This window comes from Bubalus kerabau, chromosome 23, assembly GCF_029407905.1.
Source record: "Bubalus kerabau isolate K-KA32 ecotype Philippines breed swamp buffalo chromosome 23, PCC_UOA_SB_1v2, whole genome shotgun sequence".
NCBI lineage: Eukaryota > Metazoa > Chordata > Mammalia > Artiodactyla > Bovidae > Bubalus > Bubalus kerabau.
In genome coordinates this window covers 37,342,147-37,479,279 of record NC_073646.1, presented here as the reverse complement: position 1 = coordinate 37,479,279, position 137,133 = coordinate 37,342,147, and the positions used below count along the sequence as shown (strand labels likewise).

General features: G+C 47.8%; 9 protein-coding genes across 20 annotated transcripts; 5 read left to right on the top strand and 4 right to left on the bottom strand.

The window, feature by feature from the left end:
• Nucleotides 1-25,331: 25,331 nt before the first annotated feature.
• ZKSCAN1 (zinc finger with KRAB and SCAN domains 1) lies at nucleotides 25,332-57,348 on the top strand. Of its 5 annotated transcripts, none has more exons than XM_055561984.1 (7): nucleotides 25,332-26,036; nucleotides 28,800-29,011; nucleotides 33,387-33,901; nucleotides 34,152-34,305; nucleotides 36,291-36,382; nucleotides 36,657-36,783; nucleotides 38,748-45,745. In XM_055561984.1, the coding sequence occupies exons 3-7, from the start codon at nucleotides 33,476-33,478 to the stop codon at nucleotides 39,638-39,640; spliced, it is 1,692 nt and encodes a 563-aa protein (XP_055417959.1). In that variant the 5' UTR covers nucleotides 25,332-26,036; nucleotides 28,800-29,011; nucleotides 33,387-33,475; the 3' UTR covers nucleotides 39,641-45,745. The 5 variants fall into 5 exon arrangements, with proteins under 5 accessions (XP_055417959.1, XP_055417963.1, XP_055417960.1 ...); XM_055561988.1 differs by lacking the exon at nucleotides 28,800-29,011 and adding an exon at nucleotides 56,342-57,348 and having other exon boundaries at nucleotides 25,892-26,036; nucleotides 38,748-39,566; XM_055561985.1 differs by lacking the exons at nucleotides 25,332-26,036; nucleotides 28,800-29,011; nucleotides 33,387-33,901; ... (2 more) ...; nucleotides 36,657-36,783; nucleotides 38,748-45,745 and adding exons at nucleotides 49,483-49,607; nucleotides 54,104-54,592; nucleotides 54,878-55,070; nucleotides 56,114-57,348.
• A 9,360-nt stretch (nucleotides 57,349-66,708) lies between these two features.
• Nucleotides 66,709-76,104, bottom strand: ZNF3 (zinc finger protein 3). Of its 2 annotated transcripts, none has more exons than XM_055562001.1 (6): nucleotides 75,966-76,104; nucleotides 74,699-74,826; nucleotides 72,583-72,767; nucleotides 71,495-71,586; nucleotides 71,096-71,222; nucleotides 66,709-69,385 (listed from the first exon to the last, which is right to left on the bottom strand). In XM_055562001.1, exons 3-6 carry the CDS (start codon nucleotides 72,635-72,637, stop codon nucleotides 68,316-68,318), a joined length of 1,344 nt encoding a protein of 447 aa, XP_055417976.1. In that variant the 5' UTR covers nucleotides 72,638-72,767; nucleotides 74,699-74,826; nucleotides 75,966-76,104; the 3' UTR covers nucleotides 66,709-68,315. The 2 variants fall into 2 exon arrangements, with proteins under 2 accessions (XP_055417976.1, XP_055417975.1); XM_055562000.1 differs by having other exon boundaries at nucleotides 72,583-72,719.
• Nucleotides 76,105-85,072: 8,968 nt separating this feature from the next.
• On the top strand, nucleotides 85,073-87,913 carry COPS6 (COP9 signalosome subunit 6). The gene is made up of 10 exons (XM_055562678.1): nucleotides 85,073-85,227; nucleotides 85,442-85,567; nucleotides 85,965-86,096; nucleotides 86,426-86,514; nucleotides 86,614-86,676; nucleotides 86,968-87,015; nucleotides 87,092-87,206; nucleotides 87,291-87,383; nucleotides 87,478-87,578; nucleotides 87,662-87,913. The coding sequence occupies exons 1-10, from the start codon at nucleotides 85,161-85,163 to the stop codon at nucleotides 87,800-87,802; spliced, it is 975 nt and encodes a 324-aa protein (XP_055418653.1). The 5' UTR covers nucleotides 85,073-85,160; the 3' UTR covers nucleotides 87,803-87,913.
• A 289-nt stretch (nucleotides 87,914-88,202) lies between these two features.
• Nucleotides 88,203-95,611, bottom strand: MCM7 (minichromosome maintenance complex component 7). Of its 3 annotated transcripts, none has more exons than XM_055562667.1 (15): nucleotides 95,456-95,611; nucleotides 94,185-94,264; nucleotides 93,481-93,645; nucleotides 93,186-93,310; nucleotides 92,931-93,111; nucleotides 92,489-92,626; nucleotides 92,048-92,197; nucleotides 91,763-91,877; nucleotides 91,542-91,673; nucleotides 91,261-91,344; nucleotides 90,625-91,018; nucleotides 90,292-90,375; nucleotides 89,545-89,713; nucleotides 88,721-88,830; nucleotides 88,203-88,579 (listed from the first exon to the last, which is right to left on the bottom strand). In XM_055562667.1, exons 1-15 carry the CDS (start codon nucleotides 95,484-95,486, stop codon nucleotides 88,378-88,380), a joined length of 2,160 nt encoding a protein of 719 aa, XP_055418642.1. In that variant the 5' UTR covers nucleotides 95,487-95,611; the 3' UTR covers nucleotides 88,203-88,377. The 3 variants fall into 3 exon arrangements, with proteins under 3 accessions (XP_055418642.1, XP_055418643.1, XP_055418644.1); XM_055562668.1 differs by lacking the exon at nucleotides 95,456-95,611 and adding an exon at nucleotides 94,904-94,960; XM_055562669.1 differs by lacking the exon at nucleotides 95,456-95,611 and adding an exon at nucleotides 94,550-94,568.
• A 171-nt stretch (nucleotides 95,612-95,782) lies between these two features.
• Nucleotides 95,783-99,737, top strand: AP4M1 (adaptor related protein complex 4 subunit mu 1). Its single transcript, XM_055562677.1, has 15 exons — nucleotides 95,783-95,962; nucleotides 96,065-96,153; nucleotides 96,541-96,647; nucleotides 96,736-96,832; nucleotides 96,932-97,042; nucleotides 97,130-97,210; nucleotides 97,433-97,495; nucleotides 97,576-97,642; nucleotides 97,743-97,796; nucleotides 97,926-98,032; nucleotides 98,134-98,228; nucleotides 98,544-98,588; nucleotides 98,811-98,861; nucleotides 98,984-99,095; nucleotides 99,263-99,737. The coding sequence occupies exons 1-15, from the start codon at nucleotides 95,905-95,907 to the stop codon at nucleotides 99,482-99,484; spliced, it is 1,359 nt and encodes a 452-aa protein (XP_055418652.1). The 5' UTR covers nucleotides 95,783-95,904; the 3' UTR covers nucleotides 99,485-99,737.
• TAF6 (TATA-box binding protein associated factor 6) lies at nucleotides 99,662-107,011 on the bottom strand. Of its 5 annotated transcripts, none has more exons than XM_055562675.1 (15): nucleotides 106,943-107,011; nucleotides 104,138-104,353; nucleotides 103,954-104,040; nucleotides 103,680-103,833; nucleotides 103,433-103,489; nucleotides 103,239-103,358; nucleotides 102,884-103,029; nucleotides 102,723-102,800; nucleotides 102,515-102,616; nucleotides 102,250-102,432; nucleotides 101,689-101,763; nucleotides 101,436-101,561; nucleotides 100,747-100,920; nucleotides 100,324-100,521; nucleotides 99,662-100,209 (listed from the first exon to the last, which is right to left on the bottom strand). In XM_055562675.1, exons 2-15 carry the CDS (start codon nucleotides 104,291-104,293, stop codon nucleotides 99,829-99,831), a joined length of 2,037 nt encoding a protein of 678 aa, XP_055418650.1. In that variant the 5' UTR covers nucleotides 104,294-104,353; nucleotides 106,943-107,011; the 3' UTR covers nucleotides 99,662-99,828. The 5 variants fall into 5 exon arrangements, with proteins under 5 accessions (XP_055418650.1, XP_055418649.1, XP_055418647.1 ...); XM_055562674.1 differs by having other exon boundaries at nucleotides 106,964-106,980; XM_055562672.1 differs by having other exon boundaries at nucleotides 106,837-106,965.
• A 236-nt stretch (nucleotides 107,012-107,247) lies between these two features.
• On the top strand, nucleotides 107,248-111,053 carry CNPY4 (canopy FGF signaling regulator 4). Its single transcript, XM_055562680.1, has 6 exons — nucleotides 107,248-107,496; nucleotides 109,415-109,541; nucleotides 109,640-109,736; nucleotides 109,973-110,095; nucleotides 110,600-110,717; nucleotides 110,810-111,053. Exons 1-6 carry the CDS (start codon nucleotides 107,382-107,384, stop codon nucleotides 110,947-110,949), a joined length of 720 nt encoding a protein of 239 aa, XP_055418655.1. The 5' UTR covers nucleotides 107,248-107,381; the 3' UTR covers nucleotides 110,950-111,053.
• A 578-nt stretch (nucleotides 111,054-111,631) lies between these two features.
• MBLAC1 (metallo-beta-lactamase domain containing 1) lies at nucleotides 111,632-118,345 on the top strand. The gene has a single exon (XM_055562679.1). The coding sequence runs from the start codon at nucleotides 112,228-112,230 to the stop codon at nucleotides 113,017-113,019; it is 792 nt and encodes a 263-aa protein (XP_055418654.1). The 5' UTR covers nucleotides 111,632-112,227; the 3' UTR covers nucleotides 113,020-118,345.
• A 7,460-nt stretch (nucleotides 118,346-125,805) lies between these two features.
• Nucleotides 125,806-136,216, bottom strand: LOC129637883 (paired immunoglobulin-like type 2 receptor beta). The gene is made up of 7 exons (XM_055562187.1): nucleotides 136,159-136,216; nucleotides 135,458-135,847; nucleotides 130,615-130,803; nucleotides 127,540-127,570; nucleotides 126,461-126,514; nucleotides 126,056-126,077; nucleotides 125,806-126,023 (listed from the first exon to the last, which is right to left on the bottom strand). Exons 1-7 carry the CDS (start codon nucleotides 136,211-136,213, stop codon nucleotides 125,901-125,903), a joined length of 864 nt encoding a protein of 287 aa, XP_055418162.1. The 5' UTR covers nucleotides 136,214-136,216; the 3' UTR covers nucleotides 125,806-125,900.
• Between the last annotated feature and the right edge of the window lie 917 nt (nucleotides 136,217-137,133).

Below are 137,133 nucleotides of genomic sequence, written 5' to 3'. Positions count from 1 at the left end.
GCTTGGCAGAGAGTTCTGGGTGAGAGGAGAAAGGAGGACATTTCTCTTCCACTGTATCTGTTGGTCCCTTTTATAATTATGGGGTCACCTTACTCCATTTTCACTCCTATCCTCAAGCATTGCCCACTGGATGTCCTAAAGATGTCTCAATTCCAGCATTATCTTCCCTGCTCCACCCCATCCCCAAAGAAAAGCAAAACCGCTTTCCTTCACTATCCTTCTCTCCTCCTCCTTCTGCTCCTTCTTCTCTGTCTCCTCCCAATTTCCCAAACTAAGACCCTGGGTTCCTGTCCCCTCCCTTTCATTCCAGTGGATGAAGAATGTCACCAAACTGTGCTGAGTCCAGCCCTTTCCTCCCCACAGACTGCACCTGTCTTGCTGCACCTCTGTCGGGAACTCACAGTCCTCCCAAGTCTGCCTCCTTTCCGACCAGCCTCAGTACTCTGACCACACAGTAAGATCATGTCATTTCCCTCTTAAAAGATGAGGTGGAAAGAACCAAATGTCCATCACAGGATGAACAGATTAACAAAATGTGATCTACCCAGTGGAATATTACTCAACTTTAAAAAGGAAGGAAATCCTTACTCAACATGAATGAACCTGAGGACAGCAGAAGAGCTTCGCTTAATCCAGGACTGGCTGTTGAATCCAGAAACTTCCTGCCTGACTTACTTCACTTAGCATAATATCCTCAAGGTCCATCTGTATGGTCAAAAATAGCAAGATGTCCTTTCTTATGGCTGAATAATCCCACATCTTAGAAGAAGATGCATTTCAATCTTTTTTATCCACTCATCCCTAAATGGACACTTAGGCTGTTTCTACATCTTGGTTGTTGCAAATAATTTGGCAACGAACAGGAATGCAGGTGTCTCTTCAAGACCCTGGTTTCATTTCATCTGGATATCTACCCAGAAGTGGGATTGTTGGATCATATTGTAGTTTTAATTTTTTAAAAACACCTCCCTACTGCTCTACATAGTCACCATGCCAATTTACAGCTTCCCTGGTGGGTCCAACAGTAAAGCGTCTGCCTGCAACTCAGGAGACACAGGTTCAATCCCTGGATCGGGAAGATCCCTGGAGAAGTAAATGGCTACCTACTGCAGTATTCCTGCCTGGGAAATCCCTTGGACACAGGAGCCTGGAGTGCTACAGTCCATGGGGTCCCAAAGAGTAGGCCACGACTAACACAGCAACAGTGCACCAGGGTTACCTTTTCTCTGCATCCTCACCAGCATTTGTTATCTCTTGTCTTTTATTTATAATATATAAAATATATTTCTAATATATATTAGAAAATGGCAACCCACTCCAGTACTCTTACCTGAAACATTCCATGGACTGAGAAGCCTGGTAGGCTACAGTCCATGGGGCTGCAAAGAGTCGGACACGACTGAGCAACTTCACTTCGCTAGTATATATTAATATATAATAATATATTATACATAATATTTATGATATATGTTATTAAATATATGTATATATAATAGCCATTATAACAAATGTGAGGTGATATCTCATTGCGGTTTTGATCGGCATTTTCCTGACAATTGGTGATGCTTAGCATCTCTTCACGTACCTGTTAGTGATCTGTCTTCCTTAGGAAAATATCTATTCAGGTCCTCTGTCCAATATACAGTAAACAGGTTACTAGGTTTTTTGCTATTAAGTTGTATGAGTTTCTTACAAATACTTTTCTTCCATTCCCTAAGTTGCCTTTTCATTTTGTAGACTCTTTTTCCCCCTGAGCAGAAGTTCTTTCATTTAATTCAGTCCTACTTGTTTATTTTTGCTTTTGTTGCTTGTGCTTTTGATATCATCCTCAAAAAATCGTTGCCAAGACCAGGGTTGTCTTGTGTTTTCTTCATTAGGTTTATGGTTTCGGGTCTTATATTTAAGTCTTTAAACAATTTCGAGTTATTGATAGTTTTGTGAGTGGTGTAAGACAGGGGTCCAGTTTCATTCTTGTGCAGGTGGAAACTCAGTTTTCCAGCACCACTTACTGGGGAGACTCCTGTCCCCATTGAGCCTTCCTGGCAACCGTGTTGAAGATCAATTGACTGTCTTGGCGTGGATTTATCTGTGGGCTCTTGACTCTGTTGCACTGCATTATGTGTCTCTGTAGGACTGTTTTTTCTATTTATGTGAAAAATGCCTCTTGGAATCTTGGTAGGGAATGCACTGATTCAATAGATGCTTTTTGTGTAATATGCACATTTTAATGTTAATTCTCCCAGTTCATGAGCACAGGGGTATCTTTCCATTTATTTGTGACTTCTTCAGTTTCTTTCATCAGTCTTATAGTTTTCAGCGTACAGATCTTTCATCTCTTCAATAAATTTATCCCTAATATTTTCTTGTTTTGATGCTATTGTGAATGTGATTGTTTTATCTCTTTCTTTCTCAGATATTTTGTTGTTAGTGTATACAGTCTTCCGCGGGGGCTGCACCATTGCACACAGGCACACCAGGCACGCACAAGGGTTCCAATTTCTCCACATGCTTGCTAACATTTGATGTTTCGTGGGGTGGGGGGGTGGTTTATAGCAGCCATCCTAGTGGGTATAAGATGTCTTCTCTGAGTTTTCACACACTCCATCTGATCAGCTTTGAAACTGTTCCATGTTTCCTACCATGTTGAAAGCTGTAAGCTTTTAATAGGATTCATTTCTGTTAAGAGGCAGACTTGGGCAGCGGAAAGTGCACCAACCGTTGTGGCACACACAAGTCCGAGTTCTGACCCATTCGTCACTGAAAGACCCTGAGCCCTGATCCGCTTTCTGCAGGGCAGTTTATCCTCGTCTTTTGGGGGAGCTAAGATATTAATCCTCTGTGCTCCAAGCCCTTAGCTGAAACAAGCCGGGATGCATTTAAGTGGAGTTTCTCTTCCACATGTAAATTCTGGATTCAATTTCCAAATGTGTTCCTGCGAGCCCTTTGCCGCCCCTGCAGGAGGGCACATGCCCTGGGTATCCCCAGGTCAGATCCCTCCGCCCACCAGCTTCGGGTCTGGAGAACCACTGAGCTGTGGGGCCTCCAGGGTCCTAGAGAGGGCGCCAGGCCAGGCTGACACCGATGTACTTCCGGCCTTTGTGTTTCGCAGTCGACGGCAGCCCCAGGGGGTCAGTTCTTCTTGCACGCCTCTGCGAGCAGACGCGTTGAGGCGCGGTGTCCCTGGGCCCGGGAGGGTGAAAGCGTAGGTTTCCCGGTCCCACAGGGCGAGTTTTGGCCTGAGGGGCTCAAGAAACCGCGGCGGCCAGTCGCAGTCGCCACATCTCCCCTCCCACTCCGGCATTTTGGGTCCTACGCTCCTTTTGTGCCCCTCGCTGGCAATAACTCACAAAGACTGCGTGGGGCAGAGGGAGATCCGCGCTGTGACCCCCTCATTCAAGCCTCTTTGGAACCTGCCTAGTTGGGAGGTTCAGGCCGACGCCGCCAGCTCTTAAGTCCTTGGCACTGTCCCTGGAAGCTCGTTTTGAAAAGACCTTGTGGAAAGTCGGGTTGTTGAACCAAAGAACGCACGCTGGATCCCTCGACTTTGCGTGTTCTTTTTTTCCCACATACACTTAATCAGCCGGGCATTGACCTGAGTTGAGGGGAAATAAAAATCAGGCTGGAGTCTTGCGTTTCTCGACCTGGGACGCTCCTAGCAAGGGAACTGACGTGTTGTTGATACAATGTGAGGTCATAACCCAGAGATGGAGAGAGACAGAGCCTGGGGGCAGAGATCAAATCCGAAGGACTTTGCAGAGGGGGTGGTATTCGAAGGAGGAGCTGCGGAAATGCCCTACCAGCCAAGAACATTCCAGATAGAGCTGGTGCAAAAGCACAAAGGTAGAAGGGTGGGGAGAACGGCAGACAGACTGGTAAATATTTCAACACCCGTTCTGGTAAATGTTTGTTCTGCGCTGGGGAGTGGAGATTAAAGAATGTGTGGCCACAAATCCCTGTTCTAGGGATTTCTAAAAATAGTGAAAGTGGTCCAAAGGTACAAACTTTGGGTTATAAAGTAACAAATTCTGGGAATATAGTGTATAGCATGGTGACTAGTTAATACTGTACTGTATATTTGAAAATTGCTAGGAGAGTGGGTCGTAAAAGTTTGCATCACACCAAAAAAAAATTAACTGAGGTGACAGGTGTTAATTAAACTAATTGTGGTAATTTCACAATATGTACAAATATCAAATCATTATGTTGTACACCTGAAACGAATATAATACTATATGATAATTGCATCTCAAGCTAGGGGAATTTTTTTTAAATAAAGGGAAAGGTAGCCCGATGGAAGGGCTGTGAGGAAAGATGAGGCTAGAAAGTTCGGGTGACACGGGCAGATACACAAAGATAGGGACAAGTGTGCATAAGCCTTAATCTAAAGCGTGTGGCCGCAGGAGCTAACAGGAGGGAAGAAGGGGCGTGCCCTGTTCCTGGTTGGCCCGCAGTTTGCTGGGTTCAGCTTCCTCAGAGTGCTTTGTTCGCAGGTGCTGGTGCTTTACAACTCAAAGCAGTAACATGCTGAGAAAACTTGTATATGAAACAACAAGGCTTCACCTTATACTAATATATTAATAGTTCCACTGTTTACCAAGTGCACATAAGCAAATTCACAGTCCAGAAACACATAGTCTAGCTAAAACTATCTAGTCTATCATGGTCTAGCTGAGACAATCCGGTCACTGTTCCCCTCTGGTCCTTCTGTAATGTCTCAAGCTACATTGTGCTGAATTTCTCGGGAGAGGATTTGATGGATGTTAGTTGTGGTTCTGTTGCAGAGGGGAACAGGTATCAGAAACTGGGCTGCCATATGGATGAGATAAAAGTATACGCAAATCAGGTCGTTCTCAGGTTACAAGTGTTCGGTTTCCAGATGTTATGTATGGACAATGGCTGGATGCACCCTGCCTCCTCCTCTCTTCACCCTCCACCACCCAGCCCCACCCCCGGAATCCACCCTCCCTGTGGATTGTGTAGCAACTAAGAGTTAAGGCTGCAGGACACGTCTGATGAGGCAGCTCCTTCTCACCATCTCAGGGAACTGTGCTCTGTCTTTTCCTGCCCATCACTGTTTCCCGTTAAATTATGCCGTCTTAGACCCTTTCACAAGGGAGCACAAGCTCCCACTTTATGTCCTTGCCACAGGTCCCTATCTTTCATCACTTGTCTTTTACCTTTAAATGGCATTCTTGACGCAATCCTTCCCATTCACCACTTTAAAGACATGGTTTGGTACAAATATTTATTTACTTAGTTATGTTTAAAGAGGAACTTGAAGCTTGCTTAAAAAGAAAAACTACATTTACTACACCAGTCAGTTCAGTTCAGTCGCTGAGTCGTGTCGACTCTGTGACCCCGAGGACTGCAGCACACCAGGCCTCTCTGTACATCACCAACTCCCGAGGCTTGCTCAAACTCATGTCCATCAAGTCAGTGATGCCATCCAACCATCTCATCCTCTGTCACCTCCTTCTCCTCCTGCCTTCAGTCTTTCCCAACATCAGGGTCTCTTCCAGTGAGTCAGTTCTTTGCATCAAGTGGCCAAAGTATTGGAGTTTCAGATTCAGCATCAGTCCTTCCAATGAATATTCAGGACTGTTTTCCTTTAGGGCTGACTGGTTTGATCTCCTTGCAGGCCAAGGGACTCTTAAGAGTCTTCTCCAACACCACAGTTCAAAAGCATCAATTCTTCAGTGCTCAGCTTTCTTTATGGTCCAAGTCTCACATCCATACATGACTACTGGAAAAACCATAGCTTCAACTAGACGGACCTTTGTCGGCAATGTCTCTGCTTTTTAATATGCTGTCTAGGTTGGTCATAACTTTTCTTCCAAGGAGTAAGCATCTTTTAATTTCATGGCTGCAGTCACCATCTGCAGTGATTTTGGAGCCCAAGAAAATAAAGTCTGTCACTATTTCCATCGTTTCCCCATCTATTTGCCATGAAGTGATAGGACCAGATGCCATGATCTTCGTTTTTTGAATGTTGAGTTTTAATCCAGGTTTTTCACTCTCCTCTTTCACTTTCATCAAGAGGTTCTTCAGTTCTTCTTCACTTTCTGCCATAAGGGTGGTATCATCTGTGTATCCGAGGTTATTGATATTTCTCCTGGCAATCTTGCACATAGATGGGATTAAAAATATCAGAGCAGTCTGCAGTAATAATAAGGACAAAGCCCCAAGCAAAGGATGCTGTTTTTATTTCTATGCAGGCTTCAAGTTCCTCTTCGAACGTAACTAAGTAAACATTTTCGTCAAACTTTGTCTTTAAAGGGGCTTCCCTGGTGGCTCAGTGGTAAAGAATCTGCCTGCCAAGCAGGAGATGGGTTCAATCCCTGGGTCAGGAAGATTCCCTGGAGGAGGAAATGGCAATCATCTCCAGCATTCTTGCTTGGGAAATCCCATGGACAGAGGAACCTGGTGGGCTACAGTCCATAGGGTCGCAAAAGAGTCAAACATCACTTAGCAACTAAACAACCACAACATATCTTGAAAATGACAAATGGGAAGGATTGTGCCAAGAATGCCATTTTTAAAACTCTATCCTTTGCTCGGGGTTTTGTCCTTACTGTAGACTGCCCTGATATTTCTTACCCCATCTATGGAATAAACGTGTTTACAAGAGTGAAGTGATTCATACACGCTTGTTTTCCAATTTCCTTTGAGGCAATGGATAGAGAAACATTATTTCCTGGATCTGCTCTGTCCTGCCATCACTTCTGTCTCCAGGTCCGACTGGAATGTGAAAACACCCTCTTTCCGGATGCAGGTCTGTAATCACGGTCTGTTCTTGACCACGTGGTCCTTCTGTTGGACGGGTAGGACTGGAAGTAAAACTAAGGCAGGAATGGTTGCTCTTTCAAGTAAGTTCCCTTCCCAATGGCTCTATCTGTGGTACAGCATTGCCCAGGGACCAGAAACGCTCCGCCCCCAAGGGGGTCAATCCTGGAGGACTAGGCTGTGCTGAGTGTCAGTTTTATCTGTTTTTAAATAGAGACATCAAACTTGCCCTCCCACCTCATTGAAAATTCAATGAGAAAAGACAGATGAAAGCACCGTGGAAACTGCAAAACATTAACACCTGTCACAGCCACTAGGCGTTAAGCATCTCCAAGGAAACATGCATGGTACCAGATGCTTTGCAGCCACGATAGGATCATTTTTAAAACTCAGAACATTTGCCAAAATTCATCAGCTATAGAGTGGGAGAGGCAAGTAATTTCAGGTTCAAAGCTCAGGCTCTCTTCACTAAAATCCTCCAGATATAGGCTCGTATTTTCGGCCATACCCAGGATGAAAAGCTGTTTAAAGTTCTTAACAACGGCAGATGGGACAACAGTGACTAATCACAACTTCAGAACAGCTGGCTGAGAAGCACAAGGCTCTGTGTTCCATTTTAGAACAGCCCCCCCCCCCCCCCCCCCCCCCCCCCCCGCCAAACTGCCTGGAAAATCCACGGGCCCTGTTCATTAGGAGGAATGTTGCTGCATAATATAAAAGAGGAAGAGGGAAGTGTTTAGGACAACAGAGTAGTATCTCGAATTCTGGACATGGCCAGAGACGCTGGAATTTTCTTTACCTAAAATCCTGTCTTCATATTATTGCATAGATGCACAAATGACAAACAACGTGGAAAAATAGGACTTGATTGTTGAAAACTGCTAAACAGCAACAGAAAAAAAATGTAAGAAATGCAAAGAAGTCTTTTTCCACTGGGGCTAAAATGTTTTCTTTAGATTTTGAAAACAGTTCTATTTATCACCTGAATACAGACATGTGTTTGACTCTTTAGAAAAATTCTGAAACTCCTGCTTTCTGCCCAAGAAAGGTCCGGCTGCTTCCCAGCTCCTGCATTACAGTCATCCTGGGATGTCCTTTCTGCAGCCCCCGAGGAGCCCTTAATCCCATCCCCTCCCATCTGTTGGGTTTCCTTCTTCTGGGTCCTAGTTCTCTCCTGATTACTCCTCCTTTACGTACGTACTGAGCTGCTTCCGTCATGTCTGACTCTTTGTGACCCCATGGACTGCAGCACACCAGGCTTCCCTGTCCATCCCCAACCCCCGAAGCTTGCTTAAACTTATGTCCATTGAGTCGGTGATGCTATCCAACCATCTCATCCTCCATCGTCCCCTCTTCCTCCTGCCTTCAATCTTTCCCAGCATCAGGGCCTTTTCCAGTGAGTCAGTTCTTCACATCAGGTGGCCAGAGTATTGGAGTTTCAGCTTCAGCATCAGTCCTTCTAGTGAATATTCAGGACTGATTTCCTTTAAGATTGACAAAGCTCCTCCTTTGGGTGAAGCAGATTCTTCTGTAAGCATATTCTTCTGTAAGCATCCTGAGATAACGTGCCTGTTGGAGTAAATATTTTGAGACCTTGCTTATCTAAAAATGTCTTTTTGCTCCCCTTTAAAAATAACTTTTTATAGTTTGGGTGTAAAATTCTAGTTTGGGAACTATATTCCTTTGGAATTTTGTTTCCTAACTTCCAATATTGCTATTAAGCCACCTAGGAGCATTCTGATTTTCGTCCATTGCATGAGACCTCTTCTTGATTTCTGGCTTCTGGAAATCTTTAGGCTCAAAATTTTCTCATCCATGTGTCGATTTTGTTTCTTTCCATTCGTTTTGCTAAGCATTCAGTGGCCTGTGCATGCCCTCCATTTCTAAGAAATTACCTTAAATTGTCTTACTCATAATTTCCCCCACTTTATTTTCTCTGTTCTTGCCTCCCCAAACTCTTAAAATTCAGATGTGGGACCTCCTGGGTTGATATTCTAATTTTCATGTTTTTTACTCATTTTTGAAAATGTGTTTGTCTTTTCTGTTCTGTTTGCTACCATATTTCCTTAACCTTCCCTTCTATTGAATGTTTCATTTTTGCTCCAGTATTTCCCATTCCAAAGATACTCCTCTTGTCTCCTGAGTGTTCCATTTGTAGAGCGCCCTGCAGTTCCTTCTCCTATCTCTGAGGTTGTTAACAGCAGAGGTTTCTGTTCACTGTTTTCTTCTGCACCCTGCATTGTCATGGTTTCTCGGTCTTTCTCTTGTTGTAGCCACAGTTATTTCATGAGCTAGAGATGACCTCCGTGTGTTTTACTTCTTCACAGGAGGCTCCAAGCCCACCAGCCCTTAACACAAATCCTCACAAATCCCATTGCTTTAAATATAGCCCAAAGAAGGATATATTTAGCCACCTGAGCCTGCCTGCTTTGCAAAAGGGCACTCAACATCAGCTCCCAGTAGATAAGACAAAGCCCAGGGCAATAAAAACCCCAAACCTGCTGCTGCCCTTCAGGGTTCTCTGACCCAGAAACTCCCCACTGCACTCCTGAGTGACATCACCGAGACACACAAGTCCCGTCTGCAATTCCCCTCTCTCCTGGAAGTTCCCTCGCCCTGTTCCCTCTCTGGGTGCTGCAGCTGTTCCTGTAAGGTCTCCCGCTAGGCCTTCAGCTGTCTGTAAGGACCTTTTCAAGCAGTCATGACCAAGCCCTTCCCAGTAAAGCCTGTTCTGTGATCCTGTCTCATCTTGGTCCTGTCTCTTCCTTGATCAACCCTGAAGTTTTCAACCTCACCAGACCTAAAGACGGGGCTTTCCTCACACATCCCGGCGGTCCACTCATAGGCCTCATGGGCTCTGGGTGTGGGCAGGCCTCGTCCACCTTGAGCGTCCCTTTGAAGATCTGGTGGGAACTAGACTCCCACGGTCAACATGGAGATAACAGCGCTTGGTCGGTTTCTCCAGGGAAAAATCCTCCAGCCTCCCTCCTGAGGAGTCCAAGCCTGGCTGCCAGTACTCCGCATGCCAGGGGAGGAAAGGACTTGATCCTTGAAGGGTGGAGGGTGAAGCGCAAGGCCACTCTTATCCACCGATGGGTCTGAGAGCCCACACCCCTCAGCTACCAACTAGACCCAGCTGGACTGAGGCCACCAGGCACAGCTGAGGCGTGGGTGCTGTACAGAAACCAAGGAGTTAAACATCTACTTCCCCAATGATGAGACCCTCCCCACAAGCCTCTGTGTCGCAGACACATGGGTTTTTCTTAGGACAGGAGATCATGAACTTCTCCAAAGGGCAGACAGCAAATATTTCAGGCTTTGCAGGCTCCGTGGTTGATGTCACAACTATTCAACTCTGCCATCATACTGCAAAAGCAACTCTGTAAACGAAGAAGCGTGGTTTCCTTCCAAAATCACTTGATTTATGGACACTGAAATTTGAATTTAATATAATTTCACATCATGAACAATAATCTTTCTTTTGACTCTTTCCCCAACCATTTAGAAACATAAAATTGTTAAATACATAAAATAGACAACCAACAAGAACCTGCTATATAGCACAGGGAACTCTACTTAAAATTCTGTGATAACCTATATGGGAAAAGAATCTGAAAAAGAATGAATATATGTATAACTGAATCACTTTCCTGTACACTTGAAACTGACACAACATTGCAGAGCAACTATACTACAACAAAATTTAAAAAATAAAACCCCCAAAATAAATAAATAAAAGCCATAAAATTCTTAGATTGCTAACTCTACCAAAAAGTGACAAGCCGCGCTTGGCCCAGTGTCAGAAGCTTGTCCGTCCCTGTCCTAGAACATCGTGGTCGAGAGTTTATTGTCAAAGTCCTCTGAACCTTTCTTCCTCCTCCGCCTAGAATGCTCCCAGGGCTGATTTTTGTAGGTAGAAGAGTTACTGGCTCTCTCTCTCTCCTCCCCCTCGTGCAGCATCTAAGATGTGCCGCGCAAATGCAGACACTTATGAATTGCCCTGGAGTGGAAGAGGTGGTGAGAGCCACTCCAGGAGTTCCCGCCAAGTTCTGCCCTGGGTGGGACAAGTTGTTGATTGTTTCTGTCCCTGGATTTTACCCAAGGTGATACAGGAGTCCAGGGAGAGGAGAGGAGATGGCTGGGGGAGGTGGGGGCCCTGAGGCAGAGCTTGTGAGTCAGAACCTCTGTCTCCAGCAAGAAAGGTGGTTTTCAGTAAGCCAGAACTTTCTAATCTCAGTTTTCAAATCAGCAAGGAATCCTCCATTGCAGGGGCAGAATGGGGATTTGGCAGAGAAAAGAGCTGCTTCTGCCACTCCTTTTTTTAAAATTAATTTTTATTGGAATATGTTGATTTACAACGTCATGTTAATTTCTGCTGTACAGCAAAATGAATCAGTTATACGTGTATCCACTCTTAGATTCTATTGCCATGTAGGTCATTACAGAGTATTAAGTAGAGTTCCCTGTGCTATACAGTAGGTTCTTATTAGTTACCTATTTTATAAATAGGCTTGTGTATATGTCAGTCCCAATCTCCTGATTCTTAATGTGCGTGTTGGGGGTGAATCAGGTCTACTTGCTGAGCCTCAATTCCTCTGTCTCTAAAATGAAGATTGGCATTCCCTACCTCATTGGGTAGTCCTGTGGTTTACTTCCTAAAATTCCCATCACATCAAGGGAGCTCAATGGCAGAGAGTATAGTTCCAATTTATCTAGACAAGGAAACTCAGAGAGGTTAAGGCACCATCCCAAAGGCACACAGCTCACTAAAGGGTGGCGGCAGGAATCCAATTTAATTTCTCAACTCTCCACCGATATTCTTTCTTCGACCCTGCACTCCGAAAGAGGAGGCCTTAGTTCTTTTTCTTACCGCACCTGAAATTCTACAGTAGGGAAGGCGTCAGGGCTGAGGACATCAGGTCCGCTCCACCCCGCTTTCTCCCAGCCGCGGCCCCCACTCCCCTTGGTTTCTGCTGCAGGGGACAGACCCTCTCCTCCCTCGGTCAGACACTGGGCAAAGCGGCCGCTCTGCACCACACAGCTCAGTATGGATGGGCCTCACCTCTCCGCCACCTCCCCTCTCCCGGCATCTCATCCCCACCGCCTTCCTGAGGTAGGCTCCCTTCCCCTGGACAGCTACAAAGATTCTTTGTAGCGTATTTATTACACGCGGAGGAGTGAGAGCCAGGGCCTGGCTGCACTCAAACCACCGGGGCCCCCAGCCCTGTTTACATAAAGACAGGAGCCAAGACAAGTGACCCCGTTGCCCTGGGGGGCGGGAGAGAGGGCGGGCGACTGAAAACTGAACCCAAGTCCAGACCCCAGGCTCGGGCTCCTGGTTTCTGGGCTACGTCCCACAGGAGCGGCGCCTCCTCGTTACCCAGGGAGGCCTGTTTACTCGGCTGGGTGAGAGTTGTTTGCACAGGGAGGGAGTCATAGAGCCATCTGGTTGTTCTCTGGCTGAGTGGGGGCGGGGGTCCTTCGCAGGTCAGGCCCCATCTGCGTTCCAGGGCCTCTGAGCAGGCAGTCCCCTGACCAGTCTTTTGGAGACCCTTGTTGCTGCGGCCAGCACAGCAGGTAAGGATCGAAAGTGGTTGACACACAGTTTGGGAAAAAGAAACTAGAGGCAGAATTAAAGTTTAAAGATGGGACCGGGGGACTCAAGACCCCTTAGGTCAAGAGCCCTGTTCCTCAGAGCCACATTACTTTTATCTAGTGTCTTGGCAAGTAGCAAGGTTCTGTTGTGCTACCATGAAGTCAGCCTCCTGTGTCCCTGGACACCTGTCCCATTTTATTGATTACTTTAAACTATCTGTTGTTTTCTTGTACAAGGGCTATCGCCTAGCTGGAGGTCATAGACCCGCATATGCCTTGGGAAAACATCGTGGTGTGTGCACAAGCAGCGCTCTGAACTTGGACAGACCCGGCGTTCCAAGGTCCACACTATGTTTTTCCTTAGCTTAGCAGGGCATGACAACCCCAGCTGATCAACCTGATGTACTTTTATCTGGGTTATGCTGTATTGCTACATTTTGCTTTTATTCTTTTCCCATGGTGATTTTCTCATGGCTTAGCCAGAGCAACAGATGGCTGACTGTTAACCCCTGCATATCCCCCTTTTTGTTTTTGTAGCAGAAGATATGTTGATCTTGCAACTTCTTTCTTCATTAGTTTTTGGAGGGTTTTTTGCATGCATCTGAGGACTATTGTTAGTTTCCTCATCTGTATGAGTTTGGGCTCCTCAATATACTCTGAGATTTTTGTGTATGTCTGGAGATAGTCTTTTTTGGACCTTGGTGAGGCTGTTCAGAACCCAAATGTCTCCAATTCCTGGAGGGACGAGACAAAAAAGAAAAATGTTTTAATTTTACCCACAGGTATAAATCACGAAATTCTTTTAAACCATCAGTGACTTGAGGAGAAGAGTTTTTTAATATCTGAAAACAAAGATTAGAAGCCAGTAATATGTCAGACAAAAAGTCAAGAAAATTGTAGTCATATTTAACAGTCTGGTCAATCTCATATAGCCAAGAGGTCCTTGCCTGGTGACAAAGGACATCCATGAAGGTGATAGTCTCCAAGAAGCTCATGAAATTTTTGCCAGTGTCTGTGCAACCTGTCCAGCAAAGTGGGTGCCCTGATCACTGGAGATTGCAGAAAATGTATTTTAGCCATTTTTTCCCATTGTGAGATATTAACCCTACAGCCAGGAAAGGCTTTATCCTATCAAATAAAAGTGAGGTTTGTCAGGGGGCCAGGAAAAGCCAAGCGGCCATCTTGGACTTCCCATAGCCCTGACTGGTTTATAGCCATTGTTTATCCATTTCAAACTTTCTAATGAGGGATTAATTTTATAGAAGCAGAATGAGCTTTGTGTATGTGTGCCATAGTTTCCAAAGATCATTGTGAAATAACACTCATTGATTTTATCAAAGTAACAAAAGATTTTAAAAGGAAGTATGAATCACTTAAAGACAAATTTACATAGTCTGTTATCAAAAGCCATATTTAAAGAAAACTTTGCTTTTTAACAGGAAGAGAAAATCAAATTCCAGATTAGTACCAGCTTATATTCATTGTGAAACAATAGTTATTCACTTAGTCAAAGTAACAATAAAAGATTTCAAAGGCAGTTTAATGTCTTAAGAAATTTGTATCATGCACAAAACTCTCGTCCACTTGCCACAAACCTTTTTTATACGTCTGTGTTCATCACTCTATTTGCCCATTCAGAGAACAGCCACCTGTAAGTTCAGACGTGCTTCCCTTTTCTTTAATAGAATGTAATTCCATTCCTTATACCTTTTTATTAAAAACACACATCCTACTTTCTTTCAGCAACCATGAACTGTACTTCATATCATCATTTTGTAGATTGGTAAATATAACTCACCCAAAGCTATGTCATTTGCAAAAGTATCTTCCCAAAGTCAATAAATAAACATTTATACCAGGTATCAATTCAATAGTGAATATTTCCCAGTTCACAGAAGCCTGAAATTCATTTTAGTTTAATTTTTTGAATTTAAAATTGTTTGATTCGTAAGCACTTACTTCTCTTTAGGCCAATTAAATAGAGCTCATTGACCAATTAGCCTTTAGCAATTTTGTCCAAGGACGAAGACACACAGTGAGACACACATAAATAGACAGAGATCTCATACTTTTCTGTTTGATATTTAAAATGTCTCATTTTTTTTGTTTGATATTTGAAATGTCTCTTTGCCCCTTCTTTTTTTCTTGGTTTGAGTTCTACCAATTTGTTTATGGCTGGAGTCCCAGATAGAGTGGGTTGTGTATCCCAAGGATATGATAAGAGTTAACTTTAGGTTTTTTCCCAGGTCTGTTTTTGTTTCTCAGGCAGAATTGGAGCTCCAAAAAAGTATTTTAACAAGCCAACTTTTTTTTTAATTGCACATGCAAGAAGAACCGGTTTTTCAACTTCAAAAAAGATTTTATTTTAACCAGTTTTTTTCCAAAGTCTAAAGAATATCATGGCCATTCAGTGTCAGAAATGTCATTTCTCTTTTTTGTACTCATAGTTTCATAGCTAAACTTGAAACCAGAGAGTGTTCTAGTTGGCTCTGATGACAGGGGTAAACTGATAAGTGTTGTCCCAGCAAGGATTTCCTCTCTGGGGAGGTGAGGTCTTCTCTTAAAGTAAAGAAAGCCTGTCCTTTAACCTCCATTTTCTCCCAGGCTCTTATGCAGTATTGCCTCACCTGTTCTATAGCCTCATCTTCCATAAGCACTTGATCTTGAGTTCTCCCCCAATTTCCACTGCCTATCAATTGATCTAAAGAGATGGGGATCTGTCTGGCTTGGTCACGAGCCACCATAATCAAATGGGAACCCTCAGCTAGTCCCTGCACTATTTCCAAGGTAAAAGGAGAATTTACTTCATAATTTTGAACAGCTTGCTTAAGTTCCATTAGTATTTTGGAGGGAATCTGTTTGTACACAGCCTCATACACCCCATTAGGATTATTAGGATCTTTCCAGGAGCTACTCGTTCCTGTACTGTCATTGGAAATGTCATGGTCATAGCTTCCAAGTCACCCTCCTGTTGAGCCCACCAAACACTTTTCTGGAGGGGTAACAGAACTGTTGTCTGTGGCAAGGAAGGAAAAGCTTGAGTCACTCGAGAAGGAGGAAGAGGAGGTAAAGGAAATTCGTCCTCCCCAAAGGTGCATTTTCGCTCTTGGCGATTTTTTTGGGCTCCAAAATCACTGCAGATGGTGACTGCAGCCATGAAATTAAAAGACGCTTGCTCCTTGGAAGAAAAGTTATGACAAACCTAGACAGCATATTGAAAAGCAGAGACGTTACTTAGCTAACAAAGGTCCGTCTAGTCAAAGCTATGGTTTTTCCAGTGGTCATGTATGGATGTGAGAGTTGGACTATAAAGAAAGCTGAGTGCCAAAGAATTGATGCTTTTGAACTGTGGTGTTGGAGAAGACTCTTGAGAGTCCCTTGGACTGCAAGGAGATTCAACCAGTCCATCCTAAAGGAGATCAGTCCTGAATATTCATTGAAGGACTGATGCTGAAGCTCCAATACTTTGGCCACCTGATGTGAATAACTGACTCGTTGGAAAAGACCCTGATGCTGGGAAAGATTGAAGGCAGGAGGAGAAGGGGACAACAGAGGATGAGATGGTTGGGTGGCATCACTGACTTAATGGACATGAGTTTGATTAAACTCTGGAAATTGGTGATGGACAGGTGCTGGGAGCCGGCATATTGCATATTGAGTGAGGATCTGTAATAGCTCAACTGGAATTCTATCACTGCCGGGAGCCAGCGTGAGACACTCCGCCCATGACAAAGGTCATGAGGAAGGAGGCTCGGCATACGCAAAGGCGGGATCGAGCCTCAGGAGTCCCCCTGGAAATTCTCGAGCATCTACCCCCAAAACCAGAGTCTGCCTACTTTCTGCTTTGTGCTTTCACCTACACCTCTGACTTTACGGGGGGCTGTCCCCCACTACCTCTCTCTGGAAAAAGAGTTAGCTTACAGCTCCAGTTAATAATTCCTGGGTGTGACAGTGTTTAACCTACAAACTCCTTTGGAAATCCTCTAGCCTGCCTGAATAGGTTTTTCCGGCCACATGTGATTGTTCAGAGCCTCCCAACTGTGAGAGGCAGGAGATGTTCTAAACTGCCTAAACACAGATTCCTTTGAGAGGTTAAAAGATTGATTAGAAATTGTATTGGTAAAGGGTTTTTCACTTGTTGGGCCAATGTTTGCTGCTAAGTCTCCATACTCCTTACCTACTGTGTCCTTGGCAGTGTATTGATTGATATAATGGGTGTATAGAAATGTAAAGTGCAGCTTTGTCCAATGCTTTTTGGAAGGCTGGCGCCTGACTTTGGAATAATCACCTTTAGAGAAAGATAAGTTTCTTAAAATGTTAACAGGCCTCCTGGCCAGAAGATGATGTCAATCACCTGAACTTTTGCATATGATAAGGAAGAAAGCCTGGCTTGCTGCATGGCTCTACCCCTTCCCCCATTATCCTCTATGCATACCTTTAGGTATAAAAACTACTTTGGAAAATAAAGTGCGGGCCTTGTTCACTGAAACTTGGTCTCCCCATGTCACTCTCTCTCCCAAATTCCAGCTGAGTGTCCATCTGGAGCGCGGATGTCCTCTGCGACCATTTATTTGCCTGGGCTTCTAAGACCCACTCGAGAAGGTGTCTAAGGTGGGGCACCTTCCGCTATTCGAGAGGGCGCCTGCGGCCTCCGTGGTCAGAGCTAACCTGGTGTCACGGGTTATATTGATTTTCCGCGTAAACCAAGCCACTCAGCTTCTTTTCTCCACTGAATTTTCCTACTGAGCTATCCTTATTTCAGCCGCTTTTCTCCACTGAATTTCCTCACTGAGCTATCCTTATTCTATTACTCTTTGTATCCTTAATTAAAGTGTAATTAAGCAGTTATTCCCTGACCCTCGCCTAGCCGTCTCTCCTTCGAATACCCTGGATCAGCCGGGGCTGGTCCCCGGCAGACAGGGAGGCCTGGCGTGCTGCAGTCCATGGGGTCACAAAGAGTCAGACACGACTGAGTGACTGAACTGAACTGAAACAAAGGTGCAGTTTCGCTCTCGGTGATCCTTCACTTTCGAGCCCCACGTTGGGCGCCACTTGCTACAGCCAGCACAGCAGGTAGGGATCGAAAGTGGTCGACACACAATTTGGGAAAAACAAAAAGGGACAGAATTAAAGTTTTAAAGATGGGCCCATGGGACTCAAGACCTCTTGGGTCAAGAGCCCTGTTCCTTGGAGCCACGTCACTTTTATTTAGTGTGTTGGCAAGCAGAAAGGATCGTTGTGCTTCCATGAAGTCAGCCTCCTGTGTCCCTGGACACCTGTCCCATTTTATTGATTACTTTAAACTACCTTTGTTATTTGCTTGTACAAGGGCTATCGCCTAGCTGGAGGTCATAGACCCGCATATGCCTTGGGAAAACATCGTGGTGTGTGCACAAGCAGTGTTCTGAATTTGCACTGACCCGGCGTTCCAAGGTCCGCACTGTTTTTTCTTAGCTTAGCAGGGCATGACAACCCCAACTGATCGACCCGATGTACTTTTATTTGGGTTTTGCTGTATTGCGGTATTTTGCTTTTATTCTTTTCCCATGGTGATTTTCTCATGGCCTAGCCAGAGCAACAGATGGCTGACTGTTAACCCCTGCAGCTTATCATTCCTTTGAGAGCGAATATGGCAAATTTGGGGGAAATTCTCAAAACAGTGCTAACTTTTTCCCCTGTAATTCATACCCACACCAAATAAATCGTCTTGGACTTTTCAAGGTGGGAAGAAATGCAGTTTTCAGCACTCAAGGAATGGTGATGTTTAGCACCATAAGGTACTTTGCAGTCAGCAAAGTATTGTCATTTCCCCATTTCACATGACCTTCAAGACAGCACAGAGGTGGGAAGCTGTGATCAATGTCATCCTGTTTTACAGATGAGGAGCTGACAAGTAGAGTCAAGTTACTGCCACAAAATCATACACGCAACGAGAGGCAGCAGCCCAGTGACTGCAGATGATACTCCTTTTCTACTCTGTCTCTGCCTCCCACTTGACTGTTAAACAAGGTGTGCAGAGAGCTTGTTCCTATATGTAACGGCCTTCCAGGTGGTTCTGGGGAGAGCTGCAGGGCACTGTGTCCAGACCATGGAGTCTGTCCATGGGTACCACCGGTGGGGTGTTCCCTGGGCACCAGATGGAGCTTTATGTGGACCAGTCATATGAAGCCACATGTAACATACACACTCTTGTTCAGTTCGGTTCAGTTGCTCAGTCATGTCCGACTCTTTGACCCCATGAACTGCAGCACGCCAGGCCTCCCTGTCCATCACCAATTCCCAGAGTTTATTCAAACTCATGTCCATTGAGTTGGTGAGGTCATCCAACCATCTCATCCTCTGCTGTCCCCTTCTCCTCCTGCCTTCAATCATTCCCAGCATCAGGGTCTTTTCCAATGAGTCAGTTATTCACATCAGGTGGCCAAAGTATTGGAGTTTCAGCTTCAACATCAGTCCGTCAATGAATATTTAGGACTGATCTCCTTTAGGATGGACTGGTTGGATCTTCTTGCTCTCCAAGGGACTCTCAAGAGCCTTCTCCAACACCACAGTTCAAAAGCATCAATTCTTTGGCACTCAGCTTTCTTTATAGTCCAACTCTCATGTCCATACATGACCACTGGAAAAATCATAGCCTTGACTAGACGGACCTTTGTTGGCAAAGTAATGTCTCTGCTTTTTAATATGCTGTCTAGGTTGGTCATAACTTTTCTTCCAAGGAGAAAGTGTCTTTTAATTTCATGGCTGCAGTCACCATCTGCAGTGTTTTTGCAGCCCAAGAAAATAAAGTCTCTCACTGTTTCCATTGTTTCCCCGTCTATTTGCCATGAAGTGATGGGACTGGATGCCACGATCTTCGTTTTCTGAATGTTGAGTTTTAAACCAGCTTTTTCACTCTCTCTCACTTTCATCAAGAGGCTCTTTAGTTCTTCTTCCCTTTCTGCCATAAGGGTGGTGTCATCTGCATATCTGAGGTTATTGATATTTCTCCTGGCAATCTTGATTCCAGCTTGTGCTTCATCCAGCCCGGCATTTCACATGACATACTTGGCATACAAATTAAATAAGCAGTGTGACAATATACAGCCTTGATGTACTCCTTTCCCAATTTGGAACCAGTCTGTTGTTCCATGTCCAGTTCTAACTGTTGCTTCTTGACCTGCACACAGATTTTTCAGGAGGCGAGTCAGATGGTCTGGTATTCCCATCTCTTGAAGAGGTTTCCACAGTTTGTTGTAATCCACACAAAGGCTTTGGCATAGTCAATAAATACAAAGTCAAGTGGGCCTTAGGAAGCATCACTACAAACAAAGCTAGTGGAGGTGATAGAATTCCAGTCAAGCTATTTCAAATCCTAAAAGATGATGCTGTGAAAGTGCTGCACTCAATATGCCAGCAAATTTGGAAAACTCAGCAGTGGCCACAGGACTGGAAAAGGTCAGTTTTCATTCCAGTCTCAAAGAAAGGCAATGCCAAAGGATGTTCAAACTACCGCACAATTGCACTCATCTCACATGCTAGCAAAGTAATGCTCAAAATTCTCCAAGCCAGGCTTCAATAGTACGTGAACCGTGAATTTCCAGATATTCAAACTGGATTTAGAGAAGGCTGAGGAACCAGAGATCAAATTGCTGACGTCCATTGAATCATTGAAAAAGCAAGAGAGTTCCAGAAAAACATCTGTTTCTGTTTTATTGACTATGCCAAAGCCTTTGCCTGTGTGGATCACACACTCTTGTACCACCAGCAAAATGGTGGTGAGGGAACATGTTATGGGACCACTGAAGTTTCCTCCAAGTTAATTTGTCCCTGCTTCCTCTCTGCCTTATCTCCCGGCATTAAAACTGTGGGTTTCTACCTGAAGCCGTGACCTGAGTTCCAAGAATGGTCCCAGCTCCTTCTTCCTGTTCTTTATCTTCCCTTTTTAACCCCAAACACCAAACCCACCCAATAGGCATCACTCCCAGCTGCCTCCCCTTTCTCTCTCCACCTCTGTCCCTTAAGTCCAGCTGCCCTGCTCCATGCAAATTGCTTTGACCTGTGAAGTCGATTGGAACTTCTCAGCTCTGCTCCCGCCCCTGTTAGCCAGCCCCAGCCCTGACTCTGCACCTGACCAGCCTCACCTCCTGGTCTTTCCCCTCCCTTTCAAATCCTGTCTCCCCCTCTCCTCACCAATCCATCCTTCAGTGACTACTTTTCTGCCAACTAATGTGCAACTCTGTCTTTACAGCTTGCAAAGTACAGTTGCCTTTGTGCATGTACAAACGTTCTTACCAAGTCTCATTTAGAAGTTAGTTTTTCCTCCCTGCTGGATCTCTCTTCATCTCCAGCCTAAACTACTACTGGTTTGGGGTGGTGTTGGGGGCGGGGGGCAGATGTGGGAGTTTTGCTTGTAGGTTTTGAGTTTTTTTGTTCGTTTGTCTTTGCCTTCAGTACGCCTGAGTTCTGCCTGCCTTTAAAAAAAAAATTGGCCACACTGTGTGGCATGCAGTATCTTAGTTCCCCAATCAGGGATTGAATCCTGGTCCCCTCCAGTGGAAGTGTGGAGTCTTAACCACTGGATTGCCAGGGAAGTCCCCTGCCATTGTTCCTTTAACCAACCTACATTAAGATTTTTCCCTACCTTCCTGACAAGTTGCTCTTTATAAACTTGCAAGTATTCTTCCTAACATGAAGACCTCACTTCCTTTCCTCCAAAAATTCTAATTAACCCTCTCCAATCTCTTCTTTCTCAACATTCAGAGCCTGTCAACAATTGTTAGAATATGACTCCTGGAAGGACTTCCCTGGTGGTCCAGTGGTTAAGAATCCACCTGCCAATGCAGGGAACATGGGTTCAGTCTCTGGCTGGGGAAGATCCCACATGCTTCAGAGCAACTAAGCCCATGCACCCCAACTGCTGAGCCTGTGCTCTAGAGCCTGAGAGCCACAACTAGTGAGCCCCACGCCATAACATAATGAAGCCTGCACCTAGAGCTGGTGCATCGCAGCAAAGAGTAGCCCCTGCTTGTTACAACTAGAGAAGGCCCGTATTGTAGCCATGATGACCCAGCACAGCCCCCAGTAAGTAAGTAAAGAAAGAAAGAAAAATAAATATTAAAAAAAGTGACTCCTGGAACCAGCAGCTCTAAGAATCAGGTGGCCATGAATGACCATTCTCCCCATGACCAGTCACCCCGTGCCGCCTGGGTGTCTTTACACATCCACACTTTGTCTCCTTACCCTGCAAGCTCCTTGCGGCAGTTAAGAGATCCTTTTCCTTTGTAAACTACACAGATGTTTAGAGGAAGCTCTGGATTCGTTTGGCTGCTTTCCAGTTTCTAGCCCAACTCAGACATGTCCTGTATCCTGTGTCCTATTACCTGTAGGTTTGGAGTTACATCAAAGGCAATTTGCAGGGGGTGGGGAAGGAGGCACTGTGTAAAAATTGAGAAACTTCAACTGAATATCCCATTCCTCTTTTCTTCTTGGAAGAATTAGCCTCTCTGGAAATTCTGAGTCCACACCCGGCTTGGCAGCAATAGCCTGAAGGGTGAATGCCTCCCTTGGCCAGAATGTGTGTTCAACAGATGGGCAACTCCCCACAGTCTCACTTCGAGCTCAGGTAACAGTTACATTTACCCCAGCCATTGGCTAGCCTGGCCCCTGTGGGCACTTGGGGGTAGGGTGGCTGGACATGCATAAAGAGAAATCGGTGTTCAATAGAATAAAAGTGTGGGACTTAGGGGCAACAAGAAGAGAAGCTGCATGCATCACAGCTGACTGTGGAGCAGGCTTAGACAGCCCCTTTTTCTTTTTTTTCCTAAGTAATTTTTTATTTGAGTATAGTTGTTAGTTTCTGCTGTATAGCAAATTGAATCAGTTATACATATACATACATCCATTCTTTTTTAGGTTCTATTCCGTTATAGGTCATAAGAGAGTATTGAGTAGAGTTCCCTGTGCCTGACAGAGACAATCCTTTTTTCTACTACCAGAGAGTTACCTTGGAAAGAGGCACCCCCACAGAACCCTTAATTCTGTCCTGGGAAACCCGCAATCAGGCAGAGAAGTGTATTTATGCAGCTCTGGATATACGCATCACTTCACTTTGTATTTTGGTGACTCGTACATCGGTCTAATGTCCCCACCAGATTGTAAACTTCTAGACCACCGGTACAATGTCACTATCATATCCTCCAAAACAAGCATAATCCCTGATACATAATATATCATGATCAATGGCTATGAATAAATAAGTTCTGCTGTAATGCTGATGTAACTCAATAAATTAAGCAAGGTCAATGGAAGGACATTGGTCACCCTTCTGGTGTAAATAACTTTGCTACATCACAAAGATGAGAATTAAGCCTCTTTGGGGAGGAAATATGGTTATACATTTATTTTTTATTAAAGTATATAGTTGATATACAATATAAGTTACAGATCTATAATGATTCACAGTTTTTAAAGGTTCTACTCCATTTATAGTTATGAAATATTGGCTATATTCCCTGGGTTGTGCAATATAACCTTGTAGCTTATTTTATACATAATCGTTTGTACCTTTTATTCCCCACCACTGTATTCCCTCTCTCCTTCCCTCTCCCCACTGTAATGATTAGTTTGTTCTCTGTATCTGTGAGTTTTTTTCTTTCATGTTACATTCACCAGTTTGTTGTATTTTTTAGATTCCACATATAAATGTTGTATTTTTTTAAATTCCACATACAAATATCATACAGTATTTGTATTTCTTTGTCCATTTATTTTACTTAGCATAATACTCTCCAAGTCCATTCATGTGGTTGCAGATGGCAAAATTCCATTCTTTTTTATGGCTGAGTAGTTTCCCATTTTGTATATCTACAAACACACACACACCACATCTTCTTAGCCCATTCACCTGTTAATGGACACTTAGATTGCTTCCATATCTTGGCAGTTATAAATGATGTTTTATATATATATGTATGTATGTATATATATAAATATTAATTCACTTGTCAGAATCTATCCTAATTAAACAATCCAAAAGACATTTGCACAAAAATCTTCATTTAACTATTTCTTTTTTTTTAATTTTATTTTATTTTTAAACTTTACATAATTGTATTAGTTTTGCCAAATATCAAAATGAATCCACCACAGGTATACATGTGTTCCCCATCCTGAGCCCTCCTCCCTGCTCCCTCCCCATTCCATCCCTCTGGGTCGTCCCAGTGCACCAGCCCCAAGCATCCAGTATCGTGCATCGAACCTGGACTGGCAACTTGTTTCATTTAACTATTTCTTAACCTAGCAAAACTTTCAAAGTATTCAGCATGTCTAGAAATATAGGAATTAGTAAATAATTAATGGTACACTGCTTGATGGAATACTATATAGCTATTAAAATGATGCTTATCCATTCCGTGTAGCAAAATTTTAAGTGTCAGTGATATGATAATTAAGCTTTTTCAAGTAGCACACATAATTTCACATCAACCACATCCGGCTTTGCTAGGTGACAAGGAACCAAGTAAGACTCTTTTATTGGCAAGGAATTTATTGTAAGGACACACAGGGAAAGAGGGAGACAGGGAACAATAACATCTGCAGCAAAGTCAAGCAATACCCAGCATAGGGGCCTGAAGGTTTTCCAGATGGTCACCTCCTCATGCCTTGGGTTCTCAGTAGCGGGTGGCTGGGCTCCCCTCTGTGCACCCCGCCATGTGGTGCGTCGGCCCTGGAGCCGCTGCTGACCCATGACACCCACAGCGTCGTGGCTTCTGTCACCTAATGCCTTCTGCTGATTGATTTCTGCTTGGCCCGGGTTTTCTGTTTGTCTCACATTTGAACTCCCCAAGAAAGGAGATCTAGATACTTTAGTTCCCTACTGTTCCATTCTTCAGAGCTCTCAGACCAGACCACCTCTGTAATTCCAGTGGTCAGCATATAAGCTGTGCTTCCAAAAAGTGCCTAAACCTGATCCCATCAATTCAGTCCAAAAAGTGGTCACACAGTATGAATGTGGCAGGTACTTCAAACATATCAGCCACCTATCCAATACAATCTATAGTTTTGAACCATGTTTAAAATAATAAATAAAAGCATATACATATGAAAGGGCTTCCCAAGTGGTGTTAGTGGTAAGGAACTCATCTGCTAATGCAGGAGATGTAAGAGACACTGGTTCCATTCTTGGGTTGGGAAGATCCCCTGACGAGGGGCATGGCAACCCACTCCAGTATTCTTGCCTGGAGAACCTCATGGACAGAAGAGCCTGGTGGGCTACAGTCCATAGGGTCAAAAAGAGTTGGATATGACTGGAGCAACTTAGCACATACACCCACACAGACATATGAAAACAGATAGGAAAGAGATAAATCCATCATAGTTGGGTTAGGGTGGAAGGATTATAGGTGATTACTTTTCTCCATTTTGCACTTTTCATTTAACGATACTGTAATTGACTTTTAGTTTTCAAATATTTTTTCAAAGTACTCTTCAAACTATAGGAGTCATGCAGCCAAGCTACTGAGTTCAGTCTCTCCCCAGAACTTGCCTTGGAATATACAGCAAAGTCATAATCATTAAAGTCTGTGGGTGCTCTTGCTCAGCAGGTAGAGTATTACTTCTGTCTTATCTTGCCAGGTGAAGGCCATAATTGTTGTAGGTTGTGAAAGCACCTTGAAGGCAAAAGTGCCTGTTATTATTCTGAAAACTTCTTTTAAATTGCTATAATAGCATATGTCACATGAGCAGAACATAGAACCTTATGACTAGCTTGGGCATAGAAAGACGTTCTTTATCCACAAGCCAAGTATTTGAAAATACAACCCACTCAATTGGCAGACACCTTCAGGGCTGGAGAGGAACTACCACCATAGTTTTGTGAAACTGAGCCACCCATGGCTTTACTTTGATCTCCTCTGTGTACATCGTGGGGAAGGCAATGGCACCCCACTCCAGTACTCTTGCCTGGAAAATCCCATGGACAGAGGAGCCTGGAAGGCTGCAGTCCATGGGGTCGCTAAGGGTCGGACACGACTGAGCGACTTCACTTTCACTTTTCACTTTCATGCATTGGAGAAGGAAATGGCAACCCACTCCAGTGTGCTTGCCTGGAGAATCCCAGGGACGGGGGAGCCTGGTGGGCTGCCGTCTATAGGGTCGCACGGAGTCGGACACGACTGAAGCGACTTAGCAGCAGCAGCAGCAGTGTACATCGTTCTTTCAGCTCCTCTGCCACAAACATACAGTTACTAAGTATTATTGCTTGATAATAACTCTAATTACCACAAGGACTGCCCGAGGTGAAAAAGGAGAAATCTAATTATCAGATGGACTGGTGTGAGTTGGACAGCCTGTTTATCCTTTCGTCCCCAGCCCTAACTTGGGGGCGCACAGGCTGCGGGAGGGGACCCCCAAAGCGGGAGGCTGCACCTGTGCAGGGCAGTGGACACGTCCAGCATTGGGGAAACCGAGATGTCGAATCCTCCCGCCCTCCTAGAGAGGACCCGGAAGCGCGGCGCAGTCCCGGAAGGCGAGGTGCTGACACACTTCCGGCCTTTGTGACTCATTGTGTCTGTGTCGAGGCGTCAGGAGGGCCCGGACCTGAGCGCGGCGCCCTTCGGCCGGCCTGAGCCCCAGAGTCAACTCCCTTTGCTCGCCCCCAGCCACTCCCGGGGCTCACGGTGAGATTTGGGGCCGGCCCCTGAGGGAGCGGGCGGGGCTGCAGGGATGTGTGCGTGGAGGTGGGCTCTGCAGCTGCCAACCTGGGGTCCTCTCCTGGCGGCCGGGGCGCCGCGAGCAGCGAGTCCGTACCCCTGTCTCCTCCTCAGGCCGGGCTGTAGGCAGCGCCGTCCCCCGGGGCAGCCGACCCCGCCCCCATCGGGGGCCCGGGCAGGGAGGGGGCCTCGGTCCTTGGCAGGGGGTCCTGGGAGACCCGGGGGAACGGCTGTCTGCGGGCCCCTTCCGGGCCCTCAACTGCAATGTCGTCGTCTTCGCTTGACGTTTTTGAAAACCGGGTCATGAGCGAACCGACCCCTGTTGGGTTTTTTTCCTTCTCTGCCTTAGTCGCCATTTGCTTTGATTCCCGTGAGAGGTTTTTTTTTTTAATTTTCGGGGTCCTTGAAGGACCTCCAGGTGAAAAATGCGGAAGGCTGAGAAACGGACACGTTTCAAGATGCCGAGTACGTGTTTCCAGATCACCTGCTTCTCCCCACCCCGTCCCCCGAACGGTGATTAAAGAGCGTCTGAAGCCTAGTCTGAGTGGATGAAAAAGTGATCTGGTCTAATAGAGATGATACGTACGTCCCACTCTCGGCTTTAGGGGCTATTTCGAAGGCTTTGAAAACGAGCTGTCCGGAAGATTAGGTGCGTTTTTTATTTCTGGGTAGTATTACTCTGCCTGACTTGGAATGGTGAAGAGTGAAAGAATTTGTGGAAATTGCACGGGACCATTAGGAGACTGATTAACTGAGTGACCTTGGATAAGACAGGACACTTCTGCCAACTCTCAGTTCTGTCATGCATCAGATTAGGTTTTCTCCAAAGGCCTCTCCAACTTTGAGATTATTTGCTTTAGTCAGTGTAATTGAAAAATTCAGCTACAGTTCAGCCTGACACTGCCCCCTGCCCTCCCCTTCCTACAGTGCCTCCAGTACACAATAAGATACTTTCACTACAGAGAGTGGCTGTTACATGGCCTGGGACCAAAGAAAGCATTTATTGTACAGGCCATTGCTAGGCGGATTGGAGGTGGTCAATAAATACTTGTTGAATTGAATTGTGGAGGATTCATTGTAACCAGTCAACAAAGCCCTGTTACTGTATTTGCCAACCATATGTGGAGAAATAGCTTTATTACTTAGGGAATCATGATGATAATTTGCCCCAAAATGTTTCTCCATGTTTGTATTGTCTCTGAATTAATGTGCACAATTCTTGTTCATTATTTCAGGCTGTTTTCACCAATCTTAAAATACAAACAGGAAGGCTCACTAATTAATAACCTTAGGCTTTTGCTGATTCTCTGCTTGATTTAAGCATTTAAATTTTTGCTAACTTTATACTGTATCTAAATACAGATGAGTGTTACGTTAAATCTTTCCTTTTTATTCTGAGTATCAGTATTCTTTTGGAATTCTCAGGATACCTAGTTATCTTTTAAAGCTAGCTTTTTCATGTTTTAAAACATTTCAGAGTGCTTCTCAAAAATGGGGAGGGTGCACTTTGTTTAAAATGTCAAGACTATACCCTGAAAAAGATACTGGCCTGTTTAGAAAATAGCCTCTGAAATAAACTGAGCTTGTAACTCCAAGCCTTTCTTGTAAGAAAATCTTTTGTATTTACCTTCGGTGAAAACCAGTTACTGGGGATAATCTTATCTATATCGGATAGTGTATCAGAATGGTTTGCAACTCAAAGGGACCCCAGAGGTAGTTTTCTGCTCCTCTGATCCTACCCTGCCCCCCGTTTGACAGATAAAGATACTGGGTGTCAGAGAGGTTAAATAACTCACCCAGGGTCATGTAACCTACTCATCATAAGAGACTAGAATTCAGGTGTTCCAACTTGTGCTGCTTTCACTATAACAGGGTTTGTCCCGTTGCTTAAGTGAGTTTGGTGTGATGGTTGGAACCTGAACTGAGTCCCACAGAACTCATTTCAAATCCTGACTTAACCATTTAATTGCTCTGTGACCTTGGGTGTTACTTAACATTTATCAACCTTAGCTTCATTGTTATACGTCGTGACCACAATTGTACCGACCTCCTAAGAGTGTTGTGTGAAATGCCTGGTACATAGACCAGTTAACATTGGTTCTTACTATTATGCCTGCTAGAGGCTTCTTGAATTGAACAGATGAGGGGCAAGTGGCATTTCAGCTTAGCTCTAAAGGATAAGGAGGATTTGAAAAGGCAGGGAAGACTGGGAGGGAAATCCCAGGCATTATGATGTGAGAAAGGGAATTCAGTCAAAATATAAGACATTTAGGAAATACTGAGTAGAGTAATTTTGCTGGATGGAAAAGGTTCATTCAGGGAAGGGGAAGAAACTGATGGGAAATGAAGCTTGATGGGGAAGCTGGGACCAGGTGCTGGGGGCTGTTGGATTGGACCGCTCTATGGAGTTTTAGGAAGAAGAATCTGAGAGCAAGGTTGGAGATGAATTGTGAAGGGGAGGCAGAAAATGAAGGTAGGGCACCAAAGAGAAGAAGCCATTCTTCACAGAACTAGATAGAAAAATAAGTATGAACAAAGAACTGCATCTCCCTGGTGCTTGGAGATGAATGTACTTACGTAAGGGGAGAGGAATCAGAGATGAAATTCTCAGTCTGAGTGAATGAGATGTTCATGGACCAGCTGATCCCTAGTTGCCACTGAAGGCAGTAAGATGACAAGGGGAGCTGAAATAGTTTAAGTTGTTCTTATTTCTTCTCTTCAATTTAACAGAATTAAGGTCTGCCCACTTCTTTAGAAGAAGAGTCAACAAGAGTCCTTGTCCTCGAGGGGCTTAATGTTTGGTTGGGAAGTGGTGATAGAAACTCAGGTAATGGTAAGACAAGGAGAGCAGACATGCCTGACAGAGAAAGTCTCGAGAGCATTCAGATGAGGAAGATATCTTCTTTAATTTGGAATGTCAGGAAACAGTGTACATCTTGAAGGTGAGTGAAAATTTGACCAGTTGAGGTTGATAAAGGTGGGAGATTTGTCCTAGCAAAGGAGTAAAGATGCCAAGTCATACCCCAAGTTAATGGGTATTATGTTAACGGGAACGTTAATGGGTCGAATAGGCTGAAATAGAGGGAATCACCACTACTAAGAGAAAAGTAATGGAAGTGGAAGAGTCCAGTGGATTCACTGAGAGTAACTGGGGAAGGAGGGAATGACCAGCAGCAGACTTTGACAATACTAAGTTGACCTTGGTATGTTGTTCATGTTGGAACAGGGAGAAATGGAAGCAAGACAGACTGGGTGGGGCTGAGGCACTGGTGTCGGCAGGAGATGTGGAACCTGGATATTGGGATGGTGGAAGACGGTTCTGGGAGGCATCACTGGAAAAGATACTCTTTTTTCCACTTTTCCGAATGAAATGAAGGAGACCCAGCCTTAAAGGAGTTATTTAGCCTCCCAGCTGAGAGAAAGCCAGCCAAAAGAGTGGTCTCTTGGACTCCCTGCCTGCTGCCTCTTCCTGTTCAGGTCCTGGCTCTTCTGATGCTCCAACTCTGAGGGGCTGTTTCCTGGAAGCTGCCTTGTCAGCTGTCAGGTACCCCTTGGGGCTGCCCCAGCACGTGGAAACCTCCTTAGAACTGTTGGAACTTCTGCTCTGTACTGTAATGATTTGTGTAAAAACGGGAATCACACTTCTCATCTTTTTATTCCCCTCAGTCTAGGCTGACACCGCGTGTATTTGTGTTTAGTCACTGAGTCATGTCTGACTCTTTTGTGACCTTGTGGACTGTAGCCCTCCAGGCTCCTCTGTCCATAGGATTTCCCAGGCAAGAATTTGGGAGTGGGTTGCCATTTCCTTTTCCGAGGGATCTTCCTGACCCAGGGATCGAACCCAAATCTCCTGCATTGGCAGGCGGATTCTTTGCCACAGTGCCACCTGGGAAGCCCTTGCGTATGATAAATCTTCAGAAATGCTTAGGAAATCGAATACTTGTAACCAAGGACTTTCTAGGTAAAGTTGCTCTGAAATTGAAAAACAAAATATATTTCCCCAGCAAGGGGGTGGAGTGCAAAACAATTCTGAAGGAATGGATCAGTTCAGTTCAGTCGCTCAGTTGTGTCCCGACTTTTGTGACCCCATGGACTGCAGCATGCCAGGCTTCCCTGTCCATCACCAACTCCTGAAGCTTGCTCAGACTCGTGTCCATTGAGTTGGTGATGCCATCCAACCATCTCATCCTCTGTCGTCCCCTTCTCCTCCCACCTTCAATCATTCCCAGCATCAGGGTCTTTTCAAATGTGTCAGTTGTTCGCATCAGGTGGCCAGAGTATTGGAGTTTCAGCTTCAGCATCAGTCCTTCCAATGAATATTCAGGACTGATTTCCTTCAGATGGACTGGTTGGATCTCCTTGCAGTCCAGGGGACTCTTTAAGAATCTTCTCCAACACCACAGTTCAAAAGCATCAATTCTTCGGCACTCAGCTTTCTTTATGGTCCAACTCTCACATCCATACATGACTACTGGAAAAATCATAGCTTTGACTAGACAGATCTTTGTCGGTAATGTCTCTGCTTTTTAATATGCTGTCTAAGTTGGTGATGGCTTTCCTTCCAAGGAGCAAGTGTCTTTTAATTTCATGGCTGCAGTCACCATCTGCAGTGAATTTGGAGCCCAAGAAAATAAAGTCTCTCACTATTTCCATTGTTTCCAAGTGATGGGACCGGATGCCATGATCTTCGTTTTCTGAATGTTGAGTTTTAAACCAGCTTTTTCACTCTCTCTCACTTTCATCAAGAGGCTCTTTAGTTCTTCTTTACTTTCTGCCATAAGGGTGATGTCACCTGCATATCTGAAGTTGTTGATATTTCTCCTGGCAATCTTGATTCCAGCTTGTGCTTCATCCAGCCCGGCATTTCTCATGATGTACTCTTCATAGAAGTTAAATAAGTAGGGTGACAATATACAGCCTTGATGTACTCCTTTCCCAATTTGGAACCAGTTCAGTTCTAACTGTTGCTTCTTGGCCTGCATACAGATTTCTCAGAAGGCAGGTAAAGTGGTCTGGTATTCCCATCTCTTTAAAAATTTTCCACAGTTTGTTGTCATCCACACAAGTCAAAGGCTTTAGCACAGTCAGTGAAGCAGAAGTAGATGTTCTTCTGGAATTCTCTTGCTTTTTAGAAGATGGTTTACAATAGGCCTTTTACCAGTTTAAAGTATTGGAGAAATGACTTAATTCCCACATTCTTTTTATATTTATGCAGAGAGCCTTTTTGAATGTAATGTTCTTTATTGTAATCATAAGCTGCTATTTTAATAATGATTTGTTTTTTATTAGGGACCAAAGAAAGAAAAATGAATCTTGTTATAAACCTCAGATTAAAATCATAATCTTTGTTTAGAACAGTCTTCTCCAAAGTTTTCCAGTCACACAATCCTGTCAGTAAAAACTGTTTACAAAAGCTACATACATACATCATTATACCAGTGTTTTGTATAATTTTAAAAAAATACAGTAGTGCTTTTCTAAAATAATCTTGTGCTTTAAATGTACGTGATCCGTTTTCCACCAAAATTACTAATATTTTTTAGTGAAAGTCATGTAATTAAAAATGTTTTGTTAGTTTAAAACTATTGGCTTATCTCATTTTGATACAGTCGGATGCTGTCTCTAAAACTTATTGCTTAATTTTGATGGCTGTAAGAGGTGAAAACGATGCCTCAACAAAGGTTTGTCAATTCAGATGAAAGAAATACATTTTTGCGTCTGCTTAGTAACTCATGATTGCTCCTGTCCACCAACCCTCTTCAGTTTTTGTTTTTGAAATTCAGCTTCTACATCTCCATTTTTCCATGCCCTTATATCACCTGTTCTTATGTTTTATAATTTTAACAAACAGGCTCAAGACCCACTAAAAATCCTCATTTGGAAGTTCTTAAATTAGGGAATATTTCCAAGTTTTTAAAATGTGTAGACAATAAGGAGTTTCAAGGATACTGAGTATCAGTTTTAGTGGTTAAAATTATGTAACAACCCACTAATAATTCCTTCCTCATACTTTTTTTTTTTTTTTTACTTTTTCACTTGTCGGTTGACTTCTTGTTAGATTTAGATCCACACTGGTTTTCACCTTCTAACCTGGTGGAGTTAGAAATTGCTCTGGATAGAAGCTTCAGCCGCTCCATTTTTTTGTTTGTGTGTGTTTGCCTTCTTAGTGTCTCCCCTTCTAGTAGTTTCTCTGCAAGAATCTCTAAAGCTGCTTGCTCTTTTTTTTTTTTTTTTTTTTTTTTACTTTATTTTTTTTTGGCCACAAGGCATATGGATCTTCCCTGACCAGGGATTGAACTCATGTCCCCTGTGTTGGAAGTGCAGAGTCTTAACCACTGGACCACCAGGGAAGTCCCTGCTCTTTTCTAAAATGTAGTTGATATATAGCATAAAGATTAGTTTCAAGATACATAATGATTCAGTGTTTCTGTATATTGCCAAGTGATCCCAATCAGTCCGGATAACATCTATCACCATAGTTACATTTTTTTCATTTGAAGAAAAATTTTAAGAACTTCTTTCAGCAGCTTTCAAATATGCAGCACAGTATTAACTGGAGTCGCCACGCTGTGACTCCATCCCCAGGACTTAACGTATTTTATAACAGGAAGTTTGTGTCATTTGACCCATTTTGCCCCTGCACCGCCCCCCATACTGTCTCTTGTGACCATGCTCAGCATTTAGACCAAGTGAGCTAGTTAGTATCCATTTGTACATTAAACGTGGTCTATTTTCTCTCACTTTTAAAATATAAATAGACATTCTGATATTTTCCTTATTCAGAATGGCTCATTTTGTACTGAGCTAGGCACCCATAAAAAACATAGAAATATCTGAATGGTGGGTTACACGTCGAGGCCTTCAGATCTGGCTTGAGTGTTGGCTCCACTAGGTAGGTTGCTCCTGAGTACACAGCCGAAGTCACCCACGCCGCAGTCGCGTCATCTGTAAGAGGGTGCTCCAGGTTGTCCTGGAGCTCGTACCTGTGCCGCTGCAAGCCACCGCCTGGCACCCCTCTCTCAGCTCTCACCAGGCTGTGTGTAAACACATGACATCATAACTTGCCTTTCCCCTGGAAAGAAAGTGCTTGACTCCAGCAGACACCCTGAGGGTAAAATCCGCCATTTGGGAGTTTGCTTGCAAAACCTTAATATCTATAAAGTGACAGTGAAAACAGTTGGTACCAGGGAGTTTTTTTCCTTTACTATTCAGAGGCGTTTTTAATGCTTGGATGTGTAGCCTTGTATGAAGTATTAACCGCAAAGTATCACTTTCCATAAAGGTACCAGTAATTTTTTTTTTTTTTTAACTCTTCAGAAATAGTACAGAAACAGATACCAGACATCTCACAGGACAGAAAGGAGAGCACAAACCCTGTTCCGATCAAGTCAGGTCCCTGAGCCTGAATGATGACTGCTGAGTCGAGGGAAGCCACAGGTCTGTCCCCGCAGGCTGCCCAGGAGAAGGACGGTATCGTGATAGTGAAGGTGGAAGAGGAGGATGAGGAGGAGCACATGTGGGGCCAGGACGCCAGCCTGCAGGAGTCTCCCCCACCCGACCCAGAGGTCTTCCGCCAGCGCTTCAGGCACTTCTGTTACCAGAACACTTTCGGGCCTCGAGAGGCCCTGAGTCGACTGAAGGAACTTTGCCACCAGTGGCTGCGGCCCGAGATCCACACCAAGGAGCAGATCCTGGAGCTGCTGGTGCTCGAGCAGTTCCTCTCCATTCTGCCCCGGGAGCTCCAGGCCTGGCTGCAGGAGTACCGTCCCGACAGCGGGGAGGAGGCCGTGACCTTGCTGGAGGATCTGGAGCTGGATTTGTCAGGACAGCAGGTGAGGCGAGGTGACGCATGTGATGTGTGAGCAGCACGTGGACTTTGAGACCGGAGCAGAGAGAGAGTTACTGATTTAAAGCTTGGATTTATAGTCTTTGTGGTACTTAGATCCTGCTCCCACTTGGCTGTTAAAAAAGTATTCTGGCCCTGGCCCTCGCCCAGCCCCTGGCATACTTACTGTCTTTTTGTTTGTCTAAATTCCTGTTTAAAAAGTAATTTACCCACAAGCCCAACCCGTTTGTCCTCAGGTCCCAGGTCAGGTTCATGGGCCTGAGATGCTCGCAAGGGGGATGGTGCCTCTGGATCCAGTGCAGGAGTCCTCGAGCTTTGACCTTCCTCATGAGCCCACCCAGTCCCATTTCAAACATTCATCTCGGAAACCCCGTCTGTTACAACCTCGAGGTAAGAAGCCAGGTTTCACGTGGGGTGTGAGGCGGGGACACACCAGTCAGATGTGTCTGTGTTGTTGATGCCTGTAGTAGAGAAGCGTGTTTGTTTCTGTTGTCATTACTACTACATATCAGAGGAAACATAACCTACAGACCAATTTCATGAGTTAATGTTACTGAGGAGGTAAGTGGAATGTGCATAATAAACTTGAGTGGACATTATGTTATTTGTTGAATTGTTAGCGTTCTGGGTGTCTAGCAGGCTTTTTTTTAACAGGAAAGTCCTCAGAAGAGATGATGTATATCCAGCACTCTGTTATGTCATAAATTATCTTGAAAAGGATAGTTTTAAAATTGATTTTATTTGGGACTTCCCTGATGGTCCAGGGGTTAAGACTCTGTGCTTCCTCTGCACTGTTCAGTGCATGCTGAGGGAAACTAGATCCTCCATGCCACACAGCACAGCCGAAAAATAAATAAATTCATTTTCCTTAAAATGTATAAATACTGTATAATGTCACTCTTTTTCTAGGTTATTTTCAGAAATTCCAAAGAATGGGAAAAGGATGGAAAAAATGTTTTGGTTGAGGAACATGAGGCAAAAAAAATCATTTCAGAGTCATATAAATAAAAATTAGTTTTTTTCCCCTGAGGGAAATCTTAATGTATTTTATCCACTTTTAAAACCAAAGTAGGTACATAGACTATCAGTAAATAATAATAACATGCTAAAAGAATGATTGTTCACGAGCTGATAAACACACAGTCCTTACCCAGTGTGTCTGTTGTGGTGACGTGCAGGGTGGGCGTGTAAAGCTGAAGGGAGCATTCTTGTCGGTGCGTTCTGGAGGACAGCCAGCAGTCATAAGCTGGAGAAACCCCCGCGAACCAGCCAGTATGCTGCGATGTTTAGTCCACCACTGCCCACCCCATCCCATCATTTCCTCCTAGGGGTCGAAATCAGGAAATGGAAAAGGATATTTATGGTTTTAAATGCCAGATTAGGGCTTCAGATTATCAGAGTAACAGCTTTAGAAATCCTGGAATATGTAGTTGTTACGTAGTAGATATGCACTTATTCTTAGTTTCCTCTTTGTGCTGATTATCTTCGACGGGTGTTTCCTCACTCTTGTAAGGTTGGAGTGCTAGGTACTTGATCTTTTTGGACACTTTGCTCTAGCTTTTAGTAATTCTGTTTCAGAATGATTTTTCTAATATCTTTGCAATACAGTAACATCATCTGTTTACCAGTAACATTTCCAAATCCAACATTACTTGGCAAGGGAAGGTTTTGATTTTGCAGTCTCCTAAGAATTTTCCAGTTTTTCTTATACATGGCGGTTAGTGTGATCCTATATTGAATATGTCTTTTATTAGAAGAGTATCATCAACCCATGCCTTTATACACTTGGAAATATCTCATCAGCATTCAGACCCTGTGACTGTTTTATCCAAAAACTGGTCAGGTGAGGGAGAAAAGTAGAGGGGCAACAATTGGCAGAAACTTGAAACTAAGAAGAGCCCCTTCCTTCTCTGTTTCAAGACATTACTGCCAAAGATTTTTAAAACTTAATTTTTCACAACTGAATGGGAATCTGAAGTCCTAGTACACGTTCCTTGGACTGGAGAAGGTTAAATTATGAGCCAGACCTGACTCAAGAGCTGAGTGTTGCCTGCTTCTGTGGTTGGGAACAGGAGCCTGGTTCTGGTTCTGGCTCTGGCTCTGCCCTCTCAGCAGGGGACGTTAGGCAAGTTGCTTACCCTTTTGGGCCCTCTGTTTCACCTTCTGTGACTCCTTGTTCCTCCTGCTCAAGAACCAGAAGTCTTGGGAAGACACAGCTTATGCTGGCCTTCTTACAGTCCCTGTAATTATCAGTTCTGTAGTTCCTCATTGAACATCAGGCACTCTGGTACAGGAAAGAGGGTGCCCTGGGCCCTTCTTCGAGGGGGACCCAGAGCAGAGCTGGCTTCACTCACAGCTCCTTTCTCCTCCTTCAGCTCTCCCTGCCACCCACGTTCCTGCCCCTCATCCTGAGGGGGCTCCCAGAGACCAGGCGATGGCATCTGCATTGTTCTCGGCAGATTCCCAGGTGAGCTGTGGGCCCCTCTGCCCTCCTGAGTCCCTGCCATCTGCCTCTTGCTGGGGCTCTTCTGGCGGTCTTCTCCCAAGGCACTGGCTGTTGAAGCCCGGGCCCACAGAATAGCCCCCACTCCCCGAGAGTCCACTGGAGCCTAGCGTGGCTGCCTTTTCTTCCCAGCATCCTTTAGGTTTGCAGTCACTTCCGTCCCTGACTGCAGGTTCGGGCAGTGGGACTGTCCCTGGGCTTTGGGGGAACTGAGTGTGGGGATCTCGTGTTATTTCAGGCAATGGTGAAGATCGAGGACATGGCCGTGTCCCTCATCCTGGAGGAATGGGGATGTCAGAACCTGGCTCGGAGGAATCTCAATAGGGACACCAGGCAGGAGAATTATGGGAACGTGATTTCCCAGGGTAAGATGGGTGCAGGATTACTTGTGATAAGAGTGTATTGCTTCTTTTTCCAGTAGCTGTGGGATCTCTGATGTGTTAGACTACCGAGCCCCTTTGTTCAGACCAGATGGAGAAGGAGAACACTGTTTATTTCATCCCAAAGCCTGGCACTGGGCCTTCCTGACTCCACGTGGATTTCTTAGGTCTAGGTAGTTTTACCTCTAGGGAGTCTTTTGAAAGCAGAAGTAACTCTTGTGTTCTGATTCTCTACCTTTTCAACTACTCAGTCACCAGTGAGGATTCTGCTTCATTCCCTGTGGTTACAATTGAGGTGCTTTTGTTGGAGTTGGGGAGTGTCTGTATTTTTTAGTGTAGAGGGCCAGGTGAACGAATGCTGACCATCAGTCTCATCCTAACCTGGGACCTGTTGCTGAACCCACCAGGCATCCTTCCACGGGTTTTCGGTCTTGCGTCCTATGAGCGCTGCTCCACCAAAACTCTGTGTGTGTAATTCCATGACCTTATGCCTGTCCCTCCCTCAGGGTCAGGTTTCCTAGGTTCCAAACCTAATGGTGATCTTCTGTGAAGAGCTCTGGCTCCTGAGTGTGTAGTAAGAACAAAGAAGTTCTCAGAGGCATCAACCGGATAAGACAAGGTGACGCAGCTGACAATCTCATTTGTCTCTGTTAGGTCTCAACCCCTGGGAGACTTCACTGTAGGAAACTGTCAAATCAGTCCTGTCACAGGGAAGGCCCACTTCCTGACACTTCTGGCTGGGGAGAGCAAGGGGAATGTGAATGAAGAGAGGATGTTACTACAGAAACTTCAAGTTTTGTTTTGAACCATAGGGTTAGCTGGGGTTCATTTCTTAATACTTGCTCTTTGGACGAGGTGAAAATTAAGCCAAAATACTGATCTGTGTTTGTGAGCTGCGTAGTACCCACCTGTTGCTAACTTAAAACATAGGGAACCATCCAGATCATCAAGGACCTAGGCTTGGAATTCAAAATAGACCAGTTTGATTTTCCTTATGATTGGGTCAGTATTTATGGCAGTTTCATCACTAAAGTCAGGGGCTAGATATTCAGCTCCTTCAGTGGTTGTGTTGAGGTAGTGAACACCCACTTGGAAAGGTTTCTTAATGCCAAATAAGTGAAGAATAGATTTGGATTAGTTTGGTTTTTTCCCCTAGACAAATGTAAACATATAAAATAGTGTTTTTGTACTGAACAGTTTTTAGTCTCTGCTTAAAAACAGGGGGGCACACAGACTATAGCAGTCCATAATAAAAATATATTCCAGGTTTTGCAGGTAGCTAAAATCAGAGATCAGCTCTGCATTTGTAAAATCTTGTTTTCTTATATTACATCCTTTGTGAGCCATCTCCAGACATGTTTTCACTTTCTTTGTTCTTAGTGATTCTCAATCATCTGTCAGTGAAAGTTTCAGTTACATTTACTGATGCCCCAACCAGCTTCTCTCCCTCAGCCCTGTTACTTGAGCACATCACCTCTCTTCTCCCTGGTGGAGAGAAGCCATGTCATGTGTCCCAAGATCTGCGTCACCTGCCATATTCTTTCTAATTTCATAAATACCAAGTTAAAACTGAAACTTTTTTTTTTAATGTGTATTGATTCTTTCAAATTAATTATTGGGTGACCAATTACAGAACGATGCGTTGTGACCTCTTATGTTCCTTACTGCCTCACCCCTTCCCTTCCTTTCTCGCCTGGTCTGTTCCTTCTGCTTGTTCCCAGCTTCTGCACACTTTCTGCATTGTCCTTCCCACTCTTTGCCTGCCCTCGCATTTCCCAGTTCTCCCTGTTGTCCCTATGTTTTTTTCCACTGTTCTACTATTTTGTCTACAATTTGTACTGTGAGGTCATTTTGCAGGTATGTAGAGGTTTCCTGGAAAAGTGTCACTTGAGTAACCCATGTATTCAAAAGAAAAAGGTGCTATTTGTATTTTCTATTTATTGTGTCAGGTTGTGAAAACAGGAATGAGAATGAGGAGTCCACCTCAAAGGCTGAAAGTGCAGAAGACGCAGCATCACGTGGGGAGACTGCAGGAAAATTCCAGAAAGATGTTGGAGAAAAGCGTGAACAGCAGGGCAGAGTGGTAGAAAGGCAGCAGAGAAACCCTGAGGAGAAAGCTGGAAAAGAAAAGAGAGACTCGGGGCCAGCTACAGTCAAGGAGAAAAAACCCAGCACAGGAGAGCGAGGCCCGAGGGAGAAGGGGAAGGGTCTGGGGAGAAGCTTCAGCCTAAGCTCCAACTTCACCACCACCGAGGAGGTTCCCACGGGAACCAAGGCCCACAGATGTGACGAATGTGGAAAATGCTTCACACGGAGTTCAAGCCTTATTCGCCATAAAATAATCCACACTGGAGAGAAGCCCTATGAATGTAGTGAGTGTGGGAAAGCCTTCAGTCTTAACTCAAACCTCGTCCTGCATCAGCGCATCCACACAGGAGAGAAACCTCATGAATGTAACGAGTGTGGCAAAGCCTTCAGTCACAGTTCAAATCTCATTCTGCATCAGCGAATCCACTCTGGGGAGAAACCCTATGAATGTAACGAGTGTGGGAAGGCCTTCAGCCAGAGCTCAGACCTCACTAAGCATCAGAGAATCCACACGGGAGAAAAACCCTACGAATGTAGTGAGTGCGGAAAAGCTTTCAACCGAAATTCATACCTTATTTTGCACCGGAGAATTCACACCCGAGAAAAGCCCTATAAGTGCACGAAGTGTGGCAAGGCCTTCACCCGGAGCTCAACCCTCACCCTGCATCACAGAATCCACACCAGAGAGCGAGCCTCAGAGTACAGCCCGGCCTCCCTCGACACGTTTGGAGCATTCCTGAAAACCTGTGTGTAAAGTGTTTGTCAAGCCATTTCCCCCTTTCGTTTCTAGAATGATTTCAGAGATTTGTGCCCATGGAGGGGAAATAAAAAGCCTAAACAGGTTATAAAGAAAATCACACTCAAGGATCCTTACAGCTACATCAGCAGCGTTCTGCCTTTGTCTAGTCTGTGGGCCGGTGGTTCTTCCAGAGCTCCTGTAGGGAAATGCTCAACTTGGGATGTAATCCACATGCTACTTCCACACAGGACAGAAGCACATACACAGGAAAACATCAAGGCTTTCAGTAATGAGGGTACCTCTAAGGCACCCTTGGACTCGCCACAACCACACCATATAGTTGAAAGACTGAGATCGTGTCTGTGAAAATAACAACGATGTCCAAAACCTGCTTGCCACAGGCAAACCCTACTTGGCCAACATCTTGCTGAACCTTATTTCTCAAAAAAGAGGGACAGTTCAAACAGACTACATGGAGACCTGCTGCTCAAGCTAATTACATAGATATGGTAAGTTCTGTCCAGGTACTGGTAGCCTACCAAAGCTGTAGAGATCTAGGACTGCGCTCGTCCACATCAAACCAAAGATTTCCATCTCTTCCTGAAAGGGAGAGTCCACGTGCACCAGGCAGCAGTTCCAAAGGCAGCTGGTTCTGCCCTCCTCACTGAGAGGTCCTGCTGAAACGGCAACTGTGATCAAAACTCTTCTCTCCCTTTGTGAGATCCCTGAATCCCTAAAGCGCTGCCGCACTCCTCGGTGCATCTCTCCGTGAGTTAGCACTTGATTGCATACTGTCTAATCCTTCATTGTTCCATGTGTGAAAGTTTTCATCACTCCCCAGAAGAGACGCTTCTCTTGTCGGGCGTATGTTTATATTTATATCCTGGACAGCCCCGGACATAGTGCTGAACATGTAAGAAGTGTTCCTTAGGGCTGACTTCTAGCACGACTTTTACAGTCACCACAGAGCCCGTGAGTCAGGAGTACCTGAAATACGGTAGCCTGGGCCAGCTTGTGAGACCTTCAGGGCCAAGGGCATTGCTAGAGCTCCAGAGTCTCGTGCCTGTTTTTGTCTTGAAGATAAACATGTCAGCCCACCACCAGCATAGACTCTGTCTGGACCCAGATCAGAGAGAGAATACCAGGGAATGTCACAAGTGACTTTGTTGTCATCATCTTAAAAAGACACTTAGGCTGTTGCTGGATGTCCGTTTATGGCAAAGATGTTCACCAGAACCTATCAGTCAACTGCTGGACGCCGTGGTGATTGGAGCACTTTCTGAATCGTGTGGAACGTTAAACAATAAAGTTGAGAAGATGTGATTTCTGTTGCTTTTCAGAAAAAGGAACATTTTTTCCCCACCCCTTCCAGAAACTTTGAAAAAACATTTTACACCATTATCTGGCAGTTACTAAACATGTCTGTTGCTCTGAGAAGCTCACCAGGCTACTGAAACGTAGGTGGTTGTGTCGCAGTCGTTCTGCACAGGGTCTTTTCTGCTTCTCGTCACTAAAGGCTGCGGGGAGGCCGTGAAACTTGGATCTTTCCCACCATCTGTGCAGGAGGTTGCATTCCCTTCTTTTAGAAGCTCATGACAGACCATTTTTGGATACACACACACACAAGCCCCAAGCAGCGTGGGCTACACAGGAAGTCATCAGGGCTTCAGGTAGGGGTGACTGCTCATGCAGGAACTTAGAAACGGACTAAGAACACACCTGAAGACTAGCCTCATGATAGGAGACTCCCCACCCCCCTGCCACGTAGAGTTTGAGATTTTCCGTCAAGAACTAAAACTGTCATTCGTCACTTGTTCGTCAGCCAACAACGCAGGCTTGTGAGACAGTGTCAGCTTCATGGGGAGCCATGGGGATGGGGGCAGCTGTAGCCTCAACTCCAGGCCAGATAGCACTAATCCTCTGGCCTCTGTAACTTGGACCTGCCCCCAGCTTCCGTGCAGCTCCTGAGCAGTCGCATCAGTGTGTTGCCTAGGGGAATTTCACCGAGGTCAGCTGGTGACCAGAGTAGTCTGTCCAACCGGGTTAAGAAAAGGAGCGATACTCCAGAAGGGCAAACCTGACTGACTTTTGATAGAAAAGGGAAGGTAGAAGAAACTGCTTTGAGGAATTTTCTTCGGACTAAGACAAGGATGGTCAAGTAGAAAACTTGGTGCATTGGAGCAAAGACTTCTGCTGCCAGGGAACAACGGAAAGCAGTGAGCTGCTTACCTCCAGACACTGATCAAAGTTACCACCTGTTCTGAAGAGGGAAAGAACGTTGGTTGGGTCCACCTTGGCCTTTTTGCGCCACAACTCCATGCCAACATAATTCTGCCATCATTTCTTTTTATGGAAATTATAACCTGTTCCCCCATATGTAATTCCCATTTTCCTGGGATATCGTACTGACTGGGATGGCTATGGGGGTTGCTCCAGGTCTTCAGCAGATGGACTCCTTGAAATAGCTGCTTGAAGACATCTTTTCTGAAGAAAACAGGCTACCGCTGTTTATTAAAACTATTGGCATTGAATTCATTTATCAGCTGCTGAGCACAAAGTATAATTGGGTCATGGTCCAGAAGGCTCACAACATCTAAATTAGTGCTTGGAATCGTCATTTGAAAGTCCTCGACTGGCTGAAGTCTGTTAACAGTTCAAGGACTCTAGTTAACTGTTGGCATGCTAGCTGACCCAGTGGAAATATTTGAGAGGTTTTTAAAAATATACCTTAACCTTGCCAGGAAGAGAAGTAAAATTCTTCAGGTTACTGGGCATTTGTTTCTGCTTCATCCTGGCAGACAAGGCTTAAAGCCTAAGACTGCAGATGTATGAGGCATCTTGATATGTAGGGCACTTAGTATTTTATTAAAGGCATAAAAGTGAAACTGCTAACGATGTACAGACAGGTTGACCCTTTTGATGGGTAAGAATTCGCATCTTACCTGGCATCAGAAAATTCATTCCAGGAAGGAACCTCTTAAATGTGATAAATATGGCAAAGCCTTTAATCACATTTCAGCTCTTAGCATCAGAAAGCTCACTGTAAATAAACATTGTTAATACTATCTGTGAGGAAAACTTTCCATGTATAGCTCTCATTGCTTTGGACAGAAAAGGAATTCCTTCAGTATGTTCCAGTCATGTAACGAATTTCAGAAACACTGTGGAGAAAGCTCAATCTTAACTGCAGAGGATCCACAGAAGAAAAAAAAAAATGTGGGGAAATGCTAAAGAAATAGCAAAATGTACAATTTCTGACAAAAATTGTTGATGTTGGGAACTTCTATATATTTTGTATGATCATGTCAGTGTCTATGTTTTGTACCCCTAGCCCCTGTTACTCTGTATACTCCCTGTACCAGATAATGTATTTTTATTTTAATCTATTTGACAGAACACATCAATCACTCCAAAAGAGCAGTGTTTTGGAGTGAGTAGTGAAATTCACATAGACAAAAAGTCAATTCACAGAACTGAGGAGAGGGAAAAGTGAGGGGAAAAAAAAAAAACTTCATAGTTTGGTGCTTATCAAGTCAAGAACTTAGAAATGAGTAGATTCGTTAGGAGGGACAGGTGAATAGGGAACTAAAATGGAACAGTTTGCTATAGACGCCTGCAGTTTCCACAGCCAGAAACTCGACGCTTAGCTGCCAGATCACCGTTTCAAGCAAGGAGAATGGGTTCTCTGAGCTTGTCGGGGGCGGAAGAAGGTCTGCTCCATGAATTGAGAGTAGGGAGTGGACTGGGAAGGCCAGGAGGACCACTTACTATCTTGACCTGAACCAATGGTGTAAAGCATCATCCTGCTTCCCCCACTAACTCTTACCTCTGTGTTGAGAAAACGTGGGGTAGGAAAACACCAAGATGGACTTTTCCCTGGAAAATAGACACAGATGCATCCAGGCCCTGGCATTGCAGTGTTCCCTCTGTATGCCTCCCGTGTATAGGAGTCTTCTGTATACCTCCCCTGATCCCACTCACCTCCCCTGGCCTGTGATTATTAAGAAAGGGCTTGAGAAGATTCACAGCTGAGGAGGAACTTTTTTCTGTTCTTTATCCTAGACTTGATCACCTTTTATTGCAGGGTCTGGTCATCCTGACATACTCATCTAAAGCTAGCTAACCAGGTTCATCCTACCACCCTCACGGAAGAATCATCGTGTAAATTGGTGTAACGGAATTAACCCGTAGTCAGACAGTGACAGCAATACCTGCCAGAGAAGCCATGTGTTTGTGGTCTGATTCTGTGCAACTGCTCAGAAGTAGCGATGAGGGGGCCATGGTGCCTGAACTGGGAAACCAAATGCAGGTCTGCAGATTGCAAAGCAAAATGTAGAATCAGAAAAGGAAAGTAAGTGGTATAAATAGATGTTTTTGTAGAAGAGTAGATTTTTATTTCAGCTAATGTTGGAGAATATAATAGAAAGCATTGTTTAAAAAGTTTCTAACATTTGGGTTTCATTCCTGGGATGGACACTACTGTACATTGAAAAGTCGTTACTTATTTTGCTATTCAAATTAATTTTTTATTATATCTAAAACTGAAATTATCTGTTTTACTTTTCAGAGCTTTGTAAAAACAAACTTGAAGATATAGGGAGGTAAGCCATCTCCGATTCTGCAGGTCAAACAGAAGTTTGGGAAATATTTTAGACATCACATAATAAGAATGTCTTAACATGAGAACTTAGTTTCATATTGTCTGGTTCTGTTTAATGGTGGATACCACAAACCTCATGTTTTTCTCTTATCCTGAAACATGGAAGGTAAAGAGACATTAGATTGACTTCTGAACAATGGTCTGTTATTTAACAGGTTTTTCTTTTAATTGTTGAGTTTCTCACCTCCATTTACTAAAGAATCATGACTCACTTCAAATTGCACAGCAGTCAGCAAAGTTAATTGGCCCTAAATTAAATTTTCTCCCTTCAGCAAGCACTCATTAAGCAGTCAGGCTGAGTGTGTTAAGATGCAGAGTTAAGTTTGTGAGGTATTGAAAGGTGATGCTGAAACTGGGATTTCATTCCAGCGTCAGATGTGGGTTTCAAGTTCCTTTGGTCCAGGGAAGGGACTGGGCAGCCACAGGTGCCCCCAAGTTGCTTTTGGTTATTCTCCCAACAAGGTCAGATGCGCCATGAAGGAGACTGGGGAGGAGGGATGTAGAAGACAGACTCCAGCTGCTTAAGAGTGACAGGGGAGCCTGGGGGGGAGAGGAGAGAGACTGCCCATGGGTTGTGGACCAGTATTCGCCCGCCTTTCCACCTGGCCCCTGCCCCGCCTGAGCAAGGACAGAGCATATTAGAGATGCTTCTGCTGGTGGTAGGGGTTCTTATGTGAAAACAGATATGTAAGGGGGGTGGGTGGGAGGAAACAGGTTGTGATGATACAGGAAAATCTGTGAGTTTAGGGGCAAGGGGTGGGATATGCAGGCAAAATCAGCAATTATTTTAAAATGAACATATGTATTTTTATTAGCTTTTAGTTAAATAGATATTATTACACCCAGGTCAACACGATAAGCCTAAATCTATATAGAGAACTAACTCAGGCATTGTCTTGTTTATCCGTAGACTGGATAAAATAAGCCTTTTCTGTTTTGTCAGTTCCTGGTTTCTTCGTTTAGAATAAATTAGACCAAAAGAAGAAGCTCACTTGTCTTTGTACACCCCCAGAGTTAAGTTATTGCTGTTCAACCCTGGCCTTTTCATTTCACTGGTCTTTGAAGAGTCCAGGTGCTTGATAGATGTTCAGTAAATGATTTTTTAAGTGAACTTGTTTATTTAAAATCCTCTAACATTTCTGGAAAGACTTCTTTCGGTAAGTAATGGGATCTTAGAGGGAAAGTGCTTTTTTTTGTTGTTGTTAAAGCTAAGAAACTCCTCCATTGAAGAGTCTTTTGAAACCTTGCTCGAGAGCTAAAAGTTTCAATCATGAAAAATGGCAGCAAACTGAAACTGATAAGCACTTGCAGTCAATGGTCCATTTCAGGAGGCCGGTGCTGTCTGACAGAGAAATGTTTAGTGAGGTCGGGGAAGGAGATGGTGGGGATTTGTAATAAATATTCTCTATGTTCTCTTCCAAATCTTGGTAAAACAATAAATTATCATCTCTAGGTGGCAATAGTTGTGATGTTTGTGTTTTGTTGTCCTTGGTTGCATAAAATGTACATTTTGGATAAAGAAATAGAAGTATAATTTCAAAGATAAAAACACATACTGTCACCCACAAACAACCCTCAGCCAAATGACATGTCCTAAGTAATTTCTCAGAAGCTTAGGTAGCGTCTAAGAGGGAAACAGAATGAAAAGCCATGGAATAAAAATGCTTTTTAACGATCTCCTAAAACAATTTTCTCATAAAATGAAACCATTAAAATAATCTTTGAGCACTTTATGAATCTTAGAAAACAGAACATCCTAATGGTAAGAACAGCATGTAAAACTGATAGTTTAGATCTTTAAATATGACTTCTAATAACCTTGTTTATTAGAAGCTTTTTTTTTGCTTTGTCTCATTTAAGTAATTTTTTTCACTCTATTTAGAAACCAGAGAGAAGTGCAGAGTGTTCTGTTTTCCCCTGAGCTTCAGTTTCCATATCCTAAAGGGGCCCTAAAGGAACAGTATTTGCCCTGGAATAATGGACATTGCTGATACAGGTTTAAGAGGCCTTTCCAAACTTTGCCTGTCCATTCATCAGTAGTCGCCACCACCGCCTCCCAAGTCTCAGGTGTCTTCAGCACAGCCTCCACTCCAGATGCCTGAACGCAGGAGGTGCTGGTCTGAGTCTTCTACCTGAGTTATCGGTCACTGTGCACCCTGCATTTGATTCTGGACTTGCATTTTAAAAGACATCAACCAAAAAAATAAAGACATCAACCATAGGAGGGAAAAACAAAACCACCTCTGGTGTGCAATGAGGGGTTTTGTTTGGTGAGGAAAGAAGGCATAAGAACTTGGTCTCTACCCTCAAGTATCTCTAAAGTCTTATCAGGTCAGAAGAGAGATTCAGCCTGTTCTGCACGACTCCAGGAAATAGATTTAAATCCCTTTCAGTAAACATTGTCAGACCACGCCCTGGGTGTCAGGAATAATAGGTTCTGCAACGAGTAAGGCAGATACATAAAACCAGCTCTGCCCAGCCTCAGCCTCTAATTGTCCTGGCAGAGGCAAATTAGAAAAAGGCACCTCTTCTCAAGACACTTGGCTGCCTTGTGCTGGCGAGTTGTGATAACCACACAACTCCAGGGACTTCGCTGGGGGTCCAGTGGCTAAGACTCCACCCTCTCAATGCAGGGGGCAAGGCTTCTCTCCCTGGTCAGGGAACTAGGTTCCACGTGCTGCAACTCAGAGCCAGCACAGCCAAATAAATATTAAACTGTACAACTCCCTGATGAGATGAATGGTGGCCCCCCGGGGTTTTGTAGGGCCCAAGTTGCACAACCAGGAGGAGTGACCCCAGTGGAAGTCGCTGGGAGAAGGAACCTTGTTGCCAAGTCAGCCAGAGCAGGTTGCTGCATCGAATCAGGTCCGCTGTGACACCTGGGGTCCTGGGCAGGAAGGGATTTTGCAAGTGGGAGGGTTGGGCCACAGGCCCTTTGTGATCTCCATCTACTCAGAGATAATGCAGTTTTTTTCTAGGTTCTTCCACGACAAGGGGCAATGAGCTGGCAACATGCTATCCTGTAAAAGCCTTGGCAGGAAACTATCTTCTCTTGTTAAGACAGGTGGCCTTCTCCAGAAAAGGTAGGATAACAAAAAAAGGATCTGCGATGGGCAGAGCCACATCCATGGCGGTGGGGCATGGGAAGCCGACATTAAAACACAGGAAATGAGAAAAATATTGTAGCCCAGAGTTTTGAAAATTAAAATGTCCTTAGTATTGGTACAGCTAATTACAAAGCTAGCTCACTCTCCTGTGATCCAGGCGCTTTAAAGTTGTCAGAGGAGGTTGTTATTACGCCCCTTTTCCAGGTAATTAAATTGCATCTTCAAGTCCGCCAAGTCTCATTAGCACAGAGTTCCAGGTCTAAGCTATGGGGTTGTCTAACTACATCACCTTGATTCTCTTTTCATTTTCTGTAGCTGAGTGAATGTCTTTGCAACTTCCCAACAGGCTGTACAGGTGAATTCCTGGGGGTGGGGGTGGGGGGAGCAGTTTTAGAGCTGTGATAGGCAAGGAGCTTTCCTTGTTTTAAGAGAAATCAAGGTTTGATCACCCTCTACTGGCAAAGCATAGTGATAGCAGCAAAAATAAGAGTGAAACTTAAGGGACAAAGATTCTGAAAGCAGCTCTCTTGGAGAGAAAAAACAACCACCCTGTCCAAAACAGAGGAGGGAGCCGAGACTTAAAATAACCAGCGTAGCATTTCGCTTTCCAGATTTCTGCTACAAAGGGAAGGGGACTCCCCCCCTTTTTCTTTTCAAACCAAATCTTCCAAAACAAAAGAAAACTGAGTAATGTAGACAGTGAAGGGGGAGAATATGGCGGAGTATGGAGATTTGTTTAAGAAACCGAGGGCCCTCAGAGGGTCATGTTACACTTCACATTGCAAGATTCAGGAACAACTTTCAGACAAGATTGTGAAACTGTTGTAGCTGATCTTTGGGACAATCGTGGCAATTTCCAAATATTTTGAAGGGGCTGACAAGAACTACCACATGCATTTTGTGAGAGGAAAAGCTCAGGCAAAACTAGGATCAACATGGGAATTCCCTGATGGTTCAGTGGTCAAGATTTGGTGGTTTCACTGCTGAGGGCCTGGGTTCCATCTGTGATTGGGGAACTAAGAGTCCACAAGCCTTGTGGCACAGTTTTAAAAAAACAAAAAAGACTAGGATCAATGAGTTGAAATTACAGGAAAGCAAATGTTTAATTGAACTTTTTGCAAGTAGAACTCTCCATAAGTTTCTTTGTATGTGATTGTTGAATGAATTCATTGGGAAGAGTATGAGGTTCTTGGAAGCCAAAACAATTCTGAAATGCAGATGCCACATCCCAGCAAGCCACCAACCACACTGGTTAACTTTATTTGCTGTGTGGTCTTTTCTCTAGTTGCTGAGAGCAGGGGCTCCTCCCTAGTTGTGCGCCGTTTTCATTGCGGTTGCTTCTCTTATTATGGAGTACAGCCTCAATAGTCGTGGTGCATCCGCTGAGTTGCTCTGCAGTATGCGGGATCGTACTACTTAGGGATAGAACCTGTGTCTCCTACATTGGCAGGCGGATTCTTTGCCACTAAGCCACCACGGAAGTCCCAACATGTGTGCCTTTTGAGGGATCAAACCCTTATTTACAGTTAGTCCCTAATTGCAATTGAGCAAGAGCGGGGGTGGGGGGGAGGGGGTTGATAACGTAGGCACGGACCTCCGTACCGAGTGCTGCGACATCAGGTGCACCTATAAGGTGACATCAGAGATCTCTGTCCCGGAAGCTTAGAACCCACAGAGGCCCAAGGGCACAGCTACTTCAGCTGGATGCCGCCGGTAGACAGAGAACTGAATCTCGGGCTTAGAGGGCTAAGTGTGGAACTCCATGTTCATAAACGGGGACCGAGTTCCCACGCTGTGACCAGCCTAAGGATCACAGGAGAACTGGCCTCAAGTCCAGGAGGGGGAACCGAGGTCACCGCGCACGGCCCACGCCTCTCCGGCCCGGCGAGAAGCGGCGGGGTGCGAAGACCGCCAAGACTTCGTCTAGTCGGCCCTTTCTTAGTTTAAAAAAAAAGGAGTGCGGAAAAAAAAAGGGGAGGTGCGGACTAGGTCCCCGGCTGTTCACGTTGCGGGGGCTTCTCTCCACTAGTCCCTGCGGAGCAGGAACCTCCGGCGAACCCGAGACACCGAGATGCAGAGAAGACCTCCCGAGTTCCTAGAGGGGCCGCTGAGGCCCCTCGCAGCTCTCCGCGGGCGGAGCTATTACGTACTTCCGGCTGCGCCGGCCGCGGTGCGCGTTGAGGTGTCCCAGCGGCCCGAGCGGCTCTGACTCACGGTGAGCCTCCTGGTCCACGGTTCGCGTGGCGGGCGGAAGAGGGAGTTTCCGCCGAAAGGGTGCGGGGAGGGACGAGTGGATTAGGCAGCTGTGGCCTCTGGGGACTCCCCAGACCGGTCCTGGGAGGGAGGTGGGAGGAGGCCTCTGTCCCTACCTAGGCCCAGATGGCGGAGGCCTTTGCTCTCCTAAAAGCATTTCCGCCCCTGCCCCCACCCCCGGGTTTAACAAGTGAAAGTTGGTCTCTTTCGCGTTACAAAGCAGTTTTTTTCTGCCTTCGCTGAGCCCAGTCGCCAGTCAGCTAGAACAGGGATGTTTTCTCTTATTTCCCGGCTCTAAGTAGGCGGTCCAAATTCAAGGCTAATTGATTTAAGAATTCGCCCGAGGGTTGGGAGCCTCGTGTGAGAAACTGAGCCTGGGAAGTCGTGTGTATTGTCTGAAATATGGGAGGGACTAAGTCCGTTGGGCATTGTTCAGGTTAGAAAGTACGTAACAGGAATCTGCTCAAGTTTAGAAACCCATTTTAGAGGGCCGTTTACTTACAGTTTGTCTAGAGAAAGGTGATCTGGTGAGTGAGGTACTTAGAAACTCCTGTTATAAAAGGAACAGTTGGAAGAGTTGTGAAGAAAAGAGTTAAGCAAGACAACTGTTCTCAGGTGTTGGAAGGCTACTACGGAGAAAGTAAGTTTTGGACTAGGAGCGAACTAGGATCAGTGAAGAAAGAGAAAAAGTGATGCAGAATTTGGTGCAGTTTAAAGAAGCAAGAAACTCAGAAAACTATCCAACAGTAGAAATCTGTGCCTCAAAATGATCAGATTTGCCTGCGTAGGAATTTTCAGTTACAAAAGGGTAACAGAGGAGCCTGGTGGGCTGCCGTCTATGGGGTCGCACAGAGTCGGACATGACTGAAGCGACTTAGCAGCAGCAGTAGCAGCAACATTTTAAAAGTTCTAGGGGAAAAAAGCATTCTAGCAGCAATAGGTAAATCCCATTTAATTGTTAGAATTTATAATAATTTGCTTCATTTATGCCTGATCTTCTAGAATGGGATTTGGGGCACTTTTGGGGGGCGTGTAAGCGTTGGGAAATTGGCCTAAAGGAGGGGAAAAAACTCGGAACAGAACAAACACCTCTGCTTGTAGACTATGAACTTTTGCTCTTTGGCCCTTTTGTGCTAAACAGTCTAGATAGCTCAAAGAAGATAGTTCATTGTGGTTGAAGACAATGTGAGTAATGAAACCTCTGTTTTCTATTCACATGCTTTTTTATTTTATAAACTATTTATTGAGAAAAATTGAGAAGCCAAGATCTGGAGGGCATCCCTAAATGAACCTTTAGACAAACTCAGCATGACCAGATGTTTGGTCAAGACCAAATACTGGCTTTGACAGGGTAAGGGTGGGAATAAACCATTATCAGATTAAAAAAAAAAAAATTCTTTACCAGTCTGACAGGTGGAAGAAAGAGGAGAGACAAAGGACAAGGAAATCCAAGAGGCAACAGGGATTGAAATCCTTGAGGCCTTGTTTTTTGCCTTGTGATGATTTTGGCTTTTAGTCCGTATGAGATACGAAGCTTTGAAAGGTGTGAACAGAGGAATGATGTGATCTGATGTATAATATTTTATAGACAACCGAGACTTCCTTGGTGGTCCAGCGGTTAAGACTCTGTGCTTCCACTGCAGGGGGCTTGAGTTTGGTCCCTGGTGAGGGAACTAAGAGCCTGCATGCTGTGTGGTGGGGCAGAAAAAAGAAAAAAGGCACAGATGATGGACTGGGACAGCAGTGTTGGAGGAAGTGAGATGTGGTTGAATTCTGAATCTCTTGGGTGTAGAGATAACGATTTACTCCTGAATTGTGTGTAGAATGTGAAAGAGGAGTCAGGAATGACCAGGGTTTTTTTGCTCCAGAAAACAGAACAGTAGAATTGCCGTTCACTGAGATGAGTAGCTTTGGAGGAATGATGGGAAGTGCAGTTTTGGACACGTTAAGTTTGGGAAGCCGCTGGACATGCTGGTGGCAAGGTCAAGTGGGTAGTTGGTTGTAAGAGTCTGGCGCTCAGAAGAGACGTCCAGGCTGGAGAGTGTGAATTGGCGAATGTGAATACATAGATGGTAATTAAAGCCACTCAACCAGATGATATCAAGGAGAGTGAGTGCAATTAGGAAGAAGGCTCCAGGCGCCCAGCCTGCCACATGTTGGTGGCCTTACTGAGGCATGAATTTGAATTGCGGGCACTGCAAAACTGGTGTGCTACAATAAATCACTGAGCTCCTGGGCTCAGTTACTACTGACGGTACTCAGCAGTAACATTTAGGAAAATTTTCTTCCTAAAGTGTTTTGCAAAGGCAATGGTTTGATGTAGTGGCATCTGTGTTTGGATTAAGTTCTGGGTAACAGTTACTATGTGAACGTGACGCAGGACACACCCTGTTTAATGCCTCCTGTGCCGCGTTATAACCCCTAGGGTCTGAATTTCCCAGGCTGAATCCCAGAAGCTGAGCCACCCAATGGAGAGTCTCCCTGTTCTTGGGGTGCCCTCCTCTGGCCAGAGTAGGAAATTCTGTAATAGTTAAGTTACAGAGTTGTTCCTAAGTGCTAGAGACAAGACGGCAGTGCTTCCCTGCTCAGTTTTCAAGTAACCCTCATCCTGGGAGCTTCAGTGGCATACTGACTGCAGAGGGCAGCATAAAGGAGTGTTCAGTGCTGACTCTGGTCCTGTGCAGGAGCAGTAGTGCCTTGTAGGATGCTTCAGAGTTGGGGTACCATAGAGGGGAGTTCAGCTATCATCCCTAGAATTCTGCACGAATTAGCAGCTGATAATTACCAACTTTCTCATAAAAGCGAGGTTGCATATTGAGGTTTCATTCTTAGAACCCCATTTCCTGTATTTTTAATTACCCAAATTGATCACAGAAATAAAGGGGAAGAGTCATATAAAATATATGTATTAAATACATATTTACCAAATGCGTAAAACTAAATACATGATATAAAAGCTGTAACAGACATGTACCTTTGTTGGAAGGTTCTGCATGGGCTGGAATTGGTGCTTTTTTGTTTTCCTGGGTTGTTTTTTGTTTTTTTTTGAAGGCCATAGAATTTGGGCATTAGAAGTAAAATCTATCTTGGTTTGTTAAAAACTGCTTATGATCCTTTAAAGATTTTATGACTTTTCTAGTTACAAAAGTAATATCCACTAAAGAAAATTTAGAAAATGAAAAAGACTTTTAAAAATTGAACTCATACATAATTCTCTATCCCAGAAATATCACAGTTAGTGTTTTTCCTTTTTTCCTTCATGGTGATTATGTGTATATTGTGTGTGTGTGTGCAAGATATTTCAGGTGCAGTCAGACCAGATCCATGGAGGCTGACATGCATGTTAGAAATGAGCATACTTTGCTGTATGGCTCAGGAAACTCAGACAGGGGCTCTGTATCAACCTAGATGGGTGGGGTGGGGAGGGAGGTTCCAAAGGGAGGGGATATGTCTTTCGCTCCTTATTGAGACTGCTGGAATTTTCCTTACTCAGATCCAGTATAAGAACACATATATGACAGGAAAGATGCTGCTTAGAGTTTGAAAACATGCTTGTCAGGAAGGCCAGTCATAAGCATGTAAGATTAATTAACTTACGGAGTTTTCTTTCAGAGTATGTTTAATAATAGGGTGATTCTGTTGTCAGTTCACTTTCTACTTTTCCATCTCCCCCTTTCTCTGTCCCCTACTGGTAATCACTAGTTTGTTCTATGTATCTGTGGGTCTGTTTCTTTTTTGTTACATTCACTGGTTTTATTGTTTAGAGTTCACATGTAAGTGACAATGTACAGTATTTGTTTTTCTCTCTCTGGCTTGTTGCACTAAGCATAATACCCCCCAAGTCCATCCATCCATGTTGTTGCAGATGGTTCCGTTCTTTTTTATGGCTGAGTAGTATTTGCGCGCGCACACCCCTTTCTAGCTGTTCATCTGTTGATGGTCACTTAGGATGCTTCCATATCTTGGCAGTTGTAAATAATGCTGGTATGAATATTGAGTGGTTTAGTCTCTAAGTCATGTCCAACTCTTTGTGACCTCATGGACTGTAGCCCACCCACAGGCTCCTCTATCTGTGGGATTTCCCAGGCAAGAAGACTGGAGTGGGTGGCCACTTCTCCAGGGGATCTTCCCCACCCAGGGATTGAACCTGGATCCCCTACATTGCAGACAGATTCTTTACCAACTGAGCCACCAGGGAAGGCCCATGTATATTCTTGAATGAGTGTTTTCATTTTCTTCAGCTAGCTATGCAAAAGTGGAATTGAGCCACAGATCACTCTTTCAGAGAATGAAGACAAAATCAGATCAAAACAGAATATTGCTGAGCTGACGCTAGCAAGATTTTTGATAGTCGTCATTATATGGTATTTTTATAGTGGCTATAAGTTCCACAATTTCTTAGAGACCAAAAAGCATACTTTTTCTTTTGATAATTTTATGGTAATCATATTTTCATAGGTTTAACGTGTAGCCCTAAAGAACCAGAAACCCACAGGAACCAATATTCCTGCTCCACGGAATCCTGTCTGTAGTGACAGCTGTTTCTGGAGTACCTCCAAGATGAAGGTGCTGGGCATGGCCACAGTTCTGGGCCCTAGGCCTCCACAGGAGCAGGGGCCTGTGATTGTGAAGATTGAGGAGGAGGAAGAGAAAGGGAAGCGCCTTCCCATGGAGATATTCCGCCAGCGCTTCAGGCAGTTTGGGTACCACGACACCCCTGGCCCCCGGGAGGCCCTCAGCCAGCTCCGGGTGCTCTGCTGCGAGTGGCTGCGGCCCGAGATCCACACCAAGGAGCAGATCCTGGAGCTGCTGGTGCTCGAGCAGTTCCTGACCATCCTGCCCCAGGAGCTCCAGGCCTGGGTGCAGGAGCACTGCCCGGAGAGCGCCGAAGAGGCCGTCACTCTCCTGGAGGATCTGGAACGGGAGCTGGATGAGCCGGCACCGCAGGTAGGCCGGGGCACCCTCCCCCGCGAGATTGAGAGCCCAGCGGACCAGGCAGGGGCGGGTGTGTCCACACGCTGAGAGCGACTGACAGGACCTTCCGCCGAGCTAGACCGTCTTTCCTCCTGGTTTTCTTGTGTTATCCTGTGTGGAATTGAGGGATTACCCTTGGGAGTTGAATGGAATGGAGGGTCTCTTTCCTAGAGGTTCTACATAGCTGTTCTGAGATTTTCTTTCATTCTGGTTCTTAAAGTGAGCTGTGCACAGACCCAGCCTTTCATTTGTCTCTAGGCATCCCCACCTCCCCGTGAGCAGAAACGGTCATGGGAGAAGATGTCACCCTCAGGAATGGCAGAGGAGTCCCTGAGCAGCCCGCAGCTAGAGTCTGTGGAGACCAGTCACAGATACGAGTCCTGGGGGCCCCTCTACATCCAAGAGACTGGTGAAGAGGAGAAGTTCACTCCTGTGCTGAGGAAGGTTCGAGGTAAGACCATCTCTCAGGCCCCGGCTTGGTGCCCCAGGCCTTTGTGGTGGAAGAAACAGTCATCCTCATTCCTGATTGTCAGGAGGTTCCCTGGGCTGACAGGCAAAATGAGTTCCTTTTTTCCCTCAGATGTGTCTCAGTCAGTCTTGGCGTGGGAACAAATGACACACTCTTGAAGGGAGAGCTGAAGTTTGGTAAGGGGACTGTTCACAGAGGTGAGGGCAGGTTGAATGAACTGATAAGAGATGGTGCTGGTTCATTTGTTCATGACTTAGCGGCCCTGCTATCATCAGTTTTCAGTGTGGATTTCTCTTTTTCTCCTTTTCTGTGTGTGGATGGGTAGGTGGACTTTTAAGAGGTGTGACTGCCTAGTGAAATGGTCTAAAAAAGCTTAATGACTTCAGTCAGATTTCAAGAGTTGCTTTGTAACTGAGAGAATGACAGGAAACATGTATTGATAGTTTAAATGATGAGAGTTAAACCCTCATAGGAGTTAAGTACTGTCATTCAAACTAACAAGAATCTGGGATTAGAATGATTATAAATGGACCAAACGTTCTCTTTTATTGCTATTAAATACATTCAACTTCTGTGAGAATCCGAATTTTGTGAGTTTGCCATTAGCCTCTTCGCCCTTAATTATGCTTTTTACTTTCTGCTACCAACTTTGACCCTTCTACAATCTTTCTTTCTTGTTTCTTTCTGCCTGAACATCACCCACCTTCTTTGTTGCTGTCTCAGTATGCTTAGTTTTGCCTGAAGTTTTGCCTAATTTCCCTCTATATATGAAGTTCTCCTGGCAGACAGCGCTGTGTACTCCTCATGCCATGATAGCTTCTGGTAGGGGCTTGCGTGAAAGTCTGGCATTGTAAACTAGATCTGATAATGACCTGTTTGTCTTAAACGTGATACTGTGACTTTGTAGAATGGTATTTGGTTACCCCTTAGAATCCATCAGTGTCACCTGATTTCTGTTTCTCATTTAGGTTTTTTTCTCATGACAGGAAGCAACTGACATGTCCTTATCCTGCTTACTGTTTCAGATCGTAAGTCGAAGACCCAGAATGAGGAATCAACAGATAAGGAGGGAAGTTCTGAAGAATCTCATGCAGAAGGATTCAGAAGGGATACACTTCCCATGATTATCACCGATAAATGTGAGGCCAGGTTAGAAAGGCAGTGGGTAAATCCAGAAAAGGAGAGAGGAACAAAACCCCCTCTCCAAGACAAAGGTTCTGCTAAAGGTAGAGAAGTAGTGACTAAACCTGCCCCGGGAGAGAGACGTTACATATGTGCTGAGTGTGGGAAGGCCTTTAGTAATAGCTCCAACCTCACTAAACACCGGAGAACACACACTGGGGAGAAACCATATGTGTGCACCAAATGTGGGAAGGCTTTCAGCCACAGCTCCAACCTCACCCTTCACTACAGAACACACCTGGTGGACCGGCCCTATGACTGTAAGTGTGGGAAAGCCTTCGGTCAGAGCTCAGACCTCCTTAAGCACCAGCGAATGCACACTGAAGAGGCCCCTTACCAGTGTAAAGATTGCGGCAAAGCCTTCAGTGGCAAAGGCAGCCTCATTCGCCACTACCGAATACACACCGGGGAGAAGCCGTATCAGTGTAACGAGTGTGGGAAGAGCTTTAGTCAGCATGCGGGTCTTAGTTCTCACCAGAGACTCCATACTGGAGAGAAGCCGTATAAATGTAAGGAGTGTGGGAAAGCCTTCAACCACAGCTCCAATTTTAATAAACATCATAGAATCCATACTGGGGAAAAGCCCTATTGGTGTAGTGATTGTGGGAAAACCTTCTGTAGTAAGTCCAATCTTTCCAAACATCAGAAAGTCCACATTGTAGAGGGAGAAGGATCTTAACTGTCAGGTGCGATCTTTTGGTGGTTTTTGTTTTTCTTACTTTAGAACGTGAATGCTAGAGACAGCCCAATAATGGCAAAGTTAACTATGGAGTAGATTTTGTTTGTTTGACTCAATGTCAAGGGGATGGAGTGAGAGCTCAGGCAGGGACAGGGTGGGTTCCTCACCTGCCCACCAACTCACTGGGGCAGGGTCCCCTCACCACACTTCACGTCCCATACACCATGCCGGCATTGCCTTTTGTATAGTTACACTGCTGTGTATCCAGTATAATTAAAGAAAAAGCATTAAAACTGTTTAGCTGTTTTAACATATACTCAAGATTATGACTTGTAAAGAAATGAGCCATGTTGAACACAGTTTAATCTGATTCAGAATAAACTTTAAAAGTTCTTGTAATGCCTCAGGACTGTTATTGTAAAAAAAAAAATGTTAATCAACCCTATTCTAGAAAGAGGAAGCTTCCTACTGGTTTTGCTTTTGGAAAATTTGGATTTGGGGTAAATGGAACTTTTGAGTACTTGTGAATGTGTGTTAGGAAGTTGCGACCAGGTATGTAGAGCAGCTGCAGCTTGGTCTTTGTTGTGCTTTTCCTACATACTGAACACTGTTTCTTTTTTTGTCTTTGGGAACATTCTGTCAGCCTCACATCCTTTTTGGTCTTGTGTACTCTGTCTCTGCCAAAGTCTGAAAATCTTGACTCCTTGAGACACTTCCTTCTGAGTTCCAGAAGCCAGTAATACAGAGTATGATTTTACCTTAAATCAGTCGACCTTGTCTTTTCCCTGTGACTGCAGACTCTCTGGTTTCAGGTGTGGCTTTTGGCCAGTTGGTCCTCCTGTTACTTGGAAACCCGACTTCACTCTTTGCTCCTGTTGGTTGCTTATCTTTGTGAGTTTTTTTCCATCTCTTATTGGTAGTCATTGAAATGTCTCTTTGCTGCTGCCGCTCTAGCGTTCACGCAAACCTGACATGCCAGGATTGAGGACAGCAAGAAAGTGTCATGTCTAGTACCAGTTCTGACCACAGGAAACTGCCTCACGTGCCATCCTGGAATAAGATTAAACTACAGGTAATGAGTCCTTGCACCAGCCAAATATGTTAGGGCGGGAGGTGAGGGAGTCATTATTGAAAAAGATTCAGTAATGCTTGGATATGAACAGATCCTCACGGAGGCCCACAGAATTAAGTGATTAGGCGCAGCTGGGTGTCTTTCTGGCCCCCACTGGAGCTGCTGGTCCAGATCAGGAACAATAGGAAACCTGCTAAGCCCAGAGACCTGCGTCTCGTCCTCTGGTGAGAAGGGCCTGGACCCCAGGTCTGTCCTGTCCCTTACAATCCTGACTCTGCAGTGGTACTTTCTGATGGGCATTGAAGTGAGACAAAGGTCCAAACACTTCTTTAGCTCCCATGAGTCCATCAGCTGAAATCTTCCTCCGATCTCTTTGTCCCAGACTTTCAGCCTTAATCTTTGCCGACCTGTCGTCTAGCCAAGCCACAGCCCAGGAGACACTTTCTCCTTCCACGAAAAGTTGGTGCTCAGTACACAGCTCACAGCTCTGCCCACCAGTTTCCCCTCTCTGGCCTTTAGGGCCACTCCTGAGCAGGGCTGTGTAAATCAGCACATTTTTGGTTCACACATCAAAATACTGAGCTGAACCCTCTGTGAGACAGAAACCCTACTTGTTTGTTCCACCACATCAAAGGGAAATAAAGCCATAGGTGTGAGCAGAGAGACATCAGTTCAGCAAAGGTAAAGGACGTGGGAATGTGGGTCTCCTGCTTACACCCCTTGTGACTTATGGGCCTGCTCAGATTGTCTAGTGACTACATTCATATTTGTCATAAATCACAATATTGCAGTCTGTATGTATTGGGGAAGGTGGGGACAGATTTTGAGGAGAACGGGCTTTAATCTTGAGAGGCACCTGAGTCAGGTGGGATCTTTGCATGGTCTTCAGGCAAAATGAGGCTCTTCTGCATCAAGGGGGAAGGGAGGTGCTTTTGTTAGGCCAGAGGGCTCGGGGGAATTTAGGATTCCAGGTGATAAGCACTGCTACTGAAATGTCTCGGCTACCAGGACCCCAGTCAGGGCCTGGAATTTGGCCTCAGTGACTAGGCGAGGCTTTTTGTTTAGCCACCTTTGCAGCTCTGCCACCCTTACAACTAAACCTTGCACCTGATTTTCAGAGCAGCCTGCCTTCACTGCAGAAGGTGCACCCTTAAACACTACCCGGAGGACTTCTGGCTGTCACAACGTGCCCTCAATAGATAGTTGGCTGACCCAAGTCTATTGTTTTCTTTCTTCAAAGCTTGAGAGAGGGAAACTCTGCAGCCCTTATAACTGCTTCTGTCCCAGTAACATGCGGGTCACAGAACCAACCACCATTGAGTTTATCACCAGTCTCTCTCTTTTTTTTTTTAACCACCTGTTCCAGAATCCCATCCTGAGCACTCAATTTCTAGGGCCACTTCCAGTACCAACTGTCAGAGTTTGGATTTCCCCTAAGACAGAGCCCAGGATAAGGGCCTGGGAGCAGAGCATTTATTTAGGGGACTAGAGGAAGCAGGAGTAAGGAAGCAAGGAGAGAGGAGGGCAAGTCAGTACCGGATGCAGTGCTGAGCTGGTGCTGATGTCAGCAACCAGTGCTTAGGTCTGCTGGGGACCTTCAGAGATGGGGGAAGACCACTGGTCTACCTGAGCTCTGCTCAGCCCCAGTGCCCACCTCCCACAGTTAGGAGGCCAGTGCCTGCTCGGCTCCAGGAGAGCGTTTGAGGACCCCTGGTGGGCTGGGAAGGTCACTGTCCCCGGGACTGTGAGGCCGGCTTGGTTTGAAGATGCTTGTGAGCATTGCCTCATATGTCACACAGACACACAGTCATATGCACACATACACAGGACCCCTGGCCGAGCTTCCCGGTTTAGCAAATAAAAGCACATTTGGATTCCAGGTAAACAATATATTTGGAACATACTTCTTATACTGAAAAAACTATTCAATGTCTGAAATTAGGGTTAGAGTATCTGGGCATCTTATCTTGCAGTCCTACTCCCAGTGTGTGTGAGCAGCAAAGCCTCCACCTCTCTGTCCAGCGTACTCCAGATACCAAGAGCATAAGGGAGCAAAGGAGAAAGAAATAGGACGTCATCAAAGTGCTTTAAAGGACGCTGTCAAGAAAGTGAAAGGACCACCCACAGAATGATAGAACATTTTTGCAAATCGTGTATATGTGATAAGGCACTTTTATGTTGAATATATTTACATCTGAGTAATGACAACCAATTGAAGACAGGCAAAGGAAAAAGATAAACCTGTGGACAATAAGTTTATGTAAAGGAAAGGTACTCAAGATAGCCATGAGAAAAAGGCAAATCAAAACCACAATGAAACCATATCATACCCACTAGGATGGCTGTAATAAAAAAAGAAAACATCAAGTGTTGAGGATGCAGAGAAGTCAGAAGCTCATACCCTGGCAGTGAGAATGTAAAATGTGACAACCACTTTGGAAGCCAGTCTGGCATTTCCTCATTAAATACAGCATTTGACTGAAATTCCTACCCTAGATACGTACCCAAGAGAAATGAAAACATCCACACAAAAACTTGCACACAAATGTTCAAAGCAACATGATTCATAATAGCCAAAAAGAAGAAAAAGCCCAAATGTTTCCATCAGTGGATGAAAGAATAAACAAAATGGAGTTATCCATAGAATAGAATATTATTTAGCCATAAAAAGGATGATGTATAGATTCCACACTGCCACATACATAGGTGAAATGACAGCATTATATTAAGTGAAAGAAGCTTAGACAAGAAAAGCCACATATTGTATGACTATGATTCCAGTTAACATGAAACGTCTAGAACAGGCAAATGCATGGAAACAGAAAGTAGACTGGTAAGTTGTCTAGGGCTGGGGGAGTTGGGAAGTGAGGAATGACTGTTAAAGGGTGCGAGGTTTCTTTTTAGTATGATACGTCAAATTGTTATCCAGAGTGGTTACACACTCTGGATACTAAAGACCACTGGATATGGTGATGAATTACATCTCAATAAAGTTGTTTTTAAAACAACACACAAGCTCAAGCAAAGGCTTTGCCAAGTGGCCAGCCTTGGTGGAGCAATGGAGGATTCACGCCGTGGAGACCAGTGGATGCCCATGTAGGCTGCTGCTTAGTAGAAGATGTACCGGGCCAGGGACTCAGATGTGAAAAGACAAGATTCACACCAGCAGTTAATCCTTGCATGTAATATCTGGGGAAATTTTCCATCCATTTCAACTGGAATCGAGCATCAAGAATTCTTTGTGAGAAAATCCCTCCCATCTGAGAGTCGACTTTCAGAGCACAACCCTTCCTAGATGGCAGCACCCCTCACTAGACTGCGAATGTGGCAAACAGCCCTCTGCAAGAGCCCTTTGCATCTGCTGTCCTTGGGCTTGGAGTGCTTTCCCCCAGTTGTGAACATACTGGGAATTCAGCAACCTGGAAAGAAGGGCAGGACGCTGCAAACAGGGAACGGTACCAGCAAAGACACAGTGGTGGAAGTAAGTGGCAAGCACATGAGGAAGGGGCTGGGGGTCCTGGGGAGGCTGGTGAGCGGAGAGGCCTCTGTGGTGGGTTGTGGAGTCAGTGGTGAAATCTGACAGGACAGAGTGACAGTCCACGAACAGGTGTGAGACGTAAAGAAAAGGGGGTGGGGTTACCCCAGAGGATCATTCAGCTGGTGAAGTTCGGTGTTTCTATGGTGTAATTAGAGCAGATATGAATTACTGAGAACTTCTATGTTTAATTCAGGATACAAGACAGGTTACATAAGCTTTATGAGTAATTTTTTTTGGTCACTTGCTACTCCATGAGTCTGATGATGCATCAGCCTCTTCCTGCAAAAGAGACCATCTGAACTTCCTTTTCATTGGAACTTTTCGTCTGGAGTCCACACTGTGGTAAGGCAGACCGGGAGGGAAGAGGATTGCAGTGGTATTTCACAGTTCTGGACAGTTTTGTCGTGATGATGTCTGCCTGCCCCCAGCCTGAGTGTTGTACCACACAGAACAACACACAGCACAGAAGGTCCTGCACGCGGGCATGATGATGACAGTGACTGATGTCAAGATGGTCTGGGGTGGTATCCAGGGAAACATGATGGAGTCTTGAGGGAAGGAGAAGTCACACCCTCGTAACTAAAAAAGGAACAGTTGCCTGTATTTACTGACCCCTGTTCTCAATTCAGCTTTAATGCTATTTGCTCACTGAAGCTTTTTTGTGCCGGCCACGTGCTCTGTCCACGTGGAACACCAGCCAGCTTCCTGTGACTCCCTGTTTAATTTGCAGAGTCAACACACCGTGGTGTAATTAAGAGCCCAAGCTCCAGAGCCAGACTGCCTGGGTTTGAACCCCTGTTCCACTGCTTACTGTCTCTATCGTGTATCGGGTTCTCATCCATAAAAAGAGGGGTGTTAATATGACTAACAGCACATATGATCGTGTGAAGATAATGCTGACTTTCCTGTCCATGCTGGCGCATAGATGGTCAGTAAAGACACCTTGTCATGATGGTTACCAACCTCTCCTGGGGTCTCACTCTGGCTCCCATTAGGCTGGCGTCCCCTTAGTGCAGGAGCTGTGGGTGGTTCATCTCTGTATCCCCCACGGCACTCACTGAGCTGCTGGCGAAGAGCTTCAAGGATCAGTGGCAGGAGATCTGGGGAGACTGTGATGAGTGCCTCTGAGTCTCCCTGCACCGTCTATTGTGCCTGGAGAACTCCCCTCCCTCCTCTCCTTCCTTTCTTCTTTCCTGAAGAAAAGGGAATACAAATGGGGCAATAATAGTACCCACCTCGCAGGCTGGCTACAAAGATTAAATGAGTTATCAGGTAAAGCGCTTAGAACAATGCCTGATACACAGCATGTGCTCCATGGCTGGTACTCCTTACTACCTTTATTTTCCCTTTATCTTGGTGTATATTTTTTTCTGATTATGAATGCCATACTTATTTGTGGTAGAAATGTGTAAAAATGTAGGAAAAACCCCCACCAGAGTGAAGGAGACAGAGGTATGAACAAATAAGTAGAAGACAGAGGAGGAGGAAGATGAGCACAATCAAGCATGTGTACAAGGTGCAGAGGCAGCTGGAGGTGGACCTGGTGGGGCCAGAAGGTGGCGTCCCCCAGGCCCTGGGAAGGCTCCACAGACTAGGGGAAAGTTACAGAGGAGGTTTGCAGAGATGAATAGGAGCTTGTTGGGTGGATGAGGGGGAAGGCCATTAGCATGTGCAAAGGCACAAGGCATTAAATGACATCCGGGCGCTGTCACTGCCGTTCTGCATTGCCCTCTGTGTGTTGGAGGGGAGGAGGGTCGGGAGAGTGGGTAGGGCCGGGAAGTGAGAAGCCCCTGTGTCCACAGGAAGAATCTGGACTCTGACCTGAGGGATGAGAAGGGGGCCTTGGATGGCTTGGAGGAGCCATCATCCAATCAGCATTTAGGAGAGATGACTCCAGCACAGGCAGGACCAATGGGCTGGAGGAGACTTGGGGAGCAGAGAGACCTGCTGTTAAGGCTGGTGCCAAAGTCGGGAACAAGTTAGAGACGGCTTCGGTCGCTGCGGAAGCCCCCGAAATGGGTCGTACAGGATGGGCTGGAGACGTGGAGGGAGAGGATGCGGGGAGGAAAATAGCGCAGCCAGAACGACGCCCAGGTCTGGGGCTTGACCGGGAAGTTGCTGTCATCAGCCAAAGCAAGGGATACACGAGGGAAACCATGTTTGTGGAGGAAGGTGCTGAGAGTCTCTCGTCATTCCCAAGAAACCACGCTGGTGACCGTATTTATCTGTGTGTAGATGATATAGTCCATGAGAATTTTTATTCATTAAAAAAACCCTTCAGTTCTTCATTATTGATATACTTAATGCACCTGACTGCTTTTATTTAAGTGGAAAAAAAAACTTAAACTCTATAAACAATTTGTTGTTCAGTCGCTAAATCATGTCTCTTTGTGACCCCGTGGACTGCAGCACACCAGGCTTCCCTGTCCTTCACTGTCACCCAGAGTGTGCTCAAATTCATGACCATCCAGTCAGTGATACTATCTAACTATCTCATCCTTTGCTGCCTTCTATCTCTTCTCTTGCTTTCAGTCTTCCCCAGCATCAGGGTCTTTTCCAATGAGTCAGTTCTTCACATCAGGTGACCAAAGTATTGGAGCTTCAGCTTTGGCATCAGTCCTTGCAGTGAATATTCAGGATTGATTTCCTTTAGGATGGACTGGTTTGATTTCCTTGAAGAAGAAAAAAAAAAATCTTTGGGGAGCTTGTAAAGACAATCTTTTAATCAGAAAGGAACAGTTTGCTAAGATGTTCTTTTCTATCACCACCCTGTGGTTCACACTGCTGGCAACTGCCATGTTCGGGTAAAACCAGGCTTTTCCCCTACTTGGAAACTGAACACAGAATATTCTCTCTCAGAGTTATTTCAGTTGGAGCTCAAAGGACAGGTATAACTTAGGGTGGTCAGGAGGCATCAGGGATAAAATTGCTTTGTTATTTTTGTTATGACTGATAATGTCCCTGTGAATCACTCACAGGTGAGAAGGCAAAGCTAAGAGTGGAAGGCAGGAGTGCACGAGGGGGCGGCACTCAGCACAACTTAACATCCAGCGATTTTGCCTGGGGCAACAACCAGCCTCCCATCCCTACACACAGCACCACGGAGACTGGAGAGCCATCTGCCGAGGGATACTGAGCGGAGGTTGAAGATGCTTTCCAAGGCCCTCCTGGATTCTAATTCTCATTGGCTGGAGGTAGGTAGCTGGAGCACGATGCAGGGGAAGTGAACACAGGGTGTGTTTGGGGCTCATTACCATCCTGCTATTTGATGCGACAGACTTTTTGCTTAAGCAAACCTTAGACTTCCAAACCTTTTCTTAGGCCCCCTCTTCCTTGTAAAATCTAGTTTTAGTGAGTCCCCTGTCCTTCACATCTGAACCCCCTTAATATCTAGTCATCCCGCACCATCACCCCAGGGAGATGTCCAACTACCCTGCCCTTTCTCCAGCAAGAATCCTAAGTCAGTTTAGCCAAACCCCTCTGACCCCTAAAGCTTCCCCTTAGAAAGTTCCCATCGACTGACCCCCTCCCTGCTCCTTCGCTATAAATCCCCATGTGGCCATACAAAAACCACTTGGGAAAGGGTCAGGAAGAGTATGTGCCACGGGTCTGCTTCTATTATGACCTTCACTTGGAAATCCCCCCGCCTCCAAGACCTCAATTCTGAAACCTTGCCCTGTGACAGCAATCCATCTTTCCCACTCAGGACTTGATGCTGGTCAGATGTAAGAGGATGAGAATAATTCATCTTTTTAAATTTTTATATATTTTTTTGGCTGCACTGGGTCTCTGTTGCTGCTCTGAGGCTTTCATTGAGGTGAGCATGGGCTGCTCTCTAGCTTCCTGGCGCACAGGCTTCTCAGGGAAGTGGTTTCTCTTGTTGCAGAGCACGGGCTGTAGGTTGAGAGGGCTCAGTAGTTGGAGAGCACAGGCTGTTTCCCTGTGGCATGTGGTATCTTAGTTCCCAGGGATTGAACCAGTGTCCCTTGCATTGGCAGACGGATTCTTAACCACTGGACCACCACCTCAGGCGTTTTGACCTTGCAATTTATAGAAATTCTGAGAGGGGCCAGTTTATGGGGGAAAAATGTATCTGGTTTGAAAGAAACAATTTGAAACTTTCAAAAGCCCCAAATGTAAATGGCCCAGTCTGATGAGACCAGAGACTGGAGGCTGGGAGAGATCAGGACCACGTGTGCAGATGTAAAAATTAATTGAAGTTAATAGTTGAGGTCATCGGAGTAAATGGGTTCCCAGGGTAATGGCATAGGCATAGAAAGAGACCACTGATACCATAACTGAACATGGAGGAATGCCCAGTTAGGGACAGAAAAGAGCAATCAGGAGGAGAGAAAGGGATGAATCATCTCGACACTCAGGTGAATCAGATGTTATAGCTATTTCAAAGGTTTTTTTTAATGTATTTTTCATGCAGTGGCCCTGCTGAATCTCAGGTCCCCCTGAGAAGCTCTGAGGAATGACGGTCATGGTCTTTTTGGAGTGGAGGCGGTCAGCGCCAGGGCAGAGAAGGGACTGAGCCCTCCCGTGCAGTGACAGGCCATCACCCAGCAGCTCCACGTGCTCAGGAGTCTTTCCCAGAGCTTCACAACTGCACCTGCACATGGAGCCAGGCACCTCCTGCCTGCACTTCCTCCCCTTTACCACGCAGAACCTAGTAAGGCCTCGCTCAACGTTTAGCTCCTAGAAATGTTCTCCATTTCATGACCAGTTCTTCTCAGTCTAAATGTTTAGGCTCTACCCTCAGGAATTATACTTCATGGGTCTGACTAGAACTCAGACACCTGTGTGACTAGCAAGCAGCCCAGTGACCCTGCTGTGATGGTTCATGGTCTGCACTTGGAGAAACAAAGTCAGTCTCAAGTCTGTGGTGGGCGTCAAAGAAAAGCCAAAAATTATAAGTTTAAAAAAATTAAAACCATATTAGATGGCCAATCACAGTATATGATCCAGAATTTTTCAGAGGCTAGAGTTCCAGGCATTTCCTCATCTTCTCCATCTCAGCTTTCCTCACGACTATAACCTCCCACCCCCTGCCAAGAGCCAAACCAAGAAATCTCAATGTGCCTGTTGTTTTGTTTTGGGCTGTGTGATATGGCTTGCAGGATCTTAGTTCCCCAACCAGGGATTGAACCTTGCAACCAGACAGTGAGAGAACCGAGTCCCAACCACTGGACCTCCAGGAACTTCCTCACTATGTCCATTGTGACCCAACATCTAAGTAGGCTCCTGTCAAGGACCCCACATTCAGAAGCACCTTTCCAGTCCTGGTTGCTGGTGCGAAGTACTGCACCACACAGAAGGACATGCAGCACGTAAAACCCTAAAGGCAGGCATGAGTGTGTAAGCGGCCATGTGAATGAGACAGCCCATGTGTGGCGTGCAGTATGCCGTGTGCAGAGGACAGGCTGGGGTCGAGGGAGGGAGGTTCCAGGTTTGAGATTAGAGGAGAAATAAATGGTTGTTTGTAAAAAGTTTTAAAGATTAATTTTTAAAGATTCCATTCATAGTCACTAATGTTTGCTTAAACTGAAATAAATTTGGCCCCTGCACAGACACACTCAAGCCATCCTTCTGAAAAACTATTCTGTTTAATAGTGCATTTCATTTATGCTACAGATGAGCAGGACTGGGAAAACAGAATGAAAGGTCATCCCTTCTGCTGGGAAAACTTGGGGAGCTCCATCCTAACCCAGCAAGGAGCCCTCCACTAGGGTCAGGCCCAAGCTTCCTCCTTGGGGCTTTGCTCTCTGCATTCACACTTGGCTGCTGAAGTCAGAGGTGGGGTCGGGAGAGGTCTAGCGGCTGGGGCCAGAGGCCATAGGTCATAGATCTCAGAGGGCAGGGCAAGCTGGCTGAGCGAGCTCCTTAAAAGCATCCTTGGTAGCTAGGGGTTTAGCTTAAATCACTTTCCATCACAGGAGTGGCCGGAGGAAGAGGAGAGAAGGAAAACTGAGGCCAGTGCTAAAGGCTTTGGATCCTTCCCCTCAGGTTATGCTCACGGAGGAGCTGGGCTTTGCAATTAGTCCTGTCATAAAAGGGATGAGCGAGTTCTCCACCAAATGCGTGGAGGTTTGGTCTTGCTGCTCCAAGAGCCCGGGAGGATACATGGTCACTACAGAAAACCTCTCTCAGTGTTCCCCTACACCTGCCCAATGAAATAACAAATCCCTCAGCACCAGATTTCCATAATTAATGAAGTCAGGAAACAAAATAGCACATTCCTTATCAAAAGAAGAAATTCCTCATCAAAATTTAAAGCTGGATTAGAAGCAGTGGCTTTGAAATGCGGCCTCCATTTCCCCTTTCTAGCACGAAACACAACCCAGAACATTCTTTCCACTTTCTTCTGTGCTGACTGTGCCAACTCCAACTAGAGGAACCCCTGGAATTTTATTCCTACTGTGCTTCCATCTCCACTGTGGAAAGGCTCTTCCGGTGTGAGAAAAATGGTCTAGTGCAAACTCCCCTCCCAAATGGAAGGAGACTGATCCCAGAGTTTCCTCTGCTCCCAGCGCTCCATCTGTTGCTGGCAGCCTAATTCTTCAAGGCTGGAATCATTCCTGGGAAAAATGACTAGGTTGCTAATCACGGGGCCAGGATGATTTGCCCAACAGGCCCCGTTCTCTATGGTGAAAGGTTGGAGTCGGAAGGGACACGTCCTAAGTTCATACTCAGGTAGTAAGGCAGGAGCTCTGGAGACTCAGGAAGTGAGGAAAACCGGCGTGTGCCTCTCTTTCACGTAGACTCTCTGATATTTACTTCAGCAGTGACTTGGAGGGAACTTTTGCTCACTCCCATTACATTCAAAGGCTTCTCTCCAGTGTGAATTCTCTGGTGGCGAACCAGAGCAGAGCTGTACCTAAAGGCTTTCCCACACTCACTACATTCATAGGGATTCTCCCCAGTGTGGATTCTTTGATGCTGAATAAGGCCTGAGCTATAGGTAAACTTCCCTCCACATTCCATACATTCATAGGGCTTCTCTCCAGTGTGGATCCTCTGGTGCTGATAGAGGTGTGAGCTCTGGCTGAAGGCCTTCCCACACTCGTTACATTCATAGGGCTTCTCTCCAGTGTGGATCCTCTGGTGGTGAATGAGGGTGGAGCTCCTGCTGAAGGCTTTCCCACATTCGTTACAAGCGTATGGTTTCTCTCCAGTGTGGATCCTCTGGTGGTGAGTGAGGGTGGAGCTCCAGCTGAAGGTTTTCCCACACTCGTTACATTCATAGGGCTTCTCTCCCGTGTGGATCCTCCGGTGAAGAATGAGAGCTGAGCTGCAGCTGAAGGTCTTCCCGCAGTCGTTGCACTCGTAAGGTTTCTCCCCAGTGTGGATCCTCTGATGCTGAATAAGGTGTGAGCTCTGGCTGAAGGCCTTCCCACACTCGCTACATTCATAGGGTTTCTCCCCAGTGTGGATTCTCTGATGCTGAATGAGGTCTGAAGTTCGATTAAAGCTCTTGCTACATTCATCACACTTATGGGGCCTGTCCCCCACAGGGAGTCTCTGATGGGAAATGAGGTTGGCGCCCACTGTGAAGCTGTCCCTCAGATCGCCGCACTTCTCACTTCTACCTCCCGTGGGGGCTCGCTGCTCCTCAGCTGCCACTTGACCAAACTCCTGCATCTTCCTATTCAGTCTCTCTCCAGAGGAGCTCCCCAGCTGCCTCTTCAGACTGACTTCTTGTTCATAGGCTTCTTCAAACTTAAGACCCTGAGAAATATCCTTCTGGAATCTTCCCAACAGCACCCCATGTGATCCTCTATCTTCAGAAATTTCAGAATCAGGCTCAGTTCTGGTCTCACCATCTGGCACAATATAGAATACAAATATCACTTATTCCTTATGGAAAAAAGGCTCAAAACCAGAGACAGGCTAATCACATCATATTCACAGGCTAAAAGCACATGCCACTTATCAATGTGCAAAAAGGCCTGCCCAGGCTGTATGCAGCTGATGCAGAATAAGAGAACTGGGCCAAAGAAACAGGGAAGGAGAAAAGAAGGAAAATCGAGAAATAAGCTGGAAGTGAAGAGAAAACTGGATCAGGCAGAGGCAGGGAACCAAAAAATAGGAGAGGCAGGACAAACTGTTTAATGAAGTGACAAAGTCCTAGAGGTCAGAGGTTCAAGATAAACTGGGAGATGGTGACAGCCGGGCCAGTGAGAGGATGAAAGGGAGTAGGCACAAGAAACGCACACGGACCAGTCTGTCTCCCACAGGAAGACACAGCCGGGTGTGGAGAAGCAGCAGCAGATCAGGAAGCCACAACAAGGGTGCAGCCCTGCAGCCCCAGGGGAACAGGACACTCTGGTTTGTAGTCACGTCACCTTCACCAAGTCCATGGGAACAGGCAAGAGACAAAGGTCAGCCCACCTCCAGCCCTGGGCCTAGAACACTGTGCTAACTGAGCGGATTTGTAAACAGTTTCTATGTTTGACTTTGCCACTCTCAGCGCTCTGGGGTTTCTAAGGGAACTTCAGGCATAGAGGACAAGTGGAAGGGGTCCAGATGGTTAGCATGTTTAGTCTGTCAGTAACTGAAGGAGTCAAGGCAGGGCAGTGAGCGTTAGGGACAGAAAGAGCTGTTCCTCCCTCACCCGAACAGGTGCCTCTCAGGACCTCTCTGCTCTCAGTTCCCTTCCAATCCAGGCCCCTCGGCAATTCCTCTCACTCCAGCCCAGAGATCACATCAAAATTCAGAAAAGGGAATCCTGCTCATGGGGAAAGACAGGACAAGGTTTATCCTGTTCGTACCAAATGGCCCAGAGCTCAATCCCAGACCCAGGACCTGCAGGGGACAGAGAAGACACAGAGGGGGAGGCCTCCCGTGGGAGCGGGGAAGACCCTGGCCTTGCCCAGGAAAACGTCCTGACAGTGGGTGAGGGGGAAGGAAGGAACAGTCCACAGGTTTAAAGGTTAAGAAGCCAACTGCTCCCTGACACAAGGTGAAATCTCTACAAGGGCAGCAGTTACCCGAGGTCCATCCACAAAGCAACAGGTCCCTAGAGGAAGTCCAACAGAGAAGGGGAGGAGCCTGACAGAGTTCCAGAATCTTCACTTGGACACAGAGCAGTGCCTCACATGTTCGGGGATCCCAATGTGTGAATCTTTTGAGAAAATCTCTAGGTTATGTGTTAATGTTAAGTCCTAAGAATAACATGAGAAAAAGTAACAGATTGGGAGTTTAAAGGCCAGGGCTCGGGTCCTCCCAGTCACTAGCAATATGACTGTATGCAAAGCATTTAAGACCTCTGAGCTCTCTTTCCTCACCTATAAAATGAGGATAATTCTGGCTGCCTCAACAGCTGCAACACTGTGAGGACTGAAGGAGAGACTACCTGTAAACACTCTTAAGGACCTACAGACTGCAAATGGGAGTCACTACTATTGTTGTCAGAACTTTCTGAGACGAAGTCAGTCCTTAGATAATGATTTTCAGTGACTCAACTGTTACTAGCAAAGGAGGAGGCAAAGGAAGGCCAAAAGGGAGTTTCACTGAGGGAGCATCGTTCCTACCCAGCGAGAACACGTTGCCATAATTCTCCAGCATCACGTCCCTGTAGAGGTCCCTCTGGGCAGGCTCCAAACGCTTCCACTCCTTCCGGATGAAGTACACAGCCACATCCTCAAAGGTCACCAGTTCCTGAAACGACACGTTCTCGTGTGCAATTTCTGGCTCAGGGATGAGGCTGGTGGAGCCAAAAGCTAATTCGGGGTTGAGTAACACTTCCCAATATTTGGGAAGTGGGAATGGCAGTCAGGGTGGAGGAAGACAGAGGAGAGGCTGAGACTAAGTGGAGTCCATGATTCCGCGGGGAGTCCCGCGGTCCTGACGGGGGAATCACGGAACAGGATGTTGTTGCACAAGAGATTTCTGCAAAGCGGGAAGGGAAAAAAGGGTAAAGCGTGGCTCACCTGGGCCTTGGCCTTCAGGAGCGCAGCTGCCAGCATCTCATCCCCCAGAGCGCCCTTGTCAGGAAACGCGGGGCCTCTTGAGGAAGGAAGAGCTGAGGATGAGAGGGTCCGTGAGAGTCGATCTGCACTTGAGCCTCTCCACCCGTTACGGAAACTCCTGGGTCCAGGACAACCTAGTACCCCCACTCCTGCATCTCTAAGTTCACTCCCTCTGCCGCTGGAAGAGGTGCTCACGGCCAGCGTGAGCCTCGTGGCCTGAGCAGAGACGCCCACAGCCCTGCTGACCCTGGCGCTCTGGTCTGTCCCAGGAGGCACCAGCTATCCTGTTCGTGTCTCTTCCATCGTTCTCCACATTCCAACTCAATCTCTTGGACTTCTTACCCAGAGGAAAGCTAGCTTCACTCCAACTCTGAAGCAAGTCATAATGCCCACGATTCTTCTCTTATTTTCTTGATCCCCAGATCAAATCTACACACTGTAAGTGTTTCCCGTTTCTGTGCTTGATTATGTATCTTTTCCTGTAATTCTTAAGTTAACATATTGGTCCTTGAGAGACTAAATCTCTGGAGATACTACATTCTGTAGAATCATGCAGATAAAAATGTTTTTAAATGCATTTTCTTGATAAGTATGGGAATAATACTTCCTTGGACACAAACTGGCTCCAAAGTCAGTGGCAGTCTGTGAGAACAAAATACAAATACTTTTCACGCCCTTCCTCTTCCTTCTACCCTTTTTGCCTGTGATCTCCAAAATAACTCCCAAGAGCTCCCCTAAGCACATGCTCCAGAAGAGCACAAACCAGGGCTGTTACAAAGCACCTGGAAAATGGGAGTCTGGTGATTGTCACAGTTTTCTAAATGCTGCATGAGGAACCCACAGCCCTTAAAAATGTCTCAGCTATAAAACCTATCAAGCTGTACTTAATGAATGGCTTCAGTCAGCCTTCCCCACTAGGCTAGGAGTTAGTGAAAGGCAAAGACTATGTCCTCGCCAGTAAGGATTCCAGCAGTTAGCCCGGCACCTGGTGAATGAGCGATTTAAACGGGCATCTGCTGAATAAGTGAATAAAAGGATAAATTCCTTACCGCTCTCAAGCAAGGCCTGAGGTTCCTGAGATACTCGATCAGCCTGAGTTTCCATGGGTCGTACTAGAAGCTCGGATCTCTGGTCTCCTATTTTCAGAGTCAGCAGGAAGCAGGGTTTGTATGAGAAGGTGGAAGCACTACAGAAGCAAAAGTTCAAGGTTCAAAGATAGTTTTTAAAAACCCTCCTGCATACAGAAAGAAGGGAAGTAGCATTTCAGTTAGTACCAAAACAGCAAGAGGAAATGCAGTAACTGAGACTAGTCTTTTGGGTCAAACGCCCAAGTTCCTGGACAACATCCCACTTTAGGCTCCCCAATTCACACTGGGTGGTAGTTCTAACAACAAAAATGGAGAACACAGGTGCCAAATGATGCCATTAACAAAGTTAAATACTAAGCAATTACTCAAATGAAGAACAGTGAAAAAGAGTGTTACAGGTGGCAAAATGTCTAAGTATCAAGTTTTAAGTACACTTGGAATAATGGACAAACAAACGTATACAGATTTTTTTTTTAATCCTCATAAACATTTTTCTTCTACTAAAAAGAAAAAAAAAATTTTTACTGTGGTATGTTTCTAGCTGTTATAGTAAATGTAGATGCTCTCTTTAGAGGAAAAGGGGCCAAGAAACAGCCCCCAAATAACAGATAGTACAGAATACTTCCAGAACTTCCAGAAGTTCTCTGTCCCATTTTAAAAACCCTGTCTCACAGAACTAGGACAGATAGTGCAGATTTATTAAGATAAATTCGGGCATTTCCTTGTGGTCCAGTGGTTAGGATTCAGTGCTTTCATTGACGTGGCCCAGGTTCAATTCCTAGTCGGGGAACAGAGATCCTGTAAACCATGCAGCATGGCCAGAAAAAAGATAAATTCTTCCTCCCTTTCTCCCTGAGACAGTTTTCTGTTTTCAGTCTCAGTCAACGGTGGGATGTTATTGACGGATTTGGGCCCTTTCTGTGGTCCTTGTATAGTCTCATCACAGGGTGTGGGTGGACATATTCACTAGATTCTGGGAGAATAGTCCCAGTTGCTGTGTCTCCTCGCCCTGAGAAGCAGCAGCCAGCTTGCTTTTTTATCTCCTTTCTCTCATAACAGATTTCCTTGGATCAGAATATAAGTCCCTGAAGCGAGAACCAATGCTTTTTAAAAAGCCTACTATCATTTATTACTCCATTTTTATCCCTACTAAGGTCCCTGCTCCCTGGCTGCCACGGCAATCAAGAGGTCTGTTCTCTGTTGCCCCAGTGAATAACAGTGAGTGTCAAGTTAGTACCTAGACTAAGATTTGAATCTCAAGTACAAGTCTGTCCTCAAGAATCAACAGGTTGAGAAGAGTGCAGCAGTCCTCAGAGCAGCCTGACACTTAGGCAAGAACCTAGGTGAAAACCCCTGGATTTTGTCCACCTCCCTCTCTTTATTCATCTACTCATATAAAAAACATCTGTTGAGTGTCAACTACATTGCAGGGTACTCCTGAAAGGAGTAAAACAATCAAGAGTGACCATTGCATTCACCTAAGATATAAAAGGAGAAGGCCCCCTAGAGTCACTCAGAGTTCAGAGAACTCTAGTCTTTGGGCAGCAAGGGGCTGTAGAAGGCCCATCACAATGCCATTATATAGTGAAAAGCAAAGAATCAGGCATAAGCCAGGCCCACTGACAATCAAGGTGACACACCCTCTTGCTATCATCACCCTCCTAGCTGGGGCCCTTCAGCTTTTTCTCAGTCAGCCATCTTCTTCTTCCTATTGCCCAACTTGACAATCTCCAGGACTGGTTATAAGCAGACATTCCCAATAAATCCGCTCTCAGTCTAAACTCTCCTTAGAAAGGAAAGTCAGAGGCTCAGACTCCAGAGAAAGTAGCACTCCCTCCTCGCAGCTGGGTTAACCAAAGCTGGAGCTCAAAGGCATACTGTTGAGAACAAGTCCCCAGTGTCTGGATCACTGAACAATGTTTCTCACAGAAAGAAAAACCCCCATTGTGCCCTTAGAGCTTCAGGTCCAGGCAGGGCCCTTCCCCTGCTCCACTGCCCATGCGACCCCCTGCAGTGCTCCTAGATGCAGTGTTCCGGGAAGGATGACCGGGCAGTGAGAAGTCGTGGGAAGCTTTACCTGCTGGACTCTTTCCTTCCTTCTCTGGAGTTAGTCTCTAGAAGGCCAGAGTAGCAATTATTGTGAACTTGGCAGCCTCTGTTCAAATCCCTGGGAGTTCAGACTTATTTGCTATCAGTGCTGTAGGACTAAGGAAAAGAAAAAGAAAAAGGAATTTCAAGTGTTTATGTAAGCTTCACTTCTAATCTAGATATTTGGAGTTAAGAGGAAAAGACAAAGAACCTATGCTAATAAATACTGATTAAGACCACAGCTGGTATTTGTGTTGCACCTTTAGAACTGGAATGGAAATCACAGTTCTCCAGGTCAACCTCGCACCCAAGACAAGAAACACCTTCTCCAGTTCTTAAGGTTCTGGCAGCTAACTTGCTACTAGACACTCTCGGCTACCTCAGGGAGTCTGTCCCATTGCCGTACAGGTAAGCCATTAGAAAGGGCTTTGGATGCTTAACTGAAAAAAAAATCTACCCCTTGGACTTTCACCTCAGAGTCCTAGTGTCCTGTGTGATAGAACCTTCTCCTTCCGCAGGACTCTCCACCAAACAGGTGAAACCAGATGATGCCCACTCTCCACAACTTCTCTTCTTGGAGATAATAAATAGGTTTAGTTCCTCTAAGTGCCCCACAGATTTCAAGTTCAGGATCCTGCTTCTCTCCATGAGTTTCAGAAAGGAAACACCGGGTCGGTCTGTGTTCAATCCCAGTTGAAAAGCGAATCAAATCAGGGACCTAATACAGCTGAAATGGGACCCAGTTGTACACCTCTCCGAAAAAGACTCGATTTACTGGGCGCCAGGGGCATTCTTCGGTCATCTGAATGGTTCTAACTGCGCTTCCTAGAACCCCTCCTTCTCTGGTCCGTTCCCAGCTGATTAAACCCTCCCTCCCACCCGGAGCGCGGATAACTGTTAACATCATATGAAAACGTTTCCGGGAAGGACCAAGTTAGGGTCGCTGTCATCGGCCGTTTAAAGAGAGGGATGCCTCTCCAGCCACACTGGAACTTTGAAGGGCTGGAGCCAGGCGCTGTCGCAGAACCAGAACCGCAGCCCCTTTCCTCCCCCGACGCAGGGCCGGCCGTGAGGGGCCGGGTGCCGGGGTGCCGGGGAAAGCAGAGTTGGCACCGGCGCCCTCCCCGCCCCCCCGCCCGGCACCCTGCTCCAGGTGGTCCTGGGAACCCCGCGGGCCGCGGCGGCAGGGACACCACCCCTTCTCCGGCGATCACTGCCTCCGTCCCACCTCGAGCCCTGGGGGCGGCCGGACTCACCCTGGGGGCAGGGACGGTAGATTTAGGGGACCGGACACCAAACAGGCCCCGTTGGACACTGTCACGGACCCACACACCGGGGACAGAACAAAGAACGGAAGTCCCCTCCGTTTCGCTTCCGGGTCGGTCTTAGTCACCCCCCCTCCCCACCATCCTGGATGTCCCCCTCCACGTCCACTTGTTCCCTCTAGGAAAATGGGAGGTCTTCGCCTCTCGGTGGTTTGCTGACTGAGCGCGGGGCCCCAGCGCTGAAGCGACAAGGAGGGCCTGCCGTCCCCGCCCCTCGCGCCCCCTGCTGGCCAGGCAGGGAGGGCGCCACCGCGCACCTGGTCTGCGGCGCGCCTGAGCGGCTGGGGAGCGGAAGGCGGGGCGCAGCGTGCCCAGCGGGTGCCGGCTGTGTGCCCATGTGGTCTCCCGTGGGGCTGCCGAGAGCCAAGCCAAACGCCCTGGTTCCAAGCGATCCGAGTCCCCAGCTGACCCGCGGCCAACAGGAGGACGCCTGAAGGATTCGATATAGAAAACTCACCCATATTTGAAGTTTCCAAATCAAGCTTATGCTTCCAAACAGACCAAGTTCATGTAAAATGCCTCCTTTAAATGACTAAAATCTGAAGAAAACCTTCTGGCCCATCAGAGTTCACGTGAGGACAAAAACCTATACAAGTGATGCGAGCAGAAAAGGCTTGAGTAAGTTTCCGATCCAGATCCACTCAGATCCGAAGAAAACTGGTGAAGCCCCATCCATGTGAAGAAAGTGAAATAAGTGAAACGCTTGAGGGAATGAGGGGCGACGCTTCGTGGTTCACTCACGTTTATTCCCTTCCAGGAGGAGTCCTGGAAGTGTCGAATCAAATCCTTCAGATTATAAACAAAATGAAATCTTGTGATCTTCTTGATTCCTCTATGGCCCTGCCTCGCATTTGATCTCAATTTTCACTGCCTTCAATATTTGTAGCGCAGCCATTCAGCTCTGCAGTACAACCTAACTTACTCTCTGGCTGCTGCTGCTGCTGCTGCTAAATCGCTTCAGTCGTGTCCGCCTCTGTGCGACCCCATAGACGGCAGCCCACCAGGCTCCCCCGTCCCTGGGATTCTCCAGGCAAGAACACTGGAGTGCGTTGCCATTTCTTTCTCTAATGCATAAAAGTGAAAGTGAAGTCGCTCAGTCGTATCCGACTCTCAGCGACCCCCTGGACTGCAGCCTACCAGGCTCCTCCGTCCATGGGATTTTCCAGGCAAGAGTACTGGAGTGGGGTGCCATTGTCTTCTCTCTGGCAACTTCAGTCTAAGGACAGTAATCTAACCAATTCCAGTAAAATATGGTGGTGGTGCTCAGTAGCTAAGTCACATCTGACTCGCTGCAATTGTAGCTCACCAGGCTCCTCTATCCATGTGATTCTCCACGCAAGAATACTGAAGTAGGTTGGATCTTCCCAGCCCAGGGATTGAACCAGCGTCTCTTATGTCTCCCACATCGACAGGAAGGTTCTTTACCACTAGGGCCCCCTGGGAAGCCCTCACCTACTGACAGTCCTCAGGAAACAGCTCTTAGATTCCCAGTACTGTTGACACAATCAACCCTATTACTGTGGAGCCTAGAAGTCAACTTGAGTTCACTTTTTTGGTGTTTGCCCCAGAATCCAGCCATCTGGTTAACTCCCAGCAAGTTCTCAAAAGACCTACTATTAATTTTTCTTGAGTCTGTGGACTCTGAAATGCCTTGAATCACAGAGAGGATTCCCAAGGCAGTCCATCAAGGTGGAAAAGAAAACATTTAAACTTCCATATAGCTTTTATCTAAAAGAAAATAAAGAAAATAGAGTAAAAAAAATGTAAGCCTTGGTAAGCCAGAGGCTCTTTCTTTCTTTCTTTTGCCTGCCTCGGCTCTGGCTCTGAGTAGGGGGCTCCTGATCTGGCTGGAGCTCAGGCCTCTCTCCTCTCCCCAGCCCTCCCCTGTCCCCTCCGGGGCCAAGGGAATGACCATTAAGAAGTGGATGCCAGATGCAAACGTGATGAAACAGTCAATTTGTCCTAAAGATGCAGCTATGGCTTTTCAAACAGATTAGAGCAGAATTGTATCTATTTTGTTCTCTATCTCAGAAGAGACTTTCATAAGAATTCATCTTTGAAGTCATCTGAGCCTAGAATTTCTTTATGGAAGGACTTTTAAAATTATTGATTGAATTTTTTAAGGTTGTAAGACTATTCTTTTTTTTTTTTTTTTTTCCTTTTTCTTTCTTTCTTTTTTGGCCACAACAGGCGGCATGTAGGATCTTAGTTCCTCAACCAATGATCGAACCGGTGCCCCCTGCCATTGAAGCTCAGAGTCCTAACCACTGGACTGCCAGGGAAGTCCCTGTAAGACTATTTATATTTTTATTTCTTCTGGAATCATATTGGGTTTGTTAAGTTCTTTCTATGAATTTATCTGTTTCATCTAAAATCTCTAATCTTCTTGTGTGATGTTGGTACTATTATCTCATTATTGAAATAGCTGATTTTGAGCAGTTTTCAAACAATATTCTGTGAAGCTGTGTGGGTCCCTGAGACCAGGTGGTCTGGGAGGTCAAAACTGTTTTCGTAAGACAGATTGTTTTTGTTTTTCATGGTATTGACATTTGAAATGATGCTATGAAAGTGTGAAACTGCTAACGCCTTAGCATAAATTCAGGTAGTGGCCCAAAACTGAACTGTTATATTCTTCATTGCTATATGATCATAGCTTTTGAAAAAATCCAGTTTCAAAAAAAATCTGGTTTCATTTTAAAATGTCCTTGATGAAGCAGTAAAATATTAATTTCATTTAAAAAATAGTAAGCCTTATCAGAGGTCAATAGAAGGAAGGGTACTGGTGGCCTTATGTGGGTCTCACGTCAGACAGTAGCCGTCTTCAGAGAAGGATGTCAGGACTTGGTTTAGGGCGGAAGGGTGGGGGTGGGCGGTAAAAACAGAAATCTTCCCAAAGAGTGTGTAAAGAGAGCCAGTTCTCTCTCTTTTTTTTTTATATTTTATTTTTATTTATTTACTTATTTGGCTGTGCCAGGTCTTAGTTGGGGCATATGGGATCTTTAGTTGCGGCATGTGGAATCTAGTTTCTTTACCAGGGGTTGAACCTGGAACCCCTTGTGTTGGGAGTGTTCAGTCTTAGCCACTGGACCACTAGGGAAGTCCCCCCTAAGGAACAATCAACAAGGAAGCTGCCCCATCTTTACTGCTCCAGGGCAGCTTGTCTCCCAGAATGCAGACAAAATTCTTAGCTTATTTGTCTGGGAGCTGCCTTTACGGAGTGACACTGTGGAAAGAGCTGGCCTGCAAAAGCTGCTGCTCTAAGGGCAAGACCTTTTGCCAGCCCCAAGGCCAGCCCAGGAGTAGGACCACCACTCCACCCTGGTTCTGGGTGACCATCACCACCAGGCCAGTTTCTTCCCATCACTTGGCCCCTCTTGTCCAACATCTCAGTATAGGACCCCAGAGGACTGAGACAGGCCTCTAAGTACTTGGGCATTCTGGACAGTGGGAGGAAGCAGGCTTGGACCTATGGAGAGGGACAGACAGGACATCTGGATGTCCTTCTATTCCAGCTCTCTGGGTGTGAGCATTCTTAGGGGATCCACCTGAACCCCAGGCTGAATTCGAAGGGCATCCCAGTTAGTTTTTAGCAGTTATTAGAAATTGAGGTGTAATCCTGTGGTTCTTTATTCACCTTTCTACCCAATGCCCTAAGATTTTTGCAGGGTGATCACATTCTCTGCACCCCTGAAATCAGAGAGTCCCCTTACTGCTTGTCTTTTGGTCGATGACACCCCAGTGCTGACCCCTCTGGGTCACCCCTTTACACCACACGCCCATGGCAGCAGTGGCTCTGGGGCACCCCAGCTGTGAGCACCTCCTGCTCAGTGATTGGAAGTCCCTGGCCTTAGGGAGGCGTTAGTGCTAAGATCCAGTTCATCACACATGTAACAGCCTCTTCAGACTCACTTGCAGGTGGCTCAGTGGTGAAAGAATCCACCTGCGATGCAGGAGACACAGGAGATGAGGGTTCAATTGCTGGGTTGGGTAGATCCCCTGGAGGAGGATATGGCAACCCACTCCGGTATTCTTGCTTTGGGAAATCCCATGGATAGAAGAGCTTGGTAAGTTAACCATCCTATGGGGTCGCAAAAGAGTCAGACATGACCGAGCACTCGTGCTCGCTCAGACTAACTCGTGTGAAGTAGGGGAATGAGAGTGATGAAGGGCCCCAGACCGAGCGCAGACTCTGAAGGTGGGATCCAGCTCAGAGCTGGGACTGTGAGGGAAGCAGCCACTCCCTGCAACAGCGCCACCTGCTGAAACCCCCATGCTGGGGTGACGCAACTGGAACCTGAGTTAACCTGACAGGAAGAGCCTAAATGGCCTCACTAGTCAAATAAATGATATATTTAAAAGTGTAGTCAGCCTGGCCCAAGAAGGGTTTTACATGAAAAAGTGGCAGCTACCGCCTTGGGGGAAACCACCTGAAGCAAAGTCATGGATTGATGGGGCCCTCAGGGTCAGAGTGCACCCTAAATGCCTGGCTTTGGTTCACCTCCCGCTGGTCCACACACCTTAGCTTAGTAAGGCAGCCTGGCCACATCGCCCCTTGGTCAGCCTTCTCTTGGGTAATGATCAGGATGAAAGGGATGGAGAGCTCTCTAGACTTATTTTGAAAAATTAAAGTTTCTGCCCTGACCATTTGTTGGCCTGACGCTTCTTTTCTTTCCCTTAATCACTACCCCAGGCCAGCCTGGCCAGTAGACTCTCTGAGTGCAGCCCAGTCAAAAGGAAGCCTAGGGAATTCCAGCTTCATTCTGGCCCAGCCATCAGGATCTCTTGTTGGGTTGATGTGGTTCCAGGTCACTTGACTGAGGACGCTGCTCTCTCCAGCTCCCCTCCAGTGGCTCATACATGCTGCGGCAGGCTGAACAGTGGCCCCCAAGATTTCTGGGTCCTAATGCTTAGCACCTGTGAATATGGCAAAAAGGATTTTGCAGATATGATTAAGAATCTTCAGATGGGGAGATTATCCCAGTGGGCCCTGAAGGTCATCCCAAGTGTCCTTATAAGAGGGAGGTAGAGAGAGTACTGTAGAGGGCAAAGTGGTAATGAGACAAAGAGAGACGTTTGAAGATACTGCTAACATACTGGATTTGAAGCTGAGGAAGAGCCCATGAAATGAGAAATGCAAGGAATGCAGTTCTAGAACCTGGAAAAGACATCAAAAGGGATTCTCCCCTAGAAGGAATGTAGCCCTACAGACACTTTGGTTTCAGATCAGTGGAAACTATTTCAGACTTCTGACTGCCAGAATAAGTGTGTGATGTTTTAAGTCAAAGTCTGTGGTCATTTATTACAGCAAGAATAGGGAACAAAGACATGTGCCAAGGTGGAGGGAGTTATGGGTCTTTGTAAGTTTTTAAAAATGCCTTGTTGCTCACACCTGACTCTTTTGAACAAAAGGTCTGGAATTAAGGGATAATTGGAGAAAAGGAGTAGTCACAGTTACTGAAGCATGACATCCATCACCATCTGTAGTTACTTTTTCTTGTGATGAGAACTTTTAAGATGTACTCTCTTAGCAGCTTTCATATATGCAATTCAATATTAACTGTGGTCCCCAAGCTGTCCCTCAGAATCTCTTCTTTGCAGGCTCTCTGAGCAGACCCTCTGCTGTCTTTCCAGCCAGCCCAGTCACCTCCACTCTGTGGAAGGAAAAGTTAACAAAACAACTAAGTAATACATTATGTTTAGTTTTGTTGGGAGAAAAAGAACCATGGGATGGTTGCTTTACCCTGAGGTTTTGAGATGTTTAAATTTTTTTTCTCTAATTCAATGCACTTAAAAAAATTTTTTTTTAAACAAAGATTTATTTATTTAATTTTTTGGTCGAGGTGGATATTTGTTACTGCGCTTGGGCTTTCTCTAGTGATTGCAGCCATGAAATTAAAAGACGCTTACTCCTTGGAAGGAAAGTTATGACCAACCTAGTTAGCATATTAAAAATCAGAGACATTACTTTGCCAACAAAGGTCCGTCTAGTCAAGGCTATGGTTTTTCCTGTGGTCATGTATGGATGTGAGAGTTGGACTATGAAGAAAGCTGAACACCAAAGAATTGATGCTTTTGAACTGTGGTGTTGGAGAAGACTCTTGAGAGTCCCTTGGACTGCAAGGAGATCCAGCCAGTCCATTCTGAAGGAGATCAGTCTTGGGTATTCTTTGGAAGGAATGATGCTAAAGCTGAAACTCCAGTACTTTGGCCACCTCATGTGAAGAGCTGACTCACTGGGAAAGACTCTGATGCTGGGAGGGATTGGGGGCAGGAGGAGAAGGGGACGACAGAGGATGAGATGGCTGGATGGCATCACCGACTCAATGGACATGAGTCTGAGTGAACTCCGGGAGTTGGTGATGGACACGGAGGCCTGGCGTGCTGCGATCCATGGGGTCGAAAAGAGTTGGACATGACCGAGCGACTGAACTGAACTGAACTGAGTTGCTGCCAGTAGGGGCTACTCCTCACCGCAGTGCGCAGGCTTCTCACTGCAGTGGGTTCTCTTCCACAGGCTCTAGGTGCACGAGCGTCAGTAGTTGCGGCGCACTGACCCTGCAGTCGTGGTGCTCGGGCTTAGTTGCTCCACAGCATGTGAGGTCTTCCTGGATCAGGGACAGAACCAATGTCCCTTGCACTGCAAGGCAGATTCTTAACCACTGGACCATCAGGGAGGCCCTTTAAAAAAAAAAAAAAAGGCAAGCTTGTGATAAGCCGCTCTCTTGGGGAGGCTGCTTGCCTCTTTTTGTTTATTTTGCTGCTGTGGGTCTTAGTTGTGGCATGCAGGATCTAGTTCCCTGACCAGGGATCAAACCCAGGCCCCCTGCATTGGGAGTTCAGAGACACAACCACTGGATCACAAGCGGAGGCCCTGCTCCTCACCCTACTTCTTTAGCATACACTTTTCCAAAGCATGTATAAGCAACTGATTCAATTTCAAAGTCATCTTTAAGTTTCACAATAACCACTGTTTTTAGTTTTCTAGTTATCTGAACAATGTTTCAAAAGCATTTGAAACAACAAAAAGACAGGAATTCTGTAAAGATTGAAATAGCAATGCAAACTAGCAACTTTAACATCAGTATAATCTTTTTTTTTTCAGCCTTCAGTCCATCCGAGAAGGCTTATACTCCTGAGTAGCTGCCTACTATTTAAAAGAGATACATATTTCTGACGTCATTTTTCCTAAATGAGGCATGTGTAGAGAAGTGAAGTTCTTCCATAACCCTCTCACTTGACTGGGAGATTTGTCACTCACTGGGGATCAGAATGAGAGAGACTCTTTCTTATCTTCCCTTTGGCCAGAAGACCTCTCTCCCTGTAGGATTTCTCAGGTCCCTTCCTCTGAGGGCTGCTAGCCTTTTAACTTCTCTTCATCCAGGCTCCATTTAGGAGTGATTGCTTAATTCACAGAAGTCACCCTTATCACAAAAAATCTCCTGGAATCTGCTGGTTCTGGGCACCAGTAGGCTCCACAGGGTCAAGATACAGGTCTCTACCTGTTCTCTGGGCTTTCCTTGTGGCTCAGATGGTAAAAAATCTGCCTGCAATGCGGGAGACCCAGGTTCGATCCCTGGGTTGGGAATATCCCTTGGAGAAAGAAATGGCAATCCTCTCCAGTATTCTTGCCTAAAGAATTACATGAACAGAGGAGCCGAGCCTGGCAGGCTACAGTCCATGGGCTCTCAAAGAGTTGGACACGATTGATTGACTCTTAGGAAAAATGAGGTCAGAAATATATACCTCTTTTAAATAGTAGGCAGTTGCTCTGGAGTATAAGGCTTCTTAGCTGGACTGAAGGCTGGGGGGGAAAAACAGTTATTCTGCTGTTAAATTTGCTAGTTTGTATTGCTATTTCAATCTTTACAGAATTCCTGTCTTTTTGTTGTTTCAAATGCTTTCAAAACATTGTTCAGATAACTATAAAACTAAAAACAGTGGTTAGGAGTGCTTTAGGAGGGATTGCTTAATTCACAGAAGTCACCCTTATCATCACAAAACATCTCCTGGGATCTGCTGGTTCTGGGCACCTAGAGGTCTCCACCTGGTCTCTGGGCTTCACTTGTGCTTCAGATGGTAAAGAATCTGCCTGCAATGCAGAAGACCCAGGTTCAATCCCTGGGTCGGGAAGATGGCTTGGAGAAGGAAATGGCAACCCACTCCAGTATTCTTGCCTAGGAAATCCCATGGACAGAGAAGCCTGGTTGGCTATAATCCATGGGGTCACAAAGAGTCGGACACAACTGAAGCGAATCCACACCTGCTCTGTGTGAGGTCACACTTCGGGTGCAGTGCTGACACACACTGAAAGAGCCAGCTAGGTTGTAGGGGCAATGAGATGGGAGATGGGGTAAAGGCAGTGCACCCAACATGCTTGGGTGCAGGGGTGGGGAGAGGGCTGGAGTTGGCCAGGTTTGCCAAAGTTAAATTTGGTAAGACTGATGGAAGGTAGAGGGAAGTTGGGAGAGGTTAGAAAACGCTGGGGGTGTTAACAGAAAGAGGAAAGATATGCCGTATAGACAGAGTCTCTCAAGACCAGGCTCCACTGCAAAGCATTCATTCAAATATCATTTAGGTGCCCCTGTGTCAGGTACGGATTTGGTCACCGGTGTTACAGTGATGAAGGTCGCAGGGGGCCTTAGGTGGGCCTGAGTGAGGCATGTGAAAGGAACAGACGTGAGGGCATGGGGCTGAAGCACGGGAACCAAGGAGCAGCGAAGTAGAGGCCATGCCCAGCTGGTCGGCAGGGCCCGAATCTTGCAGGGCCCTGCAGGCCGTGATTAGGGATTTGGGTTTTATTCTGAGCGCAGCAAAATGACGTTTCATTCATTCTGGAACAGCCGCAGGAACTAGGCGGCCTTATCCCAGTTTTACTGACGAGGACGATCAGGGTGGGGTTAGGTAATTTGTTCACGGTCAGTTGCAGGCGAAAAGGGGTTACAAACACCTGCCGGATCTCCCGGCCCCGGGCCCGCCCGAGCCTTCCCCGGTAAGGCCAAGTAGGAACGGCCCGGCGTGGCCCAGGGTCCGGGCAGGCGCACGCCTCGGCGACAACGCGCATGCGCCGCTGCCTACGGAAGCCGGGAGGGAAGGGGGGCGGGGCCGACTCTGGCGGGCGCGGGGGAAATGGCGGCGACGGCGGCCGCGGCGAACGGGACTGGAGGGAGCAGCGGGATGGAGGTGGATGCTGCAGGTAACGGGCCGTGCGGGGGCGGCTTCTGGAGACTTCTTGGCGGGCCTGTCGAGGCCTTCCTAGAGTCCCGGGAGCAGTCGGGATAGCGAGTCGGCAGCGAGCTCCCTGGGTTAACTTGCGGGAGGGATGGATGGCCCGACTCTGCCGTCTCCCGTTCCCGGCTCCCGGGAGGAACGTGGGGCCTGGACTCTCACTCTCTCTTCCCCCTCCTTAGTCGTCCCCAGCGTGATGGCCTCCGGAGTGACTGGCAGCGTTTCAGTCGCTCTTCATCCCCTCGTCATTCTCAACATCTCAGACCATTGGATTCGCATGCGCTCGCAGGAGGGGCGGCCTATGCAGGGTGAGTGTTCGGCGTCATTCTCCAGCCTCCTCCCCCCAAATAGTGGTCCTTTCTCCTTCCTTTGCTGAAGCCAATTCCTCCTCCGCAAATCATTTCTCTAGTACTTGGTTCACGTGACCTCAGACCCTCAGGCTACTATTAGAGAAGTTTGAGGATTCCTTTAGTGTTAGTCGCTCAGTCTTGCCCGACTCTTTGTGACTCCATGGACTGTAGCCCGCCAGGCTCCTCTGTCCTTGGAATTCTCCAGGCAAGAATGCTGGAGTGGGTTGCCATTCCCTTCTCCAGGGGAATCTTCCTTACCCAGGGATTGAACCCAGGTCTCTTTACCATCTGAGCCACCAGGAAAGTCCTGGAGGATTCCTCACCCTCACCTCTTATGTGTCCTTTTCTACTCCAGTGATTGGGGCTCTGATCGGGAAGCAGGAGGGCCGAAATATTGAGGTGATGAACTCCTTCGAACTGCTGTCCCACACCGTGGAAGAGAAGATTATCATTGACAAGGAATATTATTACACCAAGGAGGAGCAGTGTGAGAGGGGAAGAGACGTGGGGGAGAAGAGTGGGAGTTGGGGAAAAAGAATGGGGAAGATGGAGAGGGTTGGGGAAAAAATAAACAGAGAAATAGGACCAGAGTAGAGGAATAATGAAGAGAGAGTAGCTGAAGAGACCTTAGAAAAAGAAAACATATGGGTTATTCCCTGCAAAGAGAGCAAGGAGTGAGAAAAGACACAAGAGATTAGTTGTTCTACGTGGAGCCAGGATGGGAAGGGGAGAAGCTGGTAAAAACACACCAGGAGTTTCAAATTAAAGAAGGATGATTTAAAGATATACTGTGTGTTCTGGCCCCTTTCTCTCCAGTTAAACAGGTATTCAAGGAGCTGGAGTTTCTGGGTTGGTATACCACAGGAGGGCCGCCTGACCCCTCCGACATTCACGTCCATAAGCAGGTATACATGTTCACACAGGTACATATTGGGGTGGAGACGAGAGGAATGAGGGGAAGGAAGATGGGCCCTGACACGCGTGTGCATTCTCCCTTCTTCCAGGTGTGCGAGATAATCGAGAGCCCTTTGTTTCTTAAGTTGAACCCTATGACCAAGCACACGGATGTGAGTAGTGACCCTGTGCCCACTTTGTCCTGCCTGTCGCTCTGCCCCTGCTTTTACTGTATGACATCTCTGTTGAATCTCCTTTTTGCGGTTTACCATCTGTGAGACTTTAGTCATTTAACCTTTAAACTGCATTTTCCCCACATGTAAAAATGGGAATGAGTTCCCCTTCAGCAGGTCCTGGGAAGATTAGCTGAGGAAACGTAATGTGAAGGGCCAAGTCCAGTTTCAGTGCTTAGTATAGGTTCAGGCGTCTGATGTTTAGTAAGAGCTGTTCTCTCTTCTTCACAGCTTCCTGTCAGCGTTTTTGAGTCCGTCATAGATATAATCAATGGAGAGGTAGGTAATGCCCTACCCTTCAACCCACGCAGCCTGCCCCTGGGGTTTCCTGCTTTTGACTTTCTGTGCCCCATAGGCCACCATGCTGTTTGCTGAGCTGACCTACACTCTGGCCACAGAGGAGGCGGAACGCATTGGGGTGGACCATGTGGCCCGAATGACAGCAACAGGCAGTGGCGAGAACTCCACTGGTAAGGGTGGCTGCAGGGGCTTCCCTGGAAGTGGGGGGAGGCGTGGCCACACACCTTCTCAACCTCGGCCTGACCACCCCCCAGTGGCTGAACACCTCATCGCACAGCACAGCGCCATCAAGATGCTGCACAGCCGCGTCAAGCTCATCTTGGAGTACGTCAAGGCCTCTGAGGCAGGTAGGACAGGTTATCTCCCTGGTTCCTGAAGCACTTTCCCTCCCTTCTGGGGAAGTGACAGCATCCACATTGATGCCACTTCTTGCGCCTTCAGGAGAGGTCCCCTTTAACCACGAGATCCTGCGGGAGGCCTACGCTCTGTGTCACTGCCTCCCAGTGCTCAGCACAGACAAGTTCAAGACCGACTTCTACGATGTGAGTGCAAGGCCCAGGATGGGGAAGTGGGGCTCCCGTGCTCTTCTGCATGCAGGATATGACTGGCTTCTGTCCCTTCACAGCAATGCAACGATGTGGGGCTCATGGCCTACCTTGGCACCATCACCAAGACGTGCAACACCATGAACCAGTTTGTGAACAAGTTCAATGTCCTCTATGACCGACAAGGCATCGGCAGGCGGATGCGGGGGCTCTTTTTCTGACAAGAGGGTACTTGACGTACAGGGGTCAGACAGCTGTCAAGGGGAGGGGTGCTACACTCCCTTGAGAGAAACCTGTCACTAATAAAAGGGGAGCAGCCCCCCAGCACCCCCTCTAGTGGCTCTGTTCTCTCCTGTGGGCACCGTGGATGGCTGAGGGAGAGGGGTTTGTTACTGCAGCATCTAGCGCTCATGAAGATGAAATACCTGCCTGAAGCTCAGGAGGCAGAAGTACTGGTGTCCACACTTTGAGACTAACTGGAGGAGGGTGGGAGAGGAGACCAGTGCAGTCTGGTATCGGTGCCTTGCAGGCAGAGCAGGAAGTCCCCTCAGATTTACTGAATGGCTGGAATAAGGTAAGCATAAAGGGAAAAGACAAGAATCCAGAAAACTCAAAATCCTGTTTTAACAGAAGCAGCAAATGGACACACGCTTTATTAGGAAAAAAGAATAAGTAAAACAAGTGCAGCTTGGGCAAAAAAGGGGACCTTCCTTTTCCCTCAAGAGCATTGGCAAACCATCAAAGGAAGCGGAGTAGGGCAATATGCAAAGCAGATCCAGGGTCCAGGCAACTGGACTCACACAAAAGTGATCCGTGTCCGGGCAGTGTTGACCTGCCAGACGTTGAGCTCCTCATACTCATCCAGGGCCGCCTGGAACTGAGCAGGTGTGAAGCCACGGGAGATGCAGCGCTGCTCCGCCTCGGAAAACCGGACACTTTGGCCCTCTGAGACCAACTCACGGACGGTGGCAAATATCACATCTGCTGGTCTCTGGGTCCTGGATGGACAAGCGTAGTGTGTGGTCAGGGTTAGAACTTTGAGGCCAACACCACAGACCCAGGGGTGCAGAAGCTGCAGGATGAGTTTCCTGCTCAAGACAGTCAAGGTGCCCCCTGCCACCCTCTGCTAAGCCACTCACCTAGCTGTCTGCCCCTTGTCACCCAGCAGGGAGTCCTTGGACATCTCCATCAGCCGTATGGCTTCATTCACATCTTCCTTCTCCACGGTGTCCACCATTCGTAGACGTGCCTAAGGGGAAGGTAGGGAGAGATGGGCACAGAAGGAGGGGGTGGAACAAAGTCAGGGAGGCCCCCCACCCTGCTCCAGCTTTAAGGCTGGGCACCTGAGTGTTGCTACTCACAAAGGAGTAGCGGCCCCCTCCCCGCCCACCAGGCATCCGCAGTGTGGGGCCGGCACTGTCAGACCGAGACAAGTGCAATGCCCGGGGCAGCGTCCAGCAATTGCCCAAGTCTCCGCCTCTCAACACTGGCCAGTCCCGGTGTGCAGCTGTCCTGTGAGGCAGACCAGTCCCTTCTGAATTCCACGAGATGGAGCTTGGGGCGCTCAGCCGAGAAGGCGACTGGCAGGGGTAGTGTCCCTGGGGCTCGGGAAGTGCTGGCTCAGCAGTAGGTCAGGTGATCACACTACCTGCACGAACAGCACTTTGGAGCCCCCAGGACGATGGTCCAAGGCGTGAGGACAGAAGTGAAGCTTCCCGACACCGGCGCGAGGTTACCCCACCCGCCCCTCAGCAAGATCTGAGAAACGGAGAAGCCTCTCCTGGGACGCTGGGCGTGCCGTGCGGGAGCAGCAAGTGCCCACAGTGCGGTAGCACACAGGACCACTATCTGCACTGTCAGCACTTTAGCCCCGGCAGGGCCAGAGCAGGGGGAGGCGGCAGCGCGCGCAGGCTGCCAGCAGAGCCCAAGCGGACCATCCTCCAGCACACAGACTGGCACTCACCAGAGCGGTGGACAGTCGCAGGATAGCCAACAGAGTCCGGGCCGAAGTGTAGGTGGCGTCCTTACTGGCCCAAGCCTCGCGCCTCATCTCCACGTACGCTGCTGTGATGTAGTCGGCCAGAGACTCTGGCACCGCGGGCTGCTTCTCCCTGCACATAGCTATGTACCGCCTGTGGGAAAGCAGAAGAGCTGGAGAGCGTATTTGTTCTGCATTAAGAGTTGGAAAACTGGGAGTAAAGAAACGAGGGGAGGGTGCTCTAAAGTAGGAAACAGCAATTGGTGGATGATTAGGCTTAAGTATGCTACATTTGGAAAATCCATCAACATTTCAAGTTATCCCCAACTTTTTTTTTAAACGAAAATGGCCTTTGCACGATTGAGACAAATCCACCTGTCTTAAGAAATGGTTCTGTTAATTCGTGAGAACAGCTAAAAGGGAAAAACAACATTAGGAATCCCTGGGAGTCCCTGGACCGACTCCTTGGACAGAGCAGTGCTGTCAGGCACCCACTCAGCAAAAGCCAGCTTTGCCAATATCTGTACCTGAGTTAGTAACCCTGACACTTCGGCTGGAGGTGTGTGAAGGCAGGTTCTCCACCATGGTCTCCTATGGCCAGCCCGGGGGAACCAAGACTCACTGTTCTCAGACCCAGGATGCCAGGAGGAGGAGGGGTGAACGCTTTTCAAGAGAAGCACACAGAGGCCAAGACGCCCGGGGGAGTGTACCAGCCCTGTCCGGCTCTCCTACCTCATCAGTTTCATGTCCAAAGGCTCAAACTGGGCAGGGGGCTGCCGGCTGTGCTGGTGCACGTAGGTGATGTGCTGGGCCAACCTGGGAGGAGGGGAGGCAACAGGAGCGCTGTATCTTGGTGCCCCCTCAGCGCTCCACCCCACAGCCTGGTCAGTCAAGGATTGTCGGCACTTCAACCCTGACCCCCTCTGAGAACTGTGGAGCAACCCCTGCTGTTTCAGGGGAAGGCTCTGGTGTTTCCCTAAGACGACAATAACGATTTCCCAGTTTCTCCTCCCTGCACAGAGAAGGCTACAGGGGGCGTCTCCCCGAGTGCAGAGCTGCAGTCACCTCAGGTCATTGTCTCGGTCGGGCCGGTCCTGGATCAGCCAGAGGAGGTCAAATCGGGAAAGCAATGCCGCAGGAAGCTGTATATTTTGTTCCAGGCTGCGGCGAGGGTTGTAGCGTCCATAGGCAGGGTTGGCGGCAGCCAGGATGGAGCAGCGGGCGTTGAGCGTTGTGAGAATGCCCGCCTTGGCAATGGAGATGGTTTGCTGCTCCATGACCTCGTGGATGGCCGTGCGGTCAGCCTCCGCCATCTTGTCAAACTCGTCAATGCAGCACACTCCCTGGTCGGCCAGCACCAGGGCCCCGCCCTCCAAGGTCAGCTCGCCACTCACAGAGTCTCTCAGCACAGCTGCCGTGAGGCCCACCCCGGAGGAGCCACGGCCTGTCGTGTACTGGCCTGCACAGAAGGGTCAGGAAGACAGACATGCACAGGCCTGTTTAGGACGACAGCAGGGCAGAGGGAACGGGGCCATGAGGCGAGGCCTGTGCTGAACTGCTCTACTGATCCAGCCGGGCCGTCCCGAGGCAGCGGCAGGTCTGGGGGCGATGACACCAACACCCATCTCCACCCCCTGGCCCTCCCACAGCGGAAGCCTGCTGGTCCTCCTAAGTTTGCCTCTCCCAAGATCCGATACTCACTGCGGGGGGCCAGGCGGTCAATGTAAGACAGGAGCTGAGACTTGGCCACACCAGGGTCCCCCATCAGGCAGATGTTGATGTTGCCTGGAGGAAGGGAAGGAAGCCCCTGAGTGACTGTTCCCTCGATGCAGGTTGTCTGCACACAGAGAAAAAGACTATTGAGGTCTGCCTGCCCTGTTTCTAATCCCACCCTGTGCCCATGAAATCGAGATGCTGGCTTTTATTCTGTGACCGATGTGACCCTAGTCCGGCATCCTTTCTTCCCCGATGCCTCCACTCACCCCTGATTTTCATGCCTCGAGGAGACTGGTCTACCCCTCCCACCAGCAGGAGCAGCAGCGCCTTCTTCACGTCTTCGTGCCCATATATCTCTGGGGCGATGGAGGCTGCCAGCTTCTCATAGAAATCCTCCTCTGTGGGAAAGCAAAGACTCAAGAGTGTTTTTCCAGGGGAAAGAAGTGCTTGGGATAAATTTGCATTTATCTTCCCGCCGACCCCTCACCTGCGATTTGCCTCAGCTCCTCCCTGGTCAGCTCTCCGGCCCCAGACTCATCCTCCTCACTCTTACTCATCTTCACAATCCGATGAGCTTCCAGATAAGTTTCCGAGAGTAAACCCTTGGGCAGGAAAACGCCAGGGCATGAATGAAGTTCTCTACTTGCCCACCCAACACGATGCCCTCTGGAGTTCCTGACAAACCCTTTAGTTCTGTTCTGCCTGGTGTTCTGTTATTGAAACTTCTTTCTATGGGGCTGGTAAAAGGGAGAGGATAAACTTCCTTTCTCACCTGGACCATCTGTCGGAACCCAGTGCGCAGGATTGGCAGGAAGATGCCGGTAACGCTGACGTGGTCCCCAGGCTGGGCAATCCTTGTGTTCTCTCCTTCCACCAGCACCGTGATGCTGCGAGGGATGTTTCCCACGGGCACTTGGTCGCTCTGGGGGAGAAGGGCACTTGAGGCCGGAGGACTAACCTCCCCTTCTGCGCACACCACTCGGCCACTCCCTGGCCCCACACAAACCGACAGAGGGAAGCTGAGCTCTCCTTTACCACATCCCAGCTCAGTCAGAAAGTTCCAGAGAAGCCTGCCTCCTACTCTCTGCAACTTCTCTGCCTCAGCTCCTCTCTGTTCTACTTTCTTCCCTCTACTTCACGAGTGACTACCGGAGTTGAGTGAACTCCCAACCTCAAACTTCCCTGGGCCCTGGACCTCATATCCCAAACTCACATGTTCCTGCATCTTCATCTCCTGGAATTTGATAAATTTGGAGCCACGAGTCTGGAGGTACAGTCGGCCTCCTGAGCGGTTGGTCTGGCACTCCTGGCTCGGGCACATGATCAGAGGCATGAAAGTAGGAGACTGGATCTAGAGTGAAAAAGGAAGCACCAAAGGAAGTCATAAGGAAAGGAGCACCTCAGTCCCTGGAATCACGTCCCTCCTTCGGCAGAGATGATGAAACTTTTGAGAATGTCTTAAGCCGTGCTAGGTACACGTTGACAGACACAAAGAGAACAGACTGGATGGAAAGACCACGCCATAGTAGAAAGAAACCGAAAATGACCACACAGGCGTGTTTTACAGTAAACAGAAAAAACACCAGATAAACATCAGTAGACAAAATTTATTTTTGCAGAATTAAGCATGCTCCCGTCCTCTGCTCCGTACATACCGGCTGGTAGGTTTCTGCCCCGCACTGGTCGCAGGTGTAAGTGGCCACCACCATTCTTGGTTTGACCTCAGAGACGCGAGTGACAATTCCACGCACTGTTACTAGTTTCCCCACAGAGTCAGCCCGTACTTCCCGGATCACACGAGGCTTGTTACTGCTGGGGCCTTGAAAATACAGCTCACTAAGGGAGAAAGTGGTCATTCGCAAGGGTCTGGGGATCTGAACCCCGCGCCTATCCCCACCGTGGCCACTCACAATCTGCGCATGAGCTCAGGAGGGTACTGGTTTTGAGGGCTTCGGGCTGCCCCTGGGTCGCGGCTCCGCTGCTCCATCATTATCCGGTGCTCAATGTAAACATCCAGGACGTCTTTATTTACTACCTAAACGAAAAGAAAGGAAAACAAGAAAAGTGAGCGGCAGGATGGTAAAAGGAAAGAACGTAAGAGTGCCAGGCAGAAACCACTGACCCCTTTGGGTCAGCTCGGACAGCATCAGTACCCAGGAAGATTTTCGACACAAACCTAAGTTGTGTGCCCTGCATTTTTCTCACCTCCCTCTCCTTGTATTGAGGCAGCAGCTCTTGAACAGCATCAGCAAAGAGCCTGGCATAGCGCTTGGTGTTCTCACAAATTGAGTCCACCAGCTCAGGGTCATCCTCAGCAATGTCGTCTAGGTCTACGTACATGGCCACTTGCTCCCGATGAGCCAGTTGAACCTGGTGTGGGGAAGAGAAAGCAACGGAGCCAAGTTTATCTTACTAGTGTTCACAAGCAAAAATTGGTCACTACCAGCTCAGCACACAGGATCCAGGCTCCACAAGGGAGAAAGCTGTGTATCACTACATTTGCAATAATTAAGGTGTTTTCAGGGATTGAGGGAGCTGAAACTGAGTGCTGTTGAGTCTCACATCGCTTTCTCCCAGGTGGCACAGTGGCAAAGAATTCGCCCGCCAGTGCAGGAGACACAAGAGATATGGGTTTAATCCCTGGGTCGGGAAGAGTCCCTGGGGAAGGATACGGCAACCTGCTCCAATATTCTTGCCTGGAAAATTCCCTGGACAGAAGAGCCTGGTAGGCTATAGTCACAGGGTCACAAAGAATTAGACTGAGCACAGACGCAGCATACACTGAGTGATACACAAGTTATCAGGTATGGTGCTAAACTCACCACTTTCAGAAAAACATACCTGCTAAAATAAGCCAGGCCTTATAGTTCAAGTCACCACCCCTTCCCTCTACCTAACCTTAGACTCACCAACTGGTTCCCATACTTGAACTGCTTCTTGCCAGATTCGTCATCCTGGTAGAACTCTTGTAGGAACTTCTTCACTTTGTCTGTAAGGAAGAATAAAGCCGTAAGGACGGACTTTTCTTCATATACCTTACTGCAAACCCTTCATAGAGATCTAAAAAACTTACTTTTACTTAAAGTTAAATCTCTCAACAAATTAAATGAACATTTAAATAGGCGTACATAATTCTCCCCAACAGAGCAAAACTCCTTTTTGCAAGTCTGTTTTGACCTAAGGAAGAATAAGTGACCCCTAGCAGTTTAGAGTATTACCCAATACGCTCCCCCCCAGGGGAATTCCTCTCTGCCTTAATTAGAAATCTCAGTACCCTTTTCTAAGGGCCTTCCACACCCGGCAACACACTCAAGTCTCACGGTTCTCAGCTTTCCTTCTACGTGCTTTATTCCCTCTTTCTTTCGGTCCCTTAAATTGTTGCTCTCCCGGGGATCTCCGCCACCAGGCCCGTCCTCCGCCCCACCCCCTCTCCCGCCACTGCTTCCGCTCTTAGTAAACAAAGAAGCACATGGGCCCAGATGCCGCCGCCTCACAGCCCGGGATTCCTCCGCCCGAGGCGGGAGCCCGTCCGGCGATTGGCCGCCTGGTCGAGGGCCACCCTGCCCCACCCCACCACTTTATCCCTCGGCCACCGCAGAAACTCCTCCAATTCCAGGCACGCCCCCACCTTCGGTCGCTCTCTCCGAGGCCACGGCGCGGAAGGACACTGTTTACACACGACACTCCCTCCAGTAGCGTCGCGCAACTTCCGCCCGCCTCCACTTCCGCTAGGAGGTGGACCTAATGCGGCCCAATCCCCGCGCGCAGCGGCCCGGGACCGCCCGCCCCACCCCACCCCGGGCTTCGGCGCGTCGGGGGTCGCTGGGAGTGCCTAAGCGCGCGGAGAAAAGCGGGACTGGGGGATTGCTGGTTAGATAAGCCCCTGAGGGCCTGCTCTCTCCTAGACGCGACCCTTCCCTCTGGAGCTTCTAGCTCGGGTGTCCGCAGCGCCCCCCGCCCCGCCCCCCCCGACTCTCACTCTTTTCCTGGACACGATCACTAGCTCTCCCCCGGCCTCGGCGGCCCGTGCACCCCAGGCACCGTGCGCCTCTACTCCGCCACCTCCCTACCCTGCCTCCGGCCTCGTGCGCCGAGAGCCCGGGACTCCAGCCCACACCAACAGGTGTCGCCCAGGAAGCTTCCCGCGCAGAACGCCCCTCCTACACTCGCAGACCCTCACCTTTCTCGAGCACGTAGTCCTTAAGTGCCATTGCTGCCGAGGACCGTACGGCAGCAATTGGCGGGCTCTGAGCTCTCACTCCCCGTACAGCAAAAAAACGTCCGCGCGGCGGACTGCGGCCGACCAACCGAAATTGGCGCGAAACGTCGCCCCCCACGTGACCAGCGGCGCCGCTTGCGGGCCAATCGGAGAGGATTGCCCTTCGTCCCTCCCTCTTGCCGCGGGCCCCAGCCTCGGCCAATCAACGGGCGAACCTGGGCTGAGTGACGGGGAAGAGGCGCGGGTGTTTGGAGGGAAGGGCTGGGCGAGGCGGGGCGCGCGCCGGGTTTCCCGCGGTCGGAGGAGAATCGCTCTTAAAGGGCCAGCCTACTCGCGTCCTTTTGTTCCGGGGCCGCAGGGCGGGGCAGGCCCAACGTTTGCTGTCTCCTAGTCTATTCTCCAGAACGGCCATGATTTCCCAGTTCTTCATTCTGTCTTCCAAGGGGGACCCGCTCATCTACAAGGACTGTATCCTTGGCCAGCGGGGCGGGGGGAGAAGGGCTGAGTGGGACTAGGGCCCCAGTGCCAGCGAGTGTCGCCAGCTCCTTAGCTTTCCTTCCACTCGGTCAGTCCGCGGAGACAGCGGCGGCCGGGATGTGGCCGAGCTCTTCTACCGGAAGCTGACGGGACTGCCTGGAGACGAGTCTCCGGTTGTCATGGTAACTACTGGCGGGAGTGGGGGTGGGGTGGTGGGTATGCGGTTGGTGGTCTGGGGTTGGGAGGCGCCTCCTCCCGGGACGTTCTCTAAGAGCTCATACGGAGGGTGGAAGGGGGTACATTCCTCTAAATAGTATTAATGGCGGTTTACTGATCGCTAACCGCGCCAGGCACAGCTCTTCACACGTCTCAATCCTCAGCCACTTTGGAGTAGGTACTATTACTAACTTCATTTACGCATTAGGAAGCTGGGCCCCTTGGGGAGGTTTCATATGTGGCCTAAAGTCACGCTGCTAGTAAGTAAGGAAATAAGGATACTAGCCTCAGTCTCATGGTCAGAAATCACTGCAGCTCTCTTCCTAACGTTTTTCTCCTTGCCTCTGCCTCAGCACCACGATGATCGTCACTTTATTCACATCAGACACAGCGGTCTCTACTTGGTGGCCACTACTTCAGAAAACATTTCTCCCTTCAGTCTCTTGGAGCTGCTCTCCCGGTGAGGAGGGCAGGGCTGGGCACCCGGGTGCAGGGGTCAGGGAGTCAGAGAGGAAGGAGTTATGCACCCTCTGTCCGGGTTTTCGCAGGCTGGCCACTCTTCTGGGTGATTACTGTGGCTCCCTAGGGGAGGCGACCATCTCTCGCAACGTGGCTCTGGTCTATGAACTCCTGGATGAAGTGCTGGTGAGGTGCCTCCCTGTCCCCGGTTCCCTGAAGATACAGCATTCATTTTCACCCCTTCCAGCACCAACTACCCAAAAAGCATCTTTCCTCTGCCCCTAGGACTATGGCTACGTACAGACCACATCCACGGAGGTGCTGAGGAACTTCATCCAGACAGAGGCTGTGGTCAGCAAACCCTTCAGCCTCTTTGATCTCAGCAGCGTTGGCTTGGTCAGTCCGGGAACAGAGGAGGCCAGGATTGAGGAGGGTTAGTGGGAAGCATCAGCCATGAGGATTGATTGATTTGGGTGCTTTCAGTTTGGGGCCGAGACACAACAGAGCAAAGTGGCCCCCAGCAGTGCAGCCAGCCGGCCCGTCCTGTCCAGCCGCTCTGACCAGGTGAGGGAGGGGCTGTTGGGTTCACACCCTCTGGTTTTTGAGTCCCCAGAGCGCAAGATCCTGGCATATCTTTCCCCCTTCTCTAGACATGGAGGATCCCTTTTCTTAGCCCTGTGCCCGCATCCTGGGGCCCCAGCCTCCACTGTTCTGTCCTTTCTGCCTGTCCACGTTAGAAAACAGACCGACCAACCTCCAATCACCAGACCCCCTCTCTTTCCTTAGAGCCAAAAGAATGAAGTGTTTTTGGACGTGGTCGAGAGATTATCCGTACTGATAGCCTCTAACGTAAGTTTGGGCCCCCAGCCCTGCGGCTGAGGATGGTGGCACCTGGGGATTGCTGGGCATTGACCTCCCGCTGCTCTCAGGGCTCGCTGCTCAAGGTGGACGTGCAGGGAGAGATCCGGCTCAAGAGCTTTCTGCCTAGCGGCTCAGGTGAGCAGCGTGCGGGGTGCACCGGGTTGGGGTGTGGGAATGGCTCCTTAATGGCAGGTATGGTAGTATGGTGGCTTCTTCTGATACTCTTGTCTGACAGAAATGCGCATCGGCTTGACCGAGGAGTTTTGTGTGGGGAAATCCGAACTGAGAGGTGAGGAGAAAGCGGGTCTTTTTCTTCTAGGTAGAGGTCACTGTCCTAGGTTTCATCTGGGGAAGTTAGATGGATCCCCACCCCCTCCCAAAACACAGATCAGCAGAGGGGGTCTTTCTCTCTTTCCAGGCTATGGGCCGGGAATTCGGGTGGATGAGGTCTCCTTTCACAGTTCGGTGTACCTGGATGAGTTTGAATCTCATCGGATCCTCCGTCTGCAGCCCCCTCAGGGTGAGGTCAGGACCGGGCTGGCCTAGCACATTCCATCTACTGAGGGGGAGGGAGGCCATTCAGGTGTAAGGAGACCAAACTCACCTCTGTTCCTCTCTGGTCTCAGCTGACTGTGATGAGGTACCAACTCTCAGATGACCTCCCTTCCCCGCTCCCCTTCCGGCTCTTTCCCTCTGTGCAGTGGGACCGAGGCTCAGGCAGGTGAGACCATTTCCCCTCTCTAGAACTTCTCTGGACCCCAAGCTGATGTATGTATGTACGTGTGTGTACCTATATATCTGTATGTATGTATGTAATTCCCAGGTTGATCTTGGAGTGTGGTGGTGGTGACATTGGCTCCAAGTTGGAATAGGCACCCTCACCCACAGGCGGGCCCAGCTCCGTGCATGTAATGGCTCATGGAGTTGGGTGGATCTCAGTTCTTCTCTTTCCTTCTTGGGGCAAAAGCCACAGCCACACACGGGGGCCCTGCCTGGGGATAGGGCCTGAGTAACAGTATTGTACCCCCTCACGCAGGCTCCAGGTTTATCTGAAGTTACGTTGTGACCTGCCCCCAAAGAGGTGAGTGGGGGGAGCCCAGCCTAGTCCAGCTATGGAGGGTAGGAGACAAGGCCCAGGTAGCTGCTCTTTCCACCCCCAGGTGCGGCCGGCAGCCTCAGAATCCAGGGGAGAGCCTGGAGTTTGGGAAGGGGGTGGGGGGCGCTTGTGCGCAAGTCCAGTGGTGACATTAATGAAGATGGGATGTGGCTTTCCTGGGACTGACTGCTCCCTTCTCCCTTGCAGCCAGGCTCTGAACGTCAGGCTGCATCTTCCCCTGCCTCGAGGGGTGGTCAGGTAAGCGCGTGTGCACTGCGGGCCTGTGGGCAGTCGCACTAGCTTCTCGGGAAAACGGACAGCGCTGGGGTGGGAGCTGTGGGGCAGGGGCTGAGCCCAACCCTTTCCTCTCCCAACTCTAGCCTATCTCAGGAGCTGAGCAGCCCAGAGCAGAAGGCAGAACTGGGGGAGGGAGCCCTTCGCTGGGACCTGCCTCGAGTGCAAGGAGGCTCTCAGCTTTCAGGCCTTTTCCAGGTACCAGCTGCTGATTCTCGAAGGCCCTATCCCCGCCTCCATCTCCAGCCCTGACCCATGCCTCCTCACGCAGGCGGTCAGTGTGGTCAGCTTCCTGGCCCCTTGGCTCTCTTGCCCGCCCTCCTCTTGGGGCCTTCAGCACCCTTCCCTGCCTCTCCCCCTCACAGATGGACGTCCCAGGCCTCCCTGGGCCTCCTGGCCAAGGCCCTTCCGCCTCAGCTCCTCTGGGGCTGGGCCCCGCCAGCCTCTCCTTCGAACTTCCCCGGCACACGTGCTCCGGCCTCCAGGTCCGCTTCCTCAGGCTGGCATTCAGACCCTGCGGCAACGCCAACCCCCACAAGTGGGTGCGACACCTCAGCCACAGCGACGCCTACGTCATTCGGATCTGAGGCTCCCAAACGAGGACACGGGAGGCAGAGGTGGCGGTCAGGGCATCAGAGAAGGACGAAGTTTTCTCTCCTAGTGTCCTGGCCTGGGGCTGGGGCTGGAAGAGTCCTGAGTCCTCGAGACCAGGGAGCTCGACAAGTTAGACTCTCCTGTGGGACCTGACCCAGGGAGGACTGAAGTGGATCACAACTTAAAAATCAAACTTTTATTCTGAGCAACTGGCTGTACAATATCTAAAGAGAAAGTCACATGGGGGGAAGCTGGCTACTACCTCCTTCCACCCAGCATGTGTGTGTCTGTGTGTGTGGGAGAGAGAGAGAGAGAGAATCCAGGGAGAAGGTCAGCATCAGGGTGCGGGAGGAGGGGAGCCGGTCCCGGGGGGCTGCGAGCCATTAGCCTTTGGAGTCCCTGGAGCAGGAGGGGGGCTCTCCCCAGCTTCCGGTTTCCCCCCACAGAGGGCGCTGCCCCCAAGTGGGGAGGGGGCTGAGGATGGGGTAGGGACAGGAGAAGGATGGGAGGCCGGGCCTCCTTTGCCCTCCCCCGTGGGCGGCAGAGACACCACGATGTACTTCTGGACACTGCCAGGACCAGCGGGGGCGGTGCTGGGGGGCGCGGTGGTGGCGGTGGAGACCAGCTTGACGATGGGCTGCACGCTGGGGACGGTGGTGGTGACGGGAGAGGTCGTGGTGGAACCGGAGCCCGGGGCTGAGGTGCTGAGGGACAGGACCTGGGCCGGAAGGAAGGCAGTGCTGATGGCCTGCACTCGCCCCACACCCCAGGCTGGGGGATGCCTCCTGTGCTTCAACCTGGGCCCCAGCATCCCCAGTCCCACGCGGGGTACCTGCTGGGTGGATGAGGCGCTGGAGGACGAGGACATAACAATAAACTTGGTTGGCGGCGGGGACGGCTGTGGGGGGGCAGCAGCTCGCGTAGACACCAGCGTCTGGACAGGCAATGCGATGGAGCCGGGGACCTTCAGCAAGCCGGGGGTCCGAGGGCCAGGTTGGGGGGCCTGTGACAGGGTCAGCGTGGGCCGGGGCTGTAGAAAGCAGCAGCAGGAAGAAAACATCACCATCTGTGTTTACCAGCTCCCCCAAGATGGCTGACTTAGGCGGCCCCATGTCTCACAGAAATCAGGGTGCGCCCCCCAGCATGTGGTATCTGTGAGCCCCACTGGGATGGGAACCACCCCCCGAGTTTTCCTTCCTTTCACCCTCCCCTCCCTCTCCACTTGCTCCCCCTTCCTCCCCGAGCCTGCACTGACCTGAGTGATGGTCAGGGTGGTCCTGTTGACCTGCTGAGCCTGCAGTGCAGCCTGAGCCCGGGCCTTGACCACATGCGAGCAGAGGAGGGGCCCAAGGGACCCAAATTCTGCCCGATAGGCGTCCTGATTGTCGGGCGGCGGGCGCAGCTTTGCCAGGACAGGGGCACAGTGTTTCTGTAGAGAGAAGGCAAAGATCCACCAGGTCGAGGGAGGGCTGGGACGCTGAGAATCCGGACAGGGAAGGGGTGACAAAGGAGGTCATCCATTGTTTCAGTGCATGCCTGCTGGAGGCCAGGCTGTGCTCGCTGGCTTATCGGTGTGTAAAGAATGCGGAGGTTTTTCCTCGTAGAGAACACAGGCACCAGCTGGCTGAGTGGACAGCTCGCTGAGTGATTACAGTGGTCACATCTAAGGGCCAGCCAGTCCACAGGGCGTGTGCCTTGCAGAAGCATCAGAGGCAGGTCAGGCTTGAAAGTCACAGGCTGAGTTTAGACTCCTTATTTCTTACTCAGTGTCTTACACAGTGCCAGCTATTAACAGTATTGGACTCAGGTGTGCTCTGCATATGAGGCGAAGAGGGGATAAGTGAATGGAAGACGCTCTATGCTTCCTAAACACTGTCCTGTGTGTGTGTGTGGCGGGGGAAGAGGGGGCATCAGTGGGAAGAAGGGGGAGGGCGGGGCTGTCACCAGGAGGAGGCTCTGCACATGGTCAGCCCCAATGCGGTCAATGTTGCTCAGCACTGGGCCATCCAGAACCCCACGGATCCGCTCCCCTTCCTGCTGCAGCCGCGGCAGAATCAGTGTCTTAATCACCTGTTAGTAAAGGAAGGGAGAAGCCAGGGTCTGGGGGTCACCACAGGGTCTCCCAGGTCGGGAGGCTGTTGCCCACTCTGACCTCCCGATCCCTCCCCTCCCCAGGGCTCCCCTGCCAGGGCCTAACATCGTGTCCCAGCTCTGCCAGGCCTGCGATGGAGCCGTAGCGCGTTGTCCACGGGGTCTTCTCGTCCACCCAACTCTGTAAGGGGATGGAAAATAAACCCAAATGAAGGGGTGTGAAAAGCTAATTGGTAAGGACTCGAGTCTCATATACTCACTTCTTTATAAGTCATTTAAGACACAACAGCTCTTTCCCGACCACTCCCTCCTCCCCAAAGTAGCTGCTATTCTGACCTCAGAGATTAGTTTGTTTTAATTCTCTGGCAGCACTGTGCAGCATGTGGGCTCTTAGTTCCCTGACCAGGCATCGAACCCTCACCCTCTGCATTGGAAGCATGGAGTCTTAACCACTGGGCCACCAGGGAAGTCCCACAGTAATTAGTTTTTGTTTTTGAACTTTAAAGTGGAATCCCACAATTAGAAAAAAAGACACTGCGGATCTGGCCCAAGTCCAGTCCGCACCTCTCTGCCGCTGGTTTTCAGTGTCACTTCCTGAAGCCACACTGGCTCGGGCGTGGTACTCACGGTTGTGGTGACAACCCAGCCAGTGATGGAAAGGGCTCACCTTGGTGAAGGTCTTGGTGATGCGGGACTGGATGTTGTTCGTGGTTGTGCTGAAGTGCTTGCAGATCTGGGCCACCAGGCGGGCGGCAAAGTCCCGCAGCGCCCAGTGATTGTCCACATCTGGCCGCAGGCACAGCTGCCTGCTCACGATGCAGGTCATCACAGCCGGGATCAACTCGTGCACCTGGGGGAGAAGCCCCGCGTCAGCCAGCTGTGACAGACGGTCCCCGAGCCCGGACGAGAGGCGGGCCAGCAGGTCCACTCACGTATTTCTCTAGGTACAGGGTAGGGTTGTCCATCAGCGCCTTCACCATGCGCATCAGGTAGATGAGCAGGGCCAGGTTGTTCTGCACCACATTCACACGCACCTGGGGTGGGGAGGGAGCAGGGATGGGGCCGCGGGGACCCTCCATGAGCCTCCTCTGCTGCCCGCCCACCCCTGGAACCCCATTCCGTCCTCCGGTGGCCTCTCACCCCCTCTGAGATGAAGGTGCTGAAGCGTGGCAGCATTTGGTAGAGACCTGGGTCTGTGGCAATGCTCTGCAGAGCCTCCTGTGGGGGGAGGGGAACGAGTGAAGCGGAGTGAACCCCGGGGCCAAGGAGGGGCGAAGGCAGGACACGCAGTGGGGCCTCACCGCTCTCTTGGCCTCGCAGGAGCCCACGCAGGCCTCGGTGATCTCCTTGTAGTACAGCTGCTGCTCCACTGACAACTCGTGGATGCTTCGGGGCTTCAGTCGCAGAGGCGCCCCCTCCAGCAGGGCTGGCGCCTTCTTCTCTTTTCCTGTGTGAGTCAGGAAGCCAGGTTTAGGCAGGAAAGCTCCTGAGGAGGCCTGCGCACTAGGCAAACCTCTAGCCTCACCTCCCCCACCTAGGGAGACCAGCTTCTTAGCTGTTTGTGGGGCTCACTGGCCAGAGCTCACACCCTCTGCCCTGACCTCACACACATGACCATCTGGCTTTGGGCAAGAGGCCTGGCCCAGCAGTACTGACCTTTGCCGTCAGCTGGAGCAGCCCCCTGACCTTTGCCTTTCAAGGGGCCGTCTTCCTCCTGGCCTGGCTTGGCTGACTTCAGGGGTTCTGTGGCCTCAGCCTTCTGCTGCTCCTTGGGAGCTGGCGGGAAAGGAAAGCAGTTGGGAGAAGTGGAGGGGGGAGGGAAAGGGGTGGATGCTGGGCGTGGAGGTTACCTGGGGGTGGGTTCTCTGGAATCGCAGGCTGGCAGCCTTCGATGCTTAACCAGTGAGCTGCGAGGAAGAAAGGTGTCCAGGTGAACCACTGGGTGGGGACATCAGGAAGTCACTCCACTCGAACGGATGTTTTCCTTCATGTTCCCCATTAGGGGTCTCACACGGAGGGCTCCTTCACCAGTGCCCTTGCTCACACCCACACATGGCCCTTTCCCTCCTCCCTGCCCTTGTTCTCCCCTCCCCCGACCTTTGAGGCAGACGTCCAGGGGCACCCGGGGCAGAGGGGTGTTGATGATATCGCTCAGGTCAACCTCCTTCTCCTCGTAGAAGTAAAGCTCCCGGCCGCCACCAGAGGCAAAACGGAAAGGAATGAATTCCTGAGCGTGGAAGCCATACAGTGGCTACAACAGGAGGGAGAGAGACCCTGGATGAGAAGGGAGCCCGAGCTGGCTGGGCTGAGGTCAATGCAGTGCCTGGGAGGTCTCGACACCCTGCCCCTCCATCCTGTGCGTCCCCATCACCTCGACGTTCTTTAGCTTCAGTGCGTAGTCAATGTCACTGGTGGTGAGTTTCTGCCGCTTCCCCATGTGCATGAACTTCAAGGCATCCTGGGTGGGGGGTGGGAGGACAGACGTCAGCCGGAGACCCTGGGGAAGAAGGCGGCCTGGGCAGCAGTCTCTGTGCAGTGCAGGAAGACCGGGGTACCTGTGCGATCTCCTTGATGCGGTAGCTGACCTCATCCGTCAGCAGCTGGCAGGTCTCCTCCTGAATCTGAGCGATGCCCATGGACTCAGCCACCACCTTCATGGACTCCGAGGGCAGTACGGTGTTGCTCAGCTTCAGCTTCTTCTCCTCAGCCATTCTGGAGCCCCTCCTCCCCTCCCCGAAAGGATGATGCCCCAGGGCAGAGAGATGGAGACCCTGGCAGGGGGTGAGAAGAAACCCAAGAGTGAGGCCTAAAGAACAGGGGCTGTCCAGTCAGGAGAGGCCACTCGAGGGGAGAACAGTGGAGCGTGAGGGGGATGGAGCTGGGGGAGGTCTTCTGTCCATCCTCACACGAGCAGCACTCACTGAACAGCAGGTAGGACTTGGACCCAACTGGATGCAATTTATTGAGCTCTGGTTCTGTGCCAAGCACAGTACAAGTCAGGTATAGCAGAACGATCTCACTTCTCAGTTTAAATCCCAGCCCCAGGACTACCTAGCAGTGTTGTCTAGGCAAGCTACTTAAATGCTCCCGGCTTTGGGTTTCTTCTCTGTAAAATGTGCAAAGTGTCTTTTTTCCCTCAGGTGGTTGACATGCCTACCTTTATGTCTCTTGTCCCATCTTGCATCATTATTCATGCTTGACAAATATAAAATATTGGTTAAATACAACTTGCCCTGTCTAAGCCTATGTGCCCCTACCATTGAATGTGATGAGAAAATACACAGCCATGTTGACCAATTTGCGCTTTAAATTCCTGGCCACAAACTTCAGATGGGTTCTTGATGCTGCTCTGATGGTCACAGAGCTCAGTGGACTCAGGTTCAATCTCACCAGTCATCTCTTCTCCTCCCTGATTTTTGGCCATCAGAAGAGACTTCCCCAGGCTCCCATCGCTATGTCCACCCGCTGAGCATCACTGGCACCCATGTGCTCTGTCTTCTTACCTGTTACTATAGAGGTTCTCGTCACGCCCCTCCCCAACTCCTCTCCTTCTCTTGAACCTACCCCAGTTAGGATTTTGACTCCTGCTCTTGGTTTTCCTCCTACTTCACTGGCCCCTCTTTACATTGCCTTTGCTGGTTCTTCCTCTTCTCCTCATCTTCCTGAAGCTGGAATGCCCTGCATTTGGTCCTCGTATAGCTATGAGGTATACATATTCCCTTGATGACCTCAACCATTCTCACAGCTTTCAGTATTGCATACAGGCTAAGGATGGTAAATTTATATCCCCCACCCAGAGCTTTCTTCCCAACTCTAGACTTGTATATTTAACTGGCTACTTAAAATTTCTTCTGAACTCAACTCCTGACATCCCTCTCCCCACCTGCTCCAGCCTCAGCTTTCCTCATCTTCATAGCAACGCCATTAATCCAGATGCTCATTCATCATGTGAGCCCTCACCGCAAACCCATCAGGTGATCCGACTTGATCCCTCTGCTCCCACTGCGTGGCCAGCTCACTATTACCCATCCCCCGGGAACCTTAAGAGCCTCCTCACTTGCTCCCTACGTCTATTCCCAACATAGCAGCCAGAATGATTCTGTCAAAATATAAATCAGATTGGGTCATTTCTCTGCTCAAAACCCTGTATTGGCTCCCAGTGTGCCACAGCGTAAATACAAAATCCTTATTTTGGTCTAAAGGGTCCTTTATGATTTGCTGTCTCCCCACCAAGTCTCTGACCTTTCCTTTCTTCTTCCACTATGATCCAGCCCCATGGTCCTCCTTGCTGTTCCAAGATGCCAGGCATGTTCTTGCTTTGTGGTCTTGCTCTGTTCCCTCTGCCTGGAATGCCCTTCCCTAGATGTCCCCAGGCTGCCTATTCCCATCACCCTGTTTAATACTGCACCCCACCCCCACTCTTTTTTTTTTTTTTTAATTCCCATGGAATTTAACATCTGCTGATACATACTGTATTACTTCTTATGCTTCTCACCACATCGCCCCTTCCCTTCTCTGTGTGGACAGAGAGCTTTGTTATGTTGACTGATGTATGCAGAGTCCCCAGACAGATACTCAACAAATACCTGCTGAATATATGAGTGAGTTGTAAGGCTTAGAGATTAGGAACTCACTGAGGACTCGGTACCATTATTATCGAACAAGACATAGGCCCAAGCTTGAAATTTACTTTGTGGCCAAAAGGAAAGTGGCTCGCTTGAACCTGGCATTAGGAAGTCTAATGTCAAAAGTGTTTAGGACCGACTGCAAGGTGGTGAGGGGCAGGTGTGGGCCTGATTGAGGGGCGAGAAGAGGGGAGGGAAAAACAATTTCGTTCTTCCCAACCCATCCCAGGTCTCCTCCCCCACTTTTATAAATCTTATCTGCAGAGGACACATTTATTCAACACATACTCTGGACCTGGAGCCGAGTAAAGAGGAGGCGGTCGTGTCCCAGTTCCCCGGCGAGCTCCTACTAATCTTTCGATAGCCCGCGCGGTACCCTCTGCCAGTGTAAAGGCTCACAAAACACGCCACGGCCTCAGGAAACCTCAGGTCAGTGGAAGCGGCAAGGAGGCGTCACAGGAGACTAACTTGATCTAGATCCGTGTAGCATTCCCCAGCAGGGAAGCGGGTCGAAGGTTCTCCAGGCAATGGGTACAGCGCGAAAGAAAGCGTAGAGAGCCCACCTCATCCCCCAACATCCCTCCAGTGCAAACGCACAGAGCCCCCACGCACACGAACACTCAACCAACCGTCCTCCTCTGGGTCCCCACAAGGGCCCTTCAAGGAGTCTAGTCCCGGGTACCACTCAGACCCGCCCCCGCCAGCCGAACGCCCAGCGCAGGAAAAGCCTCTCACCGCCGCCAAAGCGCCGCTCACCCGGCGCTCGGCGCCATATTGGCCCCGCCCCCTCCGGGAGCAGGTCCTGGCAGAGACCGAGAGCGGGTCCCTTGCCCCTTCCCTGAGCCGGAATGAGCTCCCTAGTCTCAGAGCCTGAAATGATATAAAAATGGTGTCTCTATGCCTGCGTGTAAGGAGCACACTCTCTCGCTGTAATTACTTCAGTTTATTCTTTCACTATCCGGCGGCCAGGACCTTCGGGAGGCGCCACAAAACCAGGTGGGGAAGCCCAGAGCGCAGCGAGGCCCCGCCCTCTTTCGAGGCGGCACTGCGCGTGCGCCTCCCATGCCAGGCTGGATTAAAGTTGCCGCGGACCGCCTGGCGATTTAAAGGGCCCGCTGCCTGCTCGAAGTTGGTTTGAAAGCGAGGGGTGGTTAGCTGTGGACGGCACTTGGTCATGGGACCTGTGCGGTTGGGAACGTTGCTTTTCATTTTGACTGTGTACGGTGCTTGGGCTGGGACGCCGAAGGAGGAGGAGGATGACACTGAACGCTTGCCCAGCAAATGCGAAGGTATCTAAAGGGAGTAGCCCCTATGCGCATCCTTCTGCCCTACCTCCTTCGTCTGGGCCAGATCAAATGGAACGTGATGGGTGGGTCACCCGACCTCCTTGAGGACCTGAGGGAGGTTCTGATGGAGCCTGGTGGAATTCGAATGGGGCCAACAGAGGGAACGTATTAGCGCTACCCGCAAACTATGGCACTCCAATTCCCATGAGACATCCAGAAGGGGAGCCTGCTTTTTCTTGCTGGTTTGGGCCCCAGTGGCTTGTGGGAGTTGCAGTTCAGAGACTATCGGCCCGATCGCCCACTCCAATCAGTATCTTCTCTGTATGTGTGCATGTGTGTTTACCCCAAAGGACCAGAGCTAAATCTGAAGAGCCTGTAGGAGTGGGCTGTCAGGCTCATTACCTCGTAGATATCCTCTGCTCCACCCCAGCAGAGACGCTCCCAAATTATAGGCCCTACGCCCTCCTGCGGGAGTTTGAGAGTGAATAAATCAGGCTTTGAAGCTCATAAAAGACAGAGGTGGCCAAACAACTGGGAGAGGTTCCCCATAACTGTGAGGCTTTGCAGAGGGTGTGTACTGTGTGGGTTTTTCATCGAGCAGCATCTTCTGTAGCTGCATCTGTGGGACCAGCTGGGAGGGGGCACCTCAGAGCTGAGCCGTCGAACGCCCTGGTTCCCTAGTCTGTTGCCTTCCTGGCTTTAATTTCTTCCTGGATTCTATTCCCCTTTGCCTTACTCCACCCTGCATTTCAGTATCAGTGTTCTTCATAACATGGTCCTAACCGCTCCTTTCCTTTGTGTTCTCACTCTTAACCCGCTATACCTGTCCGTCTTTCTAAACACAGGCTCAGTAGAGTCCCTCCTTGCTTTAACACCTCTTCAGGCCTCCTACTGTGATTAGACTCAACGTTTTTGGCACATCATTCAAGTCTCTTTCTTTCTTAAAAGCCTTCATCTTTCTTACATTTCCAACCCTACCTCCCATCCCCAAAGTGCCCATGCTTAAGCCACACTGAACTTGTCAGTGGTCACTGAAACTGCCTGGTCCTCTTGCTCCTCTGTGCCATTGCACTTTGTTTTTGTCCTTTGCCTGGAATGATCCTCACTCTTCTGTACTTGGTTCTTCAACATCCAGTTTAAATGTCACCACCTTTGGAAGCCTCCTTCCTTATCTGTCACCTCTCACTCACTGCATTGGAGGGAAGGAGAGTACCTATGTCTCCCTGGTCCTAGCATAGTGCCATAGGCATATGTGAGATACTTTTGTTACTTTCCCCTGTGGTGAGTTTGCTTGGCACTTCTGTATAGGACACTCCTTTTCTTGGGACCCACCGGTACTGGAAAGACAGTGGTGGAAGAGACACAGTGCTCATCCTTGAGGAAATCACAGGCTAGTAGGAAGTTAATGAATGACCATTGAAGGAATTTTGCATTTCCTAGTGAGATTAAGTCTCTTGGTTTTATCTCCATCCCCTCCCCGCCCCAGTGTAGGGTCCATTACAAAATATTGTCATCGTCTTTTTATCTGTCCCCAGTGACACTGGCAGTGTCCTGTGGATAGGGATCACGGGTCTATTGCTCTCTGTATTGCTATTGTGTATCCAGAAGGAGCTCAATAAATAACTGTGGGAAACAGCAAACACTTATGCAGTGCTCACCACCTTCCAGGCACTATTCTAGGGGCTTTACATAGATTGATTTAATCCTCACCACAGCCCTGTGATGGAGGCACTTCATTTTAGAGGTGAAGAAACAAAGACGTAGCAGGATTGCCACCCAGCTACTAAGTGGCTGAGTCAGGATTCCAGCCTTGCCAGTCTGGCCCCAGGGCCTGCACCCATAACCACTGTGGCTCTGCTGCCATCTACAGAATGAGGTGCTGGTATGTTTGTTAATTTTTCACATCCCCTTGGACATCTAGTATGTAAACTCCTGAGCCTGGAGCTACAGGAAGAGCTGAGTCGTACTGGCCGATCTCGAGAGGTGCTGGAGCTGGGGCAGGTGCTGGACACAGGCAAGAGGAAGAGACACATCCCTTACAGCGTTTCGTGAGTCCTTCTCGATGTTCCTCCATCTTCCAGTCCTCTGAGGAGCCCTGGGAGCACCCACAGCATCCAGGGAGTCTTTGTTTCCCCTCTTCCCACAGAGAGACAAGGCTGGAAGAGGCCTTGGAGAATCTGTGTGAGCGGATCCTGGATTACAGTGTTCACGCTGAGCGCAAGGGCTCATTGAGATATGCCAAGGTCAGACTCTACTCTAGGGCAGGATCCCACCTTTCAGAAACTACAACCTGTCTCCCCTGAGGTCCTCATGAAGTCTGCCCATCTTCTTCCAGCTCTGGAGTGTCCCCTCCCCATGGTAGACTCGCCTCATCCCTGTGGCACTCACTAGAGTCTCCAGTAGATGACAAAGTGGATCTGGCAAAAAGGGGAGGAGGTGGAGCAGGGGACTGGACTGAGCTCAAATTCCCATCTTTCAGGGGCAGAGTCAGACCATGGCGACACTGAAAGGCCTGGTGCAGAAGGGGGTGAAGGTGGATCTGGGGATCCCTCTGGAGCTGTGGGACGAGCCCAGCGTGGAGGTCACATTCCTCAAGAAGCAGGTAGGACTGGATACTGCATTGCCCAGGGAGCTGAGAAGGGAACCTGAGAGGGGAGCTCAATCCTAGGGAGGTCCATCCTTGAGCAAAGCAGGGACTCTGCCATTGACTGACGTGGGCCCAGGAGCATATCAAGAAGTAATAATGGAGGCTAAGAATATATACTGCCATTTATTGAGTACCTACTGTGTGCCTGGTTTGGGGCCACATACTTTCCAGCTGCTGCCTCATTTTACTCTCACAACAACCTGATGTGGTAGATACTATTACCACTTCCCATTTTACAGGCAAGGAACTGAGACTCGGAGTTTAATAACTTACTTGGCAGGGTAGGTGCCAATAAATGTCTGTTGAATGAAAGAGGACCACAAATCTAATAACCCAAGTTTAACTGCCTGGCTCCCTGCCTCTCCAAAGTGGGGTGGGGAAACCGGGAATGAAGAGCAGGGAGGAGGGTCTGCACAGAACAGCAGAGCAGATACCCTTCTGACCCTTCCACTTGACCAGTGTGAGACCATGCTGGAGGAGTTTGAAGACGTCGTGGGAGATTGGTACTTCCACCATCAAGAGCAGCCCCTACAGCATTTTCTCTGTGAAGGTCATGTGCTTCCAGCTTCTGAAACTGGTAAGCGTGGGAGCTGGCCCCTTTCTTGCCAGGTTACAACCTCTCTGCCCCCTAGGACTAATATCTAAATTATTTTCTATTACCCAACCTAGCGTGTCTACAAGAAACTTGGACTGGAAAGGAGAAGATCACAGATGGGCAAGAGAAGACTGAAGAGGAGGAGCAAGATCAGGAGGAGGAGGAGATGACTAACACACCGGTCCACTCCCAGCATGACCCAGAGGATCTTTGACCCTTGCCTTTGAGCCCCCAGGAGGGACAGGGGTCATGAAGAGTCTGAGCTCTCCTTGCCCCACAGCTTTAAGAGTGTGTGTATGTGAGAGTGACCCCACCCTACAGCTTGTAGCTCTTCTCTCCCATCTGGTCTCAGGCAGGATCCTGGTGGTGTAGCATGGCCTGGCTATGGAGAGAAAGGTGGAAGCAGTAGATAGAAGCCCGGCCCCAGCATATGAGTCCTTTAAATGCCATTCAGCCCCTTCTCAGGTGTGTGTGGTGACAGTATTGAGTTATTTGAATATCTCCACCATTCCCCAATGGACCCAGAGGTCAGCTGAGCATAGAAGCAGTGGACCTTGGCAAAGTCACTTTGCCCCTCGAAGGTCTGTTTTTAGATTCTTATAAGAGAAGCCAGAATGGACATTGTGAACAACCTATACACACTGCTGGCATCTAGGAGGCTACATGCCAACAATCTGTGAACGGGAAGGGGACACTGGATGGGGACAGGGCGATACTGACAAGTTAGATGAGGTTAGATGGGGTAGACACTTTGGTTTACTTCGTAGTAATTTCACCGAGAGACGACCATGTAACATCAAAGGTGCCAAATTTTCTATAACGCTAGTAAACTTTTTTTTTTTTTAAATATCAGTTGGATCCCAAATTCCAAACAACTGCCGCGCATGCATCATAGCTGCCGGATAAACAGCAGAGTCCGGTGAAGAAGGCCATCTGCCGCCGGCCTGTCAGAAGTTAATGGTGCTTTGTAATTTTGCAGCCTAGGAGGTTGGCAGGGATCGGCGGGCTGAGACCGGTTTCAGGCTGGCGGCTGTGTAGCCCCGGTCTGCGCATGCCCGAAAACGCGCCGGATAAAATTCCGTGCGCGGCACCACCCGGGCCGCCATATTTGGGTTACGGGAGCTCGCAAAAGACAAACTCCCTCTCGCTTTTCCACTGTCAGTTTGTCCCTCGGAGTGAGGCAAATCCTGAGAGAGGCGCTAAATCTAGGTCCAAGGTGGAGAGCGGCTCAGGTTAGAGAGAAGGGAATAACTACGACATGCCCGGGGTTGCGGTTGAGAACCTCACACGCGAGCGGGGCGGTGGCCGAAGTCGCTGAGGGACTGGCGGATTCGCGCCGAAGTTCAATTGGGCGATGCCAATTTAAGCGTGTGAGGAGGGTAGGAACTGAGATTTGGAAGGTACCATTCGGCGGAGGCCGGGCGAGTGTGGGAACCTGAAGGGAGCGGACAGTCGCCCACAGCCCCACTTCTCAGCTGATCCCTCTCAGGCCATGAGCGGTCTAGTGCGCACCGAGCCGCTGCCCGGCGAGACCCCTCTGCTGGTGCCCGGCGACCCCTACTCTGTGGTGGTTCTGCTGCAAGGCTACGCGGAGCCTGAGGGGGTCGGCGACGCCGTGCGAGCCGACGGCTCCGTGACCCTTGTCCTGCCCCAGGCCTGGGGCCGGGCCTCCAGCCACCGAGAGCCCCAGCCTTACGAGGCGAAGACCGCCCTAGAGGAGGCGGCCCGGGGCCCCATCCTCGTGGACACCGCGGGCCCCTGGGCTCGCGAGGCGCTCCTGGGGGCCCTGGCGGGGCAGGGCGTGGCTCCCGGAGACGTGACTCTGGTGGTGGGGACCCACGGACACTCGGACCACATCGGGAACCTGGGGCTGTTTCCCGGGGCGGCCCTGCTGGTCTCGCACGACTTCTGCCTCCCCGGGGGCCGTTACCTCCCCCATGGACTGGGTGAGGAGCGGCCTTTGCGGTTGGGGCCGGGACTCGAGGTGTGGGCCACACCCGGCCACGGTGGCCAGCGGGACGTGAGCGTGCTGGTGGCTGGCACGGCCCTGGGAACCGTCATGGTAGTGGGCGATGTGTTTGAACGTGATGGGGATGAGGGCTCGTGGCAGGCGCTGAGCGAAGACCCAGTGGCCCAGAAGCACAGCCGAAAGCGGGTCCTGGGCGCTGCCGACGTGGTCGTGCCTGGTCACGGAGCCCCCTTTAGGGTGATAAGGGAAGCCTCGGCGCCAGAGACAGAGCCAGCCAGATCTCGTGACGGAGAGGAGCCCACGGTGCACGGATAAAACCCAGTCTTGACTGGATCCTTTTCAGTGATCCCATCTCCCACCCCCCAACCGAGGAACTGAACGTCCAAGAGACAAGATGGCGTGTCATAGTAGTCATGGGCAGTCCCTTCCGGGAGGCCAGTTTTCCAGTGAGGACAGAGTGCTTCCGGGAGGCCAGTTTTCCAGTGAGGACAGAGTGCTTCCGGGAGGCCAGTTTTCCAGTGAGGACAGAGTGCTTCCGGGAGGCCAGTTTTCCAGTGAGGACAGAGTGCTTCCGGGAGGCCAGTTTTCCAGTGAGGACAGAGTGCTTCCGGGAGGCCAGTTTTCCAGTGAGGACAGAGTGCTTCCGGGAGGCCAGTTTTCCAGTGAGGACAGAGTGCTTCCGGGAGGCCAGTTTTCCAGTGAGGACAGAGTGCTTTTGCCACAGCTGTCACCAGTATCATTGTTTCTCTGACCAAACTAGGACCAAGGACTCAGCTCTGTGTCATCTCTCAGCCGTCATTAGTAAAATAGAATGTTTTGGGGAGTCTTCCAAAATAAAGGTAGAAACTGCATTGAAAACCATACTGCCCTTCAAATATATTCCAATTAAAAGAATTTTTTAAAGGAAAGAAAATCATACTGCCCTAGTGTAAACGTGAGTGCCTCAGGTGGCGCAATGGTAAAGAATCTGCCTGCCAGTGCAGGGGATGCAGGAGACTTGGATTGGATCCCTGGGTCAGAAAGATGCCCTGGAGTAGGAAATGGCAGCCCACTCCAGTATTCTTGCCTGGAAAGTTCCATGGACAGCAGACTGGCAGGCTACAGTCCATGGGGCTCAACAAGTTGGACACAACTGAACATGCACACATAACATAAAAGTGAAGCATCCATAGTGATTATTATGCAGATATAATCCAACAAGTGCAACAAGGGGACACTTAGGCAATACATTGCCTGTTTCTCAGAGGAGGCAGTTTGCTGTGAGAAGGTGCAGGGCAGAGAGAGATCATTGGAGTCATGTGACTTTAAGTTGTCATTCATTTGTTCAATGAATGCTTGTTAACATACCTGCAGTATCTCAAGCATGGCTCGAGCTCTCGGGGGTATAGCAGTGAGCAATCAGACAAACTCAAGGAGACAGGTAAACAACAATAGTAGTAAGCCAAATAATTCCAGGTTCTGGTTAGTGATATGAACAAATGGGGTGAGAAGGGGATAGAGTGCTGGGGTGGGAGAATGGTCAGGAAAAGCCTCTGGGAGGTGGTGCCTGATGAGAGAACTGAATGAGAAAAAGCTGGCCATGTGGGAGAGGGGCATTCCAGGCACAGATATAAAGGCCCCAGGCAAGCTTGACTGACTTGAGCAGTAAGAAGACCTTGAGGTTGGGTTACAGAGCGTGGGGGAAGAGCAGTAAAAAATGAGGCTGCAGAGTTCGGCAGCACCATTTTGCAGGGCCTTGGTGACCATGGTGAGAGGTTTTGATTTTGTACTGAGATTGAAAGCTTTGGCTTTATACTGACACACAAGACCAGGTTGTTGACCTGGTCATTTATGTTTTAAAATATTCACTCTTGTTCTGAGTGGAGAAGGGGTTGGAGTGGGGCAACAACTAGGTTGAAAGCCATTGTGGTTGAACGTTATGGCACCTGCCTTTATTCCAGAAGTCCTGTTGTGGCTGTGATCCTCCTCATAACTGTGTCCCAGTACCAGGGCCCTCTGTCCACACAGCCCAACATGGACAGAAGTGTTTAGATTGGGGAGAGGAAGGAAAGGACAAAGTCCACTTCATTGTGGATGATGAACCTCCCTGGGTGGATGCTGTTGGGGAAGACTAGGCTGGAGGTCATTTCTCAGGTGTCCACAAAGCCCACATGGTCCGCAAAGGCAGCTCAGAAGAACCAGTTCACCTGGAGGGCGTTCCAGTCGCTGCCATACACCGACTTGTATTCTGTGTTGGCCAGTTTGATGACCACCAGAGTGCGGGGCTCCTGGGCCAGCAGTGCAGCCGCAGCAGCCCCAGTCCCCAATTTCATGGGCCACCAGTTGTCATGAGGCTGCTGGTATGTGGAGGGAACACAGGGGCCAGCTGTGTGCACACCGGTGCAGCACTATACCCTGAGTGGTGTCCATGGCCATCGGAGGACTCATCTGATGCACGGTATGCAATTGCACTAGCTTCAGGGCTGCATGGGAGGATGAGAAAGGAGGGGACGGGTTTTTTTTAGAACTGTGTGCTCAAGTTTTACAGGTAAAAGTTCCGGCCTTGAATTATTTTCTGGAGCATAGGTATCCTGCCCTTGATTCAGGGCTGGTCACCCAGAGCAACACATCCCTTTGGCCACGTCGATTGTCTCCAGGATGGACGGGTCACCTACTAAATCTTAGTAATCTTAGTGGTTTTGCTGGATCTAGGAGGGAAAAGTCCCGTTCTTTCCTGCAAGACTGACAAGGGGAGAATGAGGCATCTTGCCTCCTTGGAGGAGCCCACTGCTGCTGGGGCCACCAAAGAGGGATTGAAAATGAAGCTGAACGGTAGGGGGCAGAAGTGGGCAGTGAAGAGAAACAGACTAGATGACCAGTGAGAGCAGTGGAAGCCAGATCTGCTGCTTAACTCATCAGTCACCTGGGCTAATCAACTCCTTTCCTGCCTAAGCTGTCCTGTGTTTAAAGTTGTTTACAAGATGAGTCTTGAATGGATACAAACACTGATGGAAATGAACCCTTAGAGACAGGCAGTGAGGACGGTGTGGGGAGGGGGCTGACGGTCGAGGGAAAAAGTGCTAAAGATATTAGGGGTTTGGGCCCAGAGTGACTGTTCTTTTCAAACTTTTTTTGTGAAAACTTAGGAAAACTTGACCTATATGATTAACTGCCTCTGCTCACAAATCAATGGCAGACATTGGCTACAGAATAATCCAAATTTTCTTGCCTGGTTCTCTCCAAGAATAACTCTCTGCTCCAGTTTGGCTGACGGCCTGCTGCCTTCCAGACACCCACATCCACCTCTCCTACAGGCCTTTGATTCTCTTCCCACCCACCGCCCCCACCCTCCAGTCCTCTTGCTCTTCTGCACCAATCTCAAACACCCACCATTCGCAAACACCCAGGCTCAGCTTTCTCATCTCCTACAGAAAACCTCCCCTGAATTTGCCAACCTTATTTTAAACTCTAGCAGTGCTTTCTCTGTATTGTTCACTTAGCATTAGGTAATACCTGGTGTTGGTCATTATTTCTGGAAATGTCCTCTCCATGTTGTGTCCCTTGGGAGCAGAAGCTGCAAGGCCACATGAGGTCTAGGCTGAGAAATTGTACATCACTTACATCACATTCTGTTGACCAAAGCATGTCACAAGGCCAGCCCAGATTCAGGCATGAGGAAATAGCCTTTCCGTCTTGATAGAAGCAGCTGTAAGGAATTTGTGGCCATTTTTTCTGTTGCAACGTATCACCATAGGTTAGTTGGTGATAGCAAGTCCCCCTTCTTTTGAGGGTGTGTGTATGTGTGGTTATTCTAGTTCTATTTTTATTTTTTAAGTTTTAAAATTGAATTCTAGTTAATTTATAATATATTAGTTTCAGGTATACAACATAATGATTCAGTATTTTTATAAATTGTACTCCATTTAAGGTTATTAAAATGGCTGTATTCGTCTGTGCTGTGCAGTATATCCTTGTTGCTTATTTATTTTATATTTAGTAGTTTGGTTCTCTTAATCCCATACCCCTATTTTTCCCTTCCCCCTTCACCTCCCTCACTGATAACCACTACTTTGGTCTCTATATCTGTGAGTCTGTTTCTGTTTGTTTGTTCCCCCCACCCCCCACCTTTGGCTGTGTCATGTGCCTTGTGTGATCTTAATTCCCCAACCAGGGATCAAACCTGGGCTCCAACAATGAAATTGCCATCTTAATCACTGGACCGCCAGAGAATCCCTGTGGTTTGTTATATACATTCTTATTATTAATAAAGGCAGTTCTTTATGCCTTCTCCCAGGACTGATGCTGAAGCTGAAACTCCAATACTTTGGCCACATGATGTGAGGAACTGACTCATTTGAAAAGACCCTGATGCTGGGAAAGATTGAAGGTGGGAGGAGAAGGGGACGACAGAGGATGAGATGGTTGGATGGCATCACCGACTCAATGGACGTGAGTTTGAGTGAACTCCGGGAGTTGGTGATGGACAGGGAGGCCTGGTGTGCTGTGATTCATGGGGTCGCAAAGAGTCGGACACGACTGAGCGACTGAACTGAACTAAACTGAAAAATCCTCTGTGCTCTGTCTATTCATCTCTGCCCACCACCACCCCTGCCCCCAGCAGCCTGTGATCTTTTTATTATCTCCATAGTTTTTGCCCTTTCCAGAATGTCATAAAGTTGGAATCAATAATATACAGCTGCCTCAGATTGGCTTCCTTCACTTTGCAATATACCTTTAAGGTTCTCTCATGTTTTTTCATGGCTTGATAACTTTTTTTAGCTGTGGAATAATATTCCATGGTCTGGATGTACCACAGCTTATTTACCCACTTACTTTCTGAAAGACTGCTTGTTTACTTCCCGAGTTTGGGCAGTTATGAATAAAGCTACTACAAATATCAGTGTGCAGGTTTTTGTGTCATCTTAAGTTTTCAACTCCTTTGAATAAATGCCAAGGAGTGCAATAATTGGATCTTATGATAAGAGTATATTTAGATTTGTAAGACCCACCAAACTGTCTTCCCAAATGACTGTATATTTTTATTCCCACCAGCAACGTGAGAAAAAGTTCCTGTTGCTTCACATCCTTTCCAGCATTTGGTATTGTCAGTGTTTGGAATTTTGGCCATTCTAATAGATGTGTAGTGGTGTCAAATGTTGTTTGAATTTGCATTTCCCTGGTAACATATGATGCGGAACATCATTTCATATACTTATTTGCCATCTATATATCTTCTTTGGTGAGGTGTCTGTTTAGGTATTTGGCCCATTTTAAAAACTGGATTGCTTATGCATGTGGCATGTGGGATGTTAGTTCCCTGACCATGGATTGAATCTATACCCTCTGCAGTGGAAGCATGGAATCTTAACCACTGGACCACCAGGAAAATCTGGATTGTTTTTCTTATTGTTGAATTCTGAGTTCTTCATATACTTTGGATAAAAGTTGCTTTATCAGGATACGTCTTTTGCAAATATTTACCCTGGTCTGTGACTTATTTTCTGTTAATAATTTCCTTGTCATTATGTTGTGCAGAACAGAAGTTTTTAATTTTTAAAAAATAATTTTGATTTCTTTTTTATTGTGCTGAGTTTTCATTGCTGTGCAGGCATTTTCTCTAGTTGCAGCAAGCAGGGGCTACTCTACTTGCAGGGCATGGGCTTCTCATTGAGGTGGCTTCTCTCGTGCAGAGCGTGAGCTCTGGAGTGTGTGGGTTTCAGTAGTTGTGGCAGTAGTAGTAGTAGTAGTAGTAGAGCTCAGTAATTTCAACTCCTGGGCTTTAGGACACAGGCTCAGTAGCTGTGCACAGGCTTAGTTGCTCTGAGACCTGTAGGATCTTCCCAGACCAGGGATCAAACCTGTGTCTCCTGCATTGGCAGGCAGATTCTTTACCACTGAACCACTCAGAAGTTTTTAATTTTAATGAACTCCAGCTTATCAATTATTTCTTTCATGGATCATGTCTTTGATAGTGTTTAAAAAGGATTCACCATACTTGAAGTGGGCTTCCCCGGTAGCTCAGACAATAAACAGAGACCTGGGTTTGATCCATGGGTCAGGAAGATCCCCTGGAGAAGGGAATGGCTACCCACCCCAGTATTTCTGCCTGGAAAATTCCAAGGACAGAGGAGCCTGGCAGGCTACAGTCCATGGTGTTGCAAAGAGTCAGACATGACTGAGTAACTAACTCTTTCACTTTTCATACCCAAAATAGTCAGATTGTTTCCTAGTTACCTTCTAGGAATTTTACATTTAGGTATAATCCATTCTGAGTTAATTTTTGTGGAAAGTGTAAGATCTGTGTCTAGAGTCTTTTTTTCCTCTGAGACTGTCCAGTTGTTCCAGTGCTATTTGTTGAAGAAACTATCTTTGCTCCATTGTATTTCCTTTGCTCCTTTGTCAAAGATCAGACTGTATTTATGGGGATCTATTTCTGGGTTCTCCATTCTGTTCCATTGATCTGTTTGTCAGTTCTCTCGCCAATGCCACACCATCTTCATTAGTATACATCTTGAAGATGGGTAGGGTCAGTCCTCCAGCTTTGTTCTTCTCCTTCAGTATTGTTGGTTATTCTGGGTCTTTTGCCTCTCCATATAAGCTTCATTTATTTTTTTAAGTTTTAATTGGAGGATAATTGCTTTACAATGTATGTTGGTTTCTACCATACAACATGAATCAGCCATAAGTGTACATATGTCTCCTCCCTCTGGAACCTCCCTCCTACCCCCACCCCATCCCATCGCTGTAGATTGTCCCAGAGCACTGGATTGAAATCCCTGCGTTACATAGCAACTTCCCACTAGTTACCTGATTTACAGATGGTAATGTGTATGTTTCAGTGCTACTCTCTCAGTTTATCCCACCTTCTTTTTCCGTCACTGTGTCCACAAGTCGAGTAAGTTTGTCAATGTCTATAAAGTAACTTTCTTGGATTTTGATTGGTTGCATTGAATCTGTAGAACAAGTTGGGAAGAACTGACATATTGGCAACATTGATTCTTCCTGTCCATGAACAAGAAATATTTCTCCATTTATTTATTTCTTTGACTTCATCAGAGTTTTGTAATTTTTCTCATAAAGCTCTTGTATATATGCTGTTAGATTTATACCTAAGTATTTCATTTTGGGGGTTGCTAGTGTCAGTGATAATGTTTTTGTTTTTCTCTAAATTCTGTTTTTTCATTGTTAGTATATAAGAAAGCAATTGACTTTATGTTAAATGTATAACTTGTAACCTTGCTACAGTCATTTATTAGCTCTAGGATTTTTATGTTTGTTTTGTCAAGTCTTTCAGATTTTCTACATAAATAATCATGTCATGTGCAAGCAAAGACAGTTTTGTCATCCTTCCCAATCTGAAAACCTTTATTTCCTTCTCTTACCGTATTGCCTTATCAAGGACTTCTATTTCACGTTGTGGAAACAGAGTGGTGAGAGGGGACATCCTTGCCTTGTACCTGATCTTGGTGGGAAAGATTCAAGTTTCTCTCCATTAAGTATGATGTTGTTGTTGTTGTTTGGTTGCTGAGTCATGTCTAGCTCTTTTGTGATCGCATGGACTATAGCCCACCAGGTTTCTCTGTCCATGGGATGTCCCAGGCAAGAATACTGGAGTGGGTTGTCATTTCCTTCTCCAGGAGATTTTCTTGACCCAGGGATCAAACTCACATCTCCTGTGAATTCTTTACTGCTGAGCCATCAGGGAAGCCCAAGTATAATGTTAGGTGTTAGTTTTTTGGTAGATATTCTTTATCACAATGAGAAAGTCCCATTCTGTTTCTAGTTTACTTAGAGGCTTTTTTTAAAATCATGAATGGGTGTGGGATGTGGTCAGATGCAAGTCTGTTCATGAAGCCTGTAGTTTTCTTGTAACGTCTTTGTCTATTTTGGTATTTAGGAAATGCTGCTCTCATAGAACAAGTTAGGGAATATTTTCTCTGCTTCTATCCTCTGAAAAAGATTGTAGAAAATTGACATAATTCCTTACTTAAATGTTTGGTAAGAATTTACCAGTGAACCCATCTGGACTTGGTGTTTTCTGTTTTGGAAGGTAACTAATTGTCAAGTCAATTTCTTTAATAGATATAGGCCTATTCAGATTGTCTATTTTTTTCTTATTGGAGTTTTGGCAGATTGTGTATTTCAAGGAATTGGTCCATTTCATCTAGGTTAACAAATTTGTGGAGATAGAGTTTCCTTTATTATCCTTTTAATGTCTATGTGATCTGTAGTGATCTCCACTCTTTTACTTCTAATATTAGTAATTTTTAGTAATTTACTTTTTCTTAATTTTTTCTTAGTAGTCTGCCTAGAGTCTTGTCAATTTTATTGATCTTTTGGTTTTGTTTATTTTCTGTATTGATTTTCTATATTTGATTTCATTCATTTCTGCTCTAATACTTATCATTCTTTTCTTCTGTTTACTTTGAATTAAATTACCCTTCTTTTTCTAGTTTCCTAAGATTGAATCTTAGGAAATTCAGTTCAGTCAAATTTCCTGATTCCTAATGAATCTTAGATTATGGATTTTATATCTTTATTCTTTTCTAATAAACATATTCAGTGCCATGAGTTTCCTTCTAAGCACTACTTTTGTTCCATCTGATAATTTTGACAAGTTGTCCTTTCACTTTTATTGAATTAAAAATATTTTAAAATTTATCTTGTGATTTCTTCTTTGATCTATATGAATTAAGAAGCATGCTGTTTAATCTACATGTATTTTGGATTGTCCAGTTATCTTTCCATTACTGAAACTTCTAGTTTAATTCCATTGCAGTCTGAGAACAGACACTGCATGATTTCTAACCTTTTACATTTATTTGGATGTATTTTGTGACCCAGAATATGGTATATCTTGGTGAATGTTCTATGTGACCATGGGAAAAAATGTGTATTCTCATTTGTTGGATGAAGTAGTCTATTGATGGGATTGTTCATTGGCTGTGAGGTTACTTGGCTAAAGTTAGAGTTGTGCAGCTTATATATTAGTAAACCAGGTTATTAGTTAATGTGGTTTGGTTCATCTCTAACCACTTGCTCAGCTTTGGCTTTTTTCTCTGCTTCTCCATGTCACTGGGCACATGGTGCCTTCTGGTGGGAGACCTGTCAGTATAGGGATCTGGGAAGGCGATGACACCTGAGTCCTGGGAGAAGGACATCGAGAGGGCAGGTCTGAGTTCACATCCTGCCTCAGCCACTTACTAGCAACATGGCCTTGGGAAAAGCGCTATGACCATTCTGATTCTTATCCTGTCTCAGATGGTATATCTAGTGCCATATAGCGTGGCTGATGATGCTGAAATGAGGTGATGCACGAAAAGCATGAACACAACACATCCTAGTTATTATCCTAAGAAAAGCAGAAGGGTTAGATTAGGGGGACAGACCTTGAGTTCCAGACTGATTACCAGTGTTTGGGGATTTATTTATCTCTGGCCTGAGGCAGTCACTAAACAGAAGTACTAGGGGAGGGATCTGGGTGTGAGCTATCTATTCAGTTCAGTCGCTCAGTCATGTCCAACTCTTGGCAACCCCATGAATCACAGCACGCCAGGCCTCCCTGTCCATCACCAACTCCCGGAGTTCACTCAGACTCATGTCCATTGAGTCGGTGATGCCATCCAGCCATCTCATCCTCTGTCGTCCCCTTCTCCTCCTGCCCCCAATCCCTCCCAGCATCAGGGTCTTTTCCAATGAGTCAACTCTTCATATGAGGTGGCCAAAGTACTGGAGTTTCAGCTTTAGCATCAGTCCTTCCAAAGAACACCCAGGACTGATATCCTTTAGGAACTACTGGTTGGATCTCCTTGCAGTCCAAGGGACTCTCAAGAGTCTTCTCCAACACCACAGTTCAAAAGCATCAATTCTTCGGCGCTCAGCCTTCTTCACAGTTCAACTCTCACATCCATACATGACCACTGGGAAAACCATAGCCTTGACTAGACGGACCTTTGTTGGCAAAGTAATGTCTCTGCTTTTTAATATGCTAACTAGGTTGGTCATAACTTTCCTTCCAAGGAGTAAGCGTCTTTTAATTTCATGGCTGTAATCACCATCTGCAGTGATTTTGGAGCCTAAAAAACCAAAGTCTGACACTGTTTCCACTGTTTCCCCATCTATTTCCCATAAAGTGATGGGACCAGATGCCATGATCTTCGTTTTCTGAATGTTAAGCTTTAAGCCAACTTTTTCACTCTTCTCTTTCACTTTCATCAAGAGGCTTTTTAGTTCCTCTTCACTTTCTGCCATAAGGGTGGTGTCATCTGCATAGCTGAGGTTATTGATATTTCTCCCAGCAATCTTGATTCCAGCTTGTGCTTCTTCCAGCCCAGTGTTTCTCATGATGTACTCTGCATATAAGTTAAATAAGCAGGTTGACAATATACAGCCTTGATGTACTCCTTTTCCTATTTGGAACCAGTCTGTTGTTCCATGTTCCAGGAAGTTCTAACTGTTGCTTCCTGACCTGCATATAGGTTTCTCAAGAGGCAGGTCAGGTGGTCTGGTATTCCCATCTCTTTCAGAATTTTCCACAGTTTATTGTGATCCACACAGTCAAGGGCTTTGGCATAGTCAATAAAGCAGAACCAGTCTGTTGTTCCATGTTCCAGGAAGTTCTAACTGTTGCTTCCTGACCTGCATATAGGTTTCTCAAGAGGCAGGTCAGGTGGTCTGGTATTCCCATCTCTTTCAGAATTTTCCACAGTTTATTGTGATCCACACAGTCAAGGGCTTTGGCATAGTCAATAAAGCAGAAATAGATGTTTTTCTGGAACTCTCTTGCATTTTCAATTGATCCAGCGGATGTTGGCAATTTGGTTCCTCTGCCTTTTCTAAAACCAGCTTGAACATCTGGAAGTTCACAGTTCATGTATTGCTGAAGTCTGGCTTGGAGAATTTTGAGCATTACTTTACTAGCATGTGAGATGAGTGCAATTGTGCGGTAGTTTGAGCATTCTTTGGCATTGCCTTTCTTTGGGATTGGAATGAAAACTGACCTTTTCCAGTCCTGTGGCCACTGCTGAGTTTTCCAAATTTGCTGGCATATTGAGTGCCATGAGGAGATACCCATTGTCCAAGGTAAGAGAAACCCAAGTAAGATGGTAGGTGTTGCGAGAGGGCATCAGAGGGCAGACACACTGAAACCATAATCACAGAAAACTAGCCAATCTGATCACACGGACCACAGCATTGTCTAACTCAATGAAACTAAGCCATGCTGTCTGGGGTCACCCAAGATGGGAGGGTCATGGTGGAGAGGTCTGACAGAATGTGGTCCACTGGAGATGGGAATGGAAAACCACTTCAGTATTCTTGCCTTGAGAACCCCATGAACAGTATGAAAAGGCAAAATGATAGGATATTGAAAGGGGAGCTCCCTGGGTTGGTAGATGCCCAATATGCTACTGGAGATCAGTGGAGAAATAGCTCCAGAAAGAATGAAGGGATGGAGCCAAAGCAAAAACAATACCCAGCTGTGGATACGACTGGTGATAGAAGCAAGGTCTGATGCTGTAAAGAGCAATATTGCATAGGAACCTGGAATGTCAGGTCCATGAATCAAGGCAAATTGGAAGTGATCAAACAGGAGATGGCAAGAGTGAACGTCGACATTCTAGGAATCAGCGATCTAAAATGGACTGGAATGGGTGAATTTAACTCAGATGACCATTATATCTACTACTGCGGGCAGGAATCCCTTAGAAGAAATGGAGTAGCCATCATGGTCAACAAAAGAGTCGGAAATGCAGTACTTGGATGCAATATCAAAAACAACAGAATGATCTTTGCTTGTTTCCAAGGCAAACCATTCAATATCACAGTAATCCAAGTCTATGCCCCAACCAGTAACGCTGAAGCAGCTGAAGCTGAATAGTTCTATGAAGACCTACAAGACCTTTTAGAACTAACACCCCAAAAAGATGTCCTTTTCATTATATGGGACCGGAATGCAAAAGTAGGAAGTCAAGAAACACCTGGGGTAACAGGCAAATTTGGCCTTGGAATACGGAATGAAGCAGGGCAAAGACTAATAGAGTTTTGCCAAGAGAACGCACTGGTCGTAGCAAACACCCTCTTCCAACAACACAAGAGAAGACTCTATACATGGACATCACCAGATGGTCAACACCGAAATCAGACTGATTATATTCTTTGCAGCCTAAGATGGAGAAGCTCTATACAGTCAGCAAAAACAAGACCGGGAGCTGACTGTGGCTCAGATCATGAACTCATTGCCAAATTCAGACTTAAATTGAAGAAAGTAGGGAAAACCACTAGACTATTCAGGTATGACCTAAATCAAATCCCTTATGATTATACAGTGGAAGTGAGAAATAGATTTAAGGGACTGGATCTGATAGACAGAGTGCCTGATGAACTATGGACGGAGGTTCATGACATTGTACAGGAGACAGGGATCAAGACCATCCCCATGGAAAAGAAATGCAAAAAAGCTAAATGGCTGTCTGGGGAGGCCTTACAAATAGCTGTGAAAAGAAGAGAAGCGAAAAGCAAAGGAGAAAAGGAAAGATATAAGCATCTGAATGCAGAGTTCCAAAGAATAGCAAAGAGAGATAAGAAAGCCTTCCTCAGCGATCAATGCAAAGAAATAGAGGAAAACAACAGAATGGGAAAGACTAGAGATCTCTTCAAGAAAATTAGAGATACCAAGGGGGCATTTCATGCAAAGATGGGCTCGATAAAGGACAGAAATGGTATGGACCTAACAGAAGCAGAAGATACTAAGAAGAGGTGGCAAGAATACACAGAACTGTATAAAAAAGAGCTTCACGACCCAGATAATCACGATGGTGTGATCACTGACCTAGAGCCAGACATCCTGGAATGTGAAGTCAAATGGGCTTTAGAAAGCATCACTATGAACAAAGCTAGTGGAGGTGATGGAATTCCAGTTGAGCTATTATGGTTCATTTTATCACTTTCTGGAAGGACAGAACTTGAAGGTGACATCAGCTTTCTCCTTAGATGTGTTCAGGCAAATTGTACAGGTCCTTTTATTTTTGTGGTGAAAGGCTGGAAAGTTGAAGAGGAAATTGGAGCAGGGGGCTGTGTGACTCTCAGGTCCTTGGTGACTTTCAGCACCTGCAGGCCTCTGAGCTGTCTGTGTCTGGCCAGGGTGATTATGAGGAACTGAGATCCCTGTGCGCAGCTGACTCGAAGGAGGTCCTCACTCAGCCCTACTCCTTAGGTCTTTAAGACAGAGTATAGGGTCTCTTCCTGTGGTTCCCAGTGGGGAGGGGGGAGGGGAGGCGCTCCTGAGTTGGTGAGGTCAAGCTGGAGAGGGTGAGGGAGGCATGGAGGACTCCAGCATCATCCTGGGGGAGAAAGAAGAGGGAGGAGGTGAGACAGCAGAGGGGAAGGGGTCCCATCTCAGAGCCACGATCCCACAGCTGATCCCCTACTGACACCATGTAGGACAGTAGTCCCTCTGTCCATCCACCCCACCTCCTCTAACTTCCCTCTCATGCTTTCAGGCCCTAACCGGAGCTGCTTATGTTATTGTTGTGCTCTGGTTTTATATGTTGTCTTAGAAAAAAAAACAAGATGTACTGGAGTCAGGCGACCAGGCAGCCAGGGTAGAGAAACGGGCAGGGGCTCCAGCAGTGAGGTCATCTCTAGGTCAGGACCAGGGTCTCAGGGGAGGGTGGGTGAGGCAGGGGAGAGAGGAGGATGCTGAGGGCACCTGTGTGGGGAGGGGGTGTGGGGAGGAGAAGGAAGACCCAGGTGAGAGCGGGAATGATGGCGGCAGGGCTTACCTTTATTCCCAATGTTCTCGTAATTCTCTTCCGTGTTTTTGAAGGACTCCCTGAGTGGGAACAGGAGGGCAGTGATGTGTCAGAGTCTGGGCAGAAAAGAGCTACCACCTGCCTTGGGCTGCTCCTCTCACTGGGGGCTCTGTGACCTGCCTGCACACTTGGAGATGAAGGCAGAGGTTTGAGGCTCAGACGGAGGCTGTCTGGACGGGGATGAGGGGCCGTTTGCAGTGTAGCAACGTCCCTGAGAGCTGACTGGGGTGCACTCTTGCAGAGAAGCAGCTTTATTGAGGGGAGCAGGGAGGAGAAGCAGGAGGGGGTGCCTGTCCTTTCTGTGGCAGCGCCTGTGTCCAAACTGGAGCGTGAGAACCAGGGAGCTTCTCTCTGGTCCCCTGGGCGGTGCTCAGGCCATGGTCCCCAAGGAGACGCCATCCGGGGAGGTGTCCCAGGAGGACACTGTCAAGAGACAAGAAGGCGAGAAAGGAGGAAAGGGCTGTGAGAAGGAAAAGCCTGGACGTGGCAGAGAGGATGAGAAAGGAAAGCGGTGGGTGGTGAGGAGGGTGAGAGGAAAGGAAGAGGAGCAGGGGCCAGAAGAGAGGGAGCCAGGCTGGGGGCCGGAGGGAAGCTGCTCTAAGGAGAGACAGGGCGGAGCAGCCAGAGGCCCTGAGTCACAGGGCAAAGGACAGACTGGAAGAGGAGCAAGAAAGGGGACAGAGAGTGGAGGAGACAGGTGTGTTCTGGAAGGACGGTGTTCAAGGCGGAGACAAACCAGGATGAACAGAGGGAAAGGCTGAGACCTGAGGATGGAAGGAGGAAAGGCGGGTGCCAGAGACAGACAAAGGGAGATGTTCTGGGGTAGAGTCAGAGAAAGTGCTGGGGCATGGCTCTGACTGTTTAAGGATCAGGAGCCTCAGAAAGTGAAGAGCCTGGCCTTTGGGGACTTGGGGGGATGTGGATGGAGGTCCAGGAGGGGAGGCCCATGAAAGGCTCCCTGGTGCTGCGCTTGGGAGGAAACTTCTTGCTCATAAAATAGCACTCCCCGCCCCCCTCCCCCCCATACTGGAGGACAAGCGCTCACCTGGCTGGGGTCCTGGCTTCAGTCTGCACACCTGTAGGAGGACCAACAGCGAGTCACTGTGCCATCCACGGAGGCCTGTCTCCTCCCTGCTTATCTGCCCCATCCCAGCTGAAACCTCCCTGGGAAGGGCTCAGGACTCAGAGCTGACCTCCCCCTCCCCAGTGGCACCCTAAGGCTGCCCGCACCTGTGCTGCCTTGTCTTCCACACCAGTCAGGAGAGCAGCTCTTCTCGCACCCAGAGCCCTGTCACTCTCTGACACGGTGGTCTTGACCTCCCCCCAACTCAGGCTACCTCAGGTCCACTCAGCCAAATCCTGGACTCATTTTCTTTCCTCTTTCTTTTTAATCACTGGGACTGAGAACTCTGACAGAGCAAACACTAGTATTTTTATGCTCAGCTATCTTTCTTTCTGGCTCTCTTCAGTCATCATCCGTCTGTACCTGTGCGTGACCTCACTGCATTCTTGTCCTGATGATCCACTCTCTCTCAGGTTACCCAAGCCCCCTGCTGAGCCCTCTCCTCTCCACCTGTGCCCTCTCATGGGCTCCCTGATACCCTGGGTCCCCCTGTGCTTCTGCCACACTTGTTGACACGTCTCCAATCGTGGATGCTCCCTGAGGCAGGGGATACTGTTTGTTGCCCCATATCCACTCTTCCTTGTTCAGTTACAGAAACTTGATTTTATCTGGAGTGGCTGGGTGCCCCCCAACAGACAGATGTAGGATCTATAACTAAATCTAACATATAAGGGACTTCCCAAGTAGTCCAGTGGTTAAGAATCTGTCTTCCAATGCAAGGGACACAGGTTCAATCCCTGGGTGGTGGGGGTGGGGTGGGATGGGGTGCAGGTAACTAAATTCCACAAGCTGCACAGGGCACCTAAGCCCAAGTGCCACAAAGAGAAAGCCTGCGGGCCACAACGAAGAACCTCCTCCCCCCACCCCCCCAAAAAAGACAGCAACCATCATTTAAGTAAAAAAAAATTTTAAATATCACCAATAAGACATAAGGGGAAGTTGTGGGTAGGACTTGACAAAGGCTCTTTAAAAGGAGGACAGACAGCTGGGGAATAGTCTTTTTGTTCTTTCATCCTAATTGGATTCAGAAATAATGGCTGGAATTCTAGCAGCCATAATGAACCATGAGGTGGCCTTCAGGAGAGAAGCCAAAATGCAGAACAGTGAACAGAAAGGTAGGAACCTCAGTGCTTATGGATGGCAGCTTCTGCTCTCTGGCTCCACATTCTTTTATATGAGGGGGAAAAAGTAAACTCTGTTGTTTAACTTAACCATTCCTTCTGGATTTTGGTGCTAACAATTGTATGCAAATTCTAACCAGTAGTTCCTAAATGTTTCTAAACCTGCATGCTTGAATACTGCTGGGGGAAGACATAACTATGTGCAATGATGTTTTTACCCATTTGTGGTTTCTCATCTGAGTTGATCCTCAAATACCATTTTGCATTTCCACAGTGACTATGTCACATTTTCTCTTCATCTCTGACCCTCATTCTCACTCTCAGGAGACAACCACTGTGGTTTTCGCTCTGCAGAATTAAAAAACCAATTTGTAAAAAATAAAAAAAATAAAAACCAATTTGTATGTAGTTGCATTTATAAATATTTTTATTTATGGCTTTGGATATTTTGTCATACTGGATATTTAGTCCAGTCATCTTCAACCCATGGTTGTAAAATAGTTTCACCTGCTTCCTACTAGCACTAGGATTATTTTTTCCTCATTTATATCTTCAATTTTGGTGCAAATTATAAGGCAGGGAGCTAATATTATTCTTTCTCAGCTGTGACTCCATTATTCCAGAAATACTCATTATTCCTCCTTGATTAGAAATGCTTTCTTTTAACCTACTAAATTCCTGCATATATTTGGATCTGTTTTTGCCCTGCTTGTATCTGATTTTTCACTTTTACTCCATTTGTTTACCTATTTAACCCAGAATTACATAATTTTAATTGTTGTAGCTTAATTATAAGTGCTCATGCTCATATAGTGCTTACTCTGCAGCAGGATCTATTCTAAATACCTTTTGTTTGTCATGACAACACCAGGGAAGTACTGTTTTCATTCCCATTTTACCGATCAGTAAGTTCAGGCTCACAGCAGTAGTATTAGTGTGCCAGAGTTTACCAGGCCAGAGTGTGAAGCAGGATTTGGCTGCAGGAATGCCCAATTCTGTGCTTTTCAAGCTCTGAGCTTTACAATCTGACAGGGCTCATCGCTCACTACAAATTTTAAAAATTATTTATGTACTTATTTTGCTGTGCCATGTCTTGTTGCAACAAAAGGGATCTGTGTTTGTCATGCATGATCTTCCCTGTGATGCACTGACTGTCTAGCGGTGTGTGGGCTTCAGTAATTTTGGCATGCAGGCTTAGTTGCTCTGCAGCATTTGGGATCTTAGTTCTGCCACCAGGGATCAAACCTGCATCCCCGGCATTGCAAAGCAGATTCTTAACCACTGGACCACTAGGGAAGTTCCCATATTGCAAATTAAAAAAAAATATTTCAAATCAGTTTTGGAGTTTGTTGTGGCATAAATAGTTAATGCCTCTTGCCCTGTGGTCTCTTTCAGCTGTAAATGCATACATCCAAATTTCTGATGGGCATCTCTACTCAGATGCCAAACAAACATAAACCATCCCAAACTCAAGACTCATTCTTCTTTCCCAATCATGGTCCTTGACCTCCTCTGCTCCCTAATTTACTTGATGATCTCACCATGGCCTCATTTGCCCAAGTTGGAAACATAGGACTTATTCCCACTCCTTCACCCTCACACCAATGCAATCACCAAGTCATACTGGTTTTCTCTCTTAAACTTTTCCAGGATCTGGCCTCTCCCTCCATGCACACAGACACGGTAGGTCCCAAATTTGATAGCACACGAATGCCGCCTGAGGAGGTCACTAAAAATTCAGATTCCCAAGCTCAGACCTCAGGTCCAGCAGGACCTTGCATTTTAACTGAGCACCCCTGGTCATCTGGTGCAGTAGGCTCTGAGAAACACCGAGCTGGGAATCTTGGGGAGAGGTTAGGGGTCCCTGACCACTTACCTTTGCTTCTCTTCCACCCGAGGTACACAGTCAGTCCCATGATTGGGATCTTGAGCAACAGAATGCTGGCCAGCGCCAACCCGACTATAGCTTCCATGGTCAGGGACCACAGCTTGGAACTCTTTTTGCCCTCTGAGCCCCCGAGGCCAGCTGTGGTGGTGGTAGGACCCCAGGTGGTTGTCTTGCTGCCTGAAAAATATGCAAGTTCTTCACTAAAGGGCTGGAGGTATCTGGGTGAAGCTGTCACATCTTGTTCCTTAGTTTGGGGAAAGTGGGGGTGGGGAGCAGGTCTCTGAAGCTCTCCCACAGGGAGCAGAGTAACAAGAGGTGACGATGGAAGCTCTGAATCCTCTTCACATCTTTAAAATCCTGAGTCTACCACTGATCAGTGCTATGACCTCAGAACCTCATTTTACTACCTACCCATAGGTGAACTAAATCACAGGATAAAAAATTATTTATTGTGGTAAAAGACAAATAACATGAAAATTACTATTTTAACTATATTTAACTGTATAGTTCAGTGGCATTAAGTACATTCACACTATTGTACAAGTCTCACCTCCATCCATCTCCTGGATTTTTCACCTTCATAAACTGAAGCTCTGTCCCCCAATTCCCCTTCCCCCCAGCCCCTGCCCCAGCAGTCTTCTTTCTGATTCTGTGAATATGACTGTTCTAGGGACCTCCTGTAAGTGGAATCAAACAGTATTTGTCTGTACCTAATGTATACTGGAATGCATTTCTAAGGTTAACTTAATTTCTAAGTCCTACAAATAGACTGTACCTCTTTTAACAGACAATTAAAAAATTGCTTAATACCCCACTAAAGGGAAGAAAATCCCAAATTCCAATGAAGTCTTCTGGTTAGTGTGGACCAAATTCATGTCCACTCTTATTAGAAATTAATAATAAAACTATAAATACCATCCCTCAACTAAGATTTTTAAATTATTTAATTTTACTAACATATCAGATAAACACCCTACAAAACTAAAGCTTCTATAAACTTTCATTATTTTAAATGTGAAGATGTTTTAAATGAATGAAAGATTAGCATCCAAGAAACGAGTAACGAAAATAGTGAGGAGGCAGCTCTAAGGACACTCGTAGTTTGAAAGTAATGAAAACCTAGACTGGATACATATTTAAGGAAATAGAACAGCAGAAGGAATGAAAAATGCAGGAGGCACTTAGAGAAAAACAAACCAGAAAGCAAACAAGACTCTTATAAATCTAACAGTGTCAAAACAGTATTGAAATTATACATGCATTGAGAAAATCATTGAGAAATCTACAAAGCTATGTGAAATGGCTGATTTTCTGAGACAAACACAAATTGAAAAGAATTAAAAAATAGTAAACTTTAATGGGCAGACAAAGAAGAAATTGAGGACAGTTTTAAAGAACTACCTTTTGTAGAGATTTCAAGCTCAGAAGGTGTAATGGCTAAATTCTTGTGAAAATTCAAGGACTGGATAATTCCCAGACAGAAGTTTCCAGAACATAGAAATACAGAAAATGATGCAATTCTAATTCCAAAACTTCCAGATGTACAACCTGGGTTTGAGGAGGCAGATCATGGAGAAAGCAAGGGAGTTCCAGAAAAACAGCTTCTTCAGGTTCATTGACTAACTAAAGCCTTTGACTGTGTGGATCACAACTAACTATGGAAATTCTTAAAGAGATGGGAGTTCCAGACCACCTTACTTGTCTCTCAGAACCTGTGTGCGGGTCAAGAAGCAACAGTTAGAACCTGACATGGAACAAATTGACTGGTTTGGAAAAATTGGAAAGGAGCACGACAAGGCTATGTAGTGTTACCCTCCTTATTTAACTTATATGCAGAGTACATCATATGAAATGCCGGGCTGGATGAAACACAAGCTGGAATCAAGATTGCTGGGAGAAATATCAACAACCTCAGATATGCAGATACTATCACTCTAATGGCATTAAGTGCAGAGGAATTAAAGAGCCTCTTAATGAGGATGAATGAAAGACAAGAATGAAAAAGCTGGCTTGAAACTCAATATTAAAAAATCTAAGATCATGGCATCTGGTCCCATCACTTCATTGCAAACAAAAGGAGAAAAAATGAAAGCAGTGATAGATTTTATTTTCCTGGGCTCCAAAATCATTGTGGATGGTGACTGCAGCCGTGAAATGAAATTTCCTTCCTTGCTCCTTGGAAGTATAGCTATGACAAACCTAGACAGCATATTAAAAAGCAGAGATGTCACTTTGCTGACAAAAGTCTGTATGGTCAAAGCTATGATTTTTCCAGTAGTCATGTACAGATGTGAGAGCTGGATCATAAAGTAGGCTGAGCAGTGAACAATTGACGCTTTTGAACTGTGGTGTTGGAGAAGACTCTTGAGAGTCCCTTGGACTGCAAGGAGATCAAACCAGTCAGTCCTAAAGGAAATCAAGCCTGAATATTCATTGTAGGGACTGATGCTTAAGTTGAAGCTCCAATACTTTGGGCACCTCACCTGATGTGAAGAGCCAACTCACTGGAAAAGACCCTGGTGCTGGGAAAGATTGAAGGCAGAAGGAGATAGGGGTGGCAGAGGATAAAATGGCTAGATAGCATGAGTGACTCAATGGACATGAATCTGAGCAAACTATGGGAGATAGTGGAGGACAGGGGAATCTGGCTTGCTATAGTCCATGAGGTTGAAGAGAGTCAGACTCGACTTAGTTACTGGACAGCAACAGTTGGTGATGGACAGGGAGGCGTGGCATGCTGCGATTCACGGGGTCGCAAAGAGTCGGACATGACTGAGTGACTGAACTGAACTGAACTGAATCTGCAACCATAATCTGGACTGCTTCATACCCTCCTTCAGGGATATTCAGTTCAGCTCAGTTGCTCAGTCGTGTCCGACTCTTGGCGATCCCATGGACTGCAGCACGCCAGGCTTCCCTGTCCATCACCAACTCCCGGAGCTTACTCAAACTCATGTCCATTGAGTCAGTGATGCCATCCAACCATCTCATCCTCTGTTATCCCCTTCTCCTGCTTTCAATCTTTCCCAGCAGGGATATTAGGGGTTCACATTTATGACCCTTTAAGGGGGTTTGTAGCGTGAATTGCTTTTTTTCTGGTTGTCCCCATTGCTGGCTTAGGGTTTAACTCCTGTGATCTCCTGAGTGAGTTATATACATCTATTTCCAGCTTCCCCAATTTTGTTTTTGTCCTCCTAGATCACAAATTTTTTTGTTCGTTGCTGGTTTTTGTCTTAAAAACTCCCTTCACTGTCATTCATTAGATTTTGAGAGGGAGTGGAGATAAACATGTGCATATAACTCTCCATTTTGGTCAAAACTTATGCTTTACTTTTACAACTTAAATTATAAAAAGTAAACATTCAAAAGATAATGTTACACACTAATAATAAAAACAAAGAATGGAGAGGAAGTTAGGGAATTAGAAAAGGAAGAAGAGGGATCTAAGGAGGCCAAAAACCTCTCAGAAAAGGTCATTTAAGGAAATATGGAGGAGACAGGAAATATTAATCCAAGGCTGTCTTGGTGAATTCAGATCTGAGTCACTATCTGTTTGCTTTGAAATCAGCATAGTGGTCAAGAAGGGGCAGTCGTTTTCCAAGGGAGGAGTCAGAGAGAGTGCCCTTCCCAGCCCAGAGCCATCATCCCTGGTGGACACTGTTTAGAATTTCCAGCACAAGTGATTATTAAAGCAAACTATCTTAGTCAATCACTAGTTTTCTAAAAAGTTATAGACAACAACCCCCTTACTGCCTGTGACTGTCAGAGAGGACCCCACCCCTGTTGCTCTGGAGAAAAATAAATTGAGGTTAAATAAATTGAGGTTCAAGTTCCGATGGCCCATTGAGTGACAGAGGGAGATCTGTTAATGCAACACGTCCATTGTTGGGTTAAAAATACTCAAGACAACGAGATGACAGGTCAGTAGGTGAGGTTGAGAGGCTCACGGTTTAGAGAAGAGGTTCTGGGATTAAACTGGGGTCAAACCCCGCCTGCACCAGGAGTGATGGGGCAGGTGTTTGCTGTCCAAGGACGGCAGCAGGACCAACTGTTACATAGGGTCGTGCGGAAGGTCAGCTGCGGCGATGCTGCCAAGGTGTCCCCCCCGGGATGTGGGGCACAGTCAGGCGAGCTGCCGGGACTGCTGCCTCGTCATGACCAGGACAGAGGGGCACCGTCAGGGTGGACACAGGGACAGGGTGACTGGAACCACATGGGGGGGTGGTGAGGAGAGGGGGAAGGAGGTAAAGGGGATGGAAGGAGGGAGAAGGAGAAGGAAAGCGAGGAGAGATGAACCGAGGGAAGGATGGTTGAACTGATGTTCTGGGGTTCAGAGCAGGGAAGGAAGGGGAGATGGGAAAACAGGTGATGGGGACACGGGGCCCCTCAGCACCTGCCGTGTATGTGGGCTGAGCTCATGGCTGTTGGGGGACAGAGATGGGGCAGCTGGGGCTCCACACAGGACTCAGGACAAAGGGGAGGAGCCACACCCCGAGGGTGTCAAGTCACCTGGAGGACGTGGGGCTAGGGCAGGGGGCTGGGTGGAGCCCAGCTTGGAGCAGGAAAGGAGGACAGCTGGGAGCACAGAGGGTGTGGGGGCCTGGGGTGGGGGAGGGGCTGGATCTGGAGGGCAGAGAGGGGGATGGGCAAGGGAGGTGGTCCAGGGTTGGGGAAGATTAAGGTGAAAAGGGTAAAGTTGGCAGAGCCCTGGGGAGGAGAGGGGAGAAGGGAGAGGAGTTTGAGAGAAGAGTCAGAAGGAGGGGCCTAAGCCACATCTAGGGCTGAGGCACCAGTGGCCTCCAAGAGCCTCAGGCAGGACAGCTGGACTCACGGGGGGTGATGGTGAGTTTGGTCCCATCGAGGGACTGCCACCTCTTCTCGCCATCTCTCAGTGTGTCCAACTGCACCTGGCAGAAGTACACAGACTCGTCCTCCCTCCGCAGGTTTGAGATCCGGAGGGAGCCATTCTTCTCAGGCTCTGCCCAGTTCAGGAAGAGCCGGTTCTTGAAATTCTTATGGGTGAACAGAGGGGTTGTGTTGTAGATGAACTCCCCATGGAAGTGATTCCATCTCCAGGATATTCTCATGTTGGGATCCTTGGCTAATTCCCAGGAGTAAGAGAAGGAGAAGGGGATGAGGATGGAGCCACCCTCAGGGGCTGAGAGATCCCTTGGTTGCTTCATCTCATAGTGATGCTGTGAATTTCTTTGTGTCCTGTGACCTAGAGGAGGGAGGGAGAGACTCTGAAGCCACCAGGAGAGACACAGAAGGTGACCCCAGACCATCGGGCACCCTCACCTGCAGGGGGACGTGTGACGGGGTAGGACTGGCCCTCTGGCCTGCGTGATCCCCTCTCCAGGCTTGGGGCAGGCAGGAGGGTGAGGGGTTGGGGGACCCAGCACTGTGGGACCCGCCCTTTGTTTGTTGGGGGTGGGAGGCCTGGCCAGCTACCCCAGGGGACCCTTCTACACACACCCAGCCACAGCCCCTCCCCGGGGTCCCTGGCAGAGCAGGACACTGCCAGCCACTCACCAGCCTGCAGAGACGCTGGCAGCAGCAGCAGGGGCAGCAGCAGGGGCAGCCTCATGGCCTTGCCTTCCTCCCGGTTGAGAAGACAGGCAGAGCCAAGGCCAGACAGGAGGCCTTGGGGGGCCCCTGGGGGAGTCTCAGCACCAGGATTGAGGACCAGGCTCCTTCAGAGGACAGAGGAGGGTGGGGGCCTTCCCCAAACCCGCCCACCCCCGACAGTGACTGGCACTTCCTTTATCAACCTGGCTTCTTCTTTTCCTTTATTGCAAAAGGGCCTCCCTGTGGTCAGTGCAAAGGGAGCCATGATCTGGGGCTCCCCGCCCCCGTCTTCACGCTGAGGGGCTGGTCCTGACCTGCGCCCGCTGGGCCTCCTCCCCGCTCGGCTCCTGCCTCCCCGTCCTCACATCTCCCTGGCAGTCAGCCTCTGTGTCTCTCCTTGTCTCTGCTTCTCTGAGTGTCTCTCCTCCCAGGGGAAGGGGCGGCAGCAGGACCAGCTGAGGCTCCTTCAGGGAGAGGTGGGGGCCGAGTCCCTGCCCAGCTGCAGCCCCACCGGGAGGAGCAGGGGGGAGCCGCTGGTGGTCAAGCTCAGCCCCCCTCAGACACGGGGGCGCCAGCCCGCTCTGGGCCCCTCTCCCTCCAGGCAAGGGCTCCCCTGCAGTGTCTCCCTCCTCAGTCTTCAGGCAGAACCAAGGCCCACCAGGCCCCTCCCACCCTGGTGCTCCCTGTGTGCTGTCTCACACCCCATTGAGGGGAGGAGGTGAGGGGGCTCAGCTTCCCACCTGCCAGAGGGTGGACCTTCTGGAGGCCACGCCTCCACCCGCAGATGGAGGGCTGGATCTGCAGGGCCGTCTGTGCTCACTCTACAGGGAGGACCCTGGGGCTCAGACCCGCCCGGCCCCAAGGCCAGGACTCGGAGAGTGGGACCAGCACTTGAGCTCCAGTCCTGCTGAGCCCACAGAGTCCTCTGCTCCCTCTGGA

Bases quoted from the DNA above. Each gene is read 5' to 3' on its own strand.
- CNPY4 (XM_055562680.1), top strand. From the start codon at position 107,382: ATGGGACCTGTGCGGTTGGGAACGTTGCTTTTCATTTTGACTGTGTAC. The intron at 109,542-109,639 runs GTGAGTCCTTCT...CTCTTCCCACAG, and splicing joins CACATCCCTTACAGCGTTTC to AGAGACAAGGCTGGAAGAGG. The intron at 110,096-110,599 runs GTAGGACTGGAT...CCACTTGACCAG, and splicing joins TCACATTCCTCAAGAAGCAG to TGTGAGACCATGCTGGAGGA.
- LOC129637883 (XM_055562187.1), bottom strand. From the start codon at position 136,213: ATGAGGCTGCCCCTGCTGCTGCCCCTGCTGCTGCTGCCAGCGTCTCTG. The intron at 126,515-127,539 runs GTGAGCGCTTGT...GTTCCCACTCAG, and splicing joins GAAGCCAGGACCCCAGCCAG to GGAGTCCTTCAAAAACACGG. The intron at 126,024-126,055 runs GTCTCACCTCCT...TTTCTCCCCCAG, and splicing joins GGGACCCCTTCCCCTCTGCT to GATGATGCTGGAGTCCTCCA.
- MBLAC1 (XM_055562679.1), top strand. From the start codon at position 112,228: ATGAGCGGTCTAGTGCGCACCGAGCCGCTGCCCGGCGAGACCCCTCTG.
- AP4M1 (XM_055562677.1), top strand. From the start codon at position 95,905: ATGATTTCCCAGTTCTTCATTCTGTCTTCCAAGGGGGACCCGCTCATC. The intron at 97,643-97,742 runs GTGAGCAGCGTG...CTTGTCTGACAG, and splicing joins CTTTCTGCCTAGCGGCTCAG to AAATGCGCATCGGCTTGACC. The intron at 98,589-98,810 runs GTGAGTGGGGGG...TCTCCCTTGCAG, and splicing joins TGTGACCTGCCCCCAAAGAG to CCAGGCTCTGAACGTCAGGC.
- ZKSCAN1 (XM_055561988.1), top strand. From the start codon at position 33,476: ATGATGACTGCTGAGTCGAGGGAAGCCACAGGTCTGTCCCCGCAGGCT. The intron at 34,306-36,290 runs GTAAGAAGCCAG...CTCCTCCTTCAG, and splicing joins CCGTCTGTTACAACCTCGAG to CTCTCCCTGCCACCCACGTT. The intron at 39,567-56,341 runs CCAGAGAGCGAG...CTAAACCTGCCC, and splicing joins CCTGCATCACAGAATCCACA to CGGGAGAGAGACGTTACATA.
- COPS6 (XM_055562678.1), top strand. From the start codon at position 85,161: ATGGCGGCGACGGCGGCCGCGGCGAACGGGACTGGAGGGAGCAGCGGG. The intron at 85,568-85,964 runs GTGAGTGTTCGG...TTTCTACTCCAG, and splicing joins GGAGGGGCGGCCTATGCAGG to TGATTGGGGCTCTGATCGGG. The intron at 86,515-86,613 runs GTATACATGTTC...CCCTTCTTCCAG, and splicing joins ACATTCACGTCCATAAGCAG to GTGTGCGAGATAATCGAGAG.
- MCM7 (XM_055562667.1), bottom strand. From the start codon at position 95,486: ATGGCACTTAAGGACTACGTGCTCGAGAAAG. The intron at 91,674-91,762 runs GTGAGGGGTCGG...GCTTTCCCACAG, and splicing joins GGAGCTGAGGCAAATCGCAG to AGGAGGATTTCTATGAGAAG. The intron at 88,580-88,720 runs GTGAGTGGCTTA...TTGTCCATCCAG, and splicing joins GACAAGGGGCAGACAGCTAG to GACCCAGAGACCAGCAGATG.
- TAF6 (XM_055562675.1), bottom strand. From the start codon at position 104,293: ATGGCTGAGGAGAAGAAGCTGAAGCTGAGCAACACCGTACTGCCCTCG. The intron at 102,433-102,514 runs GTGAGTGGACCT...CTTCTCCCCCAG, and splicing joins CCCTGTACCTAGAGAAATAC to GTGCACGAGTTGATCCCGGC. The intron at 100,921-101,435 runs GTGACAGCCCCG...TTCTCTCTACAG, and splicing joins ATGTGCAGAGCCTCCTCCTG to AAACACTGTGCCCCTGTCCT.
- ZNF3 (XM_055562001.1), bottom strand. From the start codon at position 72,637: ATGGAAACTCAGGCTGATCGAGTATCTCAGGAACCTCAGGCCTTGCTT. The intron at 71,223-71,494 runs GTGAGCCACGCT...GTGTCGTTTCAG, and splicing joins TCCTGAAGGCCAAGGCCCAG to GAACTGGTGACCTTTGAGGA. The intron at 69,386-71,095 runs GTAGGAACGATG...ATATTGTGCCAG, and splicing joins TGGCAACGTGTTCTCGCTGG to ATGGTGAGACCAGAACTGAG.